A 141,992-nucleotide genomic window follows, 5' to 3' on the forward strand; every position below is an offset into this window, starting at 1 on the left:
ACTGGGACCTGCTGAAGTCGGTGCTGGCGTTGTCTCGCGGCAAGCTGCGTGTCAAGCAAAAGGCCGGCTGCCTGCCATACGCTGTTGACCCCACGGGGTGCAAGACGGCCTTTGAGCAGAATGCCATCAAGGACCTTCTGCGCGGCTGGTCTACCAGGCGTAATGGCTCTGTTCCGCTGTCTGAAAACACCGTCATCTCCAAGTTCACCGAATGCTTCCTCCAAGTCCGTGCGACCGGCGACAGTGAGCAAGACTTGCAACACGCCTTTGGCACCATACTCCTGGAGTGCACCATGCGGGAGAGGGTGGACACGCTTTCGACCCTGTTTGACTTGTTCCAAACGGCTCGGCACGACTTCGTGCAGTCGACGCTGCCCCTGTGGCAAGCGAAGGTCGTGCTGGCGTATCACAACCACTGCAAGGGACAGAAGCAGTGCCTCATCGACACGACCTTTGCGCACACTCTGCAGGCACGCATCGCAGCTGCTGTGACTGACAGTCTGCCCAAGGAAGAACTGGACGCGGCTGTGAAAATGTACTTGACAAATGGTGTGGCGCCTGTCACGGCGCTTCCGTTTCTGGTGTGGCATCAGCTTTCTCCGCACGCATCGAGTACTCAGCATGGAAGCAATGAACCGACCAGCTTCCTAGCCTTTTGCCTTGAACGTCTTGCGGCTAGTGTGGGTGTTGATGCTGTACTTCAGTCACTGTTGTGAATGGGAGTGTCCGTGTATTACGAACTTCGCCAAGACTTTGTCGTGACTGTTTACACGGTCCTCTTCACTTGTTAATTTAATAAATGAACATTTCGTTGACTTAGTTAAGACTTTGTCATGACTGTTTACACGGTCTTCTTGGCTTGTTAATTTAATAAATGAACATTTCGTTGACTTAGTTAAAACTTTGTCATGACTGTTTACACGGTCGGTCCGCTTCACTTGTTAATTTAATGAACATTTCGTTGACATAGTTAAGATTTTGTCATGACTGTTTACACGGTCCTGAACATTTCGTTGACAGTTTTTTTTCAGTTCACAGGGTTATCGATGCTGAATAATACAGAAGCCACACATTTCCTGAGGTTGGGAGTAATTTTATGGTGCGTTCTTCCATAGGCAGTGTAGGAGTTGATGAGAGAGAGAGAATATTTTTCTTAATTAGGATTTAGCAGTTGATGTATTTCCAAGCCACTGGGAGGGTAATTAGCATAGTTTGACAAAGTGAGAAAGTTGCATTTAAAAGGCAATTTACTTTTAACGCAAAAAGAAATATAAACTTTTTGTTAAATGTAAAAGACAACCTTTAAAACACTTTCTTCATGCTTTCTCACACTGTGAGCGATTAGGTTGTTCTAGCAGTGAAATATTTCAGGGGGAAAAAACTTGCGGTGGAGTGAATATTTCCGGAAGAAAACCTATCTACCCGGATGTGTCCATGTAGCTAGGAAAGCTGGATGGCTTTCAACGAAAGTGTGAAGTTGAACAGTCACCCTGGTCTAGGTTCCAAACCTAGAACCACTTGTTATATTAATCACTCTAAAACAGCAACGGCACTGTGTTGGTGAAACGTACGCCACGCACAAATTACAACAGCAAATGTGGCCTAAACCGCTGCCAATTTCCAGTCGCTCCCTAATGCAAAGGCTCATGCTATTCGAATTCAATCCAATCCAAGCCGACTACGCACTCAGCCGCCAGCGTACAGTGCATTCGGACAATCTTGGAATTCATGGGAACACGTGGACACCTATCGACGTCTACATTAGCCCATCTAATTAGAGCAATTTCAAATTACGGGCTCATCCTGCACATGCAGTATGTCCTAGCAACTGCAGCATCCACAGAAATGCTCACCTGTTGGAATTTTACGTACAACTCTTCAGAGAACGTCCCAGGTGAAAATAATATTTTTTCTAACTGGATTATTGAACCAAAATTTTCTTCTAGCTAGAAATAGACAGAATTTCTAGCTAGAAATTCAGTTTCTAGCTCATTTCTAGCTGGACTGAGATTTCGTTCTGCCTGGCAGCTATTCCTTCCAGCCAGCATTTGTCAGTCCAGCTGGAAGAAAGAAAAACCTGAAAAGCTGGAAATAATAGTCTCTAGACTACAATTTTTTCTAGTTATAAGCTGTCAATTCCAGTTAGAATCTATAAATCTAGTCAGACATGAAGCTGGAAATTATAATTTCTTTCCAGAAATGCTCTTTGCATTCTCAGGGAATTCCACCTCCACAGCAGAGCCCACTTGACAATCAACAGGTTCATGCTTTTAAAACCAGCCAGGAGGAGCAAAGTTTTCTTTTCAGACTGCTCAACATTCCGCCCACTAGAACCCACCATGGGCGGATGCAATACTACTTTGCAAGTAGCGTATTACATCTCTTGTTGAAACTGTGGCAGGCAGCTTTGTACTGCGGGCAAAGTTGGCCGTGACAACAGAAACAGCAGGAACTTGGTACTACTCCAAGGATGTCTCCCAACTCGCCAACGCAAACACGATACAGCTTTAAAAGTTTTTCGGAAAGTCGTAATGCTTTCACATTCAGGCCTGTGCACAGACTTAAGTGGCCCAATGAATTTTTAGCGACCACTCTACGACGTAACATATGAAACATATTTAGCTTGCAAGGTTCCTCTGGCACATCTGCTTTACCCAAAACTGAAACCCAAACTGTGATGTCTTATGGCAGAAGAAGCCTCTTCCAAAAAGTGTCTCGGGTAGAAGGTTGGTTTCCTACATTCACTACAGTCGCCAGATCACCAGTGGTGAAGCACCACAACGAAGGAAAAATTCGGCCACCATTTCAATTGAGACACGAAGACTGAGGAAATGGCAGAGCTAGTGATCTTCGATAGCCTTTTACTTGGCTTTTCATAGGTCTGCCCATCTTATCGGTAGATCGGACATCGACGCCGCCGAGTGCATGCAGAACACCTGCACGTCGGAGCTTACGTCGTCACTAGGCGCAGCCAATCTTCGACAAGCACCTCCCCACCTGAACATGTCCGCTTCAACTCGGCCCAAAACCAACAACCGTGCTACGAACCCAAAGGAAATGCCAAGCTAAACACGATGCTGGTTTGATTCAGGCCATGGTAAGCGTTTTTTTGCTCGAGGCGCACGCTCCCCACATCTGCTCCACGTCGCCTCACCTCTTTTCCCCCTCTCCACTTTGCTTCCCACCCAGGCACAAACGAAACTCAAGATTACACAGCTTCGCCGTTAAACAAAACAGAAGGAAACACACACAACCCCTCGAGCTCTTTTTCCATTTTTATTTGGTTTTCACACAGCTCAATGCAGACTACGCGTACAATTCCCGTCTCCCCTGCAACGGCAAACGACCGAGCACTGCACACGGAAACGGGACTGCCGCCACTAGAATCGGTGCTGTGGAAATGGAGCAACAGAGGTGCACAACAAACATGTCATCCCGCGCTACAGCATGCAGGCGTCCACTACGTTTGCGGGGGAAAACTCGCAACATTCCGCCATCTACGTCTATGTACAAATCACACGGCCCCGTACCGCAAAAAAACTCGTGACTTTGCGAGCTGCGTGCGTTTGATTACCAACAGAATTTCACCGGAACGAGAGAGAGAGAGGGAGCGGTGACAAATAGACCTACCCGGCCTGTCGGCCACGCAAAGTTGTAGTAGGCAAGGTCAGTAGCAATCAGAATGACAAACCGAACGTGGAAGCTATTCACAGCATACGTAAAATACACCGGGAGCAATAAAATTGACTAGGACAGGAGTTAAAAACAAAGGCAGAAATGCCGAAGCGTGAAAAACTGTTCCTCTTAAAAAAAAAGAAAAAAAAAAAAGAAACCTACCATACTTATGTCGTTCGGCTCACTTTACTCTTGGAATGCTACTGTTGCTAATAGAGTGGTGTCTACTGTCGTGGAATAAACACTGTGGCCATGAGAGACTCCATAGTGGTTGCAACCTGGACTAATCTAGGCTGCCCCTAATGGGCTTTAAATTGCATGCCAATGGACTCCCCATAATTAGGAAATTTTCAACAGCGATAGAAAATCGAATCGGCCACCCTCACTCCCAGCAACAAAATTCTTACCTCTGGAGAAGCTTCAGGCTCCCAGTAGAAAAAAAGAACACGAATGATACAAAAATTTAAAAATTGCATAATGTAAACGAAACAAAAATTGTAAAATTGAATGCAGAAATTCATTGCACCTTGTTTTGTGTGTGTGTGTGCTGAATGCTTGGGCTTTCTCTTTTTTCTCAGCTATATAGTATTTGTCTCTAAAAATAGTGTGTTGCTTTCTTTTTCCTTTTTTGAATATAGTGGCAAGAACGTTTTTGCTTCCCCTACCTCAATGGCTATCAGGCAAGCGAGCCTCAGCAAGATTTTGTTGTTACCCCTACTCGGTGATTTCTCACTTGCGCCCGAACCACATCCATGATTCTCCGGGGTATCCAAGGAGCAAGAAGCTGCGTACCAATCGACAGAATGCCCATCTAATACTGTTCACCGTGCCACCCGCATCTACTAATTGTGTTTCGAGCACTCTTTAACAGAGCGAGGTATCCATTACTCCCTTTTTCCCAAAGAACCACCGTTACAATTGACACTGCCAACAGAAAACTGGACGTCGCATACCCCCATATCCCAACATCAGCGATGGTTACAGAAGTGCCGAGGGGGCGCTGACCAAGACGGAGAGAAAGAGAGAAGGGAAAGCAAGCCGGAAGAAACGTGGCAGAATGTACACAGCAGGACGACATGCTAAATTTGCGCAGCGCGTGGGAGCAGGCAATTTTCTTCAGGGCCGCAAGCGCCGCCACCGCAGCCGCCTTCCTTCCTCCACCGGCGGTCGCGTCGCTCAGGTGCTGTGGGTCGGGTACGGGGGAGGCGCATAGACGGGCAGGAACGCCGGCATCTTGGTCGCAGTCTCGTAGTCCGGTGGGAGCAGCGCCTGGAAACGTTGGGAGAGAACTCTCGTCGTCAGAGCGCAGAAGCATGGCGAGAGACAAGAACGATGCAGAGATGCAGTGTGCGGGAAGAAGCGTTCAGTGATAGGGTGAAGCTCAGCCCGCGAGAGAGGCTCTAAAAAGCCTGAATGGATTAACATGCATCCTTTCTTTTTACAGCAACTGAGGCTAGAAAAGCTAGGCGGTGCGGTTCACATGCCAAGAGCGAGATAGCGAGGCAATCCGGCAACTCGACAACCTCCCGCTGCACTGTCCCGGGTCCAGCGACAAATGGCTACTGCAATGAAGTCGGGAGGAGATGATGGCTCTTAGAAGCGGCTCAAGAAAAACCCAAGAGTGCCTTAAATATGTCACCTGGGGAAAGCAAAGTTGAGTTGCTGCATACGGTTACGGAGGTAGGCCTTAAAGAAGGTTGACAAGTACAACATTGGAAGACAGTGCAGCGAATACGTTGTGAGAAAAAATCAGCTGTGTCTCGGGAAAACAAGAGCTTTCGTGCTGTATTAGAAATTTGGTTGAATCAATAAAATTCCACATCGACATTTCGTTTTTGAGAATTTCGTTAATTAGAAGCTAGTAAAAAGCCAGTACTGCCTCGTTTGAGTTAACTCGTAGGTTCAGGCAAACGGTATACAACGTGTTTACAACAAAATGAAAAATCTGGCATCATTAAGGGGACAGCAGCTACAAAAATAAGCATTGTAGAAAAAGTCAAGCTACAAGAAACAGAGTCTGAAACACATAGACGCGAGAATGCACTGTCCCAACAAAAGCCACTTGGCCCAAGCTAGAGTATGGGACTAAAAGCCATTAAAAAAATCGCTCCTTGAAAAGAAAAGAAAGAGCACTAGCCAACGACCTTATGTACAGATACCTAGAAAAAACATTTACTGTTTTAGTAATTTCAGCCACCAACGATTTTTTAGCGCATTTAAAAAGCACCGCTTCTCTTCAGAGAAACGCTTTTCCTTACTGTGTGGCAACTTGAAGCACACCGTATTTCCGCAATACCGCTGTCACGTTTAGACATTGCAAGTGCCTCACAGGAGAGGTATCAGGAGCCTTTCACACACAAACTTCAGCGAAGCTTTTATTAGCCAAGCTTCAGTGACCTCAAAAAAGAGGTTGATTATAGTGACAAATGCATGCCTCAAAAAATGCAAAAAGCTCTCTTGGCTCTCTTTTGCGAATGGGGAGAACCTGAGGTCAATCTTAGCTAACATACGTGTTGAAGTCGATACACTACCAGGTTTTCCGATAAAAAACATTCCCCCTCTTTTCGTCTCACTCTTGGGGCTGTTGGTATCTCTGAAGAAGTAAACTGCCCCTTTTTCCCGCTCACTGTGTGATAAGGAGCCTTTCAAAGAAGTCCAGGTGTTCACTTAGAAGCAAGCGGTAGTTGTTGTTGCAGGGAGGCGTTTTATGCAGGCAGGCAAGAAGCAAGCACATTCTTTGCAGGCTGATATGCAGCTACTCTAGGAGGAAGGTAAAAATGAAGCAAATAAAAAAAAACCGATGAGTGCCTACCTGGCCGTAGGGCAACACCTGAAAGCAAAGGATGCCAGTCAGATTGAGTCAGATAATCTTGAAAAGCCCCTCGTCCCCCTTCGCCGTGCAAATGTAATAATGTCGCGCCGAAACTTTAAAAGAGCCATGAAGAGAAAACACAAGTTTGGTTCATTCAAAAGATTGTCTCGTTAGAATCATACTGACACCACTTTTAACGTAAACTTCGCTCAAATAAGCTACATAATTAGGAAAAACGGGAATGGTCATGCGACCCACCAGCTCATTTCCCGCAACAGAACCTATGTCGTCACATGAGCTAAGCTCTGCGATTGGCGGAGGCTGGCAGAAGCAGACGCAAATTAGGTAGAACTTACAAACTAGACGAACGAGCGATTTGCGCTTAAATTTAGGGCACATTCTTTACAAAGCAATAAGAATGATGGGACAAACAGTGGAAGTTACGAAAGCACATGTAAACATAGAAGTACTGATGCGTTCTGCTGTTCGTACTGCGCACAGCATGCTTGGTTTCGCTGCACAGCACTACGGGGCTTGGGGTTGTCTCAGACGACACTGGCCGATTGACGCAAGCAACGGTGTCTTACGTGACCCCATTTGTCGAGCGAGCACTGTTTCAGGGAACGAATATTTTCTCCCAGAACAAAAACAAGCCAGGTTTAAATGCGGGCAAAAACAAACCAAACGCTTGCCACGGTATGGTGGCGCCATCTAGGTTACGGAACGTAAAGAAACGCGGGAACAAACCAACACCGCTGTACAGGGTGGAGACAACCTTCGAACGGTCCCGTGCCGCCGCAATTGGGCCAATGGGCTCAGCGCGTTATTCTTTTCGTTTCCCACAAGACCTAGCAACGCGAAACAGACAATATGATTCAAACTTCTTCAGTAAACCGCGTTGCGGTGATAATTTTAGCGCGGTTTTGACACAATGACTTGCTTCGGCGGCGAGCGAGCAACTGAACATGGCGGCGCCAGCGTTACGTGTCTCTACCCTGTACGGCGGATGCGTGAATGAAGGTACTCTAGGCTGCAGAGCGGTCGGTTTCAGTGATGTCACTTGGGACCACGAAAACGCACGATTGAGCGGGAAAATCAAAATTTTAACCTAAATTGTTTAATTTCTCAGTGAATAAAGCACCGTTTGTATCCGGACAAGCGCTGGGGGCACTATAAAATACGAAATCTTTCGAATAAAACCAACTTGCATTTTCTCTTCATGGCTCCTTTAAGCACTGCAGGCTGTGCGCGCGTGCTTTCCAAACTGATACACTCACAAAACAGTAGACAGAACACTGAGGCAGCAAGGGAAGTGTATGCCTTGAACAAAATGTTCCACTCCCTGGAACATGCTATGCTGTGGAAGCATTGGGTGCTCTCGCAGCGTTTTTTAGAAACGAAAGCATTATTGAATTAGTCCATTGAGCAAGACAGCTGCCATAAGCATCAAAAGCAGTGAAATGGCTCCCACAGAACAATGAAGCGTTCTATAGGACGAGCTTCGCGTGAATAAAAACGCGAGTAGAGGACTGCACTGCTAGACAACGCCCGCGCCAGTGCAGCCACACGTGGGAAGCAGCGAGTGCAGCAGTGGCTGTGGGTGCAGGGTTCGGTGGCAGCGGCACGCCGCATCAAGCACGTGCCGCGCATGTTGCCCCGCTGACCTCGCCCAGCGGCGTACCAGGCACCACTACTCGCAGCGCAAAACTGGAAGAGCGCAATAACGTACACTCGTGGGCAAATGAAATGGAAACACGAAAATACGGACCAGACAACGCAAAATCAAGAATTACAGCTAGTGGAGGTCCAATACGGGTGAACTATTGGTATATTTGGAAAGCCACATCTCCCAACTTTGTTGCTGTAACCAAGGGCGGACACCGCTCTCAAAACAACTTTTTGAAGTTTCAAATAAGCTCTGTGAAACTTGCCAGTCTTGCTGCTGTTTTCCTACTAATTGGCATTATTTCTAAGAAGATATATTTTCTTAGAAAATAATGCCATATTTTAAATATGGCATTATTTTTTAAGTCAGTCAATTAGTTCCCAAGATAATTAGAAATAATTCATCATTTTTGGAGGAACAGTGGACAAAACAGCCCTAAAACTGCAATCTCTATATTTTCCAATACTATGAATCCTGGTGAATGCAATAAGAGAAACAGCTTTTCGATGCACTGCTTGGAACTAATTTTACAGCTCATTAAACTTTGGTGCTTGAAATGGGCATTTGAAGTGGTTCGTTGATTGATTGATTGTAGGGTTTAACGCGCCGACGCAACGCAGGCGATGAGGCGCGCCGTAGTGGAGGGCTCCGGATTAATTTTGACCACCTGGGGATCTTTAACGTGCGCCGAAATCTCGTACACACGGGCGTTTTTGCTTTTCGCCTCCATCAGAAAAGCGGCCGCCGCGGCCGGGAATCGAACCCGCGACCTCGTGCTCAGCAGCGCAACGCTTTAGCCACTGAGCCACCGCGGCGGGTGAAGTGGTTCGTTGCCACTGGTGCCACCAAAGTTTAATGAGCTGTAAAATTAGTTCCAAACGGTGCGTCAAAAAAGAGCACTTCTCTTATTGCATTCACCAGGGTTCATGGTATTGGAAAATACAGAGATTATACAGTTTTATGGCTGTTTTGTCCACTGTTCCTCCAAAAATGACGAATTATTTCTAACCATCTTGGGAATTGATTGACTGACTTAAAAAAAATAATGCCATATTTGAAATCAGTGGGAAAAAAGCAGCAAGACTGGCAAGTTTTACAGACTTGGCTTACAAGTTAAAGGAAGTCGTTTTAAGAGCAATGTTCCCCCTCAAGCCACGCGTCAATTCGACTTGCATGGAAAGAAATCACCCTGTTTGTGTTCCGGTTCATATTTTCGTGATCGCATTTGATTTGCTCACGAGACTGTACATCAATGCTTTTGCATTGCGACTTGTTAGAACTGCTTAGATGTTACTCGAATTATTTTCTCGAAGACCTGGACAAGCAATAACAGTGCATGAGAATGAGTAGACGGCGAGGAAAAGGTGAGGCAGGCATGCGGCTCACCTCAGTGTCGGCCTCAATGTCGACGAGGCTAGCCTCCTGCCTGAGTCTCAGGTATTTGTAGCAGGACCACACAATTCCCATCACATAGGCCTGGGGGAAATAGATCAAGGGAAAAAAGAAACAGTTTTCTTAAATCCTAATTTACAAAATTCTTGCTTCACTTTGTTGCTTGCATTCGGTACTTATCACAGGAAAAAAATGGGAGGGTGAGGAAATGTGAGCAAGCACTTTTTACATATTTTGTTTTACAAACTAAAAAAAAAAAAAACTTCTTGGATAACTGAACCCATATCCTTCGGATCAGCAGCCCAACACCTTAGCCACTGAGCCATCACGGTGGGTCGATAAGCTTGGCTAAGTCTTTCGCTGTATCTGGGGTCAGGTCCTCTCGCAACAGTGCTAGGGGAACAGAATGTGGAAGTCAGTGGCAGGTTTGCCTTTCCTCCTCTGGTAGCTGCCAAAAAACAGATTTTCTTTCAAAAGGTGGAGATTGCAGTGTTTTTTCCACCTGTCAGGTATGTCTCAATGTGGTTCCACTGCCACTGAGATCGGGATTTTTTCCGCTCTCGCATTCAAGTTTACAAAAACCCCATATTTAAGACTCAGCAGCAACACGTTGATGGCAAACAATCTTTCCTTCCAGGACACCTTACAATTTACCCAGGTTTAAAAAAAGGAAGAGAAAACACTGCCGACATTGTCAGCTTGAAGCCAATGCTTTAAGGGGGGACACTGGTCTTGAGGACATTTTTGCCATTTTTGAACCAAGATGCTTCAGATTTGCACATTAACATCCTGAGCACAAATACGCAGTCAGTTTTTGTCCATACAGCGTAAGTTCTGAGTTGTGCAACATGTTATGTCGTTCCGTTTCGGGCAATTTTTAAATTATCTACTCATGATATGCTTGAATACTTCTTGTCCCTTTGTCCTCTAGAAGGACCAGGGAGTGCAACTGTACCACAGCAGTAATCTTAGCATTGTTTCTGCATTTGCTGTAGACTTATTAAATGTCAGGTCATCAATTATAAATGTTTTCGTAAAACAAACGGCATAAAAAATTGTACCAGCAATAACGAAATTCTATACTTTTGTGGTTTTATTGCACTGTTCAGTTCTTAAGCTCTCAAATGCAGCCAAAATGATATAAATTTAATCAGTACATCCCAAGATATTGTATCCGACAGTTGACCTCGTGAGAAAAAAAAAATGGTCCTGGGAATACAAGGCACCAAGCTTGAAAACGCAGGTGAAAATGGCCATTCAGACAACTTCAAATGGCGACAGCTTTACAACTACTTACGGTACAGCTATAATATTTTGCAGGCACATTCTTCGGGACATGTAGACAGCAAATAAAATTAATACAGAAAATTCATTTTTTGGCAAATTTCTGTTGCTCAAGACCACGTATCGTGGTCTTAGCAACAGAAGGCCGGTCGTGGCTCAAGGTCGGTCATGGCTGGCAGAGCCTGCCACGACCGACCGGGTGCCAGCATTTCTTTGATACCCGCCTGCAGCGGAGGGTGGGGGTAGGGGAACAGTGAGAGAGACAGGCGGAGACCTTGAGCATCATGCAGGCGACGAAGCCGATCATGACGACGGTGCAGAGCCACTGGGGGTCGAGGCGCAGCAGCTCCTTCTGCAGGGGCAGGTCCCGGGAGGCCGCAACGAGGCGCCGGACGTCCGGCGTGTACGAGAAGTAGCCCACCACCGTCAGCGCCGACAGCACAAAGTCAAACACTTGCAGGCAGAAGAAGGGCATCAGGTACGTCGGCTGGCCCTGCACGGGGGGGAAAGGAGGGGGAGGCCGCTTGCAACATCAACAACACTGCCGCCCCGAAAAACAGAATTTCATCGACACAACCACATTTCCCCCACGCTCATCTTCGGGCAAAATTGCACAGTGGAAGTTGTTTGTTCGGGATCACTGAGCGGTCACTGGCCCATTCCCAGAACTGAGATGAACGCACACAAACATCGGATGAATTTAGCAACGCGTGAAAGACCAAGACTGCAGCATGCAACGGGCATGCGGTCCAGCCCCAAATCAACCGCGTGACCCGTTACTTCTATTGATACACTGGTCAGTGGTTTGTAGCACACTAGCTAAGGTGGGCTGCCAAGAACGATGATGAAGACGAGGATGATAGACAGAACGTTTCTTGTCAACAAGTGAGAACAAGGAAGGCCATAAATAAGTGTCTAAGAAAGCTACTGCTTAAAGGAGCCATGAAGAGAAAATACAACTTCGTTTGATTTGAAAGAACTAGGATTCAGTATCTCACTCAGCTCCATTACAGCCACAAAAGATGTTTTTTTAACGAAAAAAAAGAAAAAAAGCAAGAAGTATTTAAAAACTTTCAAATTTTGCGCCACAGTGACGTGCATGAGCAAGAATGAATGCCATACGGGCCAAAAATAAAACAATTTTCAGTGCGTTAACTGCACGTTAGCATTCAAGTGATGCGGTCAAATGGAACTAGAGGCCCCATTACAGACATCCAGTCATGTGTCATTGCGGCAGGTCAGTTAGGCGGCTGCCAATCGCACAAGCAAGGTTCCGTGACGTCATAGAAAAGTTGCGGGAAATTGGCTAGGGGGTCGCGACTGCTTCACACGTTTTCTTTAATATCTGTTATTTGTTCAAAGATTGCAATGATATTGGTATCATTGTTATTGGGACTAAGCAGTCTTTCTAATAAACCCAACTTGTATTTTGTCTTCATGGCTCCTTTAATAAGCAGGATCAACAAGGGCAATATTGTTTGTAGATAACACTTTTCCAAGTTGGAACATGCTTTCGTGCTTGGTTTTTCAGCTCTAATCTCCTTTGTATTCCGCACACACACACACACACACAAAAACTGCGGTGCCTTAAACGATCGCTCTGACAGAGTCTCATCTCACCCATATCGTCCCGTACAGTAGCAGCAGGGTGATGACTCCCGTGCAGACCGTGATGGCCAGGGCCACATGGAGGTCCTCTGAAAAGGAAAACACGATTGTCACGTTTAGCAACTTCGCACAAACACCTAGGCCATAAGGAAAGTTGTAGGCAAAATGCCTCGTATTAGATTTCAACCACTCGACTTTGCAAATCTTGTCTACAACAAGCCCCTTACCGTGTTCTGGGGTGGTATTCTCGAGTTTTGTCCCTTTTGCGTCCCTTTCAAAAGTGTCCCTTTTGGCGAGCCCTAATTGGCTAAAAGCAAACAACCGGAAGAGACGTAACGCAAGCGCAACAAACCTACTGCCAACGCCCACTGCCTAACCGGAAGTACATCACGATGAAAGGGACTCAAAAGGGACGTTTTCAAAAGGGACAGTTACGAGAATACCGCCCCTGCTTTCATTTTTAGGAAAGGGGGGAGGGGGGAAGGAGAGCAAAATCGATTTGATTCTAGGGTTTAACGCGCCGACGCAACGCAGGCGATGAGGCGCGCCGTAGTGGAGGGCTCCGGATTAATTTTGACCACCTGGGGATCTTTAACGTGCGCCGAAATCTCGTACACACGGGCGTTTTTGCTTTTCGCCTCCATCAGAAAAGCGGCCGCCGCGGCCGGGAATCGAACCCGCGACCTCGTGCTCAGCAGCGGAACGCCTTAGCCACTGAGCCACCGGGGCGGGTAAGGAGAGCAAAATCCAGTGCCCTTCCTTTCTGTGAAGATGGATGGCCTGCGAAGTTCTGGTGCATAATTTTAAGAGTCGCCTCAGCGGCTTATTGTCATACAATTTGTTAATTTGTTTCCAGATAGTTCCGTAAAACAACAGTTACAGCCATTTTTTGTAACCGTACTTCCTCCGTATAGATGGCTGTCCATTGACAGCAGACAGTAATTCTGCAACGTTTACAACTTCACTGTGAACCAACTAATCGTGACAAGCAAATGAAACTCGGTGTAATGGTGGAATCGTCTCGGCGGCTAATTGTCACATAATCTGTTTCGGGACACTTTCGATAGCACAACAGTTAGAGCTGTTTTCTGTAATCACACTCCCTCCGTAGATGGCCACGCTTCACTGCGCAACACACAGTGTGGGGAAGCCAGCTTACAAAGACCAAGCTTACATGATGATGATGATTGATAGTGGTTTCCCCTTTGTAGCGGGGGTGATGACATGTCATCTTACCAAAAAGGACTAATATACCCATGTTTTACACTCTTGGTTTAATACTAGCGCTGCGTAGGGCAGGCACCAAAAACTTATTAGGCACAAAATACATTTTTTTCCCTGTTACAGGTGGTAACTGTCCTAGGCAATATTCCCCTCTCTGCTTTTCGTCCACCAGCATTCTAATCTTCATTTCGTCCCCTCGACAGCCTTGAAGTTAACTTCCTCTGTGCTACCCTTAAATTAAATCCTAGAGCTTCTGGAAGCCCAATATTCCCTTCATGTAGATTTGGATGGATACCCTCACATTCTAACACTATGTGCCGCATAGTTTCTGTTTCTTTTCCGCAGACCACGCGTACCCCATCATTTTGTGGATACTTCCCCACAAAGCTCTTAGTTCGCAGGCAACCTGCTCTACCCTCAAAAAGCAAAGCACTGCCCTGGAAATTATCGTAGAAATTTCCCTTTCTGATGTTCAATTTCTCGGCCCTGTACATCTCTAACGACGTTTTAGCTTCCATTTTTTCCCTCCATTCATTCGTTTCAATCTGCCTTGCCTCTTTTTTAATACCGTGATTGTCGGCTTCACTTCCAAACACAAAAGCATTGCTGGGAAGACACCTTTCCAGGGACATTAAAAACCGTCGTACTACAATATGATGGCCCTGGGACCGTTTGCTACTGTTTCTATATGGGGAACCGGATTTTCTGCGGCAGAGAAACCTGGTCCCGGGAGAGTGTGACACGATAACAACAGAGACTGCTGTCAGGGCCAGCCCTAGAATAGCTCCGCTGTTTAAAAAAAAAGAAAGAAAAAAAAAAACACGGTGGCTACAACGGGGAACCAAAACAACAGGTGGCCTCTGTGACAAAAACGTGCGCTGAAATGGCCATCTCTACGAGCGAGAGAACAGTGGCCCCCAGGAGCACTACAAAAAAGACATTTAAGGGCACCTGCACTGCAAAAAGACGTCAAATTGTCTCTCGATTACTCCAAATTTTGTTGCGCTTGAGAAGTCAGTCTTACAACCTGTGCTGCTGCAGTGCAACGGCAAGGGACAGAACAGGAAGGAGGTTAGAGCAGAAAGCCTCACTGGAACTGTTATACCCCTGTCACACGGGCATTTCCAATCACGACTGAGTCGATCCGGATCGAGCTCAATCCGGATTGGGCGCTGCTACATGGCAGTTTCAATCGCAATCGAGCTCGATCCCGTTCGAACTCAATCCTGATTTCCCAAGCGCGATCAAACGAAAGCGGCGGTACTCTCGTCCCCGCTCAGTGATGGCACAGAAGGTGACAACTTCAACTAATGCCACAAATTGTGTCAAATAACTTGGCCCAAATAAGCGTGCGGTAACATTTACATAGTTACGTATACCTGCGACTGCACGAAGTTACCAGACGCCAGCCGCAAGTACATTGTTAGCGCCATCAGGCACACACAAGTGCAACTGGCGCAACTTCTCCATCGCGATTGAAACGGGCCATGTAGCAGTAGCAGTGCATCGAGCGCGCTCGAAAATTTGATCGCGATTCACTTCAATCGCGATTGAAAGTGCCCGTGCGACAGGGGTATTAAATACCAGAAGTACGTTTGTATAATGCTGTTTACCCTGTCATTTCAGTCACTCGTGATAATGATGATAGTATGACACCAGGGACCCCAGAATAGGCCTACAGGCACACCACCGCATTTATTTCCCCCCTCAAGGCTAGAGAGCACTGCATTACGTACCAAAAAAGAAAGAAAGAAAAGGAAAAAAGAAAATAGAAGAAAACAAAAGCCAATCAGAAAACAAAGATAACAACAAAACCAAACGCAACATAAGGCGTGAGAAGAGAAGTGGCTGACAGAAAGCAGACGATGCGGCAATGCATTGTCTGTCAGTCCACTGTTTTCCCACGCTACACCCACAAACTCGTCTCAAGCACTCAAATGAGAACAGGGCTTAGAGGAATGTGCACACAGTCACAAGAATGGCACCCACATTAGGGGCATTTTTTTTTTTACCTGAACTGGTGCAGATTAGTGCAGTGTCGTGCAGACCAGTGCAGAGTGCTATTGGGGATATCAATTACTAAAAAAATGAACATATGCTGCACTGCTTGCACCAGTGCAGCAAGTTCAGGGTAAAAAAAAATGCCTTTATTGTTGGTATATGATGCACTGAATGAAGCAAACATGTGGATTTTAGTTTGTGACAGCACGTTCTTTTTAATGATGTACAACTAAATGCTGCATAACAATCACTTAACGGGGCCATGCAGACAAAACACAAGTTTGGTTCATTCAAAAGATTGCCTCGTTAGAATCATGCTGACACCACTTTTAACGCACACTTCGCTCAAATAAGCTACATAATTAGGAAAACAAGGCAACGGTGATGCAACCCACTGGCTCATTCCCGCAACAGAACCTACAATGTCATATGTGTGCCCAGCTGTGCGATTGGGTTACACCACAGCTTTTCAGAATCAGAGCTCTCCGTAGCTGGGGCGCACCTATTCAACTCGTACGCAGTCACTTTCACCTGTCACGTGGCACGCACTTGGCTGTGATTGTTGACCACTCATTGAATTTTTTTGTACCCTTTTCATTAAACCAACGCTCCCAGAGCCTGCAAGGCATCAAAAATCAAAAATAACTCTCGCTCCACCGCTGGTACTCTGGTGTGGCAAAGTGGTAATGCATGCTGGTAATGCATTAAAGGCCTTCGTTCCATTCCCACCCAAAAACTCAGATGCGTTTCTTTCATTCACTCTCCAACTCAGACTGAGTCGAACAGCCAGGACGCCACTTTTTCTTGGCCTGAATCAAACAGGGGAGGGGAAGGTGTGCGTCAAGTACCTTCGCGGATGGTGGCCAGCTTGGGGTCGTTAAGGGGCATGTCGGGGGTGGGGGGGCCCCCCTCCGGGTGGCTGTAGAGGGTGGGCCGGAAGCGGGTGAGGAAGCTGCCCGACAGGTGGGTGGCCGTGGTGCCCCCGCTGCCGTACAGCTTGTCAAACAGCTCCGGCCGCACCATCATGCTCACCAGCACGGCCAGGGCCAGCACGTGCAGCACCTGCAACCAGGAGGGGTTGGTGGCACACGCCTCTGGCCAGTATACCTATACTATACAATGCACTGCTGCAACAGCCACCCTAAGTGCAGTTTCTCACACTCAACTAAAGGCAGAGTTCTCCCCACGGTTGGCGGCGGTGGAAATGCCGCCCACTGCTCCCCTCCACCGCCCATCTCTCCGATTCACCGCCCACTGCTTAAATTAAGTTCTGTAGGCCCCACCGCTCCGACTGACCCGTTTGAAATGCGGGTCCGAGGGACTAAAAACGGCCACTGTGCGAGAGCGACCCCAGCGGCAGCAGGCAGCACGGCTTGCTGCCTGTATATGCGGAGGAGTCTGAACAAGTTGTTTTTAAGAAGTCGGAAAAATTGCCAGCTATGTGCGGTGTTTGGCCAGCGGTATTTGACCCGCGTTGCTGAATCTGTGATTAAAATTTGAAATTTTTGAACTTAACATCTCCCCATCCCCCCCTGGTCTCAGAATGTCCACCTCTCACAAATTTCTGGGGAGAACCCTGACTAAGGGACGGAGGCGAGCTGGTTGGTACATCACATTCAAAAATTAAACAAGGGCATTTTACCTGGCAAATCTTGACATTACAACTTGTATTAGGTATTTGGGTGGACAGGAGCTATATGCATTTCCCCCCTTAGCACAATAGAAGTTAACATGCGTCCTGTAACCCTTCCCTCCCCCACTATAATAATTATTTCTACCTCAGTGGTGCAAAATGCAGCTGACCCCCCTCGTGGTTTGTCAACAGTAGTTGGGCAGATAAACATTTGCGCCTCAAATATTCAAATTCTCTTGGCCTCAAATTTTGTCACCTATGTGCTTGCATCGAGAGCGTCTCATAAGCGGCTTTCTTGCACAGCTTGAATGTCGTGCAAACATGCCAACAGAAAAATCAATGTCCAACAAAGAAGTTGGAAGGCCAAGCCTCACGGCAAAGCCAACTGCTTGCATCACCACCAGGGATGAACAGAAGGAAAGCCAGCGCTTCTCTTTCTTGTCCTTGTTAACATGAGAAGGGCCCTGTCTGCACAACAGTCGATGTTCTCGCACTTTGGTGCTGTGAAACTGCTCCTGGCTTGTTTATAAGGTCTCTTCGATTTGGTCTGCACTCTCTGCACGAGTTCAAAATTAGTGCAGCCAGTTCAACGCAGGTGCCGCCACTGCACAACCAGTCCTGCACTTTTGTCGTCTGCTTCTGCACCTCCTCCCTGGGAGGTGCGGGGAAAGCCGTGAACTCATCCTGCTCTCTCTGCAGCGTCGGTAAATCGAACAGAAAAGTGTAGGCGCTGCACACTGCACTCGAAAATTGAAGAGGCGAGTGCTGCACTACCTGAATGAGTGTGGCGAGTGCAGCGAAATCGAAGATTGCAGAAAGCTTGACATTTTCATCCTTTGGCTGCTGCTTAACTTCAACTGGGAATTTGAGCTTTAACTATACGTCCTCCTCTTCAGCCATCTCCACAGTCATCTTAGTGGACTGCTTTCCACAACGGTAATGCATTTAAATGCAGCCTAAAAACACCCCAAGAAGCTTTGTGACGAACACAAATATTTATGTTCTCATGCCCGCGTACGTATTCTTACAAGTGAGGGAATGTGGCACTTTAGTGAACAGCCCAACTGTTTCCGCAATGCCTGTGGAAATAAAAAGATCACAATCTTAACGAAACAAACAGCATGAAAAGGCAAGGTAAACATATTGGGATGAGCTGGGCTCGATTGTCACTGTAGTTTGTGCTGGGCTTCCCGAGATGTGTCTACATAAGGATGACATTTAGACTCCCGAATTGAGGTTTATTTCCCTCTAAGCTGCATTTACGACTCTGCAGAGCACTGCACACTGCTACACAAGCCACAGAACTGCAACAAAGACGTTGGTTGTTCCACTGCCGCAACTGTGGCAACAAAGCAAGAGCTCCCAATGTCATTCACATTTGACGAAGAACAAAAAAGGTGTTTTTTCTTTCTTTTTTCGAAAGAGCTCCCAATGTCATTCACATTTGACAGAGAAAGAAAGAAGGTGGCTTTTCTGTCTTTTTTTCGAACAAATGATGAGCTCTGCACTGGAGATAAGCTCAGCAACGCACTGCGTAGTTGCTGCTCATAACACAGACGTTTGTCTCTTACGAGTGAGCTTTGTCTTCTACGCAAAACAAAACAAAAAAAGAATTTACCAACTCGCGTAAAAACCAAAGATAAGATTTGTTGAACTTGCAACACACGTAGAAAAATTCTTACACGTGTTGCAAAAAAAAAAAAAAGGGGGGGAAAGAAACTTGTGTTGCCCACGCATTAGGCATACAACATCCTGTTTGCCAAGGCAGGGAACATTTTGTTTCATGTATGCAAGAGATGACTTCGTTTCTCAGATTCGAACTTTCTCTTGGCAGACGGATTTCGGGTAGCACATACTTCGAACCCAGTAGAGTTGCTGTGATGGATAGAACAAATAGAAACTGAATAGAATAACAAAAATTTTCATAAATAACTCGTATACGGCTCTGCCCCAGCATTTTTTTGTGTCCGTCAACAGAATACGCTTTGCAATAAAGCCAACTTTCTTGCGAATGCTCTGTATAGCTCTCAATCAAATGTAGTTATCTTGGAAAAATTCATAGTGCGATTGGCTGCTAAGATGACACCACTAAGCCAGATTTCATTTACTCGCTGTAACTGGTTCTCTGTGGAGTTGTAAACAATTCAGATTTTTTATCTGCTGTCTATGTGAGATTCTACAGGTGGAGCGCTGGCTACACAAAACGGCTGTAACTCGACTCTAGTGAAGTTATCTCGAGATAAATGATATGACATTGGATTGCTCAGATGACTACATACCCGTGGGGAGTTTTATCTCAGCCTGTATTGCGGATAGTTACCAGTTGCCGTTTCAATACAAATCGAAGCCACCGCTTAACCAACAGCATGCTGAAGCCACAGCCCTACGTGTGTCTGCTAATCATATATCTAAGGTACCGTAAATCGCAAGTTACAGAAGAATCGTTTTTGTGTGTTGTAAAACCTTCACTGTAAAACCCCGTTCATAGCATGAACTGTGGGCCTTTTCTGTTATTCCTTATGCTAGTCAGGGTAAGCAATTAACGAAGTCAATATTGCCATGACACCCATCGAAATTGTTTTCATTTGAAAGGACATAACAAATTACGAAACGGCAACAAGTGTAATCAAGGCATGCTTGTCACGCTATGAAACGTTTGTCCGAATTTTATCATCCTAGATCGAACTAGAGCTAGAGATTATAGCTCAGAAATGACTATTTTTGCAACGTTTTTTGGAAGCACATGAAAGATATAGCATCAGAACTTTTTCTCAATGTAAAGGTTTAAACTGCCACTTCACGCCTCCTTGAAAAGGGGCAACACTTGCGTCACATCTTCATGCCCAAGGGGAGACAGACGGCGCTTGAAGAAAGGCACAAACAGCAAAAAGGCAAGCATCAAAAAGTGCTTGAGAGTCAGTTTTACTTCCTTATCAAACGGTATTGTGCTGACCCGGTGCTATCTGCGGTAAGCCACTGTGCTGACTGGTCAATTTTTTTTTGTTTACTTTCCTTGATATGGGTTTTTTCTTTTTTTTCTTCCTCTTTCACATGCAAAACAAAATGGCCTCGCTTTTTGCGATGTCCAGTGACGCTCTTTACAGTCAGTAACGTTTGTCCGAAGTGCAACGCCTACAAATGCGCGAGTGAATTTCGTCAGCCACACCAATAAACACGATTGGCTCGCCACGAAAGCCTTTGATTTGGGGTCGGCGATCCTGATAAAAAACAAAAACAAAAACAGGGTGGCGTAAGTACGCGACGCCACAAAAAAAAGCGCAAAACAGCGAACGAGTTTTGGTTTGCGGATGTCGAACGAGCGCTGCTTCTGGTTGCGTGCTAATTGGCGCGTCTACTGTAGCAACATCCGCAGCTACTTGACATATCGTTTCACACGACCTCCCAGTGCCAAGAGAACTACCCCAGCTGCGTTCCGGTGGCATTCACATGAACAGCTGGCATGTGTCGACTTTGTCAAGGTGCTAGCAGAAGCGCGGCAAGGGATTTGCGAGGCCGTAACCCTAGAACGTTAACAACGGCGCGCACGACCCGTCAATGCACAACAAAAGAAGTCGTAGTCAGGCCCTGTCGGAGCTCACGTCTCGACATATCGACCAGTCCGCGTCGCCTCCTCGACAAACGCAATGATTGATGCCTCTTCTGGCTTGCGTGTGATTTTATCTTTCCCCACTTCATAGAAACAACAGTCTTTGCTCAACGACAAATAACGTCCCGTATTTTCCACAGTTTTTTCTTTTTTTCGAGAACCAGAAACGTGTTAAACGGACCACTCACCAAGTGCCAGACGCCCACGATCACCGTGCCCGTGCGTACATGACAGCAGAAACAGCATCGAAACGCGCTGTGATTCACCAGCTCGTTCTTCCTGCGCATGATGGTCTCTTCGCGGTGGTCGAGCCGCCGCCCCACTTGCTGCACAGACACAAACCGCTGGCTCGAAAGCGTCGATGACACACACCGTCGGTAGCGGAGACTCTAGGCCTAAGGTGTCGTCGCCTGCTGAAAGGCAGCGCGTTCACTGGATCGCGTCACGTATCGCCGCGCTGACGCGAGTATATCCTGACCTGCCGCCTCAGATATTTCTTGGCGCGTTGCGACGCGCACAGCTGCTGCGACCGCGGGGCGTCGGTATGCGAGCAGCGCAAGTGGGCCGCTTGCAGCGCAGCCGGCGCGAGCGGAAGGTGGTGATCGCGAAACCTGCGGCGAAACCAGAAACCAGAAGTCACCGCGCGACGCTGCCGCCGGTGGCGGCTCGCGCAAAAACAAAAGGAAACTAACGGAACAACAGAAGCGCATGAGCGTATCTCCGTGAAGACGAGAAATGCGAAGAGTTTCTGTGCGTTTTTCCGCAGCCGTAAAAGACAACACATGACATCTGTTTTTACCCTTTCGCCGTAACACAATGGAATAACCTGTTTTTACCATTTCGTCGTAAATTAGCAAGCAGCATTTTTTTATGTGCTATTATTACCCTTTCTAAAGCAATTGACTCACCCCTTTATTCCGTGCACTCCCAAAACCCCGACCCAATCTTAGCAATTAGGCATGCTTTGCACCTGTTATGCTACCGTCTATAATCAAAGCCAACGTGCCGAAAATGCGCTTTTTGCCATTTTAAGGATAATTACTAGTATGTATTAAACAGCGAAGCTGTTTATGCAACCGTTGGGGTTCGGTGTCCGCATTTAAAAATTCCAAGAAAATGCCGAGCACTCGTGTGCGCGTGCCTCGCGGCGACCGACCACCCAGCGTCCCCAGCGCTCGTTTGTCAAGCCAAGCATACCCACTTAGGGAGATATTTGCCAAAAAGAGAGGAAACTCCAGCGTTCGCCGTAATCGTGGCAACGCTTTCCCAGAACGAGAAAGCAAAGCCATAGTGGACGCCCCTCCACGGTGATGTCCAATGACTATCACTTCCAAACAATGAACGAGGCTCACGCAACGATGGAGTAAAGATCGTTGCAGCAGCGAAGAAACAAATTGGCTGCAATCGTGGGCTTAAACAGTCATGATGGTCGCGACGGTTGCATACAGCTTCGCTACCTTCAAGCCTTACGTGTTAGTGTGAGCTTCCTTCATTTTTCCCTGCGACATCTCTCGAGCAAGTGAAGCAGGACATCTTTGGCGCAAGCATTTGCTTTTGGCCCAGGATACAGGGATGCTAGGGAATGAACCACGTGAATTTCACCGATTATAATGGGGCAGCCTAATACTGGTAATGCACTAGTGCATGCTAAGCTACGCAAGTCCTTGGACTTTTTCCAGTCGGGCTGAGGAAGATGCAGCACTAGTGCGACAATTCCGGTCACTGATGCTGAAAGAAGAGACGAGGAATCAAAGCGAACAAAGCCATACACAAATGCACCTTGCCAGTCTTGGAACAGGAACTTCTAGTCACTCGTCCATGCATATTGCACGAGCAACAAAGCAATTTACCCTAACAGCACATGTTGATCAAAATGGTTTAACCCTGGACAGATCCGAAAATTCAGCGTCAGCATGCCGACAGTGGTACCGGAAATACCTTAGTCCGAGACATCGACGTACTTACCACAATTCTCACCCCTTTGGCAGTTGCGTCAGCACACCCACCTACAATTTCTGCATACCCAGTGTGGGCAGGCCAGTGACGATGACAGCTGTCGTAGAATCTGATAGCCAATCAACATTGATGTATTCGTGGTGCGAAATAGTCACCTATACCACACGAGCCACAAGTGCCTGAATTTTTGTTTGCACTGCAGAGCTGCCAATCCAAGTCTTCCTTATACCTGTGCTACACGAGACTTTGAAAGGACATTTCAGTCGAATGACCTTTGAAATTTCAAATGCCATTCGAACTGGAAGAAGTTTTGCCGATCTAGACAACAATTCTCAAAGGCAGTTGAATGTTTCAGCGTTCGCCCGCCATGTTTTGGTGTTTCCACTGCTGCCGTTTCGTTATTGAAAAAAATGTAATTTTAGAGTTAAAATGAGCAAAAAAAAAAAGGTATTAGCGATAGAATTGATAACAATCTATAATCGTGCACAAAACATGCGCTCACATTCACTTTTTTTTTTTTTCGCAGTGACGGTGTTCAGAGTACCAAGTTACCTTGTGATCATAGAGCGAGTGATAGGAAACAAAAGCAAGCGAGAAATTAGGAAAATTGTGCACTTTAAACCCCAATTCTTACTCGTAAATAATTGTTTTTGTCATTACGGCATGCAGAAACTGCTCCCCAGAGTACGGCCGTTTGGGTTTCAAAGGCCTTTGAGATCCTCAAAGGTCGTTGGTGATGCTCCTTTGACTCAAATGGCACTTGAACCAAAGGCCTTTGAAAAAAGTCGTGTAGCAGCTCAAAGGTGTCATTCGAGTCAAATGACATTCGACTCAAAGGCCTTCAAAACGCTCTTGTAGCACGGGTATTATAGTAGCCTGCGTAGGAGACTCAAATGGTAACACCTGTAGTACACATACCTCCGTCAAGTGTGATGGGTTCGCGAGCCTGACCCCACCCGACAAAGCAACGCCAACACAAAAGTAAAATTTAGGATGGTGGGGCGGTCACAGTTCTTCCAACCAATCACATGAAAAGACGAAGTGGGGGGAAAAAAAAAGAAAGAAAAGCACCGAATCACTTTAGCCTGCACTGACCACTAGGATCTAAAACTTCTGCTTTATGGCCATGCTTTATGCACTGATAAAATCGCACCAGAAAGATGAAAAAAAAAAAAAAAAAAAAAAGATAACCCACAGGATCAAAAACATTGCCGGCACTAAGCTAAACATCTCAATCTGCTTAGATGCTTACCGCTACTCACCTGAACAAGTGAAAGAGTGATGTATCATTGATGCATAGCCAGTATTACACTTGCGGAAGGCTGGTAATTGCTCCACTATATGCTAGTGGCAATGTATCTGGCGACGACAGCATAACTTTGCAACTTTGCGTGGAGTACAGTGACGTATGTATGCTGTATATTGATGATGTAATTTGTGGTGGACAAACGTGTGCCAGCCTTTCTGCACGCTTTAAAAAGTACAATGGGTCTACTGGTCAAAAAAACTTTGAAAGTGGCAGCGAAGTTTCTCATCAAACCAAACCGAAGCCTTAATGTTAAGTCCCCCGTAGTAAACGCGACAATGCTCCTCACCGCGTTTCGAAGAAGTCTTCATAAAAAATTAACCCCAGCCCTTTGCAATAAGCACACGATAAAACACCAATATACCAGAGAGCACATCAAAACTTTGTTTTCACCCTTTCTACAGGGACCATTGAACATTAAATAAAGATTCTGAGAAACAGAGCTTGAAATAAAGTTTCATATGAATTGGTTTTTTCTTCTCCACTCACAGTGACATGAAGTGCAGTAGAACAATAGCGGCCACCAAAAGATGTTTGTACGCGAAACTGATGCAACGTCTCTTCTCAACAGTTGTCTCAAATTGAACAGAGCCCAGAGTATACTTTCATTTTCCGCTCTGCTCATGGTATACAATGCAGTGCAGTAGAACAATAGTGGCCATCCAAAGATGTTTGTACACAGAACCACGCAATGTCTCATTCAGGCCGTCGTCGTTTCAAACTGCCCCGATGGAATAATACCCTTAACAACACCCCGGCTCAAATGTGGAAAATAACAAATCAGCAGTGCCCGGACAATTTCTAACAAAAATGTTTTATGATACAGCAAACACCAGTCCTTCAATGAGGTTAACAAAAACACAACAGGTCACCACTTCCTTTTTTCCAACGCCTGCTGAACAGAATACGACTGGAAAGCAGCAGCAATTATTTACAAGCGCATTGTGTGAACACCAAGAGGACTTTGCAAGAGAGACAAGAGAAGGGAAATGTGAAGGAGGGAAAAAAAAAAAAAAAAAAAAAAGAGGACACCCTGGCAACAACATCTTGAGATATGTACAAGTATGTTCTTTGCACTCAAATTGGGTGCATCTATTGAAAGAAATGAGAACATTATGTCTGCCGTACAAGCAAGCACAACTCCGAGATGAGGATGGGTGGAGGCTGTCAGCTGGCTTGTCAGTACCAGTTTACGCAACGGTACGCCCAATGGTACTCCGTTACCGTGCAGTTTGCTTCGTCAAACATTTCCTACCAACAGGACATCGTGAATCAGCAGCAGCGCAACTTTGTCTACACAGTACATCGCATCCACGCAATATATAGGCCCAAACCTAATGGCATGGCAATGCAATAGGAATCAAATAGGGGAAACACAAAAATTCTGTTTCTTTTCAAACAAGTGTACGCAGCAGTGAACCAGCAGCTCCCCAAAATTCCATAAAAATTCAGTGTAAAACAGTTCACGTGACTTTAAAGCAGGCTACTCTACACAACGCGTGCACCAATAAAGCTCAGTACTGACGAGCGATACATAGAGAGGTCGAGTTGTAAGCATGGAAAGCTCTCACCGAAGTGGACCCTGTAAAGAGGTCCGGTGTACAAATGCGCAATTTCATTGTTTGCGGGGAAATCAAAAAATAAAAGGAAAGAGAGAGTGTTTGGAAAGGCAGGGCAGGTACGCTTTTCCCCAAACGATTCGTTTGATTCCACACATCTTTTGATTCTAGCTGCATGCACCAATTTCATCAAATCAAGAGAGCACACTCAGTTTATGTGGAGTACTACCATCGGCTTGCACAGATGGCAACCTAAGTAACTTTTGCTGTATTCGCATTCGAACTCAACGTCTAGCAGACCTTCCAGCTTTTCTTACAGATGAATTCAGTGAAAAGTTGTCCTGAAAATGCGGGACCAGAGTGGCTTAAACTTGCGCCACAGCTTGTGCAGAAGAACCATTGCGTAAAACAAGAACCGAGCGCATCTCCTTCCCAGCAAGCAGAGCCCCACAAGAACAACACTGCCACGACACGTCACAGCGAACCGTCACAGTGGCTGAGGTCAACAGACTTAGAAAAATGCCTCTCCCCTCACCTTCTCTCGCCAAGAAAGCACCAACACTTAGCCACAGCACGAACTTTACTCGCACTACGCACACACCTTGGGGCACTAAGAAGCACTAAGACGGCTCGAAACTTGCAGAGAGGGTAAAAATGGAAATAAAATAAAGGCAAAAGGTGCGACTCTATGTGTCAGTCACTTCTGTCGCTTTGGCACCGTTGGGCGTGGCTTCGATATCAGCGACGGCCGCTTCGCCGACGTGGCATCGCTTTGTTGGCGGTGCCGCATCCTCAGCCGCTTCCTTCTTGGACGCCGCGCCTTCCTCCTGCGGTTCCTCTTCAACAGAGGAGATGGGCCGCTTGACACCCTTGCTGCCGTTGGCGGCGCCGTCCTTGTTGTCGTCGTGGTGGAACCGGACGATTATGCAGGTCATGTTGTCACACCCAGTGCCATCCCCGCTGGTGTCTGGTGCGAGGCATACGTCGAAGAGCTGGAAGAAGAAATAATACACAAAATTGAAGCCGTTCCGCTCAATGTGAAAGCTGTCGGAAGTGGAGAGCAGTGATTCGCCATAATGGGCTGTGGCGCCGTTATCCGCTCGCTGCTGCCTCCCAACGCAATTAAAATTTCCCGCCTTCGCAGTGCTCGTGCCGGGCCCCTGCCTGAAACTGCGCCAGCGGGAGTTCTTTTCTTTTTGTGCTTGCTTTTCCTCCCACACGTGCCGGCGTTGCAGTGCCACTTTTTTTCACTTACTATCGTAGAAACCAACCCAACGAGTGTTCCTAACTAAACAAACGCGGGCGCTGCCGGTTAGGTTAATTAAGATTATTCTGCCTCAAATGTACCTGCAGTTTTCTTTGCGCTAAACAACAGGGAGATGTATGATAAGCGCTAGAGGTTCCCGAGTTTCGAACGGTTATGACTATATAAACCGCTTGGCTTTTGAAGCCTCTGGGTTACGCCGCAACAGCGGAATGCCGTGTGGCTCTACTTGGGTACAGCGAGCGAGCTACGACAACAAGGCGAGCCCCTAAAGTGCTCTGCACTTAAAAAAACTCCCCCGTTCGATCCCAGTAGCCTAGGGGCATCAGCCAGTTTTGGAGTGAACAGTGTGGGTTCAAACCCCGGCAATGCGAATTCCTTTCTCCAACCTGTGGTTTTTTTTTTACTATAAACTGTACTCTTAGCTAAATTCTGAGCATTCCTATCGTAAACAAGGGTGGTTTGGTATTTTTTAGGACGGTTTGGGAGCGGCACGAGGCATGTCAACAAGTCTAGTTAACGTTCCCCGAGTCTCACTGGAAGTTCCCGGCTTGCACCTGTCTCGGAACGCAAATCGCAACATTCTTGTCTCCATTGGGAGAGCTGATATTGCCTTCAACCTTGATATAACGAAGCACTTAAAAATCAGCGCTTCACCTCGTAATGCCGAAATTTCGTAAAATTGGAAATGCACGCCTAGTATGGACAAACAACCTCGGTGTACGTGCTACTCGTACGCGCTCATTCACAACAGCTTCGGAAGTAACTCAAGAGTGTTAGCTTCCGCAATGAGAGAAGGCAGTTGCTGGACAGAACTAACTTGGCCATTCCCCTCTTACCCGCTCTCTCTAGGCAAGTTCAATGATTGATTTGATTGATTGTAGGGTCTAACACGCCGACGCAATGCAGGCGATGAGGTGTGCCGTAGTGGAGGGCTCCGGATTAATTTTGACCACCTGGGGATCTTTAACGTGCGCCGAAATCTCGTACACACGGGCGTTTTTGCTTTTCGCCTCCATCAGAAAAGCGGCCGCCGCAGCCGGGAATCGAACCCGCGACCTCGTGCTCAGCAGCGCAATGCCTTAGCCACTTGGCAAGTTCAATGGAGCTGATCGTTGCAAAAGTTGCAGGCCTGCACAGTACTGTGCGTGTCACCTGATCGGATGTCCTAAAACTTGGGCTGACAACAACTGCCTCCATTCTGCTTCCAACATAGAAAAAGAACAGTGATTAACACCTTCCTGACCGCACCTATTCCCTTTGATAGTATGCTATCGATGGATACAAATTCAAATTTTGGCACTCTCCGAGTGCTTCTGGACCGCTAACGCTATCCAAATGGTAAAAGAGGAAGCATTTTAGGAGGAGGAGAGGATTTTTAAAGCTTCTTCGCCAGCGGGGAGCTCACATGGTTTCAGTTACGGTGTCGCTGCCGCTTCGCGCGAACGATGAATTTCAACGGGTTCTGATGTATCTGAGCAGCACAGACATGGAAAACAACTTCAATTTGTGAAACTTTGGTACGGACAGCAAAAGGCGTCAAGTTGCCCTGAACCATCACCAGGTGTGCGCCGGTTAGTTTCACTTTGTTCACCAGTAGCTCTATCGCAGGTGCGCAATGTTGTAAACAGACCCGGCCCTGTTCTATAGGCCACAGCTCTTATTTGCAGGGTGTTGACTACACTCGGGCGAGACCGTTTGGCGCCGGCTGCACAGAGAGTCGAGTTTTCTCCACGAGGACTGCCCGAAGTTGACCTTGGCTTAGCGTTCCGGAGCAGCGCGTGGCTGTTCACGTTTATATTTTGTATGTAAATAACTTTTGTACTTACAGACCTCATTTCTGCAGTATTATCCTAGAAGAGTCTCATGTTCAAGGTGTATATTTCAAATTCTTTTTATGTCTACCGTGTGCAAAGTAGCCTTGAGGTTATGATCAATTTTTTTCTTTGTTTTTATAATTTTTTTTGATAAAATTCATAATGCATCTGTTGTTTGACATTATTACTGTTGGAAAGCCCCATTATTCCACTATTATTCCGTAACTTTCACTTTAGCATCCATCATTTTATGTGGCAAGAAAAAAAATTTCCTGGACTACCCAAAAACAACACATTTTTCAGCGGTCACGAAAGTGTTAAACTAGCACCATGCAGTGTGCGTTTTTTTCCCCCTCTATCCTTTTTGTTTTAACTGCAGTAGTGGGATGGTAGGTTGTGGCCGTAGCACAGGTGATACAAAGCAGATAACAAGCCTCAGGAGGGCCCCTGACAAAGAAAATGCGACAAGGGAACGCAATAACAAGAGAGATGGCGAAAGCAGATAAGCAGCTAGACAGCAGAAACAACAAGAAGATAGCAACAAGCAGAGTAAGCTATGAACGCCCAGGCAGGCATTCTGGCGATGGTCTGCATTGTTGGTGGCCTCCGATGACCACATGCTTTGCAAAACACGGTCATTGCAAAGCAGTAATGGCAGGTTAAGTGACATGGGCCTTACAAAGCACCAAGGCTGCTTTGCAAGGCCCACGTCACTTAACCTCCCGTTATCATTAACTTTGCCACAAATACTGCATCCAATATGAGAAACTGCCCTTCCTTGTAAAATTTATCTCGATGTTATTTCCAGACGTTTCGCTATGTTAAAGTTCCATAACATTTGTTTCATTATATTGAAGGTAATTTAAAAGGGTGGTTGACTGGGCATGGCATTACATAAAGTTTTTGTTGCATTAAAGTTCGCTACTTTGACGTTAACTCTCTTGCAACCGCGGAAAAATGGCTGATTTTCAGTGCCCCCAGAAAACTTTCTTTTTCTCTTGAGCTACTGGGCACATTTAACTTTGCTATGCATGAAATTGTAGTTTATAGATTTCTCTTTCAAAGACAAAACAGCAGTTTTGTGAAAGGTGTAATTTTTGACAGCTTATTCCTCAACGAAATAAAAACAAAGCATAAAAAAGTATGCACAAAACACAAACAGGCGATTTTACTGAGCCTGAAAATTATTCTAGGAATTCTAAGATATGCGAATTGTTCCTTCATTCCTAAGCTATGATTCAATATATGCATCAACGCCTGTACACCAAGTTTTGGATTTTTGTGGGCCCATCAATCTAGCGGCCCTGATGGCTGTGCCACTCCGCAAAGCCACCTGAGAGTCAGTTGGTCTCTCTAAAATATGCATCCAAGCATGCTTGTGTGTCTTTGTCACTACAGTGGTAAAAACCAAGAAAAAAAAAAAAAAAATTTAGCGCTCCTGAGCGCTAAGCTGCTTTTATTGTCGCTTCGACAGAACTACAACAGTCATAGATAACAACACACAAAAACAGGCACCTAGGTTAAAGGTTAGCGAGTTAGTAGGGTTAGTGGTGCCACCTACACCACAGCTTGCAGCTAAAAGCAACTCCTAGAATGGGGTACAATGTCTATATTTGATACTTAAGACCTATTTTGAACACAGCTGCAAGCTTTTAAAGTTGAAAATTAAGAGAAATGTTTTTGTATCATTACGCCAGATTTACAACTCAAAGATTCGCAGCGTGCGTCAACTAACTAGAAACCACTGCAGATGGTACCAGGTGTTCCAGCATGGGATTGAAAGCTACTACTGCCCCTGCCCCTGTACTGCCCTTATGCAGCCACAACAAGCTATTTGCGGCGCGCATTGTTTTCTTCCGCCTTTCAGGAACCTGGGAAACAAGCCAGAACACAAGGGGAGCGTACAGGGGGTTGGAAAAGGGGTGGGGGGTGACTTGCAAGCTGTACGAAGCGAGTTCTCATTGGAACCAGCGACTACAGACGGCGCCATCAGCAACGGCTGTCCACTTTTGACTTGCTGTTACTTGAGCCACCATTACCGTGAATTTCGCGTCCTTTATAAAGTACAGCTACTTTTCCCCGATAGAAGCACAAATTCCACGAGCTTTCCCCGAGTTTTTCCAGACTATTCAAAATCCCTGAGAATTCCTGGGTTTCCCTGTTTTCCAGGTTGATAGGCCCCCCCGATATTTACAAAATTATTGCTGGAAGCCTTGCAGCGTGTGTCTGCACAGAAACAAAACTTTGCAACGCCAGTCTTTAGGCCGGTAGTGAAAATTGTTCGTAGGCACAGGGCCTGTAGGAACTGCCCGACTGATCTGTCGGACCATGTTGGCTGCAGGTGAGAGGCTCTCTCTTTTCCATATCTCGTAATATACAGTAGAACCCCGCTGTTGTGTTCCTCACTGTTGCGTTTTCCTGGCTGTTTCGTTGTGTGCCATCAGTCCTGGCATAGCTCCCATAGGATATAATGTATTGCAAACCCCGCTGTAACGTCGCAACTGTGGGCCCGTTCAATGCGTCGCAACCTGGCACTCTGAAGCGGCTTGGGCACCGCCATTTTGGCTTTTGACGAGTCTTGGCTAGACTTTGTTACTGAAGTGGCTAAAAGAAGCCGCAAGCTACAGTTAAACCTCGATGTAACGAACTTCAATGTAACGAAACCCTCGATGTAACGAAACACGGAATTTTTTGTAACTTCAAGTGTATGCACACCATGTATTTTCACCCTCTGTGTAACGAAGTCCCGTTTGCCGGAATTTCAATGTAACGAAGTTTCATGGAGAACGAGGCACGATATTTAAGTTGTAGAAGTAGATTTTGGGAGACGCAAGCGCCGAAATGGGGTCCCAATAAAACGCGAACGGCGACACGGGTCGCCCAATGCCGCGGATGCAGCCAGCCACGGAGTCTTTGATTAAGTCCCTTGCCTACAAACTGCGTGGCCTGATACACGGCTGGCGCACTGTTTCTGTCGGAGCTTAATCGTCTACGGCTTAATCGGCATCAGCGTGAACCGCACGCAGCGTTTTCTCCCTGCAAAAACGCAAAACGCGCCCCGCAAGCCACAGGCGCGCTGACGCAGCCGCGGAGACCACCTGCGCGATGCGGGTAGCTCCAGCGACCGCTTCTAACCTCTCGCTGAAACGCAACTCGAGGGGCATATGAGAGGGGCGCGCGAGAAAAAAAGCGGATAACGTGGGCGAAATTTTCATTGTAAAACGTGACACGCGCCGCTTACGAAAGCGCCCATCAAATATCCTCCGCGGTGGTAAGCCTAAGCCACCGGCGTTGCCGCCGCCGCCGCCGCAAGCCGCCGCTTTGCACTTCGTTCGAGTTCGCTCATGCTTGTTGGGTTTCGTCGTCCCAGCAAGCATTTGTGAATCTTTATGAGCCTTGCACGCGCGTTTTTTTTTTTTTTTTCACACCGGCGTCCGCGATTGCGTGCCGGCGGCGGGAAGTGACTCGCGCTGCGCCACGCTGCGCGCAGCAGTGGGAGGAGCCTGACCAGTTTCGCCAATGGGGAGGCGCGCACCCTATGGCGGGAGCTTCGAAGCGCTCGGGGATGCCGGCTGGCTAGACGATAAGGCCGCCGCGAAGGATATTTGATGGGCGCTCTCGTAGGCGGCGCGTATGACGTACATTTTACAGTGAAAATTTCGCCCACGTTATCCGCTTTTTTTCTCGCATACCCCCCTCGTTTGCCCCTCGAGTTGCGTTTCAGCGAGCGGTTAGAATCGGTCGCTGGAGCTACCCGCATCGCGCGGGTGGTCTCCGCGGCTGCGTCAGCGCGCCTGTGGCTTCCGGGGCGCGTTTTTTCGGGAAGAAAACGCTCCATGCGGATCACGCTGATGCCCGCGTAGACGATTAAGCACCGATAGAAACAGAAACAGTGCGCCGGCCGTGTATGCGCGCCACGTTTTCTTTTTCAGGAAACGCTTCACGGGATGAACACTCCATTATAACCGCGAATTTCAATGTAGCGAAATTTCAATGTAACAAAGTAAATTACGAATTTTACCGACTTCGTTACATCGAGGTTTAACTGTATTTGGAGATGTCGTCACTAGATGGCCATCTGTCGAAAGTGCTATCACGATCATCACTGAGCTTACAACAGAAGGATCATTTCGGAACGCCGGAAGTGCGTGATGTTAGCGCCGTGCAGCGTTTTTTAGATTAGGCCAGTTGGCAAAGAACGCGGCCTTCCATTACTGCGGCATGGGCCAGTGCTGCTGCCGACTAGGCGTTGGCGCTGCGGTAGCATTGACTTCGGTCTCGGCTCGTCGTCTGCTGCTCCTTCCTTGCTACTCTCGACGCTTTCTACACCACCCATACCGTCACTCGCGGCAGTCCTACACCGCCCTTCTATACACTGCGCTTTCTACACCACCCATTCAGACGGTCGGAACGGCGAACGAGTGGTACGAGCGAGTGATTTCATGACGCCCGATTTTGTTCTCGACCTTCACGAGTAGGATGACGGCGAGCGAGTAATACAGTGATTTTATGACAACTAACATGACTTGACGTCCATCTTAACTGCTCTTGGCAACACTAAATGTGCACATAAAAAATGCAAAAAAAAAGACCGCTACATTTGGCAGAACGGGCAGAAACCAAGTTGGCAACAATGGAGCTCTAGATAGGGGGTGATTTAACGACGCCAGTTAGACGCCGGCCCATTTTCGTGGCTCTCCTCACTGTTACGTTTTCCCAGCTGTTACGTATTCTTTTCCCGGACCGGTGAAAAACATATTAACAGGGTTCCACCGTATGTATACATCCCCAAGTGCAAGCTGCCGCCACAGTCGCTCACCTTTTCACATATGGCAGAGAGCTGGTGGTTGCCGCTGTCCAGTTCATGCTTGACAAAGTCCACCACCTCCTGGCTCGTCATGTTGTTCCTGCAGGAGAAGAAAAGGGGGGACCTGTCAGGAACGGCACGACAAGACAAAATGCACATACTACTACGAAACAAGGGCGGGCTTTACACAGCACCAACTGCCACAGTACTGTCATCACTGAGGGGAAAAAAAAAAACTTAACTTCCCTTTCTCATGGGGATGTTCTTGCTAATTACTTTTTTTCAAAAAAAAAAAAAAAAAGAAAGAAAGAAAGAAAGACCTGGTTTTACACAAACTGTGCAATTGAACAGCCCACAAAAGCACAGTACTCTGTCCCAAAACCGTACACTCTTATTTGAATAGATACGCGACATGTTTCCCTCTAAGAAAAGTTCATACGTGCTTACAAAGGGTGGTTCTGCTACACTTGTGCTTGCAAAATAAATGGTCCGTTGGACAGCAGGTTCAATGTGTGCACGCGCACGCACGCACGCATGCACACACCCTTTCTCTCAGCACTCACCAAATGCCGTCACAGGCCATCACCATGAACTCATCGGTGGCCGGGTCGATTTCGAGGGTCTTGACATCGGGCAGGGAGGTGATCATCTGGTCCTTCAGCTCTAGGTCCTTGTTCCGCTTGTATGCGTGGTCACCTATCAAGGAAAGTCAGCCGAGTTTCGCTTCAGCACAGCGATACGACAACTCCTTTCAGCCCGGAAAACTCTTCCATCTACAAGAACTGACATTTGGGCAACCTGATGAACAAAGTTACAGCTTCAAAACGAACCAAGAGAAAAAAAGCCGGCTAAAAATCAGTGCTGACTAATAACTAAAAGTTCACGGCACTGACCACTTGTTTAAATGTAAACTAGGGATGGGCGAATATAGATTTTGAGGGTCGAAGCGAATTCGAAGCGAATAGTGATTTGGTCGAATAATTTCGAATCGAATAGTTCGAATAGTACACATTGCAAATCACAAAGACAAATGAGCAACTTGTGACCTGACTAATGTACACAATTTTTTCTAATAATTAGAACTCACGTAGGCACAGCATTGTGCAAAACTATTACCAGTTGAACATTTATTGCAAAATCTTACACACAGCTTTCCTTTGCTGTATTCACAAGTTTTCATGAAGAAATGCCTGTTGCGCCACATGCTCTAGGTGCAGCAGTTTCCGCCGGCTGCTCATTCATAGAGTTCCTGTATATAGCTCCCCCAGGGAGCTAAGAGTTGCGCGACCGACCGCCATCTTTGTTATCCGGATTGCTGCGGGAAAGCCGCCCGTCACGGGTGAAGGAGCCTCGCCGCCACGCTTCCGACGGCGGCCGACGCGCGGTGGGGGCGCTTCGGTCGGCGGCGCCTCACGCTTCTGCTGCTGCTGTTCCTGGGCGGGGCGTGGTGCCGCCCGCGTCGGCGGCTGCGGCGCAGCCGTAGTGGGAGCTTCTCTGCGCGGCGTGGATAACCGGAGTGTCGCAATCACGGCGGCGCGTGGAAAAGGGTCGCGCGACTCTTAGCTCCCTGCGGGAGCTATATACAGGAACTCTACTCATTCACAAGTTTAAGCGCCGCCTAGGAGCTCCGCTAAAAAAAGAAGTATTGTAGCCACTAGTATCCTCGGCCGTAGCCAAACAAAGCGCAAGTGGCTGGCTGCCATTTTGAATAGGCTCGCTTAGTGCGGCGTACCCATAGGCGTACTGCCGCACTGAGCGAGCCTATTCAAAATGGCGGCATGCCTATTCAAAATGGCGGCCTGTACAAGTCTGCTGGCTTGGTGCCACTATGTTCGGAGCGGTGTCGTTTCAGTGCCGCCTTTTTTTTTAACCTAATGTGTGCTGGCGGCCGAGAGCTTCGTCGAACCTCTAGGCAAGGCAGCAACTCGGCAGTGCCGGCACTGATAATAGAAATGTCCGCGTTGGTGGGTCTTGGGCCAAGCCTGGGGTAACTCTCGGAAAGCTTGACCGAAAAGCTTGGCTTTTAGCTGCCTATTCGGGAGCATCGAATAATTCGAAAATATCGAATACCTGCATTCGGATCGAAGCGAATAACGAATAGAGAGCTATTCGATCGAATATTCGACAATACCGAATATTCGCCCATCCCTAATGTAAACCTGGTCGGCAGCAACCCAAAAATCACTGGCAGGGTTCATACAGGCTTCGAAGGCAAAAATTCAACGGTTTTCAAGGACTTTCAAGAACCAGAAAGCACATGTTTTATCCGCCATTTGTTATAATACAGTGGAATCCCGTTGATACGTTCTCGGTACATATGATTTTCCGGTTACTATGCTCTCAACTGTGAACTTCTCGGGTTCACAAACGTCCCCATAGTACGTTTCTTACCGGATAGTAAGTTGTCCTGGATTATAAGTTTCTCCCTCGCATTTTTGTTTTTTATTGATCAACGAGGTTTTTATGTACGTATAACTTTTTCAACACAATATGTAAGTTGTTCATAGCACAATTCCCAATAACATCAGTGCACAATACTTAATAAAAAGTGCTAACGAGTTCTTGTAATCTACCCCAGCTTATTTTTTATTTCTTGGTTGGTTGGTGTTTGCAAGTTTTCTGTGTTCTCTGCTGTTTTTTCCTCAGACTGTTCGATTTCACAATGTATGTCACGTCGCTGGTATCTCCTGCTACATCAGAAAAGGCATCAGCTGAAGATATTAAATCAGCAACCGTTGCTGCACGCTTTGCCTTCGTTTTTCTCAAGCTGTCATCCCCGTTTTGACGTTGCGCCTTTTCGACTGCCTTGCTCCTGCCAGCTGCTATTTCTCCTCCGAGATTGCAGATTTTGGAACATCTACTTGCTACTTTGGAAGTGATCATTAGTGGACTCACCAAACAGGATGATGTCACAATTGCATTTCTCTACCTCCCGTTGCGTGTATGAAGCAAATAAAATTAAATAAAAACAAAATGGCCCAAGACCACGGCATACGATGCAAGCGCACTGTTTCTCTTCACAACTTTGCCATTCCCAACATATTAAAGTGAAGCTTTCAGCCTCACAGGGATGCTGTATGTAGTTTACCCAACTCTGACTGCATACCTGCCAGGTTTGCCGGGATGGCATTAGGGAGATCTTCCCGGGGGGCGGGGGAAGGCGGGGGGGGGGGGGGGGGGGGGGGGGGGTAGTAGCAACAACAGAATGGGTAACTTTCCACACATTTTTTTTATTTACTTACAAGATAGCAGGAAATGAACTGTTTCTTTGCCCAAACTACCAACAAGCTACACCACTGAAATGTTCGACGTTGCTAACGCCGCCCTTTTCAGAAAGTCCTGGAAATAGTACTGCAAGCGCAATACAAAACAGCAGGAACTGAACTGTTTTGTTGTTTCGTTTAAACTAACAACAAGCTACACCACTGGAGACTTGCTAAATCTTCAAAACGGCCGTGCTTGTGCGTAAATGAAAGCGGCGATGGCGCTGCGTTTGTATAAACAGTAAACTAACAATGGGACGAACAGGTTCACCGTCTGCGCATGGCCGACTATGCTTTTTGAGCACTTCACTGATAACGATGCCAATTAGTGTCGGGTTGGATTGCCAGTTATACCTCCGGTGCATTGTGGCCATACTGGGAAAAGGATTAAGCCGAAGACGGGTGCGTTTTCGGGAGATTTTTGTTTCGGTAGTACAATCGCACAAAACCATGAAAATTCGAGAGTCTCCCGAAAAATTCGGGAAACCTGGCAGGTATGTGACTGTGATGATAATCTAGAATGAAGTTAAAAAGAAGAAGAAGAAGAAGAAGAAGAAGAAGAAGAAGAAGAAGAAGAAGAAGAAGAGGAGGAGGAGGAGGAGGAGGAGGAGGAAGAAGAAGAAGAAGAAGAAGAAGAAGAAGAAGAAAAAGAAGAAGAAAAAATGCTTCACATGGTCAGGATAGAATCTGGAATACTCGCTTTATGAAGCCGACGTCTATTCGATTGCACTATTGTGGCATGGTCAAAGCAGTTTAGATTCAGAGAGGGGTGCATGGACGTGCAAAATTAGACAGAAAAGTCACCCCTCCATCTTACGACAATGGAGGTTGAGTGCTAAGGGAAGCCATGGACTGCCCGTATCAGTAAAGCCCTAGAGAGCCCAATCGCAGCGCAGTAAACTGTCCCGATAAGAAACAGTTGCTCGAGTCTGGGTTGGTTCGTCCGGTGCTGGACTTGATTGCTGAAAGCTCTGCGTTCCCCCATTGCCGTTGCATTGACAAGAGGGGTAGCTGATTTCTCGAAGAGGTAATTTGTGTGTGATGATGAACTGTAGGAGGAGCAAGATGTTGCCAGTGCTAACGGCCACAATATCTCTGCATCTGTCACCAAATCACGCACCTTGCACATGATTACTGTGCTGGGAGCACACGGATAGGCCAAGAACTCATGCACAGCACCAGGTACTCTTTAAAAGGGCAGGCTGGTCTTAGAGCTATTTTTTTATTTACTCCCCAAGTTTAATGAAACTGCACAGAATTATGGAGTTTTTTGTGCCGAGTTCAAATCTCCAATTAGATTTTTTTTTTGCAAGTTGATTATAACAGGGTTACGTAAGACAATGTCGCTTACGCCAATCTGCCAGTGTTGTGTAAGACAACTCCAAAGAGGTGGACTGCTGCGCAGCTAAAACAAGCGTAGTGCGCCCAGTACCAACAGCCGTGTGAGCATTGGTACTTCCATGTTTACGTGTATTTTCAAAACTTTCATTGTTTACCCCACCATTCTTACTGCTGCAAAATGAATATGCATTACATTTAGGCACAAATGGCTCATTCTGCAAGCTTATAAGCCCTGCCTAGTTTGCGTTTGCTTTTGCCGGCCTCAGCCAATCGCACAGCTAGGCATATGACATCATAGGTTCTGTTGCGGGAAATGAGCTAGTGGGTCGCGTAGCCATGCCCTTTCTTCCTCATTACACAGCTTGTTTGAGCGAAGTGTGCATTAAAAGTGGTGTCAGTATGATTCTAATGAAGCAATCTTTCGAATGAATCAAACTTGCGTTTTGTCTCCATGGCCCCTTTAATAAAAAAGTGTTCAGTCAGCTACTCTAGATGACTGATATTAAAATCGCCAAGTCTACCTTGTTTGTTCTATTTCCACCCCATTTGAGTCCAGGCTCAATACAATTTAGCAGACAACTGACAAAGTATTTTACCATGGCAAACAACAACATAGAAAAAGAAGAGCTGTACCAAGACAATCATCCCAAGACAGTGTTTCACAGCTCGGTCGGTTGACCCAAACAACATTGTGACCCACCTATGGCTCGCGAGAGGTTTAGGCCGCCGTTGACCCGGCCTTCTTTGGTGACCCTACCGCCGGCGTTACGAATGCGGCTGTATTCCGCTTCGTCTTCCGGCTTGTGGTCCAAGGACATGTCCAGGGCCTGGCCGGAGCGGCAGACGACGCAGCGGGAATCTCCCGCGTTTGCCACCACCAGCTGCCGACCGCGGACAAGGCTCACAACTGCCGTGCACCCGCTGTCGTAGCCAGCCTGCGAGTGGGGAAAGAAGCGACACCGGTGTCACTCCGTCCGCCATTTTCTACACTGATGCGTCCTTCAGGTGGTTCAAATCAATCGAATGACAAGAATGGACCAATGGAACACACAGAGATATACTTCCATTTGTTCCAAAGATAAGTGGAGAGAATTACGACAAAAAGTGCTGAAAATAATACAACGCTCGACCTCCTATGGCATCAAGGGATTTGTTTAAGGGTCTTTGGTCAAAAACTGTGTTTTTGCAGTCATAACTATAAAAATTTGGGGGCATATGTAGTTTTTAATTCTGATTGTAGATATAAAATCTGTTTTTGTGTACAATGACCATATTCAAGTTGATTTGGATTTCTTGACAGCCTTTGTAGAAAATACTGCTAGAGGGATGCAGCTGAACAAGGTGCCAGTAAACTGTGCACAAACCGAGGAGTGCAATGAGAGTAACAGTATCATTATATCTGGCCTGTAGCAGAAGTTACGACCGTTTAAAGTTCGGGCCTGGAAGGCAAAACCGGCTTTTCTGATTGCCACGTACCTTCCAGGCCCGAACTTTAAACGGTCGTAACTTCTGCTACAGACCAGATATAATGATACTGTTGCTCTCATTGCACTCCTTGGTTTGTGCACAGTTCACTGGCCCCTTGTTCAGCTGCATCCCTCCAGCAGTATTTTTTACAAAGGCTGTCAAAAAATCCAAATAAACTTGAATATGGTCGTCTTACACAAAAACAAATTTTATATTTACAAATCAGAATGAAGAACTCATACGGCCCCCAATTTTTATCATCATAACTGCAAAAATAACCTTTTTCGGTTTAAGAACAGTGTGCCCCCAAGGGGGCTCTTGAAAAAACTTTTTTAATTTTCTAATAACCTCTGTGAAACTTGTCAGTCTTGCTGCTTTTTTCCCCACTGATTTCAAATATGGCATTATTTTTTAGTTGGTGAATTAGTTCCCGAGATAGTGAGAGGTAATTAGCCATTTTTGGAGGAACAATAGATAAAATAGTGTTGGTCATAAAACTGTAATCTTCACATTTTCCAACACTATGAACCCTGGTGAGTGCAGTAAGACAATCATTTTTTTATGCATCGCTTGGAACTAATTTTACGGCTCATTAAACCTTGGTGGCACCAGTGGCAAGGCACCATTTTGAGTGCCCATTTCAAACACTGAAGTTTAATGAGTTGTAAAATTAGTTCAACGCGGTGCATAAAAAAACTGATTGTTTTATTGCACTCACCAGAGTTCACAGTGTGGGAAAATGTAAAGATTGCAACTATACAACCAACACAGTTTTGTCTATTGTTCCTCCAAAAATGGCTAACTATCTCCAATTATCTTGGGAGCTAATTGGCCAGCTAACAAAATAATGCCACATTTGAAATCAGTGGGGGAAAAACAGCAAGTCTGACAAGTTACACAGAGTTTACTCTAAAATTAAAAGAAATAGTTTTAAGAGCCATGCCCCCCTGAAGCTAAGCGGGACGACTAACCCCATTCACCATGTGGCTCGACCCCAGTGTGGCATTTCAAGGCTGCTTCTAGGGAGCTGCTACAAACGTGTGCGTTCCAACAGCCCTCCCACATCCCTAGCAAATACCTGGACTACTGCAACGCTCAAGCAAGCTGAAAGCCACCAAAGAAACTGGTGGTCAGCCTCACCGTCTCAGTGTCTGCAGTTGGAAGGGTGTTGAGCTGGTCGAGTCTCCGCTTCAGCCGTGCACTCCAGCCCGAACAGTCTCCTCTGAAACAGAATAGAGAAGGGGCCTTGTAACCATCAGGCTATCGGTGTCAGTATCGGAGAAGGAACTACAAAGCCCGGAACAAAAGAGCAACACTCTATCCTCAACACTTTGGTTCACCTGTGAACAGTGGCATGCATAATGTGTAGCCACACCGAATTACAGTAGATGCACTGGTGTAGTTCGTATCACCCTTGTGTTGTTCATCACCATCAAGAGTGTGTGTGTCCACTGAATGGCAAACAAAACGAGACAGGTGACACCATGCCCTGGTGCTCCAGATACTATCACTAGCTCAACCGACAAAAACTATCAAGATGCGAGACTTCATTGTTTCAAATGCCTATTTTACAATCTTTTTTTAATAGGGGGCAGTAATGCACCTCTTCCCGAACTACATTACGCTCCCGAAGCTTTAGCCCTGCTGTTGAGACACCTCAAGCAAAATCTCCTCCCTACCACAGTCAGCTCGGCACCACTCAGAACATTTGTAACACGTGCACAAATGGCACACAGTAGGCGTTGGACTAGGCCCCTCAGACATTGAGCTATCTGCCGTTCTCGCAAATAAAACCCCAGGTCTGAAGTGCAGAAAGAATGCCGGACTTTTAACAAAAAAGTAGTTCCAGAGTGGGGGAGGGCTCAAGCTAACAGACGGCGGCTTCTTTTTTTTCTGACATACAATTTGAGGCCAAAGACAGTTCAGAGTTGCACTACCTTAAAAATAAAGGGGGGGGGGGGTTATGACATTCCCACTTTTTAATGCACAATTTCAGCACAGCTCTTAGGTCGTCTTAATTTTTCTATGTACTGAGGCGAAGCATATGGGAGCAGTGAAATACAAGTATGCACAGTTGCAGACTTCCCTGGCACCAGCTCTTAGCCCTTGCAGACAGGCCTCTGCTTATGGAGCGCTGTGTTACCAGTTAACTGGAATGGTGGTCACATTCACTGCTCGCCAAAAAAGCAGACACCACTCAACACACAAGCAGCCACTTAACTGTGCGACCTATCCTCTTTCGCCATACTATACTCGGTGACAACTTAAGAACGGCACCGGAAGTTGCCGCTGTGCCTTATCACCGTAGCCGGATGTTTCTCCACGCGGCGCAAGTAGGGCGTTACTGGGAATATTTTGAACATGGCGTGAGCCGTTCCCGTGATTTTTTAGACTTAATATGCTTGTAAACGACTCCAGTGACGACAAACAAACTGCGTGAGACAAGGCAGACGATATCACGCATTCATAGCAAACCCCTTTCAAAACTCGCGCGCACTGACGTCACTGGTCCGGCGCTTTGGCGGAGTGATACACTACTTGAGGTGGTGCCGTTCTTGAGTTGTAACCGAGTATAGCATCCTTTTCTTTCCTCCTCGCACTCTCTTCGCCATTCATTCTCTGCTATGTTCGCCCCTGCTGGCTTTCTTTCTTTCTGCCCCTTGACCAACCAACCAAGTGCTTGGTTACGCTGCTGCCACTCAGCTGCAGGAATGGATGCTCAAAGGCCAACTGCACTCAAATTTCGCCTCGACCAAATTTATTTTAAATTTATTTTTAATGTGTAGTGAGTACCCCAAAATCAGCTGGGACACGAGTGGTAGCCCAGCGAAACGCCTCGTTAATCAGTCAGAAGCATTTAAAAAAGCTCCGCCGCAGACCATGTGGCACCTGCCGGCGGATCACGTAAACAGCCACGACGCGCCTGTGATGTTCCAGCCGACGGGGGCTTCTTCCTCTGGCCAGCCACGTAGCTGGAGAAACAGTCAAGCTCTGCTGCGAACACCTCACCCATTTGCTGCCCCATGCGCGCGTAGCGCTTGCACGCAGGCTTGCTCTTGAGCTGCTGACCATCCGGCCGCTCGCTGGACGGCTGCAACGTTACTTCAATGGCCGCGCACTCCTCGATTTCAGTTTCAAAATCGCCGATTTTTGCTGACCACTTGCGGCGTCCATGCGCGTATTTCAGCTGTTGTATTTTGCAAGTTACTTTCTTTTTTGGCAGACTATATGGAAATAGTGTTTTCAAGAGGTCGAAATTTTGAGCGAAGTTGGCCTTTAAGAGCAGCACTCCAAAATAAACAACACTTGCAACTTTGCATTCCGCAAGAGCAGTACATCATCCCCCTGGGCACTCATTGGTCAGCCTTCTGGATTACGCAAACATATTTGGAGGATGCAGCTGCACAAACTCAACAGTGCAGGCACAACACAGCTACACACAAGAAGGCCAGAAACTCATGACTAATGCCGGCTCGGAACTGACATTTCAGCAACTCTACACAGACTGCTTTTGCACTGTTTTCATGCGGCCATGATGAAACACGTGACTATACTCGGGAACAAGTTAAGAACGGCAATACAGTCGAGTCCACTTATAACGATACGGTTTATAACGATATATTTTGGATATAACGATGAACAGCTATGGCACCGTCAACATTTGTATTCTTTCTATGGTAAAATAAATCGCTTATTACAATGCTCCAGTGCCAGGATATCGGATATAACGATTGAATCCGGTTATATTGTGCACCAAAAGTGCAACAGTGATGACTCTAATGACGCTGTTGCGCAGCCTACTCAGGTAGTGTCTTCATAGGAGGCCCAATGCGTGACACAGTCCCTCGGGGACTTTGTTTCCGCCAAGGACATTTACCTCAGCTAGGTGAAGCACCTATGGATGCTCTTGGAAAAGGTTTGCGCTAGCTTTACACGTGGCGAACAAAGGTGACCGACTGTGGCTTCTTTTCTGCAAATTAGTAGTAGCACGACCTTACTGGCATGCAAATAAAATGTTTCGAGCTCTGTTCCTGTTTATTTCGCAACCAGCTTATAACACTTATCAGTTATAACGACCAGATTTCCTTGGCACTTGGATATTGTTATAAGTGGACTAGACTGTAGCTCATATACGGTATCACTCCGCCTAAGCAATGGACCCGGATGTCAACGGGCGCGCACGTTTAAAACAGAGATGCTATGAATGCGTGTTATCGTCTGCCTTTCCTCGCCTAGTTCGTCTGCCGTCGCTGCGGTATTTTATAAGCATATTAAGTACAGAAAATTACGGAAAAGGATCGTGCCATGTTCAAAATATTCCCAGTAACGCACTACTTGCGGCGTGCAGAGTAACATACGGCTGTGGTGATGAAGCACAGCAGCAACTTCCATTGCTGTTCTTAAGTTGTAACCGAGTATAGCTTCCCGCTACGCCCAGCCTTCCCCCTTATGCAGTGCAGCGACCGTGTGCAAGGATACTTGCTCTTCATCGTCGTCCTCCACTTCCTCTTCCTCCTCTTCATCTTCCTCATCTCCTTCCTCTTCCTCTTCCTCTTCTTCTTCTTCATCCTCCTCCTCCTCGTCTTCACCGCTCTCCGAGTCGTCGGACGAGGCATCGTGGTCCGCCACAAGGGCCATGTACGGCTTCCAGGCCCGGCGCGGCCTCCGCCCTGACGCTGTCGCTTCCACGGCAGTGCCAGCGGAGGAACCCGACGGGGAGGCCTCAGCGGCCAAGCTGCTGGCACCACTGTCGCCCGAGCCTCCCGCTTCGGCAGCTGTGCGATGACAGGAAAACAGAAGACAACATAAACTGTCAGAGCAGAGCAAGCAACTTCACATCCTCTTACACCTGCGATTTCTAAAAGCAACCACGAAGACAGCGTACAACTTCAAAAGATTTGGTGTTTTATAGCACCCTCAGCACCTGCCAAGCAGCAAACAATGCTTTACTCCCTGATAATTCAACAACGAACCTTTTCCAAGTGCTCTATGTGTACAGGCGCCGTCGTAAGTGATTGAAACAGGGATTGGCAAATATCACAAAATATTTATCTCACTGGCTTCATGACAGCCATTACCGGTTTACAGGAAGCTTTTTCTACTAGGGAGGACTCCTTTAAATGCACAACAATGCAACCAGGCAGTTTCCTTAAGAATAAATTCCTGCAAATTCACCACACAATGCTGCAAATACTTCTGAAGACACCTGTAAATGCGCGTGGAGGTGCTGCCATTATTTTTTGGGACTAGCTCTTATCTAAATTGCCACTGATTCAATAGAGACTGCGAAATCGCTGAGTCAGTAGACAGCCTATCACTGGTGTTGGGAAACGCATAAAAATTCCTCAACAGCGAAAACAAGGAGTGAGCTTCGCGCCACAATTTAAGGAAAGGAAGTGCGATCTACAAGTCAACCGAGCCTGGTAGGGTATCACCATGGGCGTGCTCCGTGATTAGCAGTGTACTTTACCAGCAACCGTGGTTGAAAGAGCCCCCAGTTGTGCTCCTGACAACGCCGCTACTAGCACTTTTCCTCACTTGGAAAATGTCAATTAGAGCCAAAATTTGAATTCTCCTGCTGTATGGCATGTTCTGTGATGCTGCACCAATGACATATTGAAGGCAGGTACCTAAGACAGGTAGCAGTTATGCTGACTGCATGTAGCATCCAAACACTGCAACGTAACAGGTAAAGCATCAAAGCTCTACCAAAGTAGCTGGCGAGTTTTATGCCCATTCTCTGGTTTGTTCATTATACAGCTTATTTGAGTCAAGCTTGCATTAGCAGTGGTCCCAGTGTTATTCCAACAAAGCAATCCTTCAAATGAAACTTCTATTTTGACCTCAGAGGTCACCTCAAACAAAAACCATAGACAATGTACCAATTTTTGCCAACAAGAAAACTTCTTCATCGGAATAAAATCCAGGTTAATTTTGACCTGAACTTCAATTGAGCGAGTTACACAATGAATGAAATAGAAAAAAAAAATAAAAAAAATAAAAAAAAAACTGCAACTTGTCAGACTTTCTTACACTCAACTGGTGGTGCTGTGTCTAATTTGAACAATCGGCTGAGGCCGACAAAAGCGGTGGGATACGAAATAGTTTTGTGGGCTTTGTTTCTTATAAAAGTTATTTCACCACCAGAAGGTGATTAACAAATGGCTACACTACAACAATTTAAATGAAATCGACAGCACTCGGAAGCAAACACCATTAGGATACGCTACGTCACGTCTTGAGCGGCTCTTGCAACAGCGCAATAGCCTTTGAAGTTGACAGTATTCTGAACAAATCACGGCCCCCGTTTCGCAGAAGGCAGTGAAGGTTCGGGTGATCTCAAGCCATCTAATTCTAGTCGCTTTCATCACCCAAATCAATAAAGAACTGGCCAATGGCTACACTGTTACCTGGCATTGTGGTTTTACATGCTGAAATGACCTGCTATGTTTTGCGGGGTTCGATCAGCAATATCAAACTTCAATATTTCAATTTCAAACCTCAACTCCAGTATCAAACAGCAATATCAGGTAAGTGTACTAAATGCCTGTTTGTGGCTGTTCCTCGAGTAGATTACAGTGCCCTAGCCACACCACCATGAGTGGGTGATTTGAAATCCACCCTTTTGAACACATTTTCTCGGTGATGGCAGCAAACCTTTTTTGTTTAACAAGACTGCAATAAGGCACAAGCCGCGAACTCTATCGCACAAAGCAGTTGTACCTGGTACAACTCACAGTCCCTGTCGTTAGGCCAACGACAGCAAAATTTTCAACTTGGCCAGACTCATTTCCAATGTGCAGTGAGCACTGCCAAAGCAACTTCGACATGATAGCTCTGGGAAGTCCTGGCTAAACAAACGTTTAAAATAGCGCCACGGCTGATGAGACACTGTGACGTAACCTCCCCCTGATAGTAACGGCCGTGTTTTCCTCAGTCCTATTTTCCTATTGCCTATTTTCGCTAGTCGCTTGCAGCACGCCTGAGCATATTTCAAATTTCACATTTTGCGCTCTCCACTCTCTTTGGTGTGACGATTTGAAAATGTATTTTTCAAGAGGTCATAATTTTCCCTGCACTTGGCCTGTAACTTAGATATGACCTGTTCCGCAGTATTGCTCGATGCCTCAACCTAACATGTCACTCCTGCATGTTAGGTGTTGACTCTTATATGTTCAATATGGCAGTAGTCCATTTTGAATGCACAACAATGGTTTGCTGCCTTCGCATTCCCCGGCTGAGAAAATTTATTGCGTTGCAGTACTAAGCATTTTGTTTCGAAGTACCTTGTAAACTAGTTCTGGAAAACTCTGGATGAGTAAAATGAACATGCATTGAATCACCACCACATTTTTTATGCCCAACAACCCTTTTGTCCATTCAGAGTTGTGCTTTCAATTAGTTACAGATGTGCTATGTTCGCGACCTCAGCACCAGAGTGTTGATGCGGAAATGTCGCTGAACTACGAAATAAGGCTATTTTTTTGTGCACTCTTGGTGGCGAAGTTCTGAAGAAGTTCACTAAAACAACGACGAAAGGCAAAACATCGTGTTACTCGACGTTTTGAATTTCTCAGATTCGGCTACCGCTGGCAGGTGATGGCAGCTGCTGAAGCCACTTCTAGAAATGGCTCACACCCTTTTTTAGAAAAAAAAAGAAAAAACATTTCTTATAACGTTCCCTTTAACAAACAAACAAAAAAAAAATCTTGACCTTTGTAAGACATTTGCAATACAAAACGTCTACAATATTGGTGCATTCCCCTTTTTGGTCATTATCGCCGCCACGCCTAGCACATTTAATGCCTTTGCGTTTTCGCGTGCAGCACGGCCCACCCAGATAATGTCATTCAGTATCTTAGGCGTTAAACACCTAATGTCATTTTTTGTGAACATGTGGCACGGATATCAGTCCTTTTACGCCCCGCACTCACCCTTGCCGTCGGCCTTGTGCTCTTCTTTCTCCGGCGAGCACTCGCCGTTGACCACTTTCTCCTTGCTCGCAGACTCTGCCTTCTCGGCGGCGCAACTGCTGCCGCCAGCGCCCCCTTCCTCGGCCTTCTCCTCCGCTGCCCCGCTGCCCTCGCCCGCTTCCCCCTCTTCCTCCTTCTTCTTGGCCCTGCCGCTGTAGCGCGCCAGCAGGTCCTCGATGGGCATGGTGGCCTCGGCGTGCAGCATGTCGGCCTCGCCCTCCTCGGGGCTCACCTCCCCTGAGTCGTCCGAGCTGGTGCCCGCCAGGGCCTTGAGCTCGCTGAGGCTCGTGGCCGACACGAGGCTGGCGTCGAACTGCAGGAAGCCCTCGCGCAGCGCCTCCTCCAGCCGCCCCTGCCGGTAGCACGTCAGCGTCTTGACAAAGTCGGGCAGCTTCATGGCACAGTACTTGGCCACCTCCGCACCTGCAAGGCGGGGAGGGCTATTCTAGGCGACCCCCTAAGGTGGAGTGGCAACCAGTGGAACCCCCTTAATGAGGAGCCCCCTAAGGTGGAACCCCCCTTAATGAAGAACCCCCTAAGGTGGAACCCCCCTTAATAAGGAATCCCGTAAGATGAACCCCCTAAGGTGGAACCCCTTAATAAGGAACCTCCTAAGGTGGAACCCCCTTAGTGAGGAACCCCTACAGTGGAGCATCCCTCGGCAAAATCACCACGGTATCCCTCTTCCCTCCACACAAATGTGCGTGCACCTTGACAGGCTAATGTGCCAAAATTCACGCAGTTTCTTCCCTTTTTTTTTTCTTTTCCGACTATACTCAGGTAGAACCAAAGAACAACTACGGGAATCGTCCCTGCACCTAATCACCGCAGCTGGATTTTCCTTGGCGCGGTGCACAGAAACGCATTACTGCGAGTATTTTGAACGTGACGCGAGTGGTTTCCGTGATATTTCGGACTTACTCTGCTCGTAAACTACTGCAGTGACGACAAAAGTTAGAAAAAGCGGACGATGTAACACATTAAGCGCAGTCTCTTTTCAAAACGCCGCATGCAGTGACATAAGCATCCGTCGCTTCAGCGGAATGATACCAGCTATTGTCCTTCTTAACTCGTATCCGAGTATAGGAACATATTTCTTTGCCCCACCTCTACTACAAAACGCAGCTAAATTTCTCACGAGAGATCACACTGCTCTCTCCAGTCCTAGTCCTGCAGAAGGAGTTTCGAATTAGGCACATGGGTTCACAGCTTGATTTTTAAAAATCAGAGATGAGGGCATACTCAAGGCAAGAGGCAGAATGGGTGCCACACCTTCTTCCCTCCCCCATGCCTCTGTTTTTTGCACTACATACTGTGAAAATTAAGCTCCAGGTCTGCCTTTGTTATTATGATAATTCCTAATGCTTCAATTTCCATTTAATCTCCTTCCCCGCCTTTCTACCCGGTCTCTGCCTCCACCCGTTAACCCTTCGCAGTCCGCAACGTTTACCCAGTTTCTGGCCGTTCTGTTCCACAGCTATTTTTCCAGTTTCTCGCGCTGCGAAGAAAAACACAAACCGTGAAAGAAAAACTCACAGGATATTTATTTTTTCTCTTTCATTCTGCTTGGAACTCCTTTAACGATACTTGAGCAGCGTGTGAAATCGCTCGAAGCATTCTCCTGGGTGCAGGCCAGGGTTGTTACTGCAGGTTTTGCAGAAAAACAGTTTCCCTCCTGCCTCATTTTGTTTGTCTATAGCTACAAACAGCACAGTCCTTGCTCCTTCGGTTTAGGAGCTCGTAGATGAAATGGCTCATCCCATCTGGCCTGTCCTCGCACTCCATACGCGCAGATGGGCCCCACTTTTTGGCTCAAGCCCTCAGATCACCCACAAGCTGTTGGATGAGGTTGCAGCGGTACTGCAGATTTTCTCTGCTCTTTTCACCACGATTCTGCAGATGTGTGCGCCTCCAAATAAAGCTATTGACACTGAAAACCTCTAGACGCTAGAACATTTGCCGCTATTTCATTGTCTTTCGACAAAATGCCAAGAGCACAGAGTAATGATCCGCACAATGCCGTCTCCAGCGCCGTCGTGGTCTTCATCACTCGCCTCTATTAAATCGCTGCCATCACTAACTGATGGAGGCAAGCAATTCTCTTCCTCACTGAAGTCATAGTCGCTTTCGCTAAGTGCACCACAGTAGAATGCACGAGATGAGAAAGTGGCCATGCTTTTCAGTGAATACCACACACATGAAAACGCTCTGGAATCTAGAAGGTCCGTGCTGAACATTGTGCTGCAGCCTACTGCAACAAGAATAAAACGCCAACAAACAAAGTTCACTCATCCCTCAAGAGATGGCGCATCATGTATGCAAAGAATGCGGGCGCATCGCAGTGAGCAAAACCGCGAAATGTAACCTTGAACACCCAAGTCGGGCGTGTCCCAACAGCGGACTGCTGCAGCCGTGTTGCGTTTTCGGGCCGGGTCTGACAACGGACCCTTTCCCCACCACTCCCATTTTATTATCCCACACAGCAAGCCATTGTTTCCATTTGAGAACATTAAAAATCAAGAGCACATCATATGCACTGCGATTCAGAAAAACTTTCCCCGCAGGAACCGACACATTGGCTTTCTAATGGCATAGATTAAAAAAAGCGGAAAAAAAAAAGAGAGAGAGAGAGAGAAGAGATTTGTCCAAGATACAAACGCAGACACAACTGCATATGCATGCTGGTCCCCCTTGTCTCAAGAGTTAACGAATTACACACAACTGTGTAGTAGTTAGTGTACCAGGATATTCTTCAGGCTCTACTTTTGAAATGTTCTATTTCTTAAACGCTCAACATTCATTCTGTTCTGGACTTGATTTTTGCACCGTTCTATTAATCAGGAAGTTCTCTGGCCCCTGTAAAGTGTGTGTACTATTTATATCAGCAGCTGCATATCCATATCCTATTTGGCAGCCACAGGTCTCTGGCAGCCTCTAAAGGCACTACTGCCTCGGATTTACATTGGGCAACTCCAACATCAGTTTGTAGAATGGACTAATGAAAATTGTGAACAATACTTTTGATACAAGAGGAACATTAGCACATGTTCGCATATCTACTGAGTCTGAAAGCTTCCTCTGACAACCAGCACCCCTCCCCTCCGCGTTAAGTGCTCCCTAATAGACCCACATATTTCTTCATACAAATATGAGATTACGAAAGCAACTACAGGTTTTGTTGCAGTACGTTACAACCCAACAAGAAAATTACTTGATCACTAGATGGAAAGTTCCTTCTACTCGACCATTTGTGCGCGAGCAGAAAATTAAAAAGAAAATTACGTAATTTTCTGCTCACGGACAAATGGTCAAAAAGAAGGAACTTTTTGTCTAGCAATAATAAGCTTGTGTAAAGTGAAAATAAAAGCTGCCAACACAAATAAGCAATGTTTCATGGTGCCTTATATTGCACTCACAAACTTTCAAGCTAATTGTTTTTTTTTTTTTTCACAAGAAAATAGCCAATGGACCATCACCGCTGTATTCAGAAACGCAGAGCCTGGCTCAGTCCAGCAGAACGTAAGCAAAACAACTGCATGGACGCAATGTGTTCAGAGAAACCAAGAGAGACTGAAGACGTGCCTCTTATTAGACATGGTGTTGCTTTGATTAGTTACTTTTCAAGGGAACCCAGCAAACTGCCGCTACAGGCTAGAATACAAAAAAATAAATAAATAATAGAAAGCATGAATTCACGGCGCAAAGCGTCGAATGCAGTATTCTGAATCTGCTATTCTACACGAATTCAACCCAATTCCTGTAGCAATCTCCTGCTTAGCGTTTACGAGCTCAACTCTTGTAGGAACTTTTGCCTATTCACTGCAGCGCGCGCGAGTCTAAAATGCCACGGCGAGCTTTTTGCTCAAGCTCTGTGTCGCTTAGCGAATATACCGGTAATCCGAGAAGCCTTACTAATCACACCGGAATTTTGGAGCCCCTCTCCTTTTTAAGCACAAATGAGCGGTTACCGCAGTTCGGGATACGCTACGTCGGTTCCACAGCTAACGCTGCATGATCGCGCGAGAACTCACCTCCGTGGCCGTCGTAGACTGCAAAGAAGGATGTGTCTTGATCGTAGTTGAGGATCGTGTTGTGAGCATCCTGAAAGGAAACGAGTCAAAAGCCAGGCATCAGGTTTGTTTACATCAACAACGTGGGCGGAGTCGAGGGGGTTCAAAAACGCGCCATACGATGCGTGCTTAGTTCACATCGAACGGGCGTAGTGAGCGCTAAGGCCAACCGCCAGCGAGCATAGGTAACGAAAACATTCACACGCATTGTTAAGTCACAAGCAGCCCGAAGTTTTCATTGAATGATTTCCATGAGAGGCATCCCGCCAATACCGGCGACCGAATCCGGCAAATGCTTGCTTGCGTCTCCAGAACTGGTCAACGTTTTCGGAACTGTCAAGCACCCGCGTGTTGCTGACTTACGGCCACAGATGTCAAATCCAGCTCGACGCGAGGACAATTCGAGACGGTCTTACCTCTTGGCTCATGCGCCAGCCTTGCATAGACGAAGCGCCGTACGAGATTCGGGTCCCCGACTCGTCTGAGGAGAACTTTTCCGTCACGGGTTCGGAGAGGTAGGCACCCATGGCGGCTCGGGAAATCGGAGGATGCTGGATTCGATTTCGCTACTCGTCAATGCAGCGGTCTTTTGGAAGATTTATTGTGACTGGACGCACGTAGCCATTACACGTGCCAGTTGCGCCCGCTTTGTGGAGTTCGAAGCGATCGCAGCGCGCCCATGGTCGCCTTCCAGTCTCCAGAGAAGACAACGAGAACTACCGCCGGAGGTGACGTAACGAAAAACATTTACGTAAATTGAAATCTTCTCGGATCTAAGCTACTCGTTTGTCTCTTAAGTCACAAAATAATCGCGTTACGCAGTGCCTTACTATTGATTTTTGCGAAAACATTGTGCTATTACTGCATATGTATTGCACTTTGTTGCGTCTGCGGAACGCAAAATTTTCCGACAGCCAGTTTACACCGGAAATGGTCGTGTTTACCACAGTCGATAGCAAACGTGACTAAAGATCAAACGTGAATATATACACTTTTAAGGCCATTTTGGCTCTTAATTTCTCTTAAAATTCATTTAAATTGTTAGTTTATAGAGTTGAGGTATATTCTAGCAACGTACTCATTACCGCAATCCATCATCGTTGTAGTCCTACGCACATGCAGCCGGATAGCTACTTTTAATGGCGTGTGAATGTGCCCTGCGTGCGGAGTGTGGTCGTCTTATCTGGTCAAGTTGTTGTGTTTGTCGTGCCCGCCTCGGATAATCTCTGTAACCAGTGCGAGTGCTAGACAGTTCTCCGCCACGACCCGTCCCGCATGGTAGTGCCCCCTCGAAGTGTTCGGCCGTGGCGATGGGAGACGCAAAAGACGGCAAGATTCCTCAGGAGTCGAACGAACAGCGTGGGAGCGGTGACGACTCCGAGGACGAGAGTGAAATCCTCGAAGAGAGTCCCTGTAACCGATGGTTGAAGCGCAGGGAAGAGGTAAAGCCATTAGAGATCTGTCCGCTGTGAACAGCTTGAAAGTCGTTTGCTGGTCGATAAAAAAGTGGGTCGCATCGCGAGGGGTCCGCCGTTGACAAATTGTTCAGGGACCTATTCTCGGTCTGCGGCATGCAGTGCCGCTTAGTTCAATTTTTAATTGGTGTCTTGGACGCGGTTGTAGGTGTCTGAAGGGTGCTTGTTGATTTTTGTGTCAACCTTTTTCTTTTTACGTCTCGGAAACGCCCAGACAGTAGACATCTTTCTCTTTCTCTCGCTCTCTCTCGCAAGTGCGTGCGTACGTCAGGTTCGGAGAGTTCGGTGCTCCCATGTGCCGGACATCGTCATAGTTCTACGCATATTGGCACGATCTACAGATTTAAAAGGTGCATATTTATGAAAGTTGCTTAAAATCTTGCCGAAACCGTAGTTCGCCTTAAAACTGTTTTCAGATACTATTTACTAAGGCTTGACGTTGGGCTGGTTGGGTACACATTATTCACACTAAAAAACAGCGCAATGACGAAGAGGGAAGATGTGACTAACTTGATTATCAGATATGATTTTTTTTCTGATAATAGTACAAGTGCATTATTTTTAGTAATGTTTGTGCGTTCGTTTTTTTTTTGTGATGCACAGTTTTACATTTCTCGCGAAAAATAAGGCAAGTTGTTTCTTCAATGCAATATGACGGACTTGGCCTGACATGATAAGACGGAAAGAAGGCACCAGATGTAGATTTAAGTGTTTTTTTTTTATTCTCATTTAAGGAATGGAATGTACAGATTAAAAAAAAGATAAACATTCTAACATTAATCGTGTGAAGCGCTTGAGTGGCCGCAAAGCTAGAAAAATAAAAATAAAGCGCCCATATGCAAACGCATCAATTGCAAACTATCCACACACACAAAAAACATCCATATGCTTGAAATTTGGCGCTATGTTAAAGACCCCAGTTGGTCCGAATTAACCCGGAACGTTGCATTATGTTGCACCTTGTAGCCCTGTTTTATTTTAATCTGCTGAAATACAAACAGGCAAGTGCAGTATAGAATCAAGTTTGGGCTTGTTTGTATTGAGTATGTTATGGCGTTTGACTGCTTCACAGGCAATGGCTAGCTAAGGGATTTTCCTTGTATTTTCACTCGTGGGTAGTCCACTGTTGCATTTTTTACGAGTGCCGGTTTGCGCCCTGTAAACTCCAGTCATTAATAATACGGAGTAAGTGCGGCCTGAAAAAGCTAATGAAACATACCATCGAATAGTCATTAAGAAAAAGTCCCTTTTTATCTGGCAAGACCACGTTTCATGCACTAAAACTCGTAATTACTCTTTTTTAGAGGGCAGTTTTCGGGTCACTTGCCTGCTTGTGGGGTGTCTACAAGTTACTTAACCATAGTATGCATGCTATAAGGGAAAACTTGTGGGTGGAGTCTTTTCGGTTAGCAGCCGTGGGAAACAGTGAGGCGCTAGAGTAGAGTTCAAAAGTGGCAAGAAATTATCACTTGCGAGGAAAGACAAGTTGCCAAAGAAAGCGAAGCTTGAATAAATAACCTTAATGAGGGTTGTAGCCACTTGCTTGTGAACTTGCAGAGTGTGCTTTGTTACCAATCGGCTGTTACCACTGGCCTTTGAGGACTTTGGCAGGGCAGAGCTTGCTGAAGCAATTCGATTTCAAGTAGCAGTGCATGTCGTGTAAACCTTCAGCTGTAGAGACGGTAACTGGGGTGTCATTGTGACGTTTCACTTAGAGCCCTTGGCACTGGCTATAGGCGAATAAGGTTTCTTCGGGCATAGTAACTCTTTTGTTAATTTATTAGGAAGCAAGATGTACAAGCGCTGCACAATGAAATATAAGGTCAAGCCAACTGATTCCCAAACAGTTTTGTTGTCGCCCAAAAGTGATGCGCATTGTTTTATTCAGAAAGGCAGTTCAAGCTGCGTTTCAATTATGTTTGAGTGTTTTGATATAGTACATTTGGTGAATAATTAGTCGAAGATGACGATGTTGGTTTGAACTGTAACGTAGCTAAAGCTTATAGGTACCCTGCAGGACTTTTTTTTTTTTTCGACCTTTCTTTAATAATGCTTTCAGAACATAGTCAACCAAATACTACTGCTCTGTGTCCATCAGATGACTTAAAGACTGTTCAAAAGATTTTTCTTTTTTTCCGGTATTGGCGTTCGCAGAGTGCTCGAATCACGTATTTGAGCGATGTAGCGGCCATTGGAAGGCTTCCTTTCACTTGCAACAATAAATCCATTCGACCCGCCGGGGTGGCTCAGTGGCTAAGGTGTTGCGCTGCTGAGCACGAGGTCGCGGGTTCGATTCCCGGCCGCGGCGGCCGCTTTTCTGATGGAGGCGAAAAGCAAAAACGCCCGCGTGTATGAGATTTCGGCGCACGTTAAAGATCCCCAGGTGGTCAAAATTAATCCGGAGCCCTCCACTACGGCGCGCCTCATCGCCTACGTTGCGTCGGCGCGTTAAACCCTACAATCAGAATCAGAACAAATCCATTCGGTAGCCTCTTATAAAAATTGCCACAAAAGCAAAGTGGAAATGGAAGGTGCGTCTGCTGCGATGAGCAAATCTTGCAGCGCCGTTCCATGCCGAATGATAATAGCTTTCACAAAGCTTCCAGACGTGATGAAAAGGAGTGAGAGCATTTATCGGGAGCGTTGCAGGGTCCCTTTAAGTTTTTGTTTTCCTTTTGGTGTTTGCTATTGCGGCGTGTGGGGAAACTCATGCCTCACTTGGTTCGTTGCCCTTCACCTGCCCGCAGGTTCAACAGAGGGACATTCCGGGCATTGACGCTGCCTACCTTGCAATGGACACTGAGGAAGGCGTCGAGGTCGTCTGGAACGAAGTCAAGTTCTCCGAGAGGAAAAACTTCAAGGCCAAAGAGGTGAGGGGGGAGGGGGCCATGTGGCAGCAGCCACACAATGCCTGCCTAGCAAAACAAAACAGAGTTGGGAGTGACGGCCGCCGGTGCCACATTGTGGCCTTGGCGTGTGCAGCAGGCTGTGCCTTTGTCAGGCACGCTCCGTGTGGCAGGGTTGGCATTCGAGTATTGTTTGATGGGGACGTTTGTTTGGTTGCAAGCAGCGCTATTTCTGGCAAAACAAAATAATCGCCACTTGTTCATTGTGTTTGTTGTCCTGACGTGGCGTGACCTGAATTGTAGAAGTTCCCCTTTGAGGATAGTATGTTAAAAACAAAGTGCTTGTTGTAGGATGTAACGGGGCAGACTGAAGATTTTTAGTGTTGGCACGTCTGAATTAAAATTCTTGTTTTTGCACATTGAAAGCATGCTGAAAGCGTAAGTTTGGTGTTACAAGGGAACCTTCAAAATTTATTTTGGAATACAAATTTGCCGATCTATAGGCACGCCTAGTATTCCTTATCATTGCGGAGGAAGTTTTTTAGTGGTTTGTCAAACACTTGAGATGCTACATTTACAAATTTGCCGATCTATAGGCACGCCTAGTATTCCTTATCATTGCGGAGGAAGTTTTTTAGTGGTTTGTCAAACACTTGAGATGCTACATTTAGTGATGCCAAAGGACATGTTAAGTCCTTATACTGCATTCGCGCATTTGTTTAGGCGCGAAATTTGAAAATACAGTGGTGTTGTGAGTGCCTGTTATCATCACAAGGTGGTTGTAAGATAAGCAATGTTGCCAGACCATTTGTGAACAAGTTACTAATAGCCCTCCATGCATGCGTTACTTGTTTCAAAGTATTATATCGTAGCTGCACTTGTGAGAAATGAATGCTCTTGCATCCGTAGTTCAGCTCGAACTGATGCAAGCTTTTTTATTTTTTATATGTTGTTATGTTTTTCATGCACCGTGAAACCCTTGTGTTTGTGCGGCTTTGGTTCACTGAGCGACCAATCCCAAAGGTTATTGCACAGGCCATGGCAACTGGAACGGCACCACTGTTACAGGTTCTCTGTCGTTGTGCTGCTACTTATAATATTTTTAGATGGTCTTTGGAGCTAATTGTCGATCGCTATGATATTTCAAACGACACTCAAGACAGTTATAAACAATAAGTACTTCATCTTAGAGTGCCCAGGCACTCTAAGGTGAGTGTTCTGAGCATTGTTTGTATTATTTGTACGTAATCTTCACCAGAGAAATCAGCTCAAACATTTCCGTTTCCTTCGCACTGTCCTCCTTCAATAGTGAGGCGATGTTGGCTGAGGTGACGCATGCGCAAAGTGTTCAGGGCAACATTTATAAAAGAGTTGTGAGTGTTCTTAGCCCACACGAACTCTGTGTAAGCCTACAGAAATTCCACGTTGATCACTTAAAAAATCTCATTAAATTTGGAGTGCGTCAGATCGCATTAAGTGGTGTTACGTCAGTGTGGTTGTCCAGACAGCTGCCGTAAAGAAAAGACCGCGTGAGTTGCGGTGCACGTTGTGGTCGCAAACAATACCATATTTATTCGAATATAAGGTGAGTTTTTTTTTTTTTTTTCCAAAATCCGTAGTCTCAAGGTCATCCGTGCCTTTTATTCAATGCTCAGTATAAATATATGGTGATTTTTTTTCACTCTCCAAACTTCACCATCGCCTTATAATCGAATAAATACGGTAGTCACTAATTCGCTTTAATGTGTTCCATTAATGCTGACTGCCCGCTGCCTCGCCCTCTCTGCCGCCCCCTGCAGGAGAAGATTCGCGAGGTGTTTGACAGCCTGGCCCAACTGGAGCACCCCAACATAGTGAAGATCCACAAGTACTGGATGGACAAGGACTCAGAGAAGCCCCGGGTGATCTTCATCACCGAGTACATGTCCAGCGGGTCGCTCAAGCAGTTCCTCAAGAAGACCAAGCGCAACGTCATCAAGCTGCCCCTGCAGGTGGGGAGACAGGCCACTGGTCTGGCTGGCCCGCACGCGAATCTGTGTGTCTGTGCGAGTGTCTTAGTGCGCTGCGAGTGGCAGATGCAGAGTGTGTGCTTGATTGGGAGGAGCCCTAAGAAGGCGATGGAAATGGGGAAGCGGCGGCTAGCCAGCTACCTGTGGGTTTGGTCATTGGGCACTGAAGCTGCCAGATAAGGAATTTACGGTGGAGACAAATAATGAAAACACTTTTATACACAATGTTTAGATCACAATTCACAGACCTAACCAGTCTAAATTAACGTGCAGTCCTCCACAGTGGCTGATCTTTTAGCCTGGACTTGACAGGGCTTGAATTGCTGCCTGCTGTTTAGGGGGATTGTTTCTGCGAGGCCAAGTGAACCTGTCATCTTAACTGTTAACAGTTCAGTCATCTTAACTGTTACTGGTTACGTTTTATGTATTCAGGATACATTACAGACTCGTGGTCGGGCATAGAGTGAGGGGGAGCACGCAATTAGAGACTGAAGTGAGAATGAAACAGCGGGAACCAAAATACTGTAATGCATAATATGGCACTTATATAAGGAGACACAACACAGTAAACACAATGCAAAAAGAAGAAAATGCGCAACTCGAGGAAAATCAAGTCAAGGTAACAAAGCATGGTAGTATTACAACTGCTGCAAGTATGTAGGTGTATATTCAAAAGTAAACAAACCCATAAAAGACACGATGAGTTGACACGTGCACTTTGAAGATAGCAGATATCGCCAAGCACCAGAAACGGATGAGGAAATAAAAAGTGCAGTTCAGTGAAAGATTATAGGGCATAACATTCAGATATGAAGTGCCAAAAGCATCTTGATGGGAACTTTTTTTTTTACTCCTGATGTTGCCTATGAGCTATGTTTCATATGCTCACTGGATGTGGTTAGGAAAGGGCTAGGGAAAGGGCAGGAGTGTTCTGAAGAGGCACCTATACTTGGGTCGCAAGATCTCGTCCCTAGGTGCAGCACTTGTCGTGTAGCCATAGGGAAAACAGGGACCAAAAACTACCACTTTCCCTAGGTGGCGCAGTTGCTGCCACCTTTGAGAAGCGGTGGCACGTTGTGCCACGAGCTGGCTAAAGTTGTTTTTCCTAGTCAGTTCCGGGTTTTAGATTAGATTAACTGGTTCTCAAAAGTGGGGTCAACTACACGAGATAACCTGCTCCACAGCCCCAGTTTTTAGGGCTCTACTGGCAATGATAAGCTTGCTTATCACGGAGTTAAATTTGTCCAGGGTAGCTAGACGAATGGAGCATCAGGTTTGGCTAGCCGCAGCTTGCAATGCTCAAACAAATGACTGCAAGTCTCCTCTTTGCCTCTGCCACTGGCACATACGCATTTGCATGTTTTCTTACCACAAATTCTTTTTTAATTCCCCATGGTCTTGGAGCTCCCTGTTTAAGCTTCCTTGTAAAGGAAAAAAAAAAGAAACAGAAGGGAAAGAATAATACGTAGGCCCCTTCTTCTGCAACAAACTCTTTCTACTTGCTGAATCTGCAGCCGCAAAATCACATTTGAAGTTCCGTTGCCTTTAAAGTTCTTGATCACAGCTTATCGGAGATAAAAACAGCTTTGTTGGTGGAGCGGGTGGGGCTATGAAAAGTAGTAACGCTGATCTGCTATGCAAGGCTGTGTGTAGACTGCTTTTGCAAGTCCGCACCGCTTGTTGGAGGTTGCTCTGAGCAGGGAGTTCCAAGCCGCAGAAACTTTGTCGCATGTGTTGCTGCTGCAATATGTGAGGCCGTTATGAGCACTGGGCCTTCTCGATCATCACTCGTGGACTGCCCGCACAGGCCTAGGACACTATGTGGCATTGGTTGCGGGGGGTTATTGTGGCCGACACTGTTTGAGAATAGGGTGCCCCAAAATGGGTAGATTAGAGTCAATGTTTGCAGATACTAGTACCGGTGTCCATGATTGCTACATTGCGGAGGCCCAGTGCCAGTGAGTTCTTATTATTGGGAGGGCCTGTCTGTTCTCTTTTCTTCTTTTTTTTTTCTAAAGAAAATGTTGGAGATTGGTAAAGCAGCATCGAAAAAAAGGCCTCCTGTTGTGTCAATCAGTCCGAGCTTACAATAGGGCAAGCTGGCTTGTTATAAACATGGACGCAACTTACCCGATTGGAACTACGATCTAAGGCTTGCGCTTGGCTGAGATAAAGGGGTACTGGGTTTTATTGCTTGAGGGGGGACACTGCTGTTTAGCTATTAAGTAAACCCTGTGAAACTTGCCAGCCTTGGTGCTTTTTTTCCACTTATTTCAAATACTATACCATTATTTATTGAGTCAGTCAATTAGCTCCCGAGGTAATTAGAGATAATTAGTCATTTTTGGAGGAACATAACACAAAGCAGTGCTAGTTACAGAACTGTAATCTTTATACTATGAACTCTGGTGAATGCAATAAGAGAAGCAGTTTTTGATGCACCGCTTGGAACTAATTTTACAGCTCATTGAACTTTGGTGTTTGAAATGGGCATTTGAAATGGTTCCTTGCCACTGGTGCCAACAAAGTTTAATGAGCTGTAAAATTTGTTTCAAGCAGTGCATCAAAAAACTGCTTCTCTTATTGCATTCACCAGGGTTCATAGTATTGGAAAATATAGAGATTACAGTTCTGTGACTAACACTGCTTTGTCTATTGTTCCTCCAAGGATGACTTGTTATCTCTAACTATCTTGGGAACTGATTGACAGACTCAATAAATAATGGTACATTTGAAATAAGTGGGAAAAATCAGCAAGACTGGCAAGTTTCAGAGAGTTTACTTAAAAATTACAAGTAGCTGTTTCAAGAGCAGTGTCCCCCCTTAAGAAAGACTGACATGAATATTTGAGTGAATGAATCAATCAATAAACCATGGAGCTACGGTGTTTCATTGTGGATCTAACAGCGCGGGATGGAATGTCATCGTTGGGAAGATTTCATTTTATTAACTGCCATCCATGGCAGCGTTTAGGGCGTGGGGTGTAACGGTCAAAATATGAGTGCAGACTCGCTGGTAGCTAACGTAAGGATTACAAATTGTCGACTCTAAGACAGGTAGCTGACTGCTTTGTTGTCGTCACCAGAAGTCCGGAGCCTGGTGCATTGTAGTTGTCAGGCTGTCTCCGCTAGCTTTGCTGAAGGTGTCAAGTGAGTCGTTCATGCTGATGACAAACCAGCTTGCCCTCAAAACTTTGCATGGTTTTACTTTCTACACATTTTATACTGTTTTACTGCGCGTTTTGCATTCGATTTCTATGCGGTAATTCCGTGTGGCTTACTAAATGAGATATGGCATCGAGGTTTTTGAAGTGCACAAACATGACAACTTGCATCTGTAAAGTTCCAGAACATTTGAGTCCCAGTATTGTGGGATTATTTGAAGTGGGAAGTCCTTGCTGTATTATTTTTGTATTATGTCAGTATTTTGCAACATCTGTAGCCTTTGATGAGGATTGCTTGTTTTCTCCAGTAACAATTGCCTCCAGCACAAAAGAGCCTTGTTAAAACGTACCGCGCAACGAGGCAGAAATACTAGGTACAAACCTGTAACGCATTAACTGGTCACACCAGGGTTGGGAATACTGGTTTGGCAGTACAACATGACAATGTGTTGCATAAAAACTGCAGCTTATTAAAGTGGGTATGTACTATTGAGCGTAATGCCACATGGTGACTAGCATAAGTGGACAAAGACGTAAAGAAGGGACACAGCATTCTATTCCTTACATCCTTGACCAGTTGCGCCAGTTATCATCGTCATCAGCCTCGTTACACTAAGATTGGGCTGTACTTGATAATCTGTGCATGTGAGGAAAACGATTTCTGTAAAGAAAAAACAAACAAAGAAAACATGGTACAGAAACTTGCGAAAAGCTAACCGGGGTGATCTTCATGAGAAAATCTTTCTTTTTTTTTTTTTTTTTTTGTCATTTAGGTCCCCCCAACGGGGGACAGGATGTCGTAGGTGAAGTAATACGGAAATGCGGGCTAGCTGGTTTGCATTCATGCCACTAACTTTGTGTGCACTAAACAGGGACTCGGCGGAAAAGACACATTAAGACCAGCGTTGGACGTTGAGTCCGTATTTAGTGCATGCAAAGTTACCGGTACGAATGACCACAGCTGCGCAGCGAGCAACAAAAGCGCAAAGGAAAGGAAAGAATTTCTCTGGAACATTGCCCCTGGCCTCCTCCGAAATGTCGTTCCCTGAAGGCTCGGACTTCAGCAGCAGCAGCAGCAGCGAGTGTGTGTGAGCCCGTGTTGTGGTGTGGTGTGAGCGAGCGAGCGTGGCGCCGGCACGCGTCATCACCTCTGCTGTTTTTGTTTTAGGCTTGGAAGAGATGGTGCAACCAGATTCTCTCCGCCCTAAGGTGTGGTCCCAGCATCATTTGACGTCTTAAGCGCAGCGCGGGTTGGCGGCGGTGGGGTCTCCCCCCCATCCCCCTCCCGGCTGCCCCCGTTTGCCTGTCCCCCGCCGAGGGCCCGCCTCGAGGGCCTGAGGCGCTGCCGGGGGGAACCTTCTCACCGGTCTCCCCCTCCCTCCCCTCCGCTTCTCTCGGCAGTTACCTCCACTCTTGCCTGCCGCCCATCTTGCACGGGAACATGACGTGCGACACCATCTTCATCCAGCACAACGGCCTCATCAAGATCGGATCAGGTTTGGCAACGCGTCTTCCTTTGGCTTGGCTTGGCTTGAAATTGGGGTTCAAACAAGGGGGGAACGTAGACAAAATTTAGGGTGCGTTCCAATTTACCGTTTAGACAGCTTCGTTGCCGTCTTCGCGGACAGTACACCATGTTAAGCCCCGTTCCAATTCGAACGAAGCAGTCAACGAAGACTGCTTCGAGGAGACAGCATCGAAGTCAGCAACGATGCAGGCTACCTTCCTGTCTAAACTGAAAAGCGACGCCAGCGCCACCTTTTTGCGATTTTATGTTGAACGAAAAGCACTTGTTCCTTTATTTAAATATTTAGTAAAATTTACTAGTCATGAAGGTGACTTTGCCTAGTTTTTAAATTACGTAACGTTTGTAATAACAACGGTAATATTAGTTACGAAACTTGCGGCTTGCTCATCTCAACATGTCTGCAACGACGCTGTCGTCTGCTGGTCGTCTGCGCTGGTGTTGCATTTGCGATTGAGGCGCCGTTCCAATTTCATTCCTTTAGACGTCTAGTTAGACTGCTTCGTAGACTGTCTACCAAGCTGTCTGCGAATTGGAACGCAGCATTACTCGCCGCAGTAGCTCAGTCACCGAGACGTTGGGGTTCAAAGACGTCGGTTCATTCCTGGCCACTGTGGCTGTTTTTCTGACGGAAGCGGGAAGCGGGAATGCCCATTTGTTGCGATTTCAGCCCATGCTAAAGATCCACGGGTGTTCAAGGTTAATCTAGAGCCCTCCGCTACAGTGCGTCTCATGGCTGCAGTGTAGCTTTGGCACGTAAGACGCCTCAAATATAGATGTGTGGGCAAAGAGAAGATTTGGCGGACGTTCTGGCAACCATGCCATGATCCTGCAAAGCTCAAATAGGTTTTTTTTTTTAAGTGCAAAGCACTGTAAGGTCCTGGTTTGTTGTCGCAGCTTGTCTGCGGTCACACTACGTAGCCACCAGTCATGCGGCGCTACATACCCAAACAAAGCCTTGGATACCCACTTGCCCCTCGATTCAGCCTTTCGGCCATAAGTTAAGAGGATACTGGAATGAACAACGATACTTGAACAAACGAACAATATATGCTGAACTGTTCGCAACTCCTGGAACCGTTGGGAGTAGTTATACACGCCTTATTGTTAAGTGCAAAGCAAACTGCAGGTACATTTGACGCAAAATAAATGCACTTAACAGGCAGTACGCGCATTCATTTAGTTAGGAATGCTCGTTAAGTTCGTTTTTACGATAGTAAGTGACAAAAAAGTGTCCGCAAAAGAAAAAAAAATTTGATGCGTTTAAAATAGCATAAAAAGGCAGCACTAGTGAGACGAAACCAAGCGCAAAAAGAACAACTCCCGCTAGTGCTGTTCCTGGCTGAACAAAAAACAAAAGATAAAGAAAAAGATGCAAGCTGTCCCAGGAGAATGCACGCAAGCTCTGCAAAGGCGGCAAAATTGAATTGCATTGAACAAACCTCCGTTGAATTCATCAGGAGAGGACTGAGACAGGGCGGCGAAGAATGTGATGAGTGGTATCAGTAAGTGGATAGCGGTGCCACAGTCCATTATGGCGAGTCACTGCTCTGCACTTTCGACAGCCTACACTTTGAGTGGAACTGCTTTAATTTTTTGTGACCTGGCCGTCACAAGCTGTGTAGGATTGTCAACCAGTTGCAATGAAACTGAGAAATCAGAGCTTGCCAGAATTTTTGAGTGACCATTTCAGGCATGGTGTTCTCAGCTCGGTTAGGATGTGCCTAATCTACTTTTGACGCCCAAGCTCCCTTGAAAACTTTATATTCGTGACTTATGCAACCCAGCCATGCCAGCAACGCAAGTGAGTACGATGCGTTTTGGGAAAGCCGTGCGAAGGTGAGGGAAAGTAGTGTTCCACCTGGGAGGCAGCGCCGCTAGGGCATGGGACGCCATCTTTGAGTGTTGCATTGAAACGCGCACTGTCCATGCCTGGTTAGCCGAACCTGGGCTTTTTGATGCACCGTAGCGAAGGACTGTGGGTTTAATTAGATTTCCAGGGAATTTTTGAAAAACGCTGAAATATCTTGTGCAGAGGCACATTTATTGATTGATTGTAGGGTTTAACGCGCCGACGCAATGCAGGCGATGAGGCGCGCCGTAGTGGAGGTCTCCGGATTAATTTTTACCACCTGGGGATCTTTAACGTGCGCCGAAATCTCGCACGCACAGGCGTTTTTGCTTTTAGCCTCCGTCAGAAAAGCGGCCGCCACGGCCGGGAATCGAACCCGCGACCTCGTGCACAGCAGCACAACGCCTTAGCCACTAAGCCACCACGGTGGGTCAAGAGGCACATTTATGCTTCCCCCTAATCAAAAATGGCTGCCTTTGTGGTCAAGGGTCAAACCCATGACCTTATGCATACCTGTAGGACACCTTAGCCTTTTTGAAGCCTCTGCCATTGAAGCAGGATGAACAAAAACCTCTTAAAGCTTGAAGAATATATGAGGCTTTTTTTTTTTTTTTTTTCTCCCGAAATGAGCCAGATCCAGATACCGAAAATGAGCCGGATAAAGCTGCAGTGACAAGAAAAGCTCGGCAGTGTCCCCCTAAAACCGGGTGGCTAGCAAATGTTCGAGATAACACCCTGAAAACGTGTACACAGATCGTAGTTCGTATCAAAAAACGAGCCAGATGTAGCGTTTTCGCGGATCAAAATGAGCCAAATGCACTTCCCCAATGGGAGTTTCCTTTTGGCTTGAGCGTTCAGACAGTTTCGCGAGTGTTTTCGGAAGTTTTTTTTTTTTTTTTTTTTGTGCATTTCGGAGCTGGCTTATTATGAATTCAGACGGCAATGAGGGCACCGGTGAAAGATCTGTCCGCAGATGTCAACGACGAAGTGAACGGCCGAAGCGGAGGATATGAAACAGGCATTTCATTTCGTCTCCCTCGTTCCTACGAAATGACTCTGGTTATATTTATATTTACCGTTTTAGTACTTAACTAAGCAGCCAGTGCTTACGAGCCCTGGCCAATCCCCCCCCCCCCCCCCTTCCTTGCTGTGAGAGTACGAACCACTACACGGAGGTGAAGAATAAGATATGAGCAGCCTTGTGAGGCATTTTGTAAATTCATGGCAAAGCAATGAAAAGCTTGCTTTGTTAGTGCCTTGATGCGTGCCCAAGATAGTTATCCTATGGATGAATTCGAAAAGAACAGCTAATGCTTCCAAGAGGACTCACCTGCTCTTCATGTGTAGCTCTGCTGTTCTTGAGGCCCTGTTTCATATTTTAATGCCCCTTTTCCACCGAAACTCAATGGCAGATTGCTTGAAAGTCAATCTAAATAATAAAACTTTCGTGAGAATGCAGCATCAACTTGAGTGTTTCAATTCAACATGAGCCAAATCCAAACTTATCACCGCAAGATTGCTCAAATTTGAGGCATAATTTTTAATTATTTGTGGCCATAAGCTTTCCCTAGCTGACATGTAAAATATATCATATAATAGTTTTGACGGCACTGCATTTAGGTCCGGTAACAAACTTCTGCTTGTTTCTCAAATTTGCGTTAGGTGGATCTGGCTCATTTAGGGAAAAAAAAAAAAACATGCCTCATATATCGAGGTCGGACGAAGTTGTCCTGTTTTCTTCAGACGTGAGGCGGTTTTCTCGCAGCCGTAAATGGTCCCGTTTGGTGTTTTCTATGTGTTTCGTGGGCTATGAATCCTTGCCCAAAACTCGTAGGGGGCTTGAAACGTGCGGTGCGAGATTACAGAATGACCCACCTTCGGGTGGGATGAGTGTCATGGGCAACTGCAGGGCGCCCGCTATACTCGGGGACAACTTAAGAACGGCACCGGAAGTTGCCGCTGTGCCTTATCACCGTAGCCGGATGCTTCTCCGCGCGGCGCAAGTAGGGCGTTACTGGGAATATTTTGTACATGGCCTGAGCCGTTCCCGGGGTTTTTTGGACTTAATCTGCTTATAAACGACTCCAGTGACGACAAACAAACTGCGTGAGGCAAGGCAGACGATATCACGCATTCATAGCAAACCCCTTTCAAAACGCGCGCGCACCGACGTCACAAGTCCGGCGCTTTGGCAGAGTGATACACTACATGAGGTGGTGCCGTTCTCGAGTTGTAACCGAGTATAGTTAAGCGAGCTTTAGTTGTGTACAACTTTTTTTATTTATTTGAAAAACGATGCTTTACTGGCATACTGCTGCTGTTGTGATTTTGGCTTCAGCAGTCCTTTGAATTAAAAGAAAACAGAGACGAAATTTTTTCAGAATTTAGGCACTGGTGTTAATTTTTTTTTTATATGGTGGACAGTAAATACCAACCATTTGGGAGAAACAGCTGGGAGACATTGCAATTGTTATTGCAGACATTTAGTTGTAACATGTAGGCATTTCTTGCATGCAGTGTGATACTTAGCACCCTAACTGACACTATTGATGGGTGGCTCGTTGAAGAAGGGGGCTGCGAGGATGGTGTAAGTGCGGGGGAATAGGCAGGGACAAGCAGTGCATGACGGCGACTACATTTTAAGTTGTTTCCTCTTTGCCGCAATTCAGATTGCTAACACTGCTACATTGTCTTGTCTTCAGGGTAATGCTTAGAGGCCCTCCACGCCTCTGTTGTTGTAGCTTGCCTCGGTAAACACCTTAAAAAAGGCTTAGTGAGGAATCTCCTGCTAACACGTTTAGCCTTGTATCTCTTATGAAGAAACATGCTCGAAGCTTTGAAATTTGCTGTTTCGAGTTCGGTGAAGTGTTCAACAAAACCTGGTAGGGGTCATGTTTTGAGGTGTGAAATCTCGGTCACTGAACAAGTAAAAAAACGAAATGTTTCACGTCGTCAGTGAGTGTGGTTTTACCCTTTAAAGAATGGACCTCTTTCTACTTCTTATACAGCTCTCTGCATTAGACAGACACACCATCGCAGTCGTGTCAGATGGCCAAATCTATTTACCATCTTGAAAACAGGCGCGTAAAAGACATTGACCGAAAAAGGGAATACACAGGGCGGAAAGAAAAGAAACACACAGGACAGTGGAAGTGCGTTGTCCTGTGTATTTCTTTTCTTGGTCAATGTCTTTTCCGCACCTGCTTTCAAGATGAACACCAAATCGCCCAACTTTTCACTCTATTTACCATCAAGCCTATCACCATTCGACGTTTCACGTTGAAAGAAGTGCAACGATGATTGGCCCAGTGGTTTCTGAAATGGCCGTCTGACAAGCTGCTTAGTTGCATGATATTGTCGTGTATCTTTGACCTCTGACGCTGTGCTGTTTCTTGCCAGTAGAACGATTTCGTACAACGTGCCTGTCGTAATTGATGCTTTAAAGGGAGAGACAACCGATTTTTGTCGAGTATATTTTCTCTATTCCAAATGAAGGGGCATCACTTAGAACACCCTAACCCGAAAAGGTTTCGCTGATAGCGCCCTTAAACTTTTGGAATAACAATTCTTAGATCTACGAGTCACATGTGGCCCGCCAAGAGGAACGCTGCCAGCCATGACAGTGTGGCAACACACTTTTAACTGCACGTGAGATGAAAAGAGGTGTTTCAAAACTTGTCCCCGACCAAAACAACAATAATGTGCGACCTTTCCTGTTCCCTTATGCGATTTTTGAATCGCGCGTTGAAACCAACGGAGTTGTTTGGACATGTAAGGTAGTGTCATGGCCCCCACCTTTCAGATTTCACAAATTTTAGTGCAAAATTAAGATTATTTCTGCCTGGTTATTTAGAAATTCCCTGCCATTACCCCGCTATGTAAAAAACGTTGGCTTTGATATGAGCTAGAAGAGATGCACCCCACAAAAATCGGTTGTCTGTCCCTTTAAAGTTCGATTGACTTTTGCGTCCTACCGCTCATGACAGGACTCTGCAGCAGTGTTGTGATGAAAGCAGCTTCGCTTGTCGCTCGAGCATGCAAAGTGTGTCGACTTAGGGCCTCCTAAAGCGCACGCGTGTGTGTGTGTTCCAATTTCAGTGGCACCTGATGCGATCAACCACCACGTTAAGACATTCCGGGAGAACATCAAAAACGTGCACTTTGTGGCACCCGAGTACGGAAGTAAGTCGAGTACGTGTCTGGCACTGGGCCCTTCCTCTCTTTCTCCCTCTCTCTCTCTCTCTCTCTGCTGTTCTCTCCAGTGCACTCTTGTGGTGTCGTCGTTTTCCACATTTCCCCTCAACTTGTTTCCACTTTCCTGTTTTTTTTTTTTTAGGTTTTGTGAACGAGTAACTTAATAAGGGTGGACATGGCTCTTCAAACATTTCCTTTAATTGTCAAGTAAACTCTGTCAAAATTGTCATTCTTGCTGCTTTTTTGCCACTGATTTCAAATGTGCCATTATTTTTTCATCTGGTCAATTAGTTATCAAGGTAATTATAGATAATTAGTGATTTTTGGAGGAACAATAGACAAAACAGTGTTAACCATAAAACTGTAATCTTTATATTCTACAGTACTATGAACCCTGGTGAGTGCAATAAGAGAATAGTTTTTTTTTTTAAATGCAGAGCATTTGTATAACTCACGATGTCACCCGTGCATCGGCGTCCACAGCAGCCAGCCTCCCCCTACACTATAAAAAGAAATAACAGTTACCGGCGCCTGGTTTCGATCCCACGACCCTGTGGGCAGAACGCAAGGTACATGGTGCTCTACCCACTGCGCCACAAAAGCGACACGGAATCAAAGGCTACGAACGCGCCTTATATCCTCGACTCATTCAAACTACGTCGTCAGCGGCGTGCGTTGGCGACTCAGCGGCGTGATAGCTGCGTGGTGTACACGTGATAGCACCAACCCCCCAAACACTAAACGTTAACGCAATACACCCACCCACTATGCGACGCATTTACTCGAGTCCCCCTTGCAGGGAGATGGGCCCATTTTTTTTTTTTTTTTCATGCACTGCTTGGAACTAATTTTACAGCTCATTAAACTTTGGTGTTGGCATTCAGAACGGTTCCTTGCCACTGGTGCCACCGAGGTTTAATGAGCTGTAAATTTAGTTCGAAGCCGTGCATCAAAAAAACCGATTCTCTTATTGCACTCACCAGGGTTCATAGTATTGGAAAATATAACGGTTACAGTTTTGCGGTTCACAGTGTTTTGTCTGTTGTTCCTCCAAAAATGGCTAATTCTCTCTGATAACAATTGACACACTCAAAAAATAATGGCACATTTGAAATCAGTGTAAAAAAAGCACTAAGACTGACAAGTTTCACAAGTTTACTTAACAATTACAATTAAAGGAAGCTGTTTTAAGAGCAGTGGGCCCCCCTTAAAAGCTGCGATTTCCCAGCTTTTTGTTGCCACCAGCTTCGTCGGGTGCTTGAAGTGGACCGCTTTGAATGACGGCGTTGTTTTTTATTCCACCACCTAGCTGCCTCTGTTGTCACCCCTGCCGCAGACATCTATTCCTTTGGAATGTGTGCCTTGGAGGTAAGCGTTGTACTAATGCTTTGCAGTCGATGCTTGCTGTGCTAGTGCTCGTGTTGCCTGCTTGGTTTCAATTCAGCCAATGAGAAGCAGCAATTTGTCATCTTTTACGAGTGTTACGATGCATCATTCAGCAGTGTGGCTAATATATTAGAATTTGGACATGTTTCTATAAGCTTTCCTGGAGCAGAAACAACAAAGCCATGTTTTAAGAAGTATAGCACCTAGCGAGACATCTGATGGCTCCTTGGCCAGAGGAAAGACAAGGGCAGTGGGTGTCTGCAACATGCTTCATGGCTAATGTGATCGTGATGGCAAAAGCATTACGGTAAATAACATGAAAGGATGTGGCAAAGTAAGAAATTTCAAGTTTTAAATGAGGGCAGCGTCGTCTCCACCAAAATACCAAATCATGGCTTCTTTTGACCACCTTGGTCATTGCCGCTGGAGAGTCGCTGTTTGCACTCGTACGTTCGTTTGAATATTTTTCACCATACTTTATGGTGGGGGGGGGGGCTGAGTAAGTGGGTTCTTAGAGTACCTCATGTGCTGTTGGCGCTGAGGTTCCCCAGGTTCCCTATATCCTTTTAACAAACCAGTCACCCTAGCTTCTAAGCTCACTGAAATGGGTGTGGTCATTGCCCTTGGGCTGCTGCTACCGCAAGGGAGCTACCCAGAGTTCTGCCTAGGTAAGCTGAAAGCACTATATCTAGAACGTACTGTGAGGCCTCCTGGCATGGTCCCGGTGAGTTTGCTTCTCCTTTTTTGTTTTGTTTTGCGTGCATTTCGGCCTGTTCTTTCGACACCGGCAGGCCACACTCCGAAGCTAATCCGCCGTCTCTTCCTCCCCTAGATGGCGGCTTTGGAAATTCCAGGCAATGGGGATTCTGGTACCCAGATCACGGAGGAAGTCATCAACAAGACAATCGAATCCCTAGAGAACGTCCAGCAGAAGGTAACTGCGCCCCTCTCGTCGCAGCCGTACGACTAATGCCTTTCCTGCGTGGGTGGGGTACGGAAAGCTATTTGCTGACTTTTACTCGTTAGTAGTGTGATTGAGGCGTGTTTGTGTGTAGCGAACATTTTTTGGTCTTGCTTGGACAGCCGAAAACGAGACTTATAACGGGCAAGTTTGCTAAATGTATGAGAAGTGTAGCTTGGACTTGGTTCGAAGTATAGGAAAGGTGGGGGCAAACAAAATACAATAGGTGGGGTGCATGAAAGGGTGAGGGTTGGGGAGATATTTCATCCTCGTTTTTTCTGCTCAGGGGGAGGGCTAAGGGCTTAAGCTTTTGTACGTGTGCGGCTCAATCCTTGCATTTTTATGAAGCAGTGGTAAGGAAGCATAAAATATTGCTGGAATCTAGCCACAGGACAATGGCTTTCGTCCTGAAAAATGTGAAACTATGTTACAATATGTCAGCACTGTTCTGTTCAGACAAGAGCAATTTTTACTTCTGTTAGACAGTGTTGCATGTTAGTTGCTCAACCCCGGGTTGAAGGTGCCAAATTTAGATATTATTGCAGTACGCAAATACCGTTTGGCCATTGCTATTACTTCAGTAAATGGGCTGTTAGGCTAGTCGGGCAGCTTATGGAGATAGCACTAAGGTTGGGTTATCGAGGCCAGGAACAAACAAATGCTCATTGTAGTGAATGACAGTTTCTCTTGCTTTGTCCCCCATATGTAATTCCCCCAGGGAGGGCCTTTAGGGGTGTTTGGAATAAATAAAAAACAACAAGGAAATTAAGCGAGCGTACTCCGTTGCCGCCGCAGGACTTCATCCGGCAGTGCCTGCGGAAGAACCCGCAGGAACGTCCGACAGCGCGGGAGCTCCTCTTCCACCCGGTCATCTTCGAGGTGCACTCGCTGCAGGTCCTCGCGGCACACGTCATCGTCAAGAGTGCCTGTGGGTATCTGTCTTGTGCCGATTGTTCTCTGGGCGGCTGGTGCCATCATTGTGCCCGTCGTGTGTCACCCAGCGTACCAGCCGGACCAGCTGACGGACGAGGCGGTGCTGTCGCGGTACAGCCAGGCGGACGTGGTGGCCGAGATCACCCACCGGGATGGCCGCACGGGAGTGCAGCTACACAAGAACGAGGTGCCCAAGCTGGAGCTGGAGAAGCTGCTCGAGGACGTCCGGTGGGTTGAGCCCTTCGTTTTTTTTTAAGTGCAGAGCACTTTAGGGGCACGCCTTGTCATCGTAGCTCACTTGCTGGACACAAGTAGAGCTGCATGGCATTGTCGTTGCGACGTAAACCAGAGGCTTCGAAAGCCAAGCGGTTTATATAGTTACAAGCGTTCGAAACTCGTGAACCGCTGGCGCTTGTCATACATCTCCCCGTTGTTTAGCTCAAAGAAAAACTGCAGGTACATTTGAGGCAAAATAATCATAATTACACGGCAGCGCCTGCGTTCATTTAGCTAGAAACGCTTGTTGGTTTTGTTTTTATGGTAGTAAGCGAAAAAAAGTGCCAGTGCAATGCCGGCACGTGCGGGAGGAAAAGCAAGCACAAAAAGAACGGAACTCCTGCTGGCGCTGTTTCAGGCAAGGGGCGCACGAGCACTGCGAGGGCGGGAAATTTGAATTGCATGGGGTGGTAGCAGTGAGCGGATAACGGCGCTAGAGCCCATTATGGCGAATCACTGCTCTGCACTTCCGACAGCTTTCACGTTGAGTGGAACGGCTTTAATTTTTCAATCTTTCGCTCTTCCACTGTCGCGTTTTCTCTCTCAACTACTCTCTGTGTGGCAGAGGAGGGAACTGCAACCGATCAGCTGCATTGCTGGTTTTTTTGCAAAGGAAGCAAAGGAGAAGCGCCAATTGCGCCTAACTGCGTTGGCAGGTAGATCCTGCTACGCACCAAGCAATCTGCGCCGAACCTGCGCCGAAGCTTCATTCTGCTGGGCTTCCTCGATGGGCCGCGCGCTGGTGGGAGAACTCCTCTAGGGCACACACACGTTGAAGAGGAGAGAATTTTCTGCCATCTCTCTTGCGATGAAACTCGTGACCAGCCATAGAGTGAATACTTTTGAACCATGCTAAACCCCAGCGCAGCCACTTTGCAAGTGGTATACCCCTCACCTGCCCCTTCGATGTCCTTGCTGCCGTACCACCACTCTATCACACCTTACACACGTAGTTTGGTGGGCACCAAGCACCGTACATTCAAATCGCCCCAACCCCATCATGATCCACAACAAACTGACGCACAACTATTATATGAAATAGCAGTTCATTCAATTCAAAGCGGTCTAGCACGGGTTGTTTGAGCGGGTCCTCCCCCGAACGAACTGGCGAACATGCACAAACGCTATTGCGATCACCACCACGAACTGACCCATGAACTGCAGGTTCCAAGAACTGGCCCAGTTATTGAGTCTACTGAGAACGACCAGCATTTGTTTATTTTCTCTTACCCTCCCTCCCCATTCCTTTCGCCCATCGTGACCAGTGGTCATCCTTTTCTATTAAAGGTTGTCTCTCTTTCTCATGATGCTGATGATGATGATGGCTTGGTGGCTGCTCCTTTGTAGCGGGGGGACACTCTTGGGGGTGTGTAATCCCCCTGGCGTCCTTGTTGCAAAAGTTTTGTTTGCCTTAGCCTTTCCTCATCACCTCATTAAACTTTGGTGGCACCGTTGGCAAGGAACTGTGTTGTGTGCCCCATTTCAAAAAACACCAAGGTTTAATGAGGTGTAAAAGTAGTTCCAAGCGATGCATCAAAAAACTGCTTCGATCATTGCACTCACCAGGGTTCATAGCATTGGAAATTATAAAGATTACCGTTTCATGACCAACACTGCTTGTCTATTGTTTGACCAAAAACGGCCAATTATCTCTATCTTGGGAATTGGCCAACTGAAAAAATAATGGCATTTTGAAATCGGTGGGGAGAAAAGAGCAAGACTGACAAGTTTCACCGAGTTTACGTGAAAGTTAAAAGTTATTTTAAAGGGGCCCTGAAAGGCGTTTTGAGCACAATAAATTGACTAGCGCAATCGTTAGATTGGGTCGTCAACATCATCTGTGCCAAGTATTACTCTTTTATGCGCAGCGGAAAGCTCACACTTTTGTTACAAAGTTTGTCGTTTTTTTCTCACCCTTTCCTTCGTGTTTTTGGACGCCGCCGTCTTCACATGTCTACATCATCGATTCCCAGATGTTCGTCATGAGCTAGACATCCTGCTATTGGGTGGCACGCACTTCCGGCAACGAGATGAGTCGTCTGCTCAGCGGCGGCTCGCCGGCTGCTCTGCCAGCGGAGTGCCGGAGTGCTTGGACATTTTACAACAAACGAAACAAGTGTAAACAAACGCTTAACCGTTTGTATTGAATGCAACACGGCCATAACACGACATGGATATTCTCTTACTTGAGTACGTTCCATAAAGAAAGCGTTGAAACCCCGTGGCACTTCTTTCTTGCAATCGCAGAGAACGCCCTGAGCCGAATGCCCGGGTTTGACGCATACATTTTATTCAACTTCCAAACAATCCAGAGATGTGTTTCGAACGAACACAACGTCACAACATGCGTTGCAAGTCCGAACCGCGACTGACAGACGATGGGTTGCCTCCTCCTGCCCCTCGTAAATTCGGCACTCACCTCGCGCGCGGTTTGCGGGGACGAACAGCAAGTCACTTAACTCTGGCGCACAAGCCGAGATGGCTTTTAGCCACGCACACTGCACATACCCCATGCGAGGTTGAGTCTTACGCCGCTCGAGAAAGATAATCCAGACCATGGGAAGCACTATCCACCCGCAGAAGCACAACGTCGCATTTCATCGCGAAACAAAGGCGTCCACAACACACACCATCGCCTCCTGTAATGCCAAACGCATCTCGCACTTCCAAATGGGAGTGAGTAGTATGCCTGCAGTGCCCATATGCCGCGAGGTGGGGCCCCAAGCTGAACCGGGATCACGCAACCGTAACTGACTTCTAGAGCGGTTTGTGCCTTGTTGCCAGGGCAACCGATGTTTGATATTGTCAAAGAAATTGCGCTCGCTCTAGCGCTAGAAAGCTCAGAGGCCGGAGCATGTTTTGCCAACGTTGCCGCTCTCCACCACGCGTCGCCCCAAGCTGAACTGGCGTTTTGTGCACGGGTTCTGTATCAGTTTAAAATGTCTTTTTCACATGCCGCCGGCAGGAATTACCACCGCCACAAAATAAGACCCGGAACCAGCGGGCCACATCTGATGCGGTGCTTTTTGGATAAACAGTGCGCTGTGCATCCAAGGGAGCGAGCGCAGGATCCTCCCCGTGCGGCTGCGAGTTCGCCGCCGATAAAAAGTCGCGTGCCGCCGATAGCAAAGTTCTGCAGCAACGTACACCGCAAAAGGGCAAGGCCAGGCCGCCGCACACATGGGGCCAGATTTTTCGTTCGCTTGAGCTGAGTGCGGGATTCACGGTGTCAACAAATCTTGCCCGTAGCAGACGGCTGTGTGAGCAGCGCAATAGCGGAAGTACGTCACCGCGGAGGAGCGCAGCATCATGGGAGGGAAGGCTCGCTTGCCTTTAACAGCGGAGAGTAAGTTGAAAGGAGGAGGAAACGCGGCGCGACGATAATGCGCGGTTTTTGATTTACGATTTCTCAGCTAATACTCATCGCTTCAACAAAATTCTTGCGGGAGGAGATTGCTAATACATTGCTTTATTTGGTTACATGTACATCAACGCATCGGCGGAAGGTATTTCAGGACCCCTTTAAGACCAGTGTCTCTCCTTAAGGCACACTGGTCTTAAACCAGAAATGTTTATTTTTCAGGTTACAATAAAAATTAGGATATATGTAGTTTTTCATTCTGATTGCATATATAAAATTTATTTTTGTGTAAAACGACTACATTCATATTTATGTGGGTTTTTATATTTGATTTTTTGACAGCTTTTGTAAGCAAACTGCTGGAGTGATGCAGCTGAACAAGGTACCAGTGAACTGCGTACAAATCAAGGAGTGCAATAAGACTAACACTATCATTCTGTCTGGTCTGTAGCAGAAGTTACGACCATTTGAAGTTTGGGCTTGGAAGGCAAAACCAGGTTTTCTAGTTCCAACCTAATGAAAAACTAGATATGTCTTCGAATTTTTGTCATCGTAACTGTAAAAACGAAGTTTTTGATCAAAGCTGCGGGTGTCCCCTTAAAGGGACAGACAACCGATTTTTGTCGAGTATATATTCTCTATCCCAAATGAAAGGGCATCACTTAAAGCACCATAACGGGAAACGGTTTTACTGATAACGCCCTAGAACTTTTTAAATCGAAATTTTTAGATCTACAAGCCGTATGTGTCCCTCCCAAAAATAATGCTGGCAACCATGACAGAGTAGCTCGGCAACATACTTTTGTCTGTATGGGAAATAAAAAACGATATTTAAAAACGTGTCCCCAGCTGAAAAAGTTTGAATCGCAGGCTTTCCTGTTCCTTTATGTGTTCTTTTAACGCAATGGTCTATTTTGCTCGAATGCGCCATCTGTTGGGATAGACGATAGGTAGAATCTGGCTTCACGTTGTGGAGGTGGGACGTTCGATTCTCCCCGGGCGCGACTTTTTTTTTTTTTTTTAAAGGCTGTCGTTGGCATATTTGGAAACTGAAATCAAATATTTTTGGCAGAACAAACGCTCCTGACTCAGGCAGAATCGTCAAAGCTCCTTCACTGGGTCTGTTTAGTGAACGCTGCCGTTGATTCTGGGCATGGAGGATCAGTTAGACACACTAAAAGCAACCCAGCGACGGCGGGCGGCGTGTCTTTAAAATTTTCAAATGAATGTTTAGAAATACATATACAGTTTAACCTTGTACAAATACCTGTGTTAAAAGGTTTTCAATACGTAAATAAATGTTTGAGCATTTACAGTAGCTGCTAGGTTTGCAGGTCACGTGACGGACACATATTGTAGTGTCAAGTTTTGACACTACGAACCGCCACCCTTCCGATTTCAGGAAGTTTGCTCCCAAATTAAAATTATTTCCGCCAATTTGTTTAGAAATTGCTTGTGGTTACCGGGCTATATAAAATGCTCGCTTTCATGTGCGCTAGAGAACGTATATGTGACAAAAATCGGTTGTCCGTCCCTTTAAAGGAACAGCAAGAAGCGGCTTGTTGGCGCACAGTTATGAATTAACCAGGCTGCTTGGAGCAATATTTTGGATTTGGCGTGCCGAGGCCGTGCTTACGAAGGGTGCGCACGGCTCGAGTGAAGCCTTGACTCCCTGGCATAGTCAGTTGCACGTCAGAAAGATGTGCACACAGGGTACCTTGGTTTCCTGGGTCATCTCTGGAGAGAGAGCTGAGAGCAAAGAGAGGCTGCGGTTATTTTTGGTTGTCGACCCACTGTCTCATTTCGTGTGTGCTCAACCGCTTTGTCCACCAGGAACGGCATCTACCCCCTGACGGCGTTTGTGATGTCCCACCAGCCCATTGTGAGGCCCCGGGCATCTTCCCCCGAGGTGTCCGAGTCGGTGCAGTCGGCTTCGCCCGAGCCATTCGATGCCGAGACAAGACGCATCATCAACATGATGTGCAACATCAAGCAGCAGGAGGAGTCGCAAAACTTTGTGGTGAGCCTGGTCCTTTTGAAAGCTTGTTGTGGGCCAGCCTTCGGTTGGAAGTTTGTCCATTTTGGAAGGATTTTTTAGCAAGAGCGATTGGTATCTGTTCTGAGTCAGAGTGAAATCGTGAAATCGGATAAGGGGGGGGGGGGGGGTGCAAATGGTGACGTAATCAGTTCGAAAGTCGTACTGACACCTCACCATGGGCAAACTGTTGGCAGGCAGAAAAACGGGTGTAGTGTCCCGAGAACACTAATGGCAGACCAAGAGATGAGGTGCATTAACAGATTGATGTGAAAACGTGTTCACCAAGCTGAGAGTGAGGCAGAAAACTGAACGGAGGAACACCTTTACTTAATCACGTTTGGGACAAAGAGTGGACCGGACTGACTGGCAGTGATCACTTAGAGATTTAGATTTAGAGATTGTTACAGATGTTTACCCCAGCAGTCTTCACAAAAAATTGGGGAAATAGCTTGGCGCGAAGAAAAAAGTGAGAAGGAAATAAATTTTATCGTATACTCCTGCTACGCTGCCATTTCAAATGCATTCAAAGCAATCGTCGTCCAACTCGGATGAGGGGCCTTGAATGCCATTGAGGACCTACTGTGCCGCACTACAGTTTTGATGGAAGTTGAAAGCTCTGCTGGCTACTCGGCAGTGGCACTGCTGCCGTCAAATATTGTTTTCATACGGTAGAGCTGTGTTTACAATCATGGGTATAATTGTGAATCACTTCCAAACTGCTTGCTCTTCGCTTGCTGGGGTAGACAGTATAATTAATGTCAGTGACGTTTGGAACGGTATTTTAGTTCAGGAAAGATCAATTGCACAACGCACTAGTTGAAAAAAAATGTTAGGGTTAACTCGTTATTCGGTTTTTAGTGATGGTTTTCCAAACGTTGCAGGAAGGGACTGGGACGAGGGTATAAACGTTTGGGTCTTAAAGGCATCTGGGGGCTTCGAATGCCGTCCGCGGTGGGCGTCAGTTTAAATGAGCTCGAAGCACATTTGAACCAAATACCATTGAAAAACCCAGGGGAGCAGCATAACATTAGCATTTAAGTCTAATGACATTCACTTCGAAAGAGATGCCAGTGTAGCAGGGTTATTGCCAGCCTTCCTCGCAGTCAGGTTGCTAGATGCACCTTAAAGGGGCCATGCAGACAAAACACAAGTCTGTCTCATTCGAAAGATTGCCTTGTTAGAATCATACTGACACCACTTTTAACGCACACTTCACTCAAATAAGCTGTATAATTAGGAAAAAAGGGAATGGCCACGCGACCCACTAGCTCATTTCCCGCAACAGAGCCTACAATGTCATATGTGCCCAGCTGTGTGATTGGCTGATGCCGGCAAAAGCAAACGCAAATTAGGCATGGCTTATAAGCTTGCCGAACGAGCTGTTTGCGCTTAAGTATAATGCATATTCATTTTACAGCAGTAAGAATGGGGGGATAAACAACGAAAGTTACGAAAATACACGTAAGCATAGAAGTACCGATGCGCACTGCTGTTGGTACTGGGGTTAGACAAATTGCAGGCCATGCAGACAAAACACAAGTCTGTCTCATTCGAAAGATTGCCTTGTTAGAATCATACTGACACCACTTTTAACGCACACTTCACTCAAATAAGCTGTATAATTAGGAAAAAAGGGAATGGCCACGCGACCCACTAGCTCATTTCCCGCAACAGAGCCTACAATGTCATATGTGCCCAGCTGTGTGATTGGCTGATGCCGGCAAAAGCAAACGCAAATTAGGCATGGCTTATAAGCTTGCCGAACGAGCTGTTTGCGCTTAAGTATAATGCATATTCATTTTACAGCAGTAAGAATGGGGGGATAAACAACGAAAGTTACGAAAATACACGTAAGCATAGAAGTACCGATGCGCACTGCTGTTGGTACTGGGGTTAGACAAATTGCAGTGGGTCAACTTGATCGGGGTTTGGAGTATACGATTGCAAGCACTACTGCCCCTCTTGTGCGAGGGGCTGTGCAGGAAATGCAAGTTCTCGTTACCTGTCCTTGCAGATGACGCTGCTGCTACGAATGGATGACAAGATGAACAGGCAGCTGACCTGCGAGCTGTCCATCCAGGACACGCCTTCTGTGCTGGCCACCGAGCTTGTGCACTACGGCTTCATCAACAAGGTGGGGCTTGCAGCAGCACTGGGACGTCAAGTGGTGTGGGATGCGTCCACTTTTGGGAATCATTGAGTACCGTATTTACTCGCATAATGAACCCACTTTTTTTTTCTAGAAAATTCGGCATGAATTTGGGGGGAGGGTTCATTGTGAGGGGAAAAATTGCAAGAGATTTTTAAAAGTTGAAATTTCACACAGTAAAGTTGCTAAAAGAAGCGCTGTCAGAGCCTTACCATTTTTGTAAAAACACGCAGGTCATTATGTGATCAAATTTCTTTTTTTTTTTTTTTTTTTTTTATTTTTTATTCTGAACATGCTAGTCATGGAGCTGTCCTCCTCACTGAAGTCGCTGGCGGCCTCACATTCGTTGTCGGCCCACAGCGCACCGTCTTCCGGGGTCAAGGCACTCAAATATCTTTTCCGACACCGGCAAACTTCCCCTCTTTGGGCCTGCGAAACACACGGCAATCCCTGTTTGCCCAAAAACCTCTCATTTTTACCCGTGGTGTACACGCACTGGGTCAACGCTGAAGTGCTGCGCGGCTGCGTGGTTTCCATGTGCATCAATGCATGCTCCACCACCTTCAGTGTATGACCGGCTGTGTAGCTCATGTACCGGCCCATCGTACGGCGCGCACCAGGAGCACAAAAAAAAAGGTCGCAACACAGCTGAGCAACAAAAACACTGAGCATAATGGCGATGATGGCCATAGAGTTTCTGATGGCGACGTCGCGGAACAGCAAGAACAGGAGTGCGGAGTACGTTTAGTGCTTTGTTCGCACGCCGCCAAAACCAACTAGAACAGCAAGACGCCGGGAAGAGTGCGGAGTATGTTTTGGGCTTTGTTCACACGCCGCGACATTTCTGTGGTGCAAGGTTTATTTTGCGTTCAGCTGGTGGCGCTCTGCAAACGCACAATTTTTAAATTGTGAGCCACGGCCTTCCCGCTCACGTTTCCGGCTACTGTTGAGGTTTCTTTTTGTTGGAATGCGTTTTTAACATTTCTGCGCGTACTGTCGTGTGGTATCAGGTTACTGCGATCGTCTAGGGCATCAGCAACCATGCTGAGATAGAAACATATTCCTGCTGCATTTTTTTATTCAATGTGACAAAAAAAAGTAAATTCTCAAGAGGAAAACTGGGGGGAGGGTTCATTACGCGAGTAAATACGGTATTTAGGGCCGCTTTACTTTGTGGTAGAGGGAGCAGATGTTTGATTGTATCCGGAATATACATTGTGGGATGAAACATATTCACACACTAAATATTCCCCACCCCGCAGCCATCCGCGCTCGACAAACATGGTGTGCGAGTGCGGGCTGCGGTCGGGTCCGTTCTTCAACAAGACAGATGAAGGCAGGAGGTGACAGGGCAATACATCACATGCAGCACTTATTGCAGCATGCATAAAAAAAAAACATCGCAAACAACTAATTGTAGACCATAATGGTAACATTGGGAGTGAGGCGTTAAACAACACTAGAGATTGAGATGGTTCGACTCAGTGATTGAATGCTGGAGCACCGAAGCAACACGCGTGCAGGCACGACTGCAGTCTCCGAGCTCACTCAGAAGCATCCGTTCGTGTATCATTCCCAAGATTAGGTGTAGCTCAATGAAACATCCACGTGCTATGCCATCTCGAAGTTCAAGAAGGCCTTCCACTCGTCATGCGATATCGCACGACACCTCACCCATTGGTGGCACTAGTGTAAAGGTAGAACTGGTTCTCGAGCAAGGCAGAGAGGAGAAAGGGAAACGCTGCCGCTCTGGCGACGGCGAGCCCACCAGTTGCTGATGTGCTCCCGCAGATGGCTCCCGTCGCACGAGCAAGGTGCGTTGCGCAACGCCTGCTGAAGGAAAAGCTATCCAGGAAAGGGTTCGCGTGAAAGTCGCTATCTCCACAACATTATTTATGATGTGAAATTTGTTCCCAAAGCCAGCGAAATTTGGTTCTATTCTTGCTCTTTGCAGAAGGCCGTCTTCTGCCATTTTTGTGAGGTTGTTTCTCTCTTTGCACCATGCAGGACGACAGGAACATGGTGGAGGTGTTGATTCAGGACACGTTAAGCCGGAGTCACATTCCAGGCATTCCCAGCCCCGGAGGAACGGCGACGCCAACGGCGCCAATCTCCGTCGGGGCCGCGTGACCTTTCCCGGCATCGCCAACCTTAACCTTAGCCAGTGCACTGTCTCCGAGACGTGTTTCCAAAAGTGCGGAACCGTCGAACCACGTGCAAAGGGTGTGCTTGCCCGAAAATAGACTGCCAGCATTTCCCTGCGTGCGACACCGCTTTCAAGGTCGAGGTTCAGGACTTTTTCGTACCCTCCTTTCTGTCCCTCTGTCCCTCTGTCTTTTCTTGGTGGCTCCGGGAGGAGCGAGCTGGGGCCAAGCACTCGTGTGTGCATGCGTGTGTGCATTTGTGGCGTGCGTGTTTGCGTGCTGTACAAGTAGCGTCTCTGGTGGGTGCGGGATGGAAGTGAACTGGCATGCTGCGCTCCAAGTGTGACTGGAGGGGGAGGAGCACATGATGGTGGGTAGAGCTGAACTGGTGTGTTGCCGTGCTACGGAGAGACCCAAATTTGGGCTGGTTCAGCTGAATTTTGAGGAATTCTTGATGGTATCGATACATCGGCTTGCACTTCTGTGGAAAGCAAAACGGGGTTTTACACCGAATGTTGCTTCCGTTCCCTAACAACACGCTGCAGTCTTTTATGGTCGCGAGCTGTGCGGCAAAAGTTCCCGGGAAGTTTATTTGGACAGAAAGAAAAAAAGGCCCTAGTTATTGTGCAACTCTTTCACCGCTACTTTGCTACTTTCCTGCGATCTTGATGAGCAGATTTCCCTGCTTTTGACCCCTAAGGATAGCCCTGGTTTGGTGGCAGGGCATCAGAGCTTCACACCAGTGGCACTCCCCAAGTCACTTGGCTATGCCCGATTCTTTTTTTTTTTTTTTGTCTACTCCGGGCCCCTGGTGCACACAGTCAGTCACAATGATTGAACGGAGCTAATGCGCTGCTATTTTGCGCGGCTAATATGCCCGAAGTCATGCATTCACGGGATGACCAAACGTGAATGCTTTTCCCTGCCTTTTTACAATGCTGTTTGTACTGAAAGTAAAAATGGAGGCCTTTCCTCTTTTGATCTTGTTCCTGTCTTGCATTACGCGTGAGATGTTGTGGCTGACTGTCGCTTATTTCGAGCCTTATATTCTAAAAGTGTATTACCTTTCACCTAAATTAGGACCTTGCAGGTTATCCTATCGACCATGGCATGTTTATGGTGAAAAATGCATAATGTAAGATTGCTGTTCGAAGCCTCTTCATAGTGGCCACTTTAGTGCTTTTAGTGTTGGCATAGCGCTACATTCTTGTTAGGCTTCTCTTTGATGAATCTCACGATTAAAGGACTTTACAAAAATGTCGAGTGGTTATACCCCAAAAAGTGGATAAATTTTAACACTATCTGTGTAATATCCATCACGCATTTGAAACTGCTTGCACACAGGCAAAAAAGAACAACAAATTGGGTGACAATTTTAGCAGAACGTGGTCAAGGACAGTCAATTAACTGTCTGCCCCTGAGCACTTTCCGCAAAAAAAAAAAAAAAAAAAAATTGAAGACGTGCAATTATTGCCTTCCCCTTTGGTGAAAAGTTTCTTCTGGTGCAAAGTTAAAAGCATGGGGTGTCGAAGAATGCAGCAAAGATTTTTTTACTATTTCTTTAAACATCTAACTTTTGCTTGCCATGCACGCATTTTAGACGGATGATTGGTGTTACCATGCCTAGTTACGAGTTATAGCCTGCATACTCTGCTGTTAAGCATGATGTATGTACAGTTTGTGATCAAAGGGTGAGGGCTTCTTGCTGGTCGGTCAACCCAAGGAAACAGCCATGAAATGCAAACTTTGTCATAAACGGGTGTAATACTAGTTGATCAGGATTTCTTGGCCTATATTGAGTTTTATTTTGTGTTGGATGCGTTCTTTGCAATGCCACTTTTGTTTTAAACCTAAAAATGCATTTGTGTGCCACTTATCTTTACAAATAAAAATTTGAGCCTTCACGTCTTCGGCTGCTTCAAATTTGTCGCTGAAAATTCACTAGATAGTGGAGCGGTAATGTTGAGAAGAAATAGGGCAATTAAAAGTGCACACTATTGAAACGGGGTCGAACTGCACAGAGCTTTACATGAAGCATTCTTTCATTATCCCTGCCAACATTCCTTGCATAAATTACCAACGAGCAGCCTTGGTGGCAGCAAGTGGTAGCCCATAGACTCCAAGCCCCTAGCGTAAGCTATGTCTAACCGTGGTGTGGTGTTGGGGGAGAGAGAGAGAGAAAAAATATTTTTATTTCTCTAGCAGAGGCTGATGTGTGGGCCTCGCTCCGTGGAAGGCGTCCCTAGTCCGTGATGCCTTGACTTCGGCTGGCCGTCCGTGCTCGGGTCACCAACTTAAGCTCGATATCCGGGTCCGGGCTGGCCAGGGAAGCCCTCCACTGCTCGACGGTTGGGTTGAAAAAGGGGGGGAGGCAAAGGTGTGGAGTTCATTGGCACTCTCATATGATGTGGTAGAGGGTGCCAGGCTGGGGACAGTAAGCGCAGAGGGAAGGTTGTTGGGTTGGGAAGATGAGGTGGAGGCGGGTGGGATGTGGGTAGGTATTTGTTTGGAGACGCCGCCAAGTTGTAGCTTCCTCTCTGGAGAGGCGCCATTGTGGTGGTGGGAGGCTGCGGTGAGTGTGCTTGTAATGGGAGAGAATCTCTGTAGCCGCTCAGTGGGTGGGGTTTGTCTTGAGGGGGTAGACATTGACCACCATCGGCAATGTCTCGGTGTATCAAATCGCGAGCCGTGGCATGAGCCACTTCATTGCCGGGGATGGCGGCGTGTCCAGGAGCCCAGACGATGCAGATATCAGGGGTTTTGGAGGATGAGTAGGGCTGATAATGAAATGCGGCCAATTTGGTAGTTTCTGCAGGCTGTCTGTGGATCGGTGAGGATAGTAACTGGTTGAGGGTGGGAAGTGGTGGCCAGGGCAATGGCTATTTCAGCGACATCGATTGAGGTTGCTGTAGTAGTAGCGGCATTGATGCATTGGCCAGTATGTGTCACTACACAGGCTACGTGGCCGGCGTGCGCAGGGTTGGGGGTAGCATCGGTGTACAGGGCGCTGGGGTCGTTCCCATATCGCGCAGTAAGGGCTCGAGCCCGAGAAGCCCGGCGGCCAACATGGTAGTTGGCCTGCATATTTTGAGGGATTGGGGCCACTCGGATGCAATCTCGCAGGGCTAGAGGGATGCGTTTTTGTTGTTCCCTCGGGAATATCGGGCGGTGTCCTAATGCTTTAAGGACTTGTCAACCTGTGGGAGTCAATTGCAGGCGCCGTAATTGAGCTGAATGATGGGCTTCTTGCAGCTCTTCCAACGTGTTGTGGACTCCCAAAGCAAGTAGTTTTTGGGTCCTAGTTGCAGTGGGGAGGCCAAGCGCAGTTTTGTACGCTTGCCGAATCATGATGTTGAGTCGAGCCTTCTCTGTTGTTTTGAAAGGTAGTGAAAGGTAGCAGTAATCGCTTGCTGCAAGGCGTCTTGCTGCTCTCCAATGGAGCCAGTAGGCGTCCAGACGGTCAGGTCATCCACATATAGTGCGTGTTTAATGTGGGGAATTGACTGTAATTTCGGTGGGAGGTCCCTCATGGCAATGTTAAATAACAGTGGCGAGATGACCGACCCTTGCGGAGTACCTTTCGCTTGAATCGTGAAAGCGGATCATCAAAGATATCCAATACCAATTGTCGCAGTACGGTCCGTTAAGAAGGCCTTGACGTAGTTGTACATGCGCTGTCCACATCTGAGAGATGCGAGTCCTGCAAGTATTGCCGAGTGTGAAACGTTATCGAAAGCACCCTTGGTGTCCAGAGTGAGTATGCAGCGCTTGTTGGATGACGTGAGGCGATCAATAATGTCCGACTTAAGTTGGATTAAAATATCTTGCGTGGACAGATGGGGTCGAAAGCCAAACATGGTCATTGGGAACAGATCATTATCCTCGATGTGGGCTACCAAGCGGTTATGCACTAAAGGTTCATACAGTTTCCCAGCACACGATGTCAGTGAAATGGGGCGAAGGTTTCCTGGAGTCACTGGTTTCTTAGGCTTTTGGATAAGACTAATATCCGCGTGCTGCCAGAGCTGTGGTAGAGTACCCGCATTCCATTGTTTGTTGATGTACTCTAATAAAGCTTCAAGGGTGGCTGTATCGAGATTGCGCAAGTATTTGTTCTGGATGCGGTCTTTACCCGGTGTGGTATTGCGGGTGAGGTTCTGCACGACTGCCTCAATTTCTGGAAGGGTGAAGGGCGCATCGAGTTCAGCGTTTGGGGGGCCTGTGTAAGGAGCATGGGGCAGGGACGAGTCCCCGTCTGGTCGTGCCCATGGTTTCCTTAGCTCCTCCAGAAGTTCTTGTTCCGTGCCGGGATAGTTTTGTATGAGGCGGCGCAGTTGGTGGGCCACTGCTGTTTTGGTTTCGTTGTTGCCCGTTAAAGATCTGAGGAGATGCCAAGTTCGTCGCGTGCTTAGCGTTCCTTGGAGCTTTGTGCAAAGGCTAAGATGCTGGGCATAATCCGCAGCCTCCTTGGTCAACTTAACAATCCGAATGTGGAGTCGCCAATTGGTCCTTCAAGTTTTCCATCGCTTGATTAGACCACGGCGGGCAGCCCAAAGATAATTGAGGTGGGCATCTACCACCGGGGCGTCAGGAGTCAGCTGGATTTCCTTTGTGCACTTCCGTGCTGTGTCCAGGATGGCAGCTGACCATTCTTCGATGTCATGAATAGATTGGGCAGGAGTGGCATGACGAAATTGTGTCCAACCCGTTAAGCGTGCAGTGCCAAGACGAGCTTTTGTAGCTTTTGTGTGAGGCAGCTGCAGGCTGATGATGTGGTGATCACTCCCTAATGTGTCTGGAAGGCATGTCCAAGTTGGGTCTGTAACATTATAAGTCATAGTCAAGTCCGGGGAAGAGTCACGAGATACGCTGTTGCCAATACGGGTGATTGTGCCGGGAGCATTGCATAGGTGCAGGTGCAGGTGGAAGGCACAAAGCACACAACGGTGGCTGTGAGGGCCCTGAGAGAGAGAGAGAGAAAGACTTTATTGAATTGTCCTGCGGGGGGAGGTGGGCGGGAGCAAGCTCTGGTCGGTGGGCTTATTTTTGTACCAGGCAGAAAGCTCTGGGACCTTGTTGAGCAAGATGTCAAGATCAGCTGACTTTAAACACTCTCTTTTTCCATGTTATATGAAATTTTTTCAAAACTCTTCCGAACTTGATAGAGCCCCAAACAGGGCACAGGCTGTTCTAAAATTCCATCTGTTACCTGCAGTATCATTCCAGAAGTCTCAGAACTTCCCTCAGTTTCCTGATTATTGAATTCCTAGACAAGGGTACACCTCTAACATCAAAGTCGGTGTTCTTTGCAGAGCTCTTGGAAAGTTTTGTAGGCAAAAATTAAAGCCAAGAGACACATCCAAAGAAAATTTTTGTTGAAATAACTGACAAAGGACAGTCAAGCCCCTTTTTCGAAGAGGACATCAATTGCCAGTCTCCCAATTGCCATTTCCCAAACCTCAATGAAATTTCTGAAATTTATTTACTGAACGAAATGGAGTCTGACCTGCTTTAGGCTTGCACACTCAAGGCATGACAGCAGTAAGACGAGTCACAAACTAGAGGCAAGATCAATAGTTGTGCCAGAGCTCCTTAAGGAGCAAGATCTGTATTGTGCTTGGTACACTGTTTGGATGCTGGAGTTCGTTGAGGGACGAGATCTGCATTGTGGTGTTCGGTACACCGTTGGAGTGATGGTTTCGTGAGGGGCGAAATCATCCGCATTGTGGTGCTCGGTGCACTGTTGGGGTGCCGGAGTTTTCTGAGGGGCGAGTACACCTTTGGGGTGCCAAAGTGGGGCGAGATCCTGTGCATTGCGGTTATCGGTACACCGTTGTGGTGCCGGAGTTTTCTGAGGGGCACACCTTTTGGGTGCCGGAGTTGGGCGATATCGTCTGCACTGCGGTGCTTGGTACACCGTTCGGAGGCCGGAGTTTCCTGAGCAGTGAGTACACCTTTGGGGTGCCTAAGTTAGGCGTTATATCCCGTATTGCACACATCGGTACACCATTGGTGTGCCGGGGTGCCTTGAGGGACGAGAGCTGCATTGCGGTGCTCGCTACACCGTTGGGGTGCAGGAGTTTCTTGGGTGAGTACACCGTTGGGGTGCCGGGGTAGGGCGAGATCCCGTATTGCGGACTTGGTACACCATTGGGGTGCCAGAATTTCTTGAGGGACGAATTCACACTGCGGTGCTCGGTACACCGTTGGGGTGCCGGTTCCTTGAGGGTGAGATCGTCCGCGTTGCGGTGCTCAGTACACCGTTGGTGCCACTTCTCCGAGGGGCGAGATCTGTATTTTGACGCTCTGTATAGTGTTGGGGTGCTAGTGTTCTTTGAGGGGCGAGATCGTCCGCATTGCGCTAGTCGGTACTCCGTTGGAGTGCCGATTTCCGTGTGGGGCTAGATCTCGCAAATTGCATTGCTTGGTACACCGTTGAGGGGCCTGAGTTGGGCGAAATTTCCCATATTGTCGATCGGTACACCATTGGGGTTCAGTTCTCTGAAAGGCGAGATCTCCCGCCGTGCGGTCGGAACACAATTGGGTTGCTGGAGTTTCCTGAGGGGCAAGGACACTGTTAGGGGGTCGGGGTTAGGGGAGATAACCCGTATTGCGGTCCCGTACAGGTGCCCCAAAAAGTGAACGGAGCACAGCTTCGTGAAATTTGAATAATTTTTATTTTATGCGGCTGCCAGCATGAATACATTATGTGCAGCCCGATTTTATTCTAGAAGGACTTTCTTGAAAAATCACTTAGAAGTTGCTGGCTAGGTGCATGGCGGAGAATTTCCCTCAAACTCTTCAACCCGTGCTGCGTTTAATTTTGGGGGCACCTGTACATCATTGGTTTGCCGGAGTTACTTGAGAGAAGGGATCTGCTTTGCGGTGCTTGGCACTCCGTTGGGGTGCCGGTTCCTTGAGGGGCGGGATCGTCCGTATTGCGGTGTTCAGTACAACGTTGGGGTGCCAGCGCTTTTTTGAGGGACGAGGACACCGTTGGGGTGCCGGGGTTGAGCGAGATCTCCTGTATTGCGGTCCAATTGGTACATCATTGGTGGGCTGGAGTTCCTTGAGGGACGGGATCTGTATTGCGGTGCTTGGCCCTCCGTTGGGGTGCCGGTTCCATGAGGGGCGAGATCGTCTATTGCGGTGCTCGGTACACCGTTATAACTTTATCACAGAACAACTGTGATAACTTTATCACAGTTGTTAAATACGACTTTCGTTTGCTGAAGGGAAGCAGATTTAAGAGTTTCGTTTCAATTTTAATTTTGTTTCACGTTTATTAAAGCTATGCATTGATGAAATTGATGAGTTGGGAATGTTTGAGCCACAGTTACGGAGGTCGTAACTGCACTTTCCCTTCCTGTGTACACGGATAAATTCGTAATTATGGAAATCTGCGTTCGGCTGCGTCCGCTTCCCGTGCACTTTTTCTGCGATGATGTTAACCATTAAAACTTGCGTGCTACTGATGCGGTTTATTGTACACTCTCCTTGTGTTGATCATCCATTCTCATTTTAATACGAAAGTGTTTTATTCCCGTATACACAAAGATTTCGCTGACGTCATATCTGTAACGGAGGTGACGCCAGTACAACGGAGCAAGCGGCCTGTAAAGGGTGCACCCCTGCACACAGGGTCTTCTTGCGGGGAAGCAACCTTTAGTACTAAGGAGTACGTTTACTTAGGGTTCATTTTCGGGTATTATACTTTAACAAGAAAGTGTTTTACGCCGGTATACACCAAGATTTCGATGACGTCATATCCGCCACGGAATCGGATGCCAGTACACTTTTGCCAAAATGACCCGCCAGTAGGACGTCGCTCGCCAAGCGCGCCCACAAGACAGCTGCCAACCCGCCAATCATGCTCAGCTTCATATTTCGCTGCACATTTCACTTTCGTGTTTTACCGATTCTTATGACAGAGAAATCAACGACATTTTTTTATGTATTAGCAGCTTTCCGCTTATGCCGCTCGTTTGCTTGTCACCAGCTGATCTAGAAACGTTGCTTGTCACTTTCCTGAGCACCGACGAGTGGTGGGAGGAGCACGAAATGTACGGACATTTCGGTGCACAAACATTTTGGCGAGAGAATTATCGAGTGCTTATTTGTTGGAAGCAGCCGTCTATATCTTTACTTTCGTAACGTGGGTTACGGAGCACAATCCACTGATTGCATTTTTAGTGGAAGCCATGTATGATGCACGGGAAACGTTGCGCAAGAAAGCGATATGGCTCGCCCTAACGTCACTAAATAAAGGATTTTAGAGTATCGGCACTCTTTTCTCTCATTGTTATGTGCCGCTATGATTTTCATTGGTCGGTCGGCACCACGTGATATTTGTTTACATATCGGCGCAGCCATTTTATTTCTGGGCGCCTCTCCTCTCTCTCCCTCTCTGCTGCGCGGACGCTAGAGAGCGGCCGGTCACACTCTGCCCGTCACAACCGGCGGCGGTTTCGTTGGGAGAGATGGCAACACAGCGAGCCAGAAACAAAATGGCCCCCAGACGCTTCCGGGTGCACGAAGTGGCGGTATACTCTTCAGCGTAGCTTATTTAGTGACGCTAGCTCGCCCGCATCGCGGTGCTCTAATACCGCAACATGTCATACTTTGATTATCCCTGGCATGGCCCGTCAGGTCGCTCTTAAGATTAAATCTAACGTCGAAGGCATTAATTACAACTACTGGCGTTCAGTCGTACCCGGAATTGCGCAGTCAGGCGGTGCTCCAGCGCGCAGTGGCTACGCCGTGCGCGCCGCACCTCTTGACGCGTCGGCCGTTTCGTTCCCAAGGCTCGTAGCGAGCATGGAGGAAAAAACTAGCGAGCCTGCTATCAAGCATACAGCAATAACTGAGCGTGTAAGCATCACAAATGAGACGTAAAGTTCACTTCGCGAACCGCTATCATAAGTGCGCACACCCTGTTTCACCCTCCGGGGTGAAGTCACGCGCACCACAAAGCGTCCGATAACCTCCGCCTTTCGAGCCACGCAACTTCCCGTAATCTGGCTTGGGATCTCAGGCATTCCCATCGCGATAATGTCCGTGTTGAATACCTCAGCAGATCAAATGACGGAAAAAACTCAGAAACGCGCACTACGCAGTTCGGGCGGCCGCCATCTTGCGTTGCCGCTGCGACTCCCAAGAAGGGCCGTTCCAGTGCGCGCCGATCGGTGGGCCAATCGCGCTTCAATATTTATTTCTGGCTTCGTTTGTGCGTCTTTCTTTTTCTGCCGTTGTAAATGAACGAAAATAAAAGAGACGGCCGGGACCGGAAAGAGGATTTGTCGGCCGATCCAAGGGTACCAAAATGGCCGCGCCCGGTGGCACCATTGCGGAGATACGGCGCTCCGAAAATTGCTGTCTTTTCGCCCTTTTGCGCTGACATTTTGCCACCGCGGCTGCCAAAAGTATTTTCTTGATCCCACTTTGCGACGGTTTTCGACGGCAAAACTTTGCAAACGCACAGGACAGAAAACACTAAAGCCGAATATGTGGCTTTCAACAAAAACGATGTTTTAGAAGACTTAGAAGACGTCTTATAGATTGCTATGCCAGATTTTTGAGAACGTCGTCAAAACGGAGAATAAACGTTCTGTTGCTTTCACTCCAGATAGCTATGAGGTGTTTAGTACTTGTCCTGTAAACGTCTTCTTTTAGCAGTCTCTGAGATGTCAAGAATATCTTGCAAGACATCTTGTAGCTAAGGCATAGCGTCGCATTAGCCGAGCTAAAGGATGGCTATCTCACGTCTTGGCAATGTTTATAAAAATCTTGATCAGGTGTTGCGTAGACATCTTGGAGGTCTTGCCAAGATATCATTTAGAAGTGTGGTAGCTGTCCTAATGTTCAGATCAAGTTGTCTTGGACAGCTACACAAGATAAGTTTGAGACTTCTACAAGACGTGCTTGCGTTCACTGGGCTATAAACAAAACTTCCTCTCTCTAGAATTTCGAGATGCTCTACAGAACAATTTAGCCGTGCAACTGATGTACAGCATAAATAAAATAAAACAACACAGCTCTCGAAGAGCGTCATATAAGGATTTCTTATACGTCCGCCGTTGGGCAACCAGACAAGCGTTCGCTTTTGCGTTGCTTATTTTGATGTTGCCGACAAAGAGACATAACATTTGGGTAATAGACTGCACTCTTGGCTGGAGTGAGCGAGTGAACAAGTTTATTTTGCCCGAATCGGGGATGGGGGAAGAATAGAGGTACAATCCCCTTCAGTAGCCCCTCTTCCCCCTTCCCCTCAGATTTTCTGGGGAAAGGGACAACCTAGGGAGGTGGTAGTCACTGTGAAAATCGCCATGGCCAGCCCACGTAATACTTGGAGCTGGGTTTGCCGCAATGTGACCGCAGCAATGGTGGAGATGCAACTAATACATCTGCGGCAGAGGCAAGCTTCAGTGACCTATTTTAGTTTGAAAGAAGGTAGAAGAATTTTCTGAAACTACTCCAAAGTAGGTGTACAGAAAGAGCTCAGCAGAACAAAATTGCCAAACATCTTGCGTGTTAAAGCACACAAGCAACTCAAAAGCTCCTAGTCTGGCTCATTTTTTTACATTTGATTAAAATAATGTGCAACTAAGTGGTAAACCCGCACTTGCCATGCCTACAGAGCGTAGTCAAGGCAAAGGAGCAGCCGTGCCAGGCCCTCCGTGATCGGCGCGCATACTCCAGAGAGGGGGAAAGGCGGCCGCGCGCCGCGACCGCTGCGTGTGAGAGTACGTTTCCCCCTCTCCCGATGGAATGGTCTATAGCTCATACGGTTAATTTGCTGGGGTGTGTGCACGTACGTGCGTGGGTCATGTATGCGTCAACGTCACGAAGTTCGATCCTCGGCACGTGCTTGGCATAACAAAGGTAGCGTGATGACCTTCGAATGGTGTAAAAGAAGACCAGGCAACGCTTCTAGAGGAAGTAGAGATGGGGGAATGAGGACAGTTAACCGAAGAAACGTAGGCAGGCTAATCAGGTAGTGACCAATTGGCTGCCCTCTCCAAGGAAAAAAGAAGTACAAAATATAAAAGGAATGGAAAAGTCGAATACTTAATCTTACTGGAAAACATGCAAAGAGTGAAATTTATTTTTCCTTTTCATTTCTTCTTTTTTTTTGCCTTATTAGGACTACAGAAAACTCAGTGCAGTGCAAGCGCATTCCTCGCCGATCGCACTGCCACCCCACGCATCGGACCACTTTGTTCCGGCATGCTCGCAGCAGGAATATTGAACCCTGCCCATTAGGCGAAGCTCGTGCACGGGAGGTTGTTTACTCGCAAGGCACATTCCTCACCTCCCTCACCACGCAATTACAACAGCTGAAGAAACAGTTATAGCCTTGGCTGCTACACGGACTCGTCGCAAGCCTGCCTCAATATTTTACGTGGACGCACATCACTTCCCACCTTATGCATATTCGCATCAATCAACCCCCTCCATTATTTCGACTCCCAGCCACTCATTTCTCGAGGGGAATGAGGCGGCTCACGCCACTGCGTGCACGCCTTCCCACGCCACGCATTTTTCTCGGGATCACAACACATGGCCCAGTTTCGCCCAACATCCGCCGTTCCAACAATCTTCCTTGAGATCCTTTACCACTATCGCAACCTCCGAATTAACACGCCACAAGCCGACATTGGAAGTATTCATCCCGCGTCGCTTCCGAACCTATTACAACGCGCCCATCCTACACGATCGCCCCGACCGTGTGCCCCTTCCCTAATGCCATCACCCAAAATGTTGTGTGCTTGTCACACGTCCTCCTCATCTCTAGCCCCATGCATCCCCACCATTCTCCCGAGCAGCAGTGGGGAAGAGGGGGGGGGGGTGCTGCTGACAAGCTCTGTCCATGGAATCTCCTCCGGTCACCCGTGTCAGGGCTGCAGCCAAGGCTCAAGTTTACCCGGGCTGATGCCAACACATCCCACCGAGTGACCGCTCAAGCACCACCATTCACACCAGTTACTCTTTATTCTGTCTTTTTATCGTGCGACAATTGCGTAATATATGTCTAATAGGCGCGCCAAGCAGGGGTCGTCGAGTGGACTCAGGCTGGGGAATGGTCACGTCGTGGAAGGGCCGGGGCCTCAGCGCATTTCGGCCGACAGCCTGTCATCTGTGTTGTCCGGGAGCAGCTTCAGGGACAATTCTTCCATATTGGCACTCAAGACCATGACGACCTTGACCGACGAGTGCGGCCCCAGCGTGGTATGGATGTTCGGTAGTCGGACAAGGTGATCACGCCCGGCCAAGTTGTTTCTTCGTTGGTGCGGAAGATGCAGAAGTGCTGACCGATTTCGGAGCCACCCGCGAAAAGCGCGCTGAGCGTGAGCATTTCAGCGGAAATGCAGCCAGTGCTCCAGACGTCGACAGAAGTCGTGTTGAAGCGCTCGCCCAGCAGGATATTGGGCTCCCGGTACGAAAGGATGACCACTTTGTGCGATAAATCGCGCAGTGGAATCCCGAAGGCATGTGACAGTCCCAAGCTCTCCAGCTTTAACTTTCCTTGCACCTCCATGAGCAGGTTGTGAAGGTGAAGTCCCGGTGCAGCACACGATGTGAGTGGCGGTATAGGCGACATCCAGCAGCAGCTGCCCCAGGTAGCTCTTCACAAGGTTTACCAGTGCAGTCTTGCGCGATGCCGCCATTGGCAGGGGCATCGCGAAGAGAGACACCGCTTATGTGCCGGAGTTTGTTTAGGATCAAGATCTCTCGCATAGCGGGTCTCGGTGTGCCCTCGGTTACCATATTGAGCCGTATTTTTTTCCGGGCGACGTACCGTCTATACTATCTTCTTGCGCGCAATGCTATTGAGGCCGTCGTCAATATTCTCGGTTTTCTGAAACCTTTACGTTGAATCCGGCTTGTGTGAAGGCTTGAGCACAGATATCGAAGCACAAAAACTATCAAACCGTATCCCCAACTTTCGGGGACACGCGCCACCGAAGACGCCTAGCGCCCTTCTCGGCGGCGGCCCTCGACGGCGAGCTTATCGAACTCCCGGCGGCCGTTTCATTGAACATTTAAACATTTGGCCGAAGTCTTTTAGGTACAAGACCTTCTGTACAAACCGTTTCTGCGAAATATATTCTCTACAAGTACATTTACAGGACGCGGAGTCGAATATTAGACTACGCATGATTAGCAAACTAATCCCGGGCCATCTCCACAACGTGAAACCTGCGGCGGGGCGAAGGCTGTATAAGTGTATTCTCGGCGACTTGGCGTTTTTGCCCACGGAGATGAAACCGTTTTGGGGGTTGGATATACAGCTTAGCTCTAAGTCACGTGTCTTTGAAGCACGAAGCGTCTCAGCGCGAGGCGTTGGAAAACGGGTGTCCCGGTGTGTTTTTTAGTACGAGTTTTTGACGACGGAGATGAAACGTTTTAGCGCGAAGCGTCCCGGTGAATTCGTTTAGTATGAGTTACGTTCTAGCGCGAGGAATTGGAAAACGAGTGTCCCGGTATTTTAGTGCCTTGACTACATGATACCCGATACGACGACTACGATGACACGGGACGCCGACAGCCCGAGCCCCTAAGGGGCTTCGACCCCGAGGCATTTTATTAATCAAGGGCAATTTTCCCCATACCCGAATAACAACTCGCGGATCAATCAATCAATCAATCAATCAATCAATCAATCAATCAATCAATCAATCAATCAATCAATCAATCAATCAATCAACCAATCAATCAATCAATCGGTCTGCAGACCACTTTTTTGGGTAATTTGCATCAAATCCACAAGAAGAGAAAGACGGTGGCAACAAAAAACAAATACGCGGTCACATACGCACAGGAAATGGGTTGTAGCAGACAACAATCCGACCCGGCGTCCAACAAGTGACGTCATTCGTAGGTGGCGCCATCGTATGTCCGCGAGGCCAATAGCCCAGCGCGGCCTTTTGAAGACCGTCACGCCCAGTATGACACGCCAGCAGAGCAGTGATCACACATAAAAATTCCCTCGCACTTCCCCGAGGGGGAGAGTGTGTAAGTGCGCATGCCCTCCCGCTCTCCCGCCAGAAGTGGAGAGGAGGCGCCCAACACCCGCAGTCACTGAGCGGAGAGAGGAGGAGGAGAGTAGCGCCCGCCGTTACGGCGAGGGCTACACGAGCGCCCTCACGCGTCGGAATGCGGAGCGCCCGCTACGCGAGCGAGAGCTCTCCCGCCCGAAGTGGAGAGGAGGCGCCCAACACCCGCAGTCACTGAGCGGAGAGAGGAGGAGGAGAGTAGCGCGCGCCCATCTCCCCCCGTTGCTAGGGAAGACGAGGAGCGCGCGCACCCGCAGCTGTTGCTATGCGGACGACGGCGGCGGACGATTCAGGCTCGCTTAAGAAGTGCATTCGCACTTAATATCAGTTACGGCGGCGGGGGCAGTGCCAACACACTCTCAGAACGGCGCTCCTTGGTTCCCGTCGGCGCCCATACGCGGCGCAGCGATGCAGTTCGGCAACCGCTCCCGTACTCCGTTTACTTCTACGCGGACTTGTACCTACTACGACTGCTACAATACCCGCACCCTCTTACAACATTGTTTCTCCTTCAATTGCACTCAAACACAGCTGGACGCACTGTAGTCGGAAGCATTTTGAACACCATCACGTACACGAAATGAGATGCGGGCTTTCAGTGTCGGCAATAGTGCATAGGGAATGCGTTGATTGGGTTCAGCTGTCGTAGGGACGACATCATTACACTTCCCGAGTGGAGCTAACAAGGTGGGCGTTGTAGTACGCCAAAGGTGGTGCTCTTTCATCATTGCCGGAGCGCAGCAATAAGAGAATCAAGGCACGATATCATCGCATAAATTTTGTGCATACCTGTGCATATAACGAGACTTGCACCATGCGCAACTCTTTAGAAAGCATGTGGATTTTTTCCTCTAAAAACAGCAGTAAAATTTGTTAAAGGTCCTAATTTTTGTGCTAAAGGAGCGGCTGAATGAACAAAGCCCTCTGATCCCATGATTGGCCAAGCAGATCACTATCACGTAATCTCCCTACTGTGCACTTCGATGGCAATGTTACAGAGCTTATTGCAGACATAACTGACGGCAGGACACAACGGTGCATTGACATACGACTTTATTTGTGTGCGTTATTAACTGCTCTAAAATTGTCCACGGACTAACGTGAAACCCGAACACATGAATACGAAGTCAATGATGCGGCTAAACCATCTTGAGCCTTCGCTTCAACCGTAGCCGACTGACTTCTGGCCTGAAGTTCACAAGGCAAGAGAAAGCACAGCTACCAGGGAAAATTCCGCCGTCGAAGCTGCTCCTTGCTGTGGCCTAGTAAAAATAAAATACTCGAAATCGTTGAGAAAAGTGCGGCCTCGAAAACTACAGAAAAGAAAAAAAGAAGCTGCATAAGTGTTGCATAAGGCACCAAAAACGTGTCTTTCTACATGGCGGGCACGATATTTGGTGCCGAGCATAAACTGCGCCCAGGCGTATTTGGGAGCTTTTGTTCAATAAAAATAAGCAATCAATGATGGCTCATACTGCCCACTTAAAAAATGGCGTTTGCGTGGAGACATATTCAGAGCTGTTTACGAGTTAACCTTACGTAGTGGCTCACATACGAAAAACGTAATGTAGAAAGGACACCAACAAAAATGAAAAATAGTTTTAGCGAACCAGATAACTGGATTTGTAATGTACGATTGGTGTCACTTCCCGCCCTCAGAAGGGGCATACGCACTCGGTCCGTCAGAGTACTGCGTGACTGTTTTTCTTATACGGCACGGTTTCGCATACTTCGTGTGCTTTGCATGCCGGGAGAAAGAATAAGAAATTCAACGGCACATGCACGGAGCGTTTTCACGTGCAACGCAAAAAACTAAATAGCACTCCCGCTTCGGGCCAACCAACAAGAAAGGCGCCAAAGCCGAGGAACTGTTGTGACCTACACCGTGATGTAAACTGCGTTGTTCTGAGCGATCGCTAACATTAGGAATTACTGTTATTACATAGTTCCGGGATCCATTCCCGGAAGGACACGTGAAGGACACATGGGAGAAGAGCTATAGGGTGCGAAAAAAAAAGAAATAGACTACTGTATGCGCAGCGTTAGGTTGAATTCGATTTGTTTTGTTTTGATAAATTCTTTGCCAGTCTGTAATACTGTGTACAGGGGTGAAAGGTCATGGCGAAAAGACAGATTAAAAACATAATTCCCGATCACTTCTGCGCATCAGAAACGCAAAAAAAGCGGCGTGGAATATTGTCACGAAGACAAGGACGATGCAGTGGTGTTGAATGAGAAACACGTTTATTGGAGCGAACTTGTGCTCCCCTAACAACTCAAAAGAATACAGAGGCGGCGAAGCAGCGGTCAACAAAGTGACTTGCACAGGCGAGTGTCGTCGAATCGAATGCCCCGGCGTCCGCACTGCGGCTTTTTATCTTTTGGCGCGCGTGGTTCTCGAAACGTCGATTCGCATCGAGAACATAGTAGATCCAAGAAGATTATTCTGGGCTGTTCACGTTAGATCGGAATGCTCTCCCTATCACAACAGATAACACATGCGGCACAGAAAGAAAGAATGGAACACGCGCTTCCCTTGGCGCAGAGATAACACAGACCGGCGCAGCCGGGCGGTAAAAGCAAAACACAAATAAACAAACCCAATGTATGGTTCGCGGCATTACCCCCCCCCTCTAAGAGTGCATCGACCCGATGCTAACATAAGCGACAGTCCGAACAAATGAAAATAAAAGTTCGTCATCGTCCGTAGAAAGGTTTTAAGCGAACCACGTGGACGACTTCAGGCCGCGTGCGTCGTCGTGATGTGCCGGAGTCACCATCGGGGATCACTTCGTAGGTAAGTTGGCCAACACGTCGTAGAATCTGGTAGGGTCCGAAATACCGTCGCAGGAGCTTCTCACTGAGTCCGCGTCGTCGGATGGGAGTCCAAACCCACACACGATCCCCTGGTTGGTACTCGGCGTCTCGGCGTCGGAGGTTGTAGCGGCCCGCATCCACCAGCTGCTGGTCCGTTATACGAACTCGAGCGAGCCGGCGGGCCTCCTCCGCACGTTGAAGATATCCGTGGACATCGGCGTTGAGGTCGTCGTCTTCTACGTGCGGAAGCATGGCGTCGAGCATCGTAGTCGGCCTTCTACCGTAGACAAGCTCGAACGGCGTCAGCTGTGTCGTCTCCTGGATAGCCGTGTTGTACGCAAACGTGACATACGGGAGCACTTCGTCCCAAGTCTTATGTTCAACGTCAACGTACATTGACAGCATATCTGCGATTGTCTTGTTCAGACGTTCTGTTAGTCCGTTCGTTTGGGGGTGGTACGCCGTCGTTCTTCGGTGATCCGTGTTGCTGTAGCGTAATACTCCTTGCATCAGCTCCGCAGTAAATGCCGTTCCGCGGTCTGTGATTAGGACTTCCGGGGCTCCATGTCGCAGCACTTGGCTTATAAAGAACTTCGCCACTTCTTGTGCAGTCCCCCTCGGAAGAGCGGCGGTCTCTGCGTAGCGCGTCATGTAGTCTGTCGCTACGACAATCCACTTGTTCTGTGATCGTGACGTAGGGAACGGGCCTAAAAGGTCCATTCCAATCTGTTGAAATGGTCTCGATGGGACGGCGATCGGTTGCAGAAGTCCGGCGGGTCTTGTCGGCGGCGTTTTTCGTCGCTGGCAGTCACGGCAGCTCCGGACGTAGTGGGTGACGTCAGAGGTAAGGCCGGGCCAGTAGTACCTCGCCTTGATTTTTCCAATAGTGCGGGCTGTGCCCAGATGTCCGGAAGACGGGTCGTCGTGGCACGCTTCCAAAATTTCGTCACGAAGGTCCGCGGGGATGACGAGAAGGTAATTCGCTCTTGTTCCGGGGCTGAAATTCTTCTTCACAAGGACGGAGTTTCTCAGGCTGAATGCTGGTAAACTGCGTTTGAAGGTCCTAGGAACGGCAACGTTGCATCCCTCGAGGTACTCGATTATGACGCGTAAGTCGGGGTCGGCACGCTGCTGGGCGGCTAGGTCGCTCTCCGTCACGATCCCGAAGAACGCGCTGTCTTCATCAGAGTCTTGTGGTGGTGGGTCGACGGGGGCGCGGGACAGGCAGTCGGCGTCGGAGTGTTTCCTGCCGGATTTATAAACGACTGTAACGTCAAACTCCTGCAGGCGCAAGCTCCACCGCCCAAGACGGCCAGAGGGGTCCTTCAAATTGGCGAGCCAACACAGCGCATGGTGGTCTGTTACAACCTTGAATGGCCTTCCATACACGTATGGGCGAAATTTTGAAATCGCCCATATAATTGCCAGGCACTCTTTCTCAGAGGCAGAATAGTTTTTCTCCTCCTTCGACAGACCACGGCTAGCATAGGCGATTACCCTTTCGCAGCCGCTTTGCTTTTGGACAAGGACGGCACCCAAGCCTATATCACTGGCGTCCGTATGCATTTCCGTTTCGGCATTTCCGTCGAAATGAGCGAGCACGGGCGGGCTTTGCAGGCGTTTTTGCAGCTCGCCGAATGCTTTTTCTTGGTCGTTTTCCCAGCTGAAAGGGGTGCTATCTTTCGTCAAGCGTGTGAGTGGCTCTGCAATGCGTGCGAAGTTTGCGACGAAGCGCCGGTAGTATGCGCACAGCCCGAGAAATCTCCGCACGCCCTTCTTGTCTTTTGGCCTTGGGAAGTTCGCAATGGCTGAAGTTTTTGCCGGGTCAGGTAGGACTCCCGCGGCGTTGACGACGTGGCCCAAGAACTTGAGTTCCCCGTATGCGAAACGGCACTTTTCAGGCTTCAGCGTCAACCCCGACGTACGAATGGCCTCGAGTACAGACTCCAACCTTGCAAGGTGTTCGTCGAAAGTCCGAGCGAATACCACTACGTCGTCGAGGTATACGAGGCAGGTGTGCCACTTAAGGCCAGCTAGCACAGTGTCCATGACTCTTTGAAACGTCGCTGGTGCTGTGCACAGCCCAAACGGCATCACCTTGAACTCGTATAGGCCGTCTGGGGTTATAAATGCAGTCTTCTCTCGGTCTCTCTCGTCCACTTCAATTTGCCAGTAGCCGGTCTTCAGGTCCATCGATGAGAAGTACTTCGCGTGGCAGAGGTGGTCGAGGGCGTCGTCGATTCGGGGGAGGGGGTACACGTCCTTTTTCGTGATTTTGTTCAGTCGCCGGTAGTCAACGCAAAACCTTAATGTGCCGTCTTTTTTCTTTACGAGTACGACGGGCGCAGCCCAGGGGCTTTTCGATGGCTGTATAATGTCATCGCTCAGCATGTCCTCGACTTGAGTCCGGATGGCTTCCCGTTCGTGTGAAGAGACGCGGTACGGTGACTGTCGGGTAGGTCGGGCTCCATCTTCGGTTATTATTCGGTGCTTCGCTAGAGGGGTCTGACGTAGTTTTGCGCTCGACGAAAAACATTCGCTATAGCGACGCAGCAAAGCCAATAATTTTTTCCGTTGTTCTTGCGGTAGCGCCGGATTCACGTCGAATGGCTGCGGGAGCTTGAATGTTTCTACGGGTGTGCGTTCAAAGTCGGCGACTGCGATCACATCACTTGCTTCTTGCGTTTCTTCGAGGAACGCAATTGCAGCTCCCATGTTTAAATGCTGGTACTCTTCGGTGAAATTAGTGACCAAAACGTGAGATTGGCGTTGCTTAAAGTGCGCAATGCCTCTTGCGACGGAGACACCGCGGTCGAGAAGCAACCTTCGATCACTCTCTACGATAGCGTCGATGTCAGAAGCAGCATCCTCACAGTAGACGGCGATCATCAAGCTTGCGCGGGGTGGCAGGGTGATGTGATCGTCGGCGATCCTGACAGCAGCACGGTGATCGGGGTTCGGCTGCGGCGTCGTGGAGTGATTGGAGGAAAATGTTATCGACTTGGTCTGCAGATCAATTATTGCGCCGTTGTCCGTCAAAAAGTCCATTCCGAGAATCACGTCGCGGGAGCAGTTAGGCAGAACGACGAACGCCGCAGGGTACGTTGTGCCGTCTATGGTGACGCGCGATGTGCACGTTCCACTTGGCGTCACGAGGTGGCCTCCTGCTGTGCGTATGTGCGGACCGTCCCATCTGGTCATAACTTTCTTCAGTTTAGACGCAAATGGTCCGCTCATTACCGAATAGTCAGCTCCCGTGTCTACGAGGGCGACTACGTCAAAGCCGTCGATGGACACCTTGACGTCAGATGCAGTCGTCCTCGAGTTGCGGGTTCGTCGGGGCGTCGTATCTCTGCTTGTACGTGTTGATGCTCGGGCACTGTGCATCGTCGTTGTCGTCGTCTTCTCAACGGACGTCTTGGTCAGGTCGGGTACGCGTCGCGCCGTGTAGCTGTCGTCGTGTTCAGGAGTCTCGTTAGGGCTAGGTCGGGTCGTCGGGATGAGGGCATGTCGTGAATGATGGTCTTCAGCGAGTCGCTGCGTCGTTGGAGGGTTTTCATTTTTCCGCCGTTGTGCAACTTTACCTCCCGAAGTTGCTGCTTTTAGTTTCCCCCGCGTGGGCTGGGGGACCTTCCACGTGAGAAGTCAGCAGTGCTGCGGCGGTTTGGTGACTGAGACGGGTAGGGCGACGGTGAACGGTTGAAGCGGGCTGGTCCTCGGTTGGTGTTGGAGAGGTATTCTTCGATCTCAGCAGGGCGCTGGCCGTATCGGGGGCGTGGGGCGTCGACGGAGAACCCTCGCAAACCGAGCCTCTTGTAGGGACAGCGACGGTAGATGTGGTCGGCCTCTCCGCAGTGGTAGCACAGCGGGCGATTATCGGGCGTTCGCCACACGTCGGTCTTCCTTGGCGTCTGGTATTGGTCTACAGGGCGTCGGGCGGGCGGCGTTGGACGGCGGTATGGCTCAGCCTCTTGACGACGGGTTGGAGCAGGGCGGGGTTGACGAACAGCCGAGGAGTAGGTCATGGCTTGTGGTTCGCGGGGTGCTTCCGACGGCGTAGAAGTTCCCAGTGCGTTTTGGACTTCTTCTCGGATTACGTCGGTCAGGGAAGCCACTTGAGGTTGCGGCGTCGTTGGAAAAAGCTTCCGAAGCTCCTCCCTGACCACTGCTCGGATGGTCTCTCGCAATGTATCGGAGCTTCCATTTGCAGCACCGATGGTCTGCGAGAACAGCGCGTTGACAGGGCGGTCGTACTGCCTCGTTCGAATTTCTAGCGTCTTCTCCATCGCGGCCGCCTCAGACGCGAATTCGGCCACTGTCTTCGGAGGGTTACGGACTAGACAAGCAAAAAGCTCTTGCTTCACTCCTCGCATTAGAAACCTGAGCTTCTTTTCCTCGGTCATTTCAGGGTCCGCACGACGAAAAAGTCGCTTCATCTCTTCAACGAAAATCACGACTCCTTCGTTGGGGTGCTGCGTTCGAGTTTCAAGCAAAAGCGCAGCTCGCTCTTTTCTCACCACGGTAGTGAAGGTCTTAAGGAACTCCCTCTTGAATTGAGTCCAGTCGGTCAAAGAGCTCTCATGGTTCTCGAACCAAGTTCGAGCAGCATCTTCTAAGTAAAAGAAGACATGCCGGAAAGTTTCTTCGTCGTCCCACCTGTTGAAGATGCGGACGCGCTCCAACTTCTCCAACCATTCTTCTGGGTCTTCTGCGGGGGCTCCTCGGAACGATGGCGGTTCTCGGGGCTGCTGCAGGATGATTGGCGACGTTGTTTCTTGCACCATGGTGTTGGTTGCAGCGTTCCTTCTCTTGGGCCCTTCTGGCAGAAGACCGAACTCGGGCGGTAAATCTTGCAGGCGGGGGCTGGCTCTTGTTGGACTGGCTTGGCGGCTTTTCGAGGTTGTAGTGGGCATGAAGGGTGCGTACCCAGCACCTCCACCAGATGTCACGAAGACAAGGACGATGCAGTGGTGTTGAATGAGAAACACGTTTATTGGAGCGAACTTGTGCTCCCCTAACAACTCAAAAGAATACAGAGGCGGCGAAGCAGCGGTCAACAAAGTGACTTGCACAGGCGAGTGTCGTCGAATCGAATGCCCCGGCGTCCGCACTGCGGCTTTTTATCTTTTGGCGCGCGTGGTTCTCGAAACGTCGATTCGCATCGAGAACATAGTAGATCCAAGAAGATTATTCTGGGCTGTTCACGTTAGATCGGAATGCTCTCCCTATCACAACAGATAACACATGCGGCACAGAAAGAAAGAATGGAACACGCGCTTCCCTTGGCGCAGAGATAACACAGACCGGCGCAGCCGGGCGGTAAAAGCAAAACACAAATAAACAAACCCAATGTATGGTTCGCGGCAATATATTTAAAAAAGGAGTAGTAGACTCATGGCTGTGCGGGCAGTTATCACAAAAGCACCAAAAAATATGGTTCCACAAAGGTACTATAGGCGTCAAATTAAACGCGAACACGAAAATATGAACCAGAACGTGCAAAATTGAAAAATAGTGTTCGTAGAGCTCATATGGCTTGCTATTGGTATGTCTGAAAATCCACTTTTCCCAACTTTGTTTTTGTAACTAAGCCACGCGTCATTTTGGCTTGCAAGGAAAGAAATCGCGCTATTTGTGTGTTCTGGTTCATATTTTCGTGTTCGCGTTTCATTTGACGCCGATAGTACAGTATATTTTCAAGCGTGTATTATAAGTATGAAACACTACCTCCGTCACGGCGCAACCAAAAGCGCTCTTCGAACTTTTAATCATAAACAATCATAGATCAAGAACCACGAGTGCGCTACATAAAAAGGAAAATAATTGCCGTGTCTCTCCGCACACTCCGTAGCGATTATCTGTCGCGAGACCCACACTGTAACAATCAGGGCACAGCGCTTGTAAACTATGGCGCAAGGAAAAAAAAAAAAACTCATCAACGCTTCGAAAGTCACATGCACAGTTCGTCGAACAGCGTTTGTGGACTGTGGCGTAACGTGGAACACTTTCACAAACGAACCAAGCACAGAGAGTCCAGGGCACATCGTTGTACAGATCGGTCTAGCAAAGTGTCTTTAGTCATTCAGCACCAACAAAAGAATGGAGATGAACAACACCGACGGCTCTTACGTGACCTGGGGCTCTCTGAGTTCAAACGCCATTTTTTGTTCCTATAAATAGATGCTTACGCCGGAGGGTTGAACTCTTGGCGGCTTTCGATTTGAAGCTTTACTTGTCCGCGCCAGGAGCGGCGTGTTTTCTGGAGCGCGCTTTCTTGTGGCGTGCCAGACACTTCCGCATCCTCTTCTCCTGAGTCTTCTTGACCTGTTTGTGGAACTCTAACTCCGTCCAGGTGAGGTGGCGACATAGTTTGCTCGTGTCATTGGACTTGAATGCCACGATGTCCTTGCGCTTCTTTATGGTGGAAACGTTCGCCATGGGCTCTTCAGCCATGACGCAGCGGTCGTAGAAGTCCCGCTGGGCGGCCCGCAGCATCGCCACCTCCTGGGCCATGCTGTCCTCGCCGAAGGCCTTGACCTGGTCGTCGAAGACCTTCGCGAAGTGCTTGTACAGCTTCCAGTCGGCCGAGTTGAGTTGCAGCAGCCGCTCTTTGGTGTCGTTAGAGAGCACTTCTTTGTACGCGCTGTACCTGCGTGGGGAGAAACGGGATATATGTAGAGAGGGCCTGCGCTCATTCGAAACGTCACACGGAAAATGCACTCCGATCGCAATTCTGAGACACCTGGCTTGTGGAGAAAAACACTGAACGCACAGTTTTTGCATCTACAGTAGACGTCACCATGCCATGACTTGCTGACTTTATCCCTGCCAGCGATACGATGCTCCCCATTTCCTGGCAATGGGTTTACGGCCAGAACGTGCATGTATGATAATTTTTGCTCAATTGAGCTATACGTGGGGTCTATATGCACCGCAGAGACGTACAGGCACAATCATCCTACCCTGGATAAAGAGCAGCTGAAGCTGACGTAAAACAACCCTATTATAAAGAATAATGCGCAATAAGCGTACCACTGCTAGCAAAGCATAGCTAGGCTTGTTGTCCTACCAATATCCGTATCCGACGTTACCCTAATAAGTGAGCAAAACCACCCGAACCTTATAAAAATGAACCGAAACAAGCCTCGAGCAGATAAATTGGCGATAATGTTAAAAAAGGGTCAAAGTAGGCGGAACCATCCTCAATGGACGAAAGCATTTAAACTGAAATAAGGTCGATGGAACCGACTTAAAATTATCAAAACTAGCCGAAGTTGAATTTTCAGCTACAAAAAAAAAAAATAAACTTTCACGAACGCGAACAATACCACTGCTTCTGAGGTTTGAACCCAGCTTGGCACCTATCCAACCCAAGGCGGAATCTCCATATCCCAATTTATTTTTAACACACCAGGAGATACGCCAGTCAGGTTCTTTTCAAGCGAAGCTTTAGTGTTCTCACTGATGCGTCTGTACGGCGAAAACGGGTGAAGTGAATTAAAAAAAAAAAAAAACACTTCCCGTGGCTGGAATCGAACCTCGGCCCCCCGCGTTGTGAAGACGGCGTTTATCCGATTACCTCATTTCAACATTTTTTCCCTCTATTACCGTTTGTCTCAAGCGAAAAACTAGGTTACAGTGATTTCAAAACATTCGCCACCTTTGCGATAACACAATTTTAAAACCTATTCAGCTGAACAAGTTCATCTAGCATTGGTAACCATTCAGGTGGTTCGCTTAGCTCTCTGTATACCTCACGTATGTTGACCATACTCTCAATGAAATACTCTCTGGCGGGCCGCGCATTGGGATCGGCATGCCTGTCAGCCATCTTTGTGCGCCACAAGCTGTGCATGCCCGAAGCGGTTTGGTTTCGGGGAGGGGTGCATGAACGGGCAAAATTAGAGAAACCCCGCACCCCACCGCGTAAAGACGGCGATTATCTGTCACGAGAAAGCTTGGTGTCCAAGCATCGTCGTCGTTTTTTAAAAGTACGTGGGTATACGTTCGACTTCGACATAGTAAAAGGCGCACTAGACGGGGACACAAGAAAAGACAGTGACACGGGACGAGCGCTAAACATCAACTGAGACTTTATTGACAAGAAACGCTATATACATACACACAAATGCGCAGAAACATAAAAAGATACATAAGGCGCAGCTTTCACAGAACATGGCTTTTTCTTTTGTGTGCAAAGCCAGCGACGGAGTGCTCACGCATTCGTCGTTTTTCTTGATAATGCAGAACGCCTCGAAGATTTCTCTTTGTAGTTGCGTCACAGAACAGGGAGGATTTGTTGCGTCCTAAAGCTGCGCAGGACGCGTGTTTCCTGACGCTTTTAATGGTCCAGCGTCGCTCTCGCTTTGGTTGGCTAAGTTGGTGAAAAAAGCGGCGTCCCCAGAGAAGCGTAGCGCGAAGCCGTCAGTGAAATTCCCGTTGGCTGCGACGGCCTAACAACATACTACCCACTCAGGCGGATTTGCCAGTAACAATGACAGCACCCACCAGAAGCTAATGGCTGATTCACCGAAAAGCTCTTCTCGGACGCCGCCTACGCTCAAGGGCCACCGTTTGAGGAAAGGAGGCGTTTGTAGGACATCTTCCCTTCCCTTTCTTAGTTTCGGTACTCATTCACCAATATCTAAAATCGGCCGTACTAATTTTTTTAAGCGACAGGGTATCATCTAGAACCTTGGCAATTCTCTAGCAAGGGCCCACACCTCATAGCCGGACCTTCCGCATCATCTGGTCACCGGCACATTCCAGCCTGATGGGAAATGAGAGAGCCAATGAGACTGCTCGAGATATGGTTCGCCGAGAGCCTCATAGGACCCCTGAAGATATCCCGCAACCTTTCGCCTCCATACTTTCGGCGATATCCTTGACCATTTCCGCCAGGATCGGGCAATGTTTCCACCACCGCATCCATCACTCAGTTGAAGGCATGCAGTCCTTCTCAGGCAGCTCCAAACATTATCATTCCCCACTCCACATCTCATGTCCATCATATATCCTGGCGAATATATAAGGACGCTTGCCCCTTCTGTTCTGTGGAACAAGTATCACTTCACCACATCACTTGGTCATGTCCATTAATACCCGCATCACGTAGAAGAAATCATCCCATCCTTCATAACATATCATTTTTAACAGAGTGGGAGGCTGCCATCTCTAGCCCAGCTCCCCACGTGCAAGAAGCCCTCGTCCAGTTGGCTGAAGACACCGAGCTCCCGAAACACCGGGAGCCCCGCTGTCTAGATGACTTAGCGAACAGCTCAGTGGTGCAATCGCCACAACTTTTGGGCAAAATAAAGTTACTACTCCTCAGAGTTACTCAATATAAACAGTTGCGAAACTCCGCTTCAGAATCCAGGCGGCGCTAGCCCCCCCACTCCGTGGAAGCTGAGGGGAAGTCGACGCGCGCGGCACCTAGGAGATGAAAACGGAACTTCGCTAAACTATTATTATTCAAAATTCTTCTGTAAAATAAAGATTGCCTTTTAAATTAAAACACAATAATTACGTAAAATTTACTTGTGTTTTTGCGGCTTTTCTTTTTATGACTTACGGCAGCAGCAGCAAGCACTTGAGTACTGCTTCAACGTCCTGCCGACAGACGACAGGCTAGTCAACTTGCCCCGTGCTTGCCCCGGCGCAGGGGGGCAACCGAAGACCGGCTTTCGATACATGGGGCCTATGGGGAGTTTCGAAACTGTCTATATCCAGTAACTCTGACTACTACTACTACCTGACTGCGACTTCAAAAGGCCCAGCCACAATTCTCGCATATCTATTGAGGGGGATTGGCAAAAGGCTATGACAGCAACCGTCCGAAGCTCACGGCAAACTCACAAATTTGGCTGAGGCGTCGAATACTAACGCACCGTTTAAACACACGCATTCAGGGGGATTGGCGAGCAAAAGCTGACAGCAGTAGCTAGAAAGTCGCTGATAATGCCTATTCCCATTATTGGCAGCGATGTGAACACATTCTCCCAGAAACACATGCTTATAGAACTCGAAGATAACTGGCACTCACGCATTCTCACATCATGACAGATAGCTTAGGTCCCCTCTAACCTTTGTGCAGTTCCCTAGCGCCTTTTCGATGCGGTTTTTTTTTTGCCCAGAGGCAGTGACTAACGGAATTCGCAATATCCACTGGAATGTTTCTTTATTAGAAGAACGATGTTGGCATTGTCTGAAACCTGTGCTTTGCCGCTTAAATACTTCCTATTTCCTTTGTTTCATATAATTTCGCCATGTATGAATCACCCCACTAATTCCAATATTAAAATATGTTTACCGATGTATGCTTCTGTTCGAAGCCAGAAGGCCACCCCAATCCCCTAAAACAGGGATTACTGGCATTAAAGAGTGGGAAAACTGCTTGGAAACTGTATTGTATACATCCTAATTCGCCTCTTTGTAAGACCACCGCTGCAATCATAAACGGGGCCAGCAAACGGAATTCTCTTCCATGCGTACGACGACACAACCCACACTACACGCTTCCGAAAAAAAAAGAGCACCGCGTACCTGGAGTTGACTTTCAGCGCCACCATGTCCGTAGTGTTCCAGCAAAGGAGGTGCTTGAGGAGGACAAGTGATTCGTCCAGCCTCTCGGCCAGCATGACCAGGTCGAAAGCGGTGTCGATTCCGAGAACAAAGTTGTCCACCGCGGCCTCCGAGTCATACGGCCCATTGTAGCCCAGGTCGAAGGACATCTGGTTCAGCCCCAAGCGCTTGCGGATCAGGCGACGCCTCGAAAGGTACGCCGTGAGATTCGTGTCGCGGACGAACGCCGTCAGGTTCCTCTTGAAGAAGGGGGAGAAGTGGTAGTAGGAGTAGAGGGACTCGAACAGCGACTCCGGCCTGCGGAGGATGGTGATGTAGAGTGTGTCATCGGGCATGAGTTGCCGCATCTCTCTGAAGTTCAACCGCGCGTGGTGCGTAAGGATGTTGTACGTCATGTTGCAAGCGGTCAGGTCCGCCACCAGCTTGCGGTTGAAGGGCTTCGGATGGCCCAGGTAGTTCGTCTTCTTCGACTTTGGCAGCACGAAGTTGAGCCTGTGCGCACTGCCGAAGCGAAGGAAGATGTTCATCACCGTCGAGCTGGCGCACTTGTGCGTCTTGAGGAAGACGACGTTGGTGCGCGGAGGCGCGCACGACTGCGGGTACGGCGTGTTCCCGGGCCACGTGATGGCAGACCTGGCGTACTGCTGCATCTGGGTCCTGCGCACGGGAGTGATAGAGGAGAGCAAGTGATCAGGTTCATGAATGCGAAGCGCAACATGCTTAAATGAAAGGCACTGCACATACATCCTTAGATTCCTTTGAAAGCAAGATCAAGGATTTGAGCTCCCAATCGCTGGTCCTTCACTAGTTCTTCCCATCGTTCGTGCTTTTTGAAACCATATTGTTATCTACCAAAGACGTGTTTGAAAGTATTTATTTTCTGCAACAAACTTTCAGCCTTTTCAGTTTCTGCTGCTTCGAATAGTTACTGCCGGTGTGCTGATTTTTGTTTAAACTTTTTTAGTGAGTGAGCGAATCAATATGCTTCGGATATCTAGGAAAACCCTTAAGAGTGATCACTTATACTTTTGGATCACATAACCTGCGGGATCGGCGAAATATTTACACATTGTTTACAGACTGCCTCATTGAACCAAGTGTATTCAAGCCTACATATTCAGAAACCTCCACAAAAACTGCTTGCAGTAATTAAAACAGGGCTGACATACACAACTTCATGTCTGCATGTCACTTAAGAAAACCAACAAGCAGTTCATGCTTAAGGGGGACTCACCTGACCACATTCCGCATGGGACTTACTAATTAATTACTCACGGGCTTAAAAATCATCTTGTAGTGGTACAAATGTTTTTACAGGTACATCAATATGTTCTTAATGGCATAGATAGCTTATTTTATAAATATATCATCTCTTTACCGAAAAAAAATATATAGGTGGTATTCAACGAACAGTTTAGCGGGCGATTTCTCCGCCTGGCCACACTGAGAACCGACATGTCGGACCTGACGTCCAGGAACGGTGGACGAGCCTTACTGCGCATGCGCCAACTGGAGATCAAAAAACAAAAAAAAAGTGTTCTTTTCTTTTTGCCGGATGTGACGTCATGGTTCAAGAAAAATGGCAGCTGTTGTGCAGTCATTTCGCGACGCTCTTCTCGTCGTGATTTTTGTCTGCCGTTGCAGCGGTGCATTGGGGTTTGGCTTGCGATTGTGATGAGGGCGCTCTCAAAGAACTTCTGGAGAGCACTTGTGGTGGTGTGCAACGTGTGACTGGGACGCTGAGTGTGTGCGACTTCCTAATTAGCGTGTAGTACGTTGCGGCGGTGACCACGGGCGCTCTGCATCAGTTCTACGGTCTACCGCCTCGATTTACGAGAGGGATGAGTGCGTTCCCGACGAACGTCTGCGCTGTGTTTTATTAGAGCGCCGTGTTGAGGCCGCTGGGCGTTTCGTCGCCTACGTGCCGTGGCGAGAGGCAGCAACGTCGGTCACACGAGGGCACTGGGACGGCGCATGACCACTCCCATCGTAACCAAGCTATCCACTGCAAGCGATTCTGCGCGCATAACTTATTTCGCACCGGACTGCTACGTAGACCACAGGGCTGTTTTTATAACGGAGTTAACCTGTGCGACGTAAGGTATAATTGTGTGTTCGGAGTCGTGAGGCAGGCAGGTAATGTTCACCATTGCGAAGGTGTAGTAACTACCATGCTGAATAATCTGTCTACTAATTACTTCGTTGGTCTGAAACGTTAAACCAGCTAATAATAGGACATGCAGCCCGGTGGGATAGGGCTGCGCACAGGACAAAGGTTATTTGTTGTTGTTGTTGTTGTTACCAGCTGTAGGAACCAACATCCAGGCCTCAAGTAGTGAATGAGAAAAGGCTGTGGCTAGCGTTCCGTCCACACGGAACGATATACAAGTGCTAAAGTTCCGTCCAGACGGAACGGAGCGCTGCGGGTTATCCTTCCGTCCAGACGGAATACAACTGAGAGCTTAGCGTTCCGTCCAGACGGAGCCGGCGTGAAATTTGTGCAGTTCCGTCCAGACGAAAGCAAAACCGGCTGATGAGACGCCATGCTCGCTCTTCACGTTTGGTGTAGAGGTTGCGCCTCGCATAATGGCGCTATTGTACCGGATTCGATTCCCCCCGGAACACTTTTTTTTGCGTGGTTGTGCCTGCGTTTTGTAAAAGCTAACTTCGTGCCAACTTTACAATTGGCGCGGTGGGAGCAGTCAGCCTTGATTTTGCACTCCACCGCCCGCTCCGCTGCCGCTCACTAGAGGGCCGACGTATCCATCGCCAGAGTTCCGATCATCTGTAGTTCGTAATGGTGATCCCTAATTAACAGTTATTCTGGCTAGTCAATGAGCGGAAGTGGTTTACACGGGCACAGTTTCCCACGGTTAAGCGAACCGCGGTTAGACAAAACTGCAGTTTGCTGCGTTACACGACAGACGAAACTGCGGTTACCCCGCTAACCGTGGTTAATGCACGCTGAGCTTGGCCACCTCAGTTCGGTCACACTAACCGCAGTTCCCGCAGCCGCAGTGCTCAAAATCACACAAGTCAGTTTGGACGCAAGTGGCGGCGCATCAGCGGAGGCGAAAAAAAAAAAAAAAATCACCTGGCGTTCGATGGAGACGAAGGGTCTCAAAAAGCGGGCGCCCCAAAGCTGCCCCCAAGGGGCGCTTGCATTCTTTGCGTGGCCGTTGAGGCCATCCAAGGCGACCTAGGATGGTCGTCTTTCGAGGCTCGAGAGGCAAGCAGCAAGCTAGCCTTCGAGGCTCGACTTCGATGTATGGACGGCCAGCGGTGGGTGCGACGCGTCTTCCGGTACATGGGCTTCAAGGGCACCCAGACTGTGTGGACCTCCTGAGTGCACACGCTGAGTCGCAAGTTCGGCTGTCTTGCAGAGCCGCTGCAGGCATCAGGCGCCCTGAAACTGAGCCACATGGCGCGGAAACGTGTACGCGAGGTGGAGACAGGCCAGTAATGTTGGGCCGGTAATATTGCCATTGAGCGAGAAATCTGCTCCCTCAATAGAGTCAAGCTACTACGCACCCATCGCCGTCACCTGTCTTCGGCCACAGTCTCCATACGTGTGCAAATGCGGCCAACACATATTGAAGAACTCTAGGCTGAGCAACAGGCTATGTGCGCAAAACGTGGTCCGAAAGCATTTTAAACAGCGCATCGGGTCCTTTTCCTCCAGACGTGGCTACAGACACTGTTGTTGAGGAAACTCGTTGCAAGATTTAGGATCAATCTTCGGCAACGTTCTTGAGCCAAAGCCAACGGCGTGCGTTCAGCAGCCGTTCCTTAGCGTCTTCGTCACACGATTCCCAGAGTGTTCGTGCACTGCGCTCGTTCTCGGAAAGTGGAAAAAAGCGGGCTTACCTCGTGACGAACAACAGTCCGAGCAGAGAGGTCGACATGAACGCCACGCAGGTGACCAGGACATGGCGGAAGTGGCGAAGCATCTTACTCCGAAAAAGAGCCTGCGAGCATGAAACGCAGAACACATCTCGTGGACGGCGGATGCAAAGCACGGAAGGTGCGTCGCTGAGGCATGACTATAGTGTGGTGTTGCGACCGGGCGGGGGCACCCGATCCGAGCTACGTGGCCTCCGACATACGAGGGGTAGCGTGTGTGATGCGAGCGGCCAGCCGCTGTTGCAGCCGTGAAGAAGTCTAAAAGCCGTAGGCTAACGTAACTATTTACTTCATAGCGAGAGGGGAGCCGAAGCCAAAGAACAATGCCACGACGGGCGAGGTTACAATACAGGACTCAAACAGAGTAACAGCATGGATTCGCTGCTCAAACAGGAATGATTGCAGCGCATCGCGAGCTTCTATTTATACCCAAAAGCCGCAACGGTCAAAACGCCAACAAGTAGCAACACGCCACAAACGTCACAGACACACACAACGCTCTTTCCACAGTTCGTGAGTCGTCGGTAGCCTCGGCGCACGTTGAGTCCGAGAGAGGGGAAAGAGGATGATTCCGCTGCGACCGACGGGGCCTCTGTGTACTTGAAACATGCCTGGGCGTGTTCAGTCGGCGCGCTATCGAATGTTGATCGCGCTGATAGCGAAGCGTCTGAGCCGGGCATGTCGAGGCGTGAATGTATGATTCACCGACATGCTGGCGCCTGACGGCTGTGGGGCGCACGTCCTTGAAACAAGTCTCGATGTGCCGCTGGCAACCGCCGGAGGCGCGTTGAAAAGCGAGACGTCTGGCCCGGCATGTCGAGACATCAAAGTATGATTCACCGACACGGCGGCGCCTTGGTCGAAAGGCGCACGTTGTGGCTTCGCTGCACAGCCGAGGAGTGATGCGGGAAAATACGGCGGCGCTGGCCGATTCGTAACAGCGGGTTCCAGATAGGAGGCGTTTATTCGAGTTTGTTTCGAACAGTGGATCTATAGGCGAGTAGTTTAACCGGCTTCGGATCACGGCGAATGTGACATCTTAGAAAACCTAGTGCTTTGTCTGCGAACGATATCATATTCAGTGATATGAAGGGTCAACGACGGATCGTTAGGTATTTGCAGGATCGAACATGCTTACAGCGATAGCTATAAAATCGGATCTATGATGTTTTTTGCGCGTCTGAAATGTTTCGAGGGGCCATGAATTCGAACAATAATAAAAAGACGCCTAGGTGGCACATGACAAGGTTTTAGGCTCCCGGGCGACCATTGAAAATTTTGACCGATTCGGATTGGGATCGCTTACTATCGCATTCAATATTCAGTTGTTTTTCTGTCGTTTATGGGTGCAAAACGATTTCCAACCGTTCTTAACTATCCTTTCTTAGCGCTCCATAATTAAATAAGCATTTTTTCCCTTTTAACTGTGCTCTATTGATTGGCCGATCCCCTAGTCTGGCGTGTGCCATACTTAAAGGAACAACAACAACAACAACTGCGTGCCGGGCATTCGGTGAGTCCGCGGCCAAGCCTTGGGATTTCATCTCTGCGCTCAAGTCTACACAGCAAAAGGACTCGACGAGAAGTTTCAGGAGTTTGAGAAAATCTACGAGGCCCCAACGGCGCTGTACACAAGGCTGGAAACGGGGATCCGGGAAGGTATATCGCCCTGACCAAAATCCGGCTGGAGAACATACGCGAAGGGGTACCGAGCACCGCGATACAACGGACCTCTTTCCCGATGGAACTCCGACACCTAACTGGTGCTGGTCTTGTCGATGACTTTCCTAACTGCATAAGACTCTACCTGTTGTTCGAATAAATGACGGGAGTTCCAAAGGAGCACATCGACAAAACCGGTCGTGCAAGACTCTACTGGCTGTGAACCTTGCGAAGAGCTGTGGTAGCTCTTGCAGGGCACCGCCAAATGCCACTCGAACCGCATTCTGCCCGGGGACCCCAAACCAGAAAACCTGCTCGTCGACGTAGAAGGAAACAACAAGATGGCTTACTCCGGCCTCGCGCGTGCCTGTGAGATCCCACGCCCCCCTATGCATGCACGAAGTGGTCACCCTTTGCTACCGGCTGGGTTCGCGGTTCTACATGACTTCCCCAGTGTCTGAAGCATTGACTGCATTTTTGCCATAATGCTCATGCTGAGGGCGCTTTCCGCGGGTGGCTCCAAAATCCACCGTCCCTCCCGCGTCTTCCGCACATCGGGACGCCCGACGAAAAGACTTGGCTTAGAGTGACCAACTAGCGCCCCACTACCAAGCATCATTCCAGAGCTGAGAGCAGAGGTCACTGGTCAACGATGTCATGGGCTTGGATATGTTGACGGGAATGCCTTACTAGCTAACCACTGCGAGCCAAAAATTTGCTCAGCCACTGCTGCTACGGGGGCGTGACCATTCAGCGGCTTCGTCGCATTTCTTGCTCCCTGCTTGTGGTACTCCTACTCCGCTTCGATATGTGAAACACGTAACGATACCTTACGATAAAAAATGAGAAATTAATTGCACTGGTTTCATTTTTTTTTTCTTGAAAGAAGGATTGGATCATCGACTTATCCATTTCTCACATTCGCTACGACGTTCTCTTTAAAAGACGAGCTAAAAAGTACCTATAGTCAGCCTCACTTGGAAATTTCCTCGGCTAAATGTCCCCGTACCCCTCTCCCGGAGGTTAGTTTTCCGGAAGCGATGCCTAGCCTTCTGCCACAGCATTAAAACACCGTTATGCCACCGTTGTTTTGCGAAGCTGTCGGGCGGTCATCGTGAAATGAATGTATGACCAATGCACATTCCGGACCACTCAATCGCCCGCTGTCCTCCACTTTCTCTTTGAACACACGCAGGTACGCGAAAACACACTAGCATATTTTTATTTGTCTCAGTCCGTCTGCTCAGCCGTGACAATTGTAGCCGTACTTCTCCCTAAAATTCGTCTCCGGTTTCCCAATGATCACGATGCTGTTTAGTTCAACCAAATAAGAATAACTGCTTCACAGATTCCATCCATCTATCTGTCTGTCTGTCTTTGCAATCGGCACACCGCGCGACAAGAGGACAACGCACAAAGGGAAACAATTGCTTGTTGTTCACTCGGTGTGCGAAGCCACCGATGGGCGGCTAATCGTGACCTTACTCAAACTCCTAATGTTGACCAGGCCCCAACCCTTGCGATCACACACACGCCAGATTCCGCTTACTTGTTTCGAAAGGGTGCTTCGCCATAAAAAGAGACGTGTAGTGGCCTGAAGACATCGGATCAAGCATTTTGAGTGTTGTCCGACTCAACATATCCGTCTCGACCCTGACGTGATGACACTTTCAATGCTTCTGACGAGTCACACACACGGAAATTGACACCCCGCTTTGCTTGTGATTCAGCGTCTAAGGTCCAACGAGACGAAAGATCCAACGAGACGAAAGGTCCAACAGTGGATATTCCGTCTTGTTGGATCTTTCGTCTCGTTGGATATTCAGACTCGGTGGATCATTCGTCTCGTTGGACATTCAGTCTCGATTGGACCTTTCGTCTCGTTGGACATTCAGGCTCGATTGGACCTTCCGTCTCGGTGGATCTTTCGTCTCGTTGGACATTCAGGCTCTCACTATTAAATGCATGTCTGGAGCACTCTAATCTTACCTTGAATTACCTCTACCGCAATATAGATGTGGAACCTCTTGCATTGTCACATGCAATAACTTTTACAGGATAATTTGAAGTGAAATGTACGCCTGGCACCTCTGATTTCCGTCGTAAAATCTGAGTCTGGTTGCAACGCAATTGACGAAAGCAAGCTTGGTCGCGAGTACGTTGCGGAGAGTGCCTAAATAGGGCTTCAGTTTTTTCATTCGGACCTGTTTTATCATTTGTGCAAACTGTAAGGGTTTTTCTCGTTTTTTAATGTGCGATAATATCAGCGATAAAATAATGTTCCCGAGCTTCACGCGCATGGCAGGCACGTGAGCGCTAAGCAAACAAGCAAACAATCACGTGCTGTTCCATCCAAAAACGTAGGGTGCTACGACAGTCGCCTCAGCCTCATTCGCACAGCCGTCACCTTCACCGTCACGGCACTGTGAGGTAAAAAAACCGCGACAGAGAGAGAGAGAGTAGACTTTATTGGGTTCCAGCATGCGGGATTCCCTCCGGCCGCGCAGGGCGCGGGGTTCACCCTATCTCACGTTACACTAGAAGTCCTAGTGTCACGCGGGCCTAGACCTTAAGGCCTTCGTGCCCCGGCGCCGCTCGGGTTACTGAGGGTGTCCCCCTTTCGCCTTTGCAGCGCCATTGCGGCCTCGAGCTGCCGGACGGCCCTTCGCTGGTCTTCTGGGTCCGTAGACCCCACACGCTGTTCTACATGCGGCGGTAACACCGGACCGTCCGCGCTGTCTGCGTCACATCCCCAGAGTATGTGAGCCAGGGTGGCTCTCGCGCTCGCGCACACACTGCACATTTCACTCACGTAGAGTTCGGGGCACACGTGTCGCGCTAGCGATGGGGTCAGCACAGTCTCGGTTTGGAGCTGGCGCAACCTCACCGCCTCCCACCGAGTAAGATCCCTGTGCGGAGGCGAGAAGCCACGCCGTTGCTCCCTGTACCACGCGAGGATGTCGCCGTAATCGAGCAGATGCTCCTCGCCTTCTTCGGTCGCCGTCGCGTCTTCGGAGGCGGGCGCGGCCGCGGTCCGGCACGTGGCGAGACCACGGGCCGCGGCATCCGCCTCCTCGTTGCGGTTCGGAGATCCTGGTATCAGGTCCCTACCCATGTGGGCCGGGAACCATTTTAGTGTCAGCCTCGACTTGGACTCGTCGCTTGCCAGCGCCCTAGCAGCCGCCCCGCACACGGCTCCGCGCGAGAAGCTACGGATGGCCGTCTTGCTGTCACTGAGTATTGTCCGCACGCCCGGGGAGCGCGCCGCCAAGGCTATCGCCATCTCCTCGGCCTGGCTCGCGCTCCGCGTACGCACGCTGCATGACGTGACGATCTTGCCCGTCGTTGCGGCGACCGCCGCCGCCACGTAGGCGTCCTTGTTCCTGACTTTGGCCACGTCCACGTAGACGGCGCCCTCGTCGTTCTGATGTTGCAGCAGCAGCGCCGTGGCTCGCGCCGCTCGTCGTCCCTCGCTTTCGCCGGGACCCATGTTCTTTGGCAGCGGATACACCACCAGTCTTCGCATGGTTGACTCCGTGAGTGGAGACGTTTCGTGGTCTTGTTCCTCGGGGGAGGACAGGCCCACTCGTTCCAGCAGCCGCCTGCCGACCGCGGTGCGGCCCAGGCGCGTCAATTGAGCAGTACGTTGGGCCTCGCCGATCTCCGAGAGCGTGTTGTGCGCTCCCAGAGATAGCAAGGCCGTCGTCTTGGTGCCATTGAGCAGGCCCATGGCACCCGCATACGCCTTGCGGATGGCCGCATCGATTCGCTTCCTCTCCGCTTCCGTCCACTTGTGAAATGCCCCCGCGTATGCTGCGTGGCTAACTGCAAATGCCTGCAGCAGTCGCAGGAGGCTCGCTTCTCGGATTCCTCGGGACCTCGACGTGACCCTCTTGACGAGTCTCGTCGCTATCCCGATCTTCGTTACTATGTGGTTGGCTGCCGTACCGTTCGTGCGGTGGGCGTCCACGTACATGCCCAGTACTCGGAGGCTCTGGACGTGCGGGACCGGCGTGCCGTCGCTGGCTCGGACGACTATGTTGCATTCCGCTTCTTCCGCGGCCCGCTTTCTCCATCTTCCCGGTGGTGGGAGCACCAATAACTGGGACTTCTGTGGCGAGCACTTCAGCCCCGTGTCTCTCAGCGTGGTCTCCACGGCGTCGATCGCTGCCTGCAGTCCGGCCTCGATGTCGCCGTCGCTGCCGCCCGTCGCCCATATCGTGACGTCGTCGGCATAGATGCAGTACCGGATCTTCGGCCCAAGCGCGTCAAGGCTCTTGGCGACGTCGATCATCACGATGTTGAATAGAAGCGGGGATATCACGGACCCTTGCGGGGTTCCGATGCTTCCTAGCTCCCTCTCTTCGAGTCGTTCGCCTCCCACCTCTAGCCTCGCCGTGCGACGAGTGAGGAAGGATCTTACGTAGTCGTACGTGCGCTTGCCCATGTTGAGCTTCGCCACGCAGGCAAGGATGGCCGAGTGCTCCACCTTATCGAAGGCGCTCTGCAGGTCCAGGCCGAGAATGGCCCGGTTGTCTTTCTGCGGAACGCCTCCGGCTGGTTCTAGTACCTCGCGTTGCAGCAGCAACATCGCGTCTTGCGTCCCCAGGCGAGACCGGAATCCCAGCATGGAGTCGTTGTAGTGACCGTTCTCCTCCAAGTACCGCTGCCACCGGTTGTTGAGGACGTGCTCCAACACCTTGCCCACGCAGGACGTGAGCGAGATGGGGCGCAGGCCCTCTATTCCCGGCGGCTTGTTGGGCTTGGGCAGTAGTATCGTCTTGGCCGTCTTCCACTGCTTGGGAAGGCTTCCGCTCGTCCAGCAGGCGTTGAAGTACTTCGTCAGGGCCGAGACTGCAGCGTCGCTGATGTTACGTAGAGCCTTGTTTGTCACTTTGTCCGGTCCCGCGGCTGAGCGACAGTTCAGGGCGTTCGTTGCCTGGCGCACCTCCCACTCCTCGATCTCGCGGTCGAGCAGTGGGTTGGGCGCGCCGTCGTATTCCGGATGCTCCACGTGGTTTGTGGCCGGGAGGTACTTGTCGTTTAGCCGCTTATGCATCTCCGCCTCGCCTAGCTGGTTGGCCGCGGCGTGGAGGATCTGCGACATGCGGTGTCGTTGATGTTCCTTACTCTTGGTCTCGTCCATGAGGTGGCGCAGGAGGGCCCACGTGCCTCCCCTATGGAGTTGGCCGTCCGCTTCGCTACACATGGCATACCATTGCTGGGCACACAGTTGGCGGCTGTAGCGCTCGATTTCCTTCCCGAGTGCCGCGACGCGTTTGCGCAGCGTTCGGTTGTGCCTTTGTCTTTTCCATCTTCGTTGTAGCGATCTCCTCGCCTCCACGAGATGGGCGAGGCGCGGGTCCACCCGATCGGCTTCCTCCGGTACCTCGACTTCGGTCGTGGCGTCCTTGGCGGCGGAGACAAGGCTCGCCGACCATCTCTCCACGTCGTCCACCTCGCCCAGATCGGCTTCCCTGAACTTGTGCCAATCGGTGAGGAGCTGACGTCGTTTGGTCGTTCCGTCGACCACGCGAGCGTGGGCGAGCGGTATCGTGACTTCGACGATGTGGTGGTCGCTTCCGAGATTCCAGCCCGTGTTCTTCCATCGCGCAGTCCCGCCTCGCGGCAGGTGCACGAACGAAAGATCGGGCGTGGTGTCTCTGGCTGTCGACGTTCCGATTCGCGTTGGTTGTGCCGGGTCGGTGAGCAGCTCGAAGCTCGCTTCCTCGGCGTCTTCCAGTAATCTCCTTCCCTTCACCGTTGTGCGGGTGTACCCCAGTTCCTCGTGCGGTGCGTTGAAGTCCCCGCAGACGACCGCCGCGGCCCCAGAGCCATGGGCGGCGTCGCGGATCTTGTGCAACAGGGTCTTGAATCTTTGGTTTCCGTGCTGTGGGTTGCTATATACATTTGCTATGTACACCGTGGTCGAAGCCTTGTTCTTGCCTCTTCCCTTCTTGCCCGCAATGATGATTTCCGTCACGTTGGCTTCGATGGCGGAGTCTTTGTAGTTTAGGATTTCGTCCTTGCCTACGCTCGTGATGCCTTTCCTCACAAACGTGCACACGCCCTGCGCGGCGCCTTTCCCACAGGTGCGGGCGTACGCTCGGTAACCCGGTAGCGAGGTGATCTTGGGGTCTTCAGCGTGTGTTTCCTGGATCGCTATCACGTCGGGAAGCTCCTTCTGATCAAGCGACCGCAGGTGCTGTTGAAGTACTGCCTTGCGGCACCGGTAGCCGTTAGCGTTCCAGTGCCACACCACTATCCGATCTCCTTGGGGCCGTCTATCCATGTTTGGGTAGGGTTTCCATCTGAATTTGGGCTCCTTTACCAATCATGTTGAATTGGGTCACTATGAAGTTCTTGAGGTCCTCGATGGATTGCTTCACCTCGGCGAATTCTGTCTTAACCTCAGCAAATCCTCTCTCGACTTTGATCTCCAGGGCGCCCACCCGTGCGGTGAGGGAGCCAATCTCCCTGTCGTGTATCACCAGGCGCGCGTTCATCTGCCTGATTCTCGTTTCGTAGTCGAACCCGCCGCTAGATGGCGGCGCCGGGTTGGTGATGTCCTCTTCTTGCTGGAAGCTTTCGTCCTCGCTGTCGTTGAGGGGAGCCGGGGCCCGCTTCTGAAGCTTGGGTGGTGTTGGTTTGAACGTCGGCGTTCGCGGCGGCGACGGCATTTTCGGTGATGCCGGTGGCGATGATGTTGCCGTTGGTAGTGTGATCTTCTCGACCGGTGGCTTGGCGCCCAGCGCCGTAAAGCTGGCCGGCTTCGGTGCCGATCCTAGCGACCACGTGGGAGTCGCCTTCTGCCGTTCTTGTGCAGCCAGGAGCTTGTCGATAGTCTCCTGCTGTTTCTTGATAGTTTCCTGAAGTACTTGGATAGTGCTCTCCAATTGCTTCATCCTTTCTCCTTGCGGGGAAGCTTGCTTGGCCGCTGGCATGGCCGGTCTGCCGTTCGTTTCGCGCGCCCCGCCCGCCCGCGCGCCGCCGCTAGGGGCGCCCCCGACATTCCCGCCAGGGGCGTCACCGTTGCCGCCGCGCGCGGTCGCCACGGTCGCCCACGACCTTGAGCTGCGTGACGTACTTCTCTTCCGTTCACTGCTCTTCCCTCTCTCCTTGCTCTTTCCCCGGCTTGCGCTGCGGCTCTTGTGACGTGTTGTTTGTGCGCCAAGTTCGGGGAACTCCTCTTCTTCGGGAAACCGGACTTTGATCGCCTGGCCGGCAGATTTTGCCGCCTTTTCGGCCGCCATCTTGCGCTCTTGCTCGCGCTGGCGGACTAGGAATGGAGTCTTGAACCTATTCTTACAGTTACCGGTGCCCGAAGCGTGCGGGCCTCCACACAACTTGCAGCGCGGTCTGCACTCCTTCTCGTGGTTTGGACCCGGGTTGGATCTTCCACATGCGAAGCACACTTTCGCGTTAGGGTTAGGGCAGACATCCTTTCGGTGGCCGACTTTGCCGCACGTGCGACACACTTCTTTATGTTGCCTGTACAGTCTGCACCGTACTATCATGCCCCCGAATATAACGTGCGAGGGGACTTTGTTACCCTCGAACAGGATAATTACCGATTTGGAATTTCCTATTCTCTGCGCTGCCAGTGCCGTTGGGTTGCGTTCGTTCACCACAGCGTTGTGGATCACCTCCGCAGAGTGTGCCTGCGAGATGTAGTCAACCACTCCTTTGGCCGTGTTCTCCGGCGCCACGCGGTACGCAAAGATCTCGAAGTTGCGTCCGCCTATTGCGATCTCCCGCACGCGGTCGTACAGCCCAGCGCGTTCTTCGCTGGCCGTGCCGACCACGAAAATGTTCTGCACTACGTTCGGACACACGATGTCCGCAAGAAAGGCGTTCGACTCCATCCTAGCCGCGACGGCCATAGCCCGAAGTAGCTCGAGCGGATCGGTCTTCCCTACCAGCAAGCCGCCACGTGGCCGCACAACCACTTTGTGCTCTCCGATAGGCATGTTGGGCATGCGAGCCGCTTTCGAAAAGGCGACGTTCAATTTCTGGGCAAACTGCGCTCTCGTAGGTTGAGACGACGAAGAACGCTTACCGGTTTGCTTGGCCTGCTGCGAAGGCGCTTGCAAAATCTTCTTAGTCGACCGGCCGCGCCGAGTGGCGACGACCCAACCGTTGTGGCTCTCCGACGACGATTCCTCGCCGAGCGGCGTTCCACTCATAGTTATAACCGTGCGGCCGGAACCGCGGTCCAAAAGTCCATCACAATCCACCGCTGGAGTAGTATCCATGTCCGGTAGAGGCTCCGATGACGACATCTCTTCGCGGATGAAGTCCGAAACAGTCGCCAATGCGGCCGAGGCCGCTCCCGTACCACGCCGGCCCGTTAGGCTTAGTGCGGTCGCCACCTCGGTTTTCGGAACTGTGGGCGTAAAATGCCCAAAAGTCCACCGATTCTCAAAATTCTTTCAGCAGGTCGTAGCGGAGATCAAACTGAATCTTTACACACCTTTCCGGTCAAGATGGGGCAAGTAGAACCGCAGATCTTCTTCATCCCGTGTGGAGCCGATGCGAAGCACGTCCGATCGCCTCTGACGCTCGCAGCGCCCCCCACCGCGACAGAGACGTAAACAGAGTAGCGTTCTTACTGGAGCTCTCCGTCAGAGAACAGGGTCGTCTGCCTAGCGATCAGTTTAGCCTTGAATAGACCCTATGCAAAATGCGCCCCGCCATCTCACGTCGACTCCGGTAACTAGGTCCGCCATTTTGGTACGGTCGTTTGAAACCGAAACCAATTAGCAAAACATAGAAGGCGGGCATTGACCGCTCTTGGTGATGAACTACAATGCCGGAGCATTGCTTCGTGCCGCAGAGCACGCAATGCGGAAATGCCGGTTCAAATGGAGAAAAGGTGCGTGAAGTTCCACGCTTTTGAACGAACTTCGTGACGCGAACTGTGCCGGCGCGGGCAACCTTTGTGACACGCTGAGCGCGGTGCGCTTGGAGCGAATATTTGTCGTTGGTTCGCTAAGCGCGGGGTTCCGTAGTCGCTGTCCGTATGAAAAATACAGCTGTGTTGGAGTTCTGTTGTCCAGCCTTTGTATTCTAAATGAAGCCTGGGCGTGCGCCGCCTATTCACGCGACTGACAGCGGCGCTCGACCGGGAAAACAGTACCACACGTTGCCAAAATTAGGCTGTTTCTTTACTCGTCCCTGTGGCTCTGCGCCCGCTTCATTTCATTGTTAAATGGTACCGCTTAGCCCCTACACGAGCTTTTATCTTACGTAGGGCTGTAAACAAACTTTTCTTGCCGCACTACGCCGTCACGGCGCGGTTGAAAATTTCCTCTGTGGCGGGCGCGCACGGCATGGGAGTGTGTTGTTGGTTTCTTTACGTTGCATTTAGCCGCGTGTCGTTGCAGAAGTGGCGTACACTGTACTATGATCTAACGGTGGAAAATTCGAGATTTTGCACTTGGTTTCCGATTTGCCGGGCTGAAAGGTTTGTTGTTACGTCAAGTTAAATTGGCGCCCATTGTCATTCCAGCAACGATGTATTTACTGTCGAACATTTTGCGACTAAAATACACTCACTCCTTTAGTTTGTCACATGCTGCATGCATGCCTCCGACGTAATGATAGTGGCCATTGATGTAGGTAGCTGAGACAATTTTCAAGTTTTATTCAAAAAGAAAATAGAAAACGGCCACAGTTGCATCAGGCCGCCGCGCATCAGCTTGAGTGCGTTTGCGTTTTTGTGGATATAACTGTGGATATAAATGGAACAAAAAGAAGCATTCGCGCACCCCTGCATGTCGCGGTCTAGTAAACACGACGTTGCCCAGCCTCTGCGTGCTTGCGAGATGCCCACGGCGAAATGTGGCATGAATATTGCTGGCAGCTCATAGGTGACCCTTCAGGTGCAATGCCAGTCCTTGTTTTTGTAACTGGGGGGGGGGGGGGGGGTGGATGGGGGGGGGGAGGAGCGGGAGGCCAGCGCAACTGGGGCAAAAAACTCATTCCCAAGGCTACCAAGTTTTCTCCCAAGCGCCTGCACGGCACTTTGTTGCTGCTCGCATTGCTCCTGTACTCGAAGTGCATCGAACAGACGCATTGGCAAGGGAAGGGAGGGGCCATTTTATCGCGGGCTTCTCCAGTCAAGGTTTTGGACACTCGCTGGCTTGATGCCCTGCTGTCTCGGACGTCCCCACTGTTGTGGCAGCTCAGTGCACGCAAGCTCCGGTGGCGCCTCTTAAAACCTTTGGCTTGCAAAAGGGCGAGTAGGTGCACAGCAGCCAGGATGTGACTCCATGCTCCACAGCAACCCGCCGGGCACTCGCACGATGCCTCCCCAATCGCCCCACTGTCCGTCTCAAAGGTGAAGCACACAACATAGGGCCGGTCACTTTTCTTCTGGGAGCGAAAGCAGCTGCTGAGCACATGGATGAGGCCCAACCTGCAAGAACAGAGAGAGTATCAGTAAATAACACTCAGGGAAGAACAGGACTAGTCCACTACAGTTTATGGTAAAGGGACAGAGCAGAAAGAAGTGGCCGCAAGGAACAGACTCAAAATGACCAGATTTTGTGTCTTGCTTAACACTGTTGCAAGGGCAACAATCTACACCTCAAACAGCAGTGATGTCAAAATTGTTTGTCAAGTTCGAGCGTGCAAGTATCTCTGCATGCTTTGTTAATGCATTTTTCAAGAGAAGGAATTTTAAAATTTAAAAACCTCAGCGTGGGTAATGATGTATACCAGTACCCGCATAATCGTGTTCGTCATAACTTAAGCAAGCAATAATATGATTATCTGGAACTCACTTCCAGAATCTTTCGAGATAAACAGGTAAACATTCGGGCTATACCGATGACCCATCGAATTGAAAAAAATCTTCTAGTTCAGTGAGTTCGAGCTAACGAGGTTTTACTGTTTTATCTATTCGTGCACACCAAAAACATGCGCTTTAGAAACAAACACAACCACCCCACCGCCAAAAAAGGAGAAGAAAGACACACAAACAGATTTTTGCGCAGAGCATGCGCTATAAATAATGAACACACACAAAAAAATAAAATTCAAGACGTATGTGCGCTTTTGTAGTTGACTTCGCCGCACAGCACGATTGCTTTGCGGCAAACGCGTGGGCGGACGACCGTCACGGAAAACGGCCGCAACCTTTCCGTAAACATCTTCGCCAAAAATCATCCCGTAAATTCCATGTACAGCATTTGAAAATACCTAATCCACCCACTAGCGCTACGGTCTGGCGATTGTCGCTCTCCTTTTTCAGGGTTACTGCAACAGGGTCGCCGCTACGCATTTGCGTGGCAAACAACGATGAACAAAGTGCTCTACAAATGCTCATAACGGTTAACTCGCGTCAAGTAAAAACAAAGAAGGATTTACTTACTGCGAGTCGCACGTGTTTGTCCGCACCGATGAAGGCGAGCAATGCCCCTCGGTGACTAGGCGAGATGCCCTGCTCCGCTGCCGCTCGGATGGGTCTTTGGCGCGGCACCCCGAGTGGTATGAGTCTTCAGACATAGTCGGCAGCGCAGGCAAGTCCTTCGTCCACAATCCGCGGTCGAGAGCCGGAAAACACCGTCCAGTTTGAGCCATACCGGGTTACCGTCACCTACTCTTCCACAGTAAACAATACGAGACTTCCCGATTGGCGCCCGTACCAATATGGCCGACGGTCTCGTTTACATCAGTGTTGCTAGATCACCAAGCAATTTCGCATAGGGTCTATTGAGCGTGCTTAATCTGATAAGTAAAGAAATGGCTTAGATTTTTACGTGTGCTCCCTTCTTGCAATATTTACCCGTAAAAAAGAGTTTTCTGATTGGCTGGTTTACCACAGGCGTGGTACCATCGCGTTGACGGAACGGAAACTTAGATCTCGGCTTCACTTCAACGTCGCACCGTTTTCGGCGAAAAATCTCCCGAGAAACTGCGGCCCATGACGGAAGACGGTGACGTGACTAGGTGAAAATCGGCTGTGTCAATGAGGGCTGACACTCACCGCGTACGCGCGCGAGTGTCCGTCAACTGTTCGCAGCCCGTAAGAAGCGGTCGATGCGGATGAGCGTTGTATATTCTCAGTTCGGTCCCATCAAGGCGCCATTTTGATGTGTTATTTGTCATCCAGGATTTCACATATTAATCAGTTATTGAGATAAAACATCCAACTTTATTATCTTCCTTTCTGGAAATTCGTTTAAATTTTGCGTCCACTTATACAAACGATGTTATTGTGCTTCACGCTGTCACAAGAGCAAGCCCAAATACCAACTTCAGGACTTGGAATGATCATATTATTCACTTTTCAAATCTGGAAACCTTTCAAAACCGTCTTCTTTTCATCTATTTCCTTTTTTTCCTTTCCTCATCCGTCCGCAACACTAGAAATTTGGCAAGTCTTCTGTGCGATGCCCTCAGCAGCATAGACTCAGCACCAGGACATACAGGGTGTTACATCGATTCATGGAACCCTTTAAAAAATTTCTGAGCGGATCGCTGCACCGTTCGCGCTCAAACTTTGCACGAAGGTCGCATTCTGTGGTCTATTTTGTCTGGCACTGGGAACAACGACACCTTATACCACCTTGTATCCAATGAGCTACGTGTGCTGGAGTCTGACAAGGAGGGTTCTTCGTAGTCATGCCGGAAGTTCTTTTTGGTGAGAGGGCCTTAGCCGCAGTCGAGAAAAACTTTACAAAAACTGATGTTGACTTGCTTGCAAGGAAAAAAGAAAGCTGCTCTCTGTTGACAGATATGATTTTGAACAAATTGGCTCAGGCAGTCAAGAGGGCCAACAAGCTCAACCTTTATGTTTTCTTCACCGCTAAAACCCACAAGCCTAGCATTCCTTTTCGTGTAATTATTACAGAGCGAGACACGTGGCAATATTGTGTTTGTGGTTTTCTTCAGAAGTGTTTATCGGCTTTTCACGTGGAAGATCCTTTTCTTGTCCCCAATTCACTCGCTGAAGCGGAATATCTTAATACGCATACCCTTTCAGATACCAGTGCCATTAGCATTGGTGTAGAATTAATTAGAGAGAAGGCTCTTTATTGGAAAAGCAGAGAGGTTTGCCGGCATTTACAGACGCCTACATGCTTCTCTGCTGTGGGTTAAGGATGGGGGAAGAAAAGGCCCAAGGAAGAGCTGGGTAGGAAAGAAAAGGAAAAAAAAAAACTTTTGTGTACTTGGCGCGGTAGCGGGCTTTTGTTCTGAGCTTGGGCCACATAATTTACAATTTTGAAATTAGGCCAATTTCATCCAAATAAGAGAATAAACTTCGTAGAGCTTGGCGCTGCTTTGACGGATGAATCCATGGTCCTAAAATATTTCTGAGAGTAATTGGTCCCTGTTCTAGACGTTCCATGCTTTCGAGGAAGTGGGACCTCGGTTCCATGTAGGCCGCACATTCTAATAAAATGTGTTCAATTGTTTCGACGCAACCACAATTGTCGCAGTGCGGATTTGGCGTCGCTCCAAGGCGAAATAGGTAGCTATTTGTGTAGGCACAGTTCAGGCGTAGACGATGGTACAACGTTTCCAGGTTACGCGGAAGCTGTGTCGGGAGTCTTGACTTTAATTCTGGGTCAATAGTGTGCAAAAAGCATCGAGTATTTTGTAAGTTGCTCCATAGACGGCTTCTTTCAGTCACCGCAAAGTGGTGAGCCATGGCAGAAGCTTCTGCTTTCGTGAAATACACCTTGCGGTATTTTCGGTAAAGAAGTGTATTACTTTAGAGAATGACGAAATGGCTTTCAAGAATGCGAGCGGCATTGCCGTACCCCGTCCTTCGTGGAGCTATTGTGTTTTTATTTAACTTCTTTGGTAATATATCACGACGGTGAGGTGCTTGCGCAAAAGTCTGGTGTGTGTACTGGTTCGCGAGTGGCCTTAATTCTAAACGATATCTGTCTTGCAAAAGTTGACCGATTCCTTGAAAAGGATTTAACCGGTATGGTGAAGAAAGTTTTCCGTTATGTGGACGATTACTTGGTTATTTTCGACACAGCTTCCAGCCTCAGGTCTACGGTAGACATTTTAAAGGTTTTTAAAAAAAGGGCTCTTGGCCTTAACTTTACGGTCAGAACACTGAAAGAAGGTTGCATTCAGTGTTTAGACTTGTCTGTTCAGTTTAACAGATGCCACACTTGGATGTACGCCCCACTCTGGTCGTTCAAAGCTAGTGAAGAATGCCATCGCTTTATCATGTCTGCGTTCTGCTGTCACAAAGTCATGTGTTCATAGAATGGGAAATAGCTCCGAAGGCCAAGTGGTGAAGTTAAGGCTGGCCGGATTCCCGGAAGCCCTCCCTTACAAAAATGGGTTCTGAATTTCTGTTGACGTTTCATTGAGTTCTCATTGATTCAACGGAAAATCAACAGAAACTCAATGTTCATTGAGTTTACACATTGAGAACACAACGGAATTTTCGTTGTGGTCCGCACAATGATTTTTCTATTGTGGAGTTCTTGTTGACTTTTTGTTGTATTTTCAGTGACTCATGGTGATTATTTGTGAAACTCAATGTTCATTGAGTTTACACATTGAGAACACAACGGAATTTTCGTTGTGGTCCGCACAATGATTTTTCTATTGTGGAGTTCTTGTTGACTTTTTGTTGTATTTTCAGTGACTCATGGTGATTATTTGTGAAACTCAATGTTCATTGAGTTTACACATTGAGAACACAACGGAATTTTCGTTGTGGTCCGCACAATGATTTTTCTATTGTGGAGTTCTTGTTGACTTTTTGTTGTATTTTCAGTGACTCATGGTGATTATTTGTGGGCAAGTCATCAGCAACTGATGCCAAATACTATCTGCATGCTTCTTCGACATGGTCAGCCACGTGCACTAAAACTTTAATACCCACTGTCCTGGATGTATGAGCCTAATTAGGCAGCATCTTAGCATATTTTTGTGCAGTGTGAGTGTATTAAATAAGTTGCATTTTTCAAGGAAGTTGCATTTTGTACAGGTAGCCAGCTTTCACAATGCAACTCTCAGCGCTTTCTTGTACCGGTACGTATATCCCAGCTGAAAATATGGCCACATATCCATACGACATGCATGATATCATAACGATTTCGAGATGTCTTCAATATCACAAAGATTTCAACGAAAATCACATAACTTTTACGGCATGTTGTCGACACCTTATGAATTCAACGACATTTCGTTGTCCTCAACATCATGAAGGTCCAATATCGCAAAGATTTCAACGACTTGTCGAATAAGTATAACGACATGTCTTTAATGATAAGGACTTCTACTAGATGTCGATATACTGCAAGATTATAAAGGTCTGATATCGTAAAGATTCAAACAACATGTCGAAGATCAACAACATGTTCATGATATAAAGATTTCAACGATGAGTCCTAGACGTTCTGCAACATGTCTTCAAGGTATTCTTACAACATGTCACATATCGCACAAATCAGCGCGTCATGTCTGATGCTTTGTGTAACATCTCGCAGACAATATATGTTCTGCCTTGTCAGCATTGGAAGCATGCAAAGTACAAGATACAGCACAAGGTAAAGTACAGTACAAACTCTGATAACTTGCACTTTCAGTGTGATCGAACAAAATTCAAATTCTTGTTTATACTGTTGTTTTATCAATGTTTCTAGAGTGCATATTTCAATTTCAGCCATTCAGTTAACCCATAAAATTCACTTGTCCACACTACAAAATATCCGCTGCTTCACCACCAGCTAAAAATTTGTCTCCAGATATCATTAAACAGCAGCGTCTATATCTGGTATAGACGCTAGACGTAAACGTTTGCGTTCTGATTTTTCCCTTCTAGACGGACGATAGCATAACGATGTCAAGATATGCTTTGACTCATACCACGGCAAGCACAATCGTTTGTTGCTGAAGCCTCGTTTGCTCTTCGTCAACAACAAACTGAATCGGCCGGACAGTTTTTTTCGATTGCGTGTTTCCATCGTGTTTCCATTTCTGCGCAGGCCGGCGGGGGCGGCCCATGTTACATCTTTTTCGCTCGTCGCTGCCGCCCACAGTACCTGTTTGCTGCACTTATTACGTCGCCGCCACTGCATGCTTCGGTCTCTTTAATATTGCCTTGCATTATCCCCAACTTGTTACAAGCTCAGAGGTTTTCGCTGCTGTATGCGCCTGAAATGCCAGGAGTGACATCGCTTGTAGTTTTAGCGCGATGTTGCTTGTCTGCAAGATCGGTGCGTGACAAACAAGCGTTACCAACACCACAATTCCAACGGCGCATGCCATTTCCTTCGTGGCTACCGTGGCTTGCGAAGAAAAGATCGCGGGTGACCTGCGATAGCTTTGCTTGAGTCAAATAAGGGAGCTCCGGCTCAATCGCTCGGAGTACTAACAATGTGACCTCGTCTGCAAGATCGGTGCGTGAGAAACAAGGGTTAGAACGGCCAGAATTCCAAAAATGCAGCATTGACTAGACACAAACGACAATTTTCATTGCCGGCTTACGTACTTGTACAACCATTTTAGTCGCCCGCTGAAGTCCCGCCTGTATGGCCGAGTGGTTACGCCTCCGACTACTGTTTTGAGGGTCCATGGTTCGAATCCTCGTCGTACTTTTTTTTTTTTTTTTCCTGGTGAAGGTTTTATTACCTCTTCTTTTTTAAAACCATAGTTAGCACCTGTTCCTTGCTTTCAATCACACCGACGTTTGCCACCCTCTTCCAAAACCCAAAGTAGTTCGTTTTCTCGCACCTCCTCTGTAGAGAAACCCGCCGTGAAAACAAAACCAAAACTAACTTTAAAACCTTCTTTACAATGTAAGTATATATATGTTAACTAGTTTACTGTTATTCGCTTATGCGTTTAAAAACCTTAAATTCAAGTTATAAACACTTTTAATACTTTAAAAGCAGGAAGTTAATTACCAATAACACAATTTTCGTCAAACATAGAAATGCTGCTTTGCAGTCTGGCAACTATCACTCCCTTTTTGTGTGTTTGTTTATGGAGTTGGTTTTGTGCGGAGTGGTAGCTGGGGCGAATTGTTCAGTTTTATCTATTTCAAGCTTAAATCATAGTTATAAAAGCTTTATAGGGTGATCCTACGCGTGTGTTGAACACGCGGGAACGGGAAGAACGATCATCGCGCGTCAAAGGTGGATGACATTGCGTCCGAACAAAGTGTCGGTGTCCTTGAAGGGGAAGACCAGCGTGAAGAAGGATTTTAGGCGGGAAACGTCGTTTCTGCTGGGGTGAGTACGCATTTTTTTTGTTTTTCTGTTCTTGTTCGGAACGAGTTCTGGTGCTTATGGGTCAGTAATTCGGTAGACCCCCATCTCATTTGCTCTCAGAGCCTATGCGATATAGCATACTTGTTTGGCGCCTTGTATTTACCAGTCTACCGTTTCCGCAGCCGTCAGCATCAATTTACGCTGAAGCTAGACCTTTGTTGCGATGCTCGCGCTGTAGAACGCGACAGCTAATTATTTGACATCACGCAAGGCTCTTCACGCAAACACCGGGGCGTTTGTTTGTTATGTGTCTCTCAAACAGTGCCTTTGCGGCGACTGTTAATTCCGTGCAGTGCGCTTCGCAGCTATTACGCTCGCGAGACCGGCTGCCGCCGTCGCGACCCGTCTCGTGGTCTTCGGGCCGCGATATGCGTCGTGGTATGCGTGCCGTACTCGTGAAGCTCACATTCACATACGTGGAAATTGAAGGTGAAATGCGCGCGCGTGGTCTCGCAGGGGCGCCTGCCCACTCAACTCTATTTATATTGGAGAATCGAACTTGCAAAGGCAAGCCAGGCATTGAAATGGAGGAGCCTCAACTAGTACACACCAGTTCCGATTGAAAGCTAGCGATGCATATGGGCTGCTAGCAAGCGTTCCATGCAAATTAGCATAGCAGTGAGCTTTGCATATATCAGGCATACCCCACTCACAGAACCTGCGTGCCTAATAAATACATTACTGTGACCTGAATTTCAGTTTGGGTGTTGCGGGAATGTTCTTATTAGGGCCTTGGAGGTTACTCATTAACGATTAATAATCTGCTTAATGTAAGCATTCGTGGTTTGTGTGTGCTTTTCTTGTATTTCATCAAGTGCCACCACACTCACAGATTATGCACTTTCAGGTGCTGCTGCTGGCTGTCCGGGTTGGCTGGCTGGCTTTCAGTCCAGTTTCAAAGGCTTTGCCAGGGCCCTCCGTGGCCAACTGACACTGCGCCTGCTGTACCCAAGTACTGCCTGGCCTTTCCTTGGTGCTGGGTACGCTTTGCCGCCAGGAATAGTCAATCCTTCATCCATCATCTGGCCGCTTGGACCACCCGTTCAGAAGCCAGCGCATTTGCTCAACGCGTCGGTCCAGGCACCGCTGCCACATCAGTGCACCCACTGATTATGTACTTTCAGGTTAGTTATTTCATGTTGGAACCTGTCATAATGTATACCTGTTAGCAGTGCTCTAGCCCCTGGTTATTTGAAACAGTGTCATGAAGCAGTGTTGTGCATTTTGAATGTGTCATTGCTTAGCAGGGATATTGAAGCGAATCTGGGGCCAATGGCTAAAGTGCAAGAATAGAAATTGAACTGACTTTGAAGCAAGTATCCGTATGTAATCAAGCCAAGCAAACATTTAGGATTTTCGATATGGTTTTGAATTTGCAATACAAACTGGTGTGGAGCTACTTTCCATTTTAAGTAAGCTTACAATATTATCTACTTCAGATCATACTGTTATTAATCACACTATACCGAAAAGTACATACTGCAGTCTGTAGATTTTGTCGGCACTTTTTTCGCAGTCTCTCATGACAGGCACTATTCTCAGTGATTGGAGGATAGCCGAGGTAGCACCAGTCTTTAAATCAGGGACGGTACTTCACCATTAAATTTTCCTAACAAGCACCATACGCTAGGTCAGGGAACATTTCATCCACTCTCAAGTTGCTAATTATTTATAATATCACATTCGAATATCAGCACGGTTTTCACAAGGGTTACTTGAGAATTTTTCACGTACCCAAGCTGCAGCATAAGTGTCTGATTGATTTTCGATGGCTTCCCGTCGATGAAACGGACCAAACATACCTCCAAAGAACAGAAACGTGCGATAAGGATTGAGCATGAGGGTGATTAAACAGCGCTTCCAAAAGCAGCGTACCACCGGGCTCATTCTGGCAAATTTGCCAGGCTCTAAGTCTGCGATTTAGCGCGACGACCCATTTACGGTGACACTCAAGCGACGCAGGAAATTTGTGCAGCCAATAGACTCCGCACATGCAGACACTTGTTTTGTCATGGTGCACTTCGCACGGTTCTTGCATGAGCACTTTGCGCTTACGCTGATTGTTGGTGCAGCCAGTAACGACGTAATCACGCCTGCCCGGACAAGTAGCTTCTGAACATCGCCAAGTAAAAGGCAATGACGGCAATTTTCCCAGAATTCCGAAAATAAACATCAATTGAGGATAAAAAGGTCAGGCGTCCTGCTGGCAGGACGAAACGTGGCCTCACAGGCAATGCCTGTCAGGACAAAGTGGTGTGGACTGGCCCGCCACCTTAGCGGGTTAGGAACAGAATTGATGGGCAAACGGGACACCTCTTGGAAGAATTAAACGTTCTCCTTAGGCACTGCTAAACTTGTTGCTGCTGAAATGCCAAATAAATGACACCGATTTTCGATGCCGTTCGGGGCGTCTGATATTCACGCATGGCACGGAGCAACAGCGTGGGACTCAGCGTCGTCTGCTCGCCCCGCAGTCCGAAAGAATTGGTGGCGCCCAGTGCAGGATGGAAATTCTTGTCTATCATGTCTGCTGCAAAATATGCCCATGTGGTCGAGATTTCGGCGCATGTAAAGATGCGCAGGTTGTCAAAATTAATACGGAGCCCTCTACTATGGCTCACCTCACAGTGTGTGTAGCGTTGGTGCATTAAACCCGAGAATCAATCAATTATAATTTATGCTTCATCTACATTGAAAAGAAAACACTTGAAAATCTTTGTCCCCCAGGTGGAATCTCTGTCACCGCCACTGTATGTAATTTTATTGCACTCTTACCTCGCAGTCGTTTCCACCCAGATCCTGTGCATAATCGCTCAGCATTGGAAGCTCAGGTGGAGGATGGTCATGCGCTCAACATACCAGAACACTGTCACTAGAGCACCTCTCAAACTCTCGTACTCCTCAAGAAGTGCACAGCATGCCTGGGGGGGCGCAGTAAAAACAGTGCCTCTTATCACACGCCACCACCACATGAAATATCGTTGCAGCTTTAAGTGCATAAATTTTCCTTATTCGAGCCACAGTCATTTGAAGCAATGAAAAAAAAAATAAGGCAATCAGCGCGCGGAGATGACACAGACAGTGCAAAATTACCTTATCTGAGCCGCTGTCCGCACCTGTCCAATTGTCACGCCAAGTCAGACCATCTTCAAGCACTGCCCTAGCATTTGCTTCAAGAGAAAAAAAAACTCGCTGTGCTAGCATTCGTCGTGCAGCCTGCTTCGTGTCTGTGGTTGTAGGAGGCGTGAACAGCGCAGTGCGAAATTTCGAACCAAAAACAATGCTGGGTACTCCTTACGACAAGGCATTCGCAAACCCACAATCCTGCAGAAAGAACACCAGCCACACAAAAAGTTCCTGCTAGCACCACGCCGCAAACCACATTTCGCGTATGACCCTCGTGCACTGCTAGCCAATGAAAAAATGAAGGAGCAAATTGGCCTAGTTGTAACTAGGGTTCACTCTTTTCAATTTAAATAATTTAAAAAATCAATAACAGTCTGCTCATTTTATTTTGCTGAATCGGGTGCTAAAAAAAGCTCAGTTTTTTATGGATAGTTGCATGAGTCAGGGCAAGGCATCGTACTGCCTACTTCGTGTGCATTACAGCCATCTGACTATTTTAGCCACATAACCTTTCATCCAGTTGACCTAACAGCACCCAAATGGTTTTTTTTTTGCCTTTCTACCACAAAGCAATACACCCACGGTGTACTGCAGTGGGCACTTGGCAAACAGTTTAATGAATTCTTGAAACGCTTGTTTAAACAAGCCGAAAGCATGTTGAGGTATGCATGTTCACCCATAAAAACTAAAAATATACATTTAAATTAAATCTATTCGAAAAGAATTTTTTGTGGATCAATGCCAACATCTGTAAATGAATTACCCTAATATTCTGAGAAATTGTTCATGGTTACTCAAACTCCTCATTGTCTCGATCCTGGAGTTCATGTTCGTTCAACTGTTTCGGTTTTATTTTCTGCTCGCAGGTTGACATTGGGGGCGGTGTGCTAATTGAGAAGGGGTACCTGGATCAGCTGGTGCATGCGTGTGCGAGTGGCCCTGGCAAATTTGCCAGGGCTCTTTTGCGCCATGTCTTCACTCCGGAGGAGCTCAAGGGGAAAACTTTCTTTGGAGGGAAAGGCAAAGCCCAGGGCGACGCTCCTACAAAGCCAGGGTTGGACCAGGTGCGGGTGAAGGCTGTGGTCGGTGAGTGCACATGATTTGCATTTAGAGTGCCAAGAACAAAGCTGTCATCTTTGTCAACTTGTAGCTAATCACCCGTTTTTCTTCATGTGCACAGTGAGATCAGTGCATCCCTTTTATGCTTTTTGGGAAAGTGTCTATTTTTGCACACTTTTATTACTAATTCTGCGAACTTGCAGAACACGTTTTCATTTTTTATAGTAAATCATAAATTCATTCTATCTCTTGCAGGCTACACGGGCCAGAAGTTTCCAGGTGTGAGCACCGGTTACATAAAAAATAACCTATCATCGCTTTTGAATCGGGAAATAAAGTAAACAGTGCACGCTGAACACCTTGTTTTTCTTTTTGCATGTCTGCATGAGGCAGAATTTTTAGTCACATGGCATGCACTACTGCCACACCATAAACTCGTGTATTGGTGGTGCGGTAAAATGTAGATTCTTGTTCAACCTACAATGATCGCAAAAACCTTTGAAAGAAATCGCAGCAGAAACACATTGAGCATTCGTGTAAAACTCAACAACATATCAACAGAAACGCATGGGGCACTCGTAAAAATCTCGACAAAATATCAACAGAAACGCATGCGGCACTCGTAAAAATCTCAACAAAATATCAACAGAAACACATTGGGCACTCATAAAAACCTCGACAAAATATCAATACGAAATTCATTGGAGACTCAACGGAAAGGCAACAGAAACTCAATAGGAATTCGACGTAAGAAATTCAACGGAAAATCAATGAAACCACGGTGGCCACTTTTCCTGGAAAACTCAACAAATCCTCAACACAATCTCAACAGAAATTCTTTGGATACTCAACAATGTTTGTTGAGTGAATTCAAGAAAATTTCTTATGAAACTCAACAATCATTTTTGTAAGGGCTGTTAACTTGGACATGTGGAAAACTCGTGAAATTGTTTAGGTTTGGAAATAAGAATGTCGCTGTAGAAGTTAACGCCAATAGACAAAGAAACGTTGCTGTCATTCCCTACTTTCATGGCATTACGCATAGGCTGAAGAAAGTAGGGTTGCGGTATGGTGTGCAGGTCGTTATAACAGACCGCAATAGGCTTCGTTCTGTTTGCGCCAGAGTAGATAATAGGACGAAGCGTAGGTCTGATAAGCAAGTGGTAGGCTGTGGCGTTAAGTAACACATAACAGACGAGCTGCGATGCGCCAATCAATGGACTCTGCGCGCCCCCTGTCGCTTGCCGTGCAAACAGTGAGTCCGCTATCGTGCAGGAAGCGGGCTCGCTGTTTGCACCGCAAGCGGCAGGGAGCGCCCGTAGTCCCGGCGGGAAGCCAGGCGATCGGCGAAGCAGCCACCCCATTTTTGTTTTTTGCGTTCGAAGTTGCAGAGAACAAAGGAAGACGTCCGACTGATTTGTGTCGAAAAACGGTTCTGTTCATTCTCCGTGTAACCTGACCCCCCTTCCTCTTGAGTTATGCCGAAAGTGGTATATTTGCAGAAGTTCAGGACGGAGTGGTTGAAGGATCCCTTGCTCAGCAAATGGCTGCAATGCACAGCGTCTGCTGACGGAAAACAAGTTGCGGTGTGCAAGCAGTGCGGCTGTCAACTAGACAGCAGATATTCAGACCTGAAAGCTCATGCGAACAGCAAGAAGCATAGGGAACTGGCTGACAGTGCTTCAATCAAGAAGCAACTGGGCTTCACTACAAAAAGGCAAGGGCAACCAAGGAATGCCGCTGAGGGCAGAGCTCTCTATTTATCGCCAAACATTCTTCAATTATGACTGCCGATCACTTGTGCCAACTCTATAAGAAGTCGTTTCCTGACAGCGAAGCTGCAAGAGCGTATCCAATGCGCCGCTCCAAGTGCGCTTCCATGATTAAGAACGTTCTTTGCCCACACTTCAAGGCGGATCTGGCACAGGACATTGGGAACAGCTATTACAGCTTGATCATTACAGCAGCAGCCTAATCTGGAAGTTCCTTTTGATGCCAGTGCTAGCTACTCGGCCGCCTTTGCGACTACCGAGGCACCACATCATTTTTTGGGGGGAGGGGGTTATTATTTAAATCATGCAATAAATCTTAAATTTGGTGCTAATGATACTTATGATAGGTGTGTACTTATGAATGGGAGATTCACATCAGGTGCATGTATTGAGGAGAAAGTTGTAAAACATGATTTATTTGCACAAGATACACTGAGAACAACACTTTGGAGAAGAAAAGCACTAGAAACTATTACTGCTGTTTTCAGTAATGTTACACAATCTGTTACTCTACTGTACAATGTGTATTTCATTTCAGTAACAGCTGCACTCTTCCCTAGCTCACTACCTTGTAAGGAGGGATGGGACCCAGTCAAGCCGATATAGCATCAGGTTTCTGTCCCCTCTCCTGCACTTTTTGCAATGTACGAAATGCAAAATAAACTGAATTTGAATATACACTATTGACACTATATACACATAAATATGAATAGTACAAAAATATTATAGTCTAATGTATACAAGATATACAACACTATATACAAATGGGCAGGCGTGCTCACACATACACAGCCATTATGCTTAACACTGTTGCTTCCGCCCACCACTTGCAGGGCATGAACCGCGCACAGTTGCCCGTGAGGCTTTGTTTTTTTCTCGCATGAAGATATGTAATCTAAATCTCCAAAAAAGTGTACAAGCTCAGTTGTTGTCCCTAAAAAGTGCAACACACAACCTACATTTCCTGACGCTGTGCGCCTGTCGAGCGAAATTCCCTCAACAATCCTCGCGTACACGTCGCCGCATGCAATTTTTTGCACCTTGTACGTCTCTACATGTTCTTCAACAATTTTCAGGAGAGCAAGAAGACGGCTGCTAGGTACTTTCAAATAGCCCCTCGATTTTGTTTGGATCAAGGCAGATGGCTGACGTGTTGCGCTCAACATCGTTTCAACGCAGCCTAAGCAATACAAAGTAGAAAACTTCTTGGCCACATGTCCGCCGAGGTAAACAAAAATTGAGTCTTTGGTCGACAGGGGGCCAATGTTCTCCACGCAGTCTGTTGTTGGCTCCAGTAGGACATCGTCCAGCAAAACAGCTAGTATGTCCACCTGAAATTTTCAAGGTGATAGAAAGGAAACTTCAGAACACATACAGGACACAAACTGCAAAATACCTGAGTCGTAGAGGGCTTTTCCTTGTCAAAAAGACCTTGCAAAGTGAGAAGCAGTTGTGGCCTGCTTCCGTCAACTGAAGCTCGCCTAGGCGGCCGCACGAGGTTGTTCACCGACAGCATCCGGTATATAAACGAAAACTGCTGAACAGTTGATTGACCCCCGTCTCCTGCAACATGCGTGGCTATCCCAAGGAAGCGCTGGACAGGAAAGAAGAAGGATACCAATACTAACATACAGTGCCAAAAAGTACCTGAATTACCTCTAAAGGGTCTTGTCCGAGGTTTCCAACTAGGACGTAACGGAAGCCGACTTCAAGAGGCGATCAATCAGGGCCACCGTGCTGTGCACTGCTATCCTCAGTGCACCACAAGTTGGTTTGCTAAGAAAGCACACGTGCCTGTGCTTTGGCAGGCTCTCTATGCATGTGGAGCAATCCTCCAGCAACTTTATGTTCGTCTTCAATGTCTGCAATGCAAGAATTATTAACCTTGAGTGCACTAGAAGAAAAACATATTTGGATGTTATTTACTCGCTCACCGCCATGTGCTCTGCTTTGTTGAGTTCCACGTCGTGTGGTCTTCTTGATTTGAGGCAGTCAAATATATCGTTCATCTGTTTAACCAAAGTCAGCCTTGAGGCTCCTCAGGCACGTGTAGACATGGGAGGGTTGGGCAAGGGAAGGTATTCATTCTCGTGAAGGAATGTATACACCGCTGTCGACTTAATCTTCAGCAGTACGAAGTTATAGATCCATGTTTTTTTTATCTAAAGAGAGTGCAGGCTCGTTGTGCATCCAGGTAAACCGAGGCTGGTGAGTGAACAGTGCCAGTACATAACCACAGCAAGCAGAAAAAAGAAGATGCATGTCATGCACCACACCATATTTCCTCATACGGCAATACACAACCAACGCGTTTAAAAATGCCTTGTCATTTTCAATATTAACATGCACCCTACTCCAGTACAAGAGCAACAGACAGCTTGAATTATGCGATCATGCAAAGCGGGCAATTTAGGATTACTCTGACATGCAATAATAGCGTGCACTATTATTGCACGCTAGAATTACCTTCTTATCATCCCCGCAGACCTTCGTGACGAAATTTTGGAAGCGTGCCACGACGACCCGTCTTCCGGACATCTCGGCACAGCCCGCACAATTGGAAAAATCAAGGCGAAGTACTACTGGCCCTACCTTACATCCGACGTCACCCACTACGACCGGAGCTGCCGTGACTGTCAGCGACGAAAAACTCCACCGACGAGACCCGCCGGACTTCTGCAGCCGATCGCCGTCCCATCAAGGCCCTTCCAACAGATTGGAATGGACCTTCTGGGCCCGTTCCCTACGTCATGATCCGAGAACAAGTGGATTGTCGTAGCAACAGACTACATGACGCGCTACGCGGAGACCGCCGCTCTTCCGAGGGGGACTTGTGCAGTCCCCCTCGGAAGAGCGGCGGTCTCCGCGTAGCGCGTCATGTAGTCTGTTGCTACGACAAGTCCCCCTCGGAAGAGCGGCGGTCTCCGCGTAGCGCGTCATGTAGTCTGTTGCTACGACAATCCACTTGTTCTCGGATCAGTACCCCTCGGAAGAGCGGCGGTCTCCGCGTAGCGCGTCATGTAGTCTGTTGCTACGACAATCCACTTGTTCTCGGATCGTAACACAAGTTGTGCTGCGACATGGAGCCCCTGAAGTCCTAATCACGGACCGCGGAACGGCCTTTACCGCGGAGCTGATGCAAGGAATCTTACGCTACAGCAACACGGATCACCGAAGAACGACGGCGTACCACCCTCAAACGAACGGACTTACGGAACGTCTGAACAAGACGATCGCGGATATGCTGTCTATGTACGTCGACGTTGAACACAAGACTTGGGATGAAGTCCTCCCGTATGTCACGTTTGCGTACAACACGGCGACCCAGGAAACTACGCAGATGACACCGTTCGAGCTTGTCTACGGAAGACGGCCGACTACGATGATCGACGCCATGCTTCCGCATGTAGAAGACGACGACCTCAACGCCGACGTTCAAGGATACCTTCAGCGTGCGGGGGAGGCCCGCCAGTTGGCTCCAGTTCGTACAACGGACCAGCAGCTGGCAGATGCCGGGCGCTACAACCTCCGACGCCGAGACGCCGAGTACCACCCTGGGGACCGTGTGTGGGTTTGGACTCCCATCCGTCGACGCGGACTAAGTGAGAAGCTTCTGCGACGGTATTTCGGACCCTACCAGATTCTACGACGTGTCGGCCAACTTACCTACGAGGTGATCCCCGATGGTGATTCCGGAACATCACGACGACGCACGCGGCCCGA

At 48.2% G+C, this 141,992-nt stretch overlaps 6 protein-coding genes and 2 pseudogenes across 8 annotated transcripts in view; 4 read left to right on the plus strand and 4 right to left on the minus strand.

Annotated features, from left to right (window-relative positions):
- Shtd (anaphase promoting complex subunit 1) overlaps positions 1 to 819 on the plus strand; it is a 5,869-nt gene extending 5,050 nt beyond the window's left edge. The window contains exon 1 of the mRNA XM_077690390.1: positions 1 to 819. This exon is cut by the window's left edge and continues 5,050 nt beyond it. Coding sequence (XP_077546516.1) covers positions 1 to 716 — 716 coding nt within the window. The 3' untranslated portion in view covers positions 717 to 819.
- Positions 820 to 3,257: 2,438 nt separating this feature from the next.
- LOC144159107 (lysosomal-associated transmembrane protein 4A) lies at positions 3,258 to 21,522 on the minus strand. 2 transcript variants are annotated; one of them, XM_077690392.1, is made up of 7 exons: positions 21,091 to 21,521; positions 16,511 to 16,724; positions 12,450 to 12,526; positions 11,104 to 11,322; positions 9,540 to 9,629; positions 6,488 to 6,505; positions 3,258 to 4,944 (listed from the first exon to the last, which is right to left on the minus strand). In XM_077690392.1, the coding sequence occupies exons 1-7, from the start codon at positions 21,187 to 21,189 to the stop codon at positions 4,852 to 4,854; spliced, it is 810 nt and encodes a 269-aa protein (XP_077546518.1). In that variant the 5' UTR covers positions 21,190 to 21,521; the 3' UTR covers positions 3,258 to 4,851. The 2 variants fall into 2 exon arrangements, with proteins under 2 accessions (XP_077546518.1, XP_077546519.1); XM_077690393.1 differs by lacking the exon at positions 6,488 to 6,505 and having other exon boundaries at positions 21,091 to 21,522.
- A 3,647-nt stretch (positions 21,523 to 25,169) lies between these two features.
- Positions 25,170 to 52,422, minus strand: LOC144159108 (protein phosphatase 1G). Its single transcript, XM_077690394.1, has 9 exons — positions 52,142 to 52,422; positions 51,687 to 51,756; positions 47,617 to 48,078; positions 44,166 to 44,457; positions 40,823 to 40,904; positions 38,916 to 39,150; positions 34,175 to 34,307; positions 33,624 to 33,711; positions 25,170 to 26,715 (listed from the first exon to the last, which is right to left on the minus strand). Exons 1-9 carry the CDS (start codon positions 52,250 to 52,252, stop codon positions 26,410 to 26,412), a joined length of 1,779 nt encoding a protein of 592 aa, XP_077546520.1. The 5' UTR covers positions 52,253 to 52,422; the 3' UTR covers positions 25,170 to 26,409.
- Positions 52,423 to 52,819: 397 nt separating this feature from the next.
- On the plus strand, positions 52,820 to 83,941 carry LOC144159109 (nuclear receptor-binding protein homolog). 2 transcript variants are annotated; one of them, XM_077690395.1, is made up of 13 exons: positions 52,820 to 53,167; positions 55,948 to 56,070; positions 57,846 to 58,037; positions 62,387 to 62,427; positions 62,620 to 62,714; positions 68,694 to 68,786; positions 70,099 to 70,157; positions 71,008 to 71,109; positions 71,932 to 72,064; positions 72,138 to 72,297; positions 77,540 to 77,726; positions 79,759 to 79,878; positions 81,901 to 83,941. In XM_077690395.1, exons 1-13 carry the CDS (start codon positions 53,036 to 53,038, stop codon positions 82,021 to 82,023), a joined length of 1,560 nt encoding a protein of 519 aa, XP_077546521.1. In that variant the 5' UTR covers positions 52,820 to 53,035; the 3' UTR covers positions 82,024 to 83,941. The 2 variants fall into 2 exon arrangements, with proteins under 2 accessions (XP_077546521.1, XP_077546522.1); XM_077690396.1 differs by having other exon boundaries at positions 52,824 to 53,167; positions 68,694 to 68,777.
- Positions 83,942 to 104,393: 20,452 nt separating this feature from the next.
- On the minus strand, positions 104,394 to 113,442 carry LOC144160015 (galactose-3-O-sulfotransferase 2-like). The gene is made up of 3 exons (XM_077691639.1): positions 113,360 to 113,442; positions 109,454 to 110,149; positions 104,394 to 105,560 (listed from the first exon to the last, which is right to left on the minus strand). The coding sequence occupies exons 1-3, from the start codon at positions 113,440 to 113,442 to the stop codon at positions 105,140 to 105,142; spliced, it is 1,200 nt and encodes a 399-aa protein (XP_077547765.1). The 3' UTR covers positions 104,394 to 105,139.
- A 58-nt stretch (positions 113,443 to 113,500) lies between these two features.
- LOC144160016 (cyclin-dependent kinase 2 pseudogene) lies at positions 113,501 to 115,655 on the plus strand (annotated as a pseudogene).
- A 16,288-nt stretch (positions 115,656 to 131,943) lies between these two features.
- Positions 131,944 to 137,286, plus strand: LOC144159110 (uncharacterized). Its single transcript, XM_077690397.1, has 4 exons — positions 131,944 to 132,273; positions 133,160 to 133,436; positions 136,305 to 136,524; positions 136,753 to 137,286. The coding sequence occupies exons 1-4, from the start codon at positions 132,182 to 132,184 to the stop codon at positions 136,836 to 136,838; spliced, it is 675 nt and encodes a 224-aa protein (XP_077546523.1). The 5' UTR covers positions 131,944 to 132,181; the 3' UTR covers positions 136,839 to 137,286.
- A 2,301-nt stretch (positions 137,287 to 139,587) lies between these two features.
- LOC144160017 (uncharacterized) overlaps positions 139,588 to 141,992 on the minus strand; it is a 2,979-nt pseudogene continuing 574 nt past the window's right edge.

The sequence above is a fragment of the Haemaphysalis longicornis genome, unplaced genomic scaffold, assembly GCF_048455015.1.
Source record: "Haemaphysalis longicornis isolate Haplotype H1 unplaced genomic scaffold, Haemaphysalis longicornis Haplotype H1 scaffold_10, whole genome shotgun sequence".
NCBI lineage: Eukaryota > Metazoa > Arthropoda > Arachnida > Ixodida > Ixodidae > Haemaphysalis > Haemaphysalis longicornis.

Bases quoted from the DNA above. Each gene is read 5' to 3' on its own strand.
- LOC144160015 (XM_077691639.1), bottom strand. From the start codon at position 113,442: ATGCTTCGCCACTTCCGCCATGTCCTGGTCACCTGCGTGGCGTTCATG. The intron at 110,150-113,359 runs GTAAGCCCGCTT...TCCCGTGCGCAG, and splicing joins GGACTGTTGTTCGTCACGAG to GACCCAGATGCAGCAGTACG. The intron at 105,561-109,453 runs GTACGCGGTGCT...CTCCCCACGCAG, and splicing joins GCGCTGAAAGTCAACTCCAG to GTACAGCGCGTACAAAGAAG.
- LOC144159110 (XM_077690397.1), top strand. From the start codon at position 132,182: ATGACATTGCGTCCGAACAAAGTGTCGGTGTCCTTGAAGGGGAAGACC. The intron at 133,437-136,304 runs GTTAGTTATTTC...TTCTGCTCGCAG, and splicing joins CACTGATTATGTACTTTCAG to GTTGACATTGGGGGCGGTGT. The intron at 136,525-136,752 runs GTGAGTGCACAT...TATCTCTTGCAG, and splicing joins GCGGGTGAAGGCTGTGGTCG to GCTACACGGGCCAGAAGTTT.
- LOC144159108 (XM_077690394.1), bottom strand. From the start codon at position 52,252: ATGGGTGCCTACCTCTCCGAACCCGTGACGGAAAAGTTCTCCTCAGAC. The intron at 48,079-51,686 runs GTGAGTTCTCGC...CCCGCCTTGCAG, and splicing joins AGTCTACGACGGCCACGGAG to GTGCGGAGGTGGCCAAGTAC. The intron at 33,712-34,174 runs GTGAGTGCTGAG...CTTCTCCTGCAG, and splicing joins ATGGCCTGTGACGGCATTTG to GAACAACATGACGAGCCAGG.
- LOC144159107 (XM_077690392.1), bottom strand. From the start codon at position 21,189: ATGCGCAGGAAGAACGAGCTGGTGAATCACAGCGCGTTTCGATGCTGT. The intron at 16,725-21,090 runs GTGAGTGGTCCG...TCCTGGTTGCAG, and splicing joins TCGTGGGCGTCTGGCACTTG to GTGCTGCACGTGCTGGCCCT. The intron at 9,630-11,103 runs GTCTCCGCCTGT...TATTTCCCCCAG, and splicing joins TCGCCTGCATGATGCTCAAG to GCCTATGTGATGGGAATTGT.
- LOC144159109 (XM_077690395.1), top strand. From the start codon at position 53,036: ATGGGAGACGCAAAAGACGGCAAGATTCCTCAGGAGTCGAACGAACAG. The intron at 71,110-71,931 runs GTAACTGCGCCC...TTGCCGCCGCAG, and splicing joins TAGAGAACGTCCAGCAGAAG to GACTTCATCCGGCAGTGCCT. The intron at 79,879-81,900 runs GTGGGGCTTGCA...TGCACCATGCAG, and splicing joins ACTACGGCTTCATCAACAAG to GACGACAGGAACATGGTGGA.